At 42.4% G+C, this 127,450-nt stretch overlaps 6 protein-coding genes across 13 annotated transcripts; 2 read left to right on the top strand and 4 right to left on the bottom strand.

Moving 5' to 3' along the window:
- Positions 1–11,118: 11,118 nt before the first annotated feature.
- On the bottom strand, positions 11,119–17,545 carry PSMB1 (proteasome 20S subunit beta 1). The gene is made up of 6 exons (XM_031613549.2): positions 17,206–17,545; positions 16,182–16,289; positions 14,439–14,520; positions 13,871–14,000; positions 12,578–12,684; positions 11,119–11,392 (listed from the first exon to the last, which is right to left on the bottom strand). Exons 1-6 carry the CDS (start codon positions 17,304–17,306, stop codon positions 11,207–11,209), a joined length of 714 nt encoding a protein of 237 aa, XP_031469409.1. The 5' UTR covers positions 17,307–17,545; the 3' UTR covers positions 11,119–11,206.
- A 79-nt stretch (positions 17,546–17,624) lies between these two features.
- Positions 17,625–27,830, top strand: TBP (TATA-box binding protein). Of its 2 annotated transcripts, none has more exons than XM_031613515.2 (8): positions 17,625–17,733; positions 19,627–19,866; positions 20,846–21,186; positions 22,647–22,734; positions 24,246–24,337; positions 25,704–25,871; positions 26,165–26,259; positions 27,158–27,830. In XM_031613515.2, exons 2-8 carry the CDS (start codon positions 19,813–19,815, stop codon positions 27,235–27,237), a joined length of 918 nt encoding a protein of 305 aa, XP_031469375.2. In that variant the 5' UTR covers positions 17,625–17,733; positions 19,627–19,812; the 3' UTR covers positions 27,238–27,830. The 2 variants fall into 2 exon arrangements, with proteins under 2 accessions (XP_031469375.2, XP_031469383.2); XM_031613523.2 differs by having other exon boundaries at positions 17,707–17,874.
- Positions 27,831–29,675: 1,845 nt separating this feature from the next.
- Positions 29,676–33,551, bottom strand: PDCD2 (programmed cell death 2). 3 transcript variants are annotated; one of them, XM_031613501.2, is made up of 6 exons: positions 33,112–33,551; positions 32,783–33,031; positions 32,205–32,390; positions 31,157–31,263; positions 30,684–30,800; positions 29,676–30,090 (listed from the first exon to the last, which is right to left on the bottom strand). In XM_031613501.2, the coding sequence occupies exons 1-6, from the start codon at positions 33,407–33,409 to the stop codon at positions 29,911–29,913; spliced, it is 1,137 nt and encodes a 378-aa protein (XP_031469361.1). In that variant the 5' UTR covers positions 33,410–33,551; the 3' UTR covers positions 29,676–29,910. The 3 variants fall into 3 exon arrangements, with proteins under 3 accessions (XP_031469361.1, XP_089991584.1, XP_089991585.1); XM_090135458.1 differs by having other exon boundaries at positions 32,205–32,342; XM_090135459.1 differs by lacking the exon at positions 32,783–33,031.
- Positions 33,552–33,684: 133 nt separating this feature from the next.
- On the bottom strand, positions 33,685–53,514 carry GNPAT (glyceronephosphate O-acyltransferase). Of its 2 annotated transcripts, none has more exons than XM_031613482.2 (16): positions 53,357–53,514; positions 50,133–50,324; positions 48,151–48,327; positions 47,405–47,534; positions 43,921–44,048; positions 43,398–43,473; positions 42,642–42,793; positions 42,421–42,551; positions 41,525–41,748; positions 39,019–39,264; positions 38,024–38,103; positions 36,991–37,131; positions 36,026–36,125; positions 35,840–35,933; positions 34,560–34,621; positions 33,685–33,983 (listed from the first exon to the last, which is right to left on the bottom strand). In XM_031613482.2, the coding sequence occupies exons 1-16, from the start codon at positions 53,414–53,416 to the stop codon at positions 33,940–33,942; spliced, it is 2,037 nt and encodes a 678-aa protein (XP_031469342.2). In that variant the 5' UTR covers positions 53,417–53,514; the 3' UTR covers positions 33,685–33,939. The 2 variants fall into 2 exon arrangements, with proteins under 2 accessions (XP_031469342.2, XP_031469350.1); XM_031613490.2 differs by having other exon boundaries at positions 50,133–50,321; positions 53,357–53,511.
- A 20-nt stretch (positions 53,515–53,534) lies between these two features.
- On the top strand, positions 53,535–61,188 carry FSAF1 (40S small subunit processome assembly factor 1). The gene is made up of 7 exons (XM_031613535.2): positions 53,535–53,676; positions 53,786–54,084; positions 57,052–57,108; positions 58,216–58,311; positions 59,054–59,140; positions 60,123–60,172; positions 60,816–61,188. Exons 1-7 carry the CDS (start codon positions 53,616–53,618, stop codon positions 60,943–60,945), a joined length of 780 nt encoding a protein of 259 aa, XP_031469395.2. The 5' UTR covers positions 53,535–53,615; the 3' UTR covers positions 60,946–61,188.
- Positions 61,189–63,835: 2,647 nt separating this feature from the next.
- TRIM67 (tripartite motif containing 67) lies at positions 63,836–101,734 on the bottom strand. Of its 4 annotated transcripts, XR_016464249.1 has the most exons (11): positions 100,600–101,734; positions 94,400–94,495; positions 90,733–90,855; positions 89,436–89,546; positions 87,237–87,396; positions 80,400–80,557; positions 78,174–78,312; positions 76,714–77,017; positions 71,321–71,483; positions 69,768–69,898; positions 63,838–66,506 (listed from the first exon to the last, which is right to left on the bottom strand). XR_016464249.1 is itself a non-coding variant. In XM_031613563.2 (10 exons), the coding sequence occupies exons 1-10, from the start codon at positions 101,500–101,502 to the stop codon at positions 69,833–69,835; spliced, it is 2,223 nt and encodes a 740-aa protein (XP_031469423.1). In that variant the 5' UTR covers positions 101,503–101,734; the 3' UTR covers positions 63,836–69,832. The 4 variants fall into 4 exon arrangements, 3 of the variants coding, with proteins under 3 accessions (XP_031469423.1, XP_089991581.1, XP_089991582.1); XM_031613563.2 differs by having other exon boundaries at positions 63,836–69,898; XM_090135455.1 differs by having other exon boundaries at positions 63,836–69,898; positions 80,400–80,545.
- Between the last annotated feature and the right edge of the window lie 25,716 nt (positions 101,735–127,450).

The raw sequence follows: 127,450 nt of genomic DNA, 5'->3' as shown, positions 1-127,450 counted from the left end.
AAAACTATGAAGTTTATAATTTAAAGCAGAGAACTGTTTCATATGGGAAATATATGAAACTCTTTTATGGCAAGGGACCAGTATAGCATGTTATGCAATGAAAGAGGGAAGATGGTGTCCTTTACCTTGTGCCACAGTAATCTGCTCCCAATTCTTCCTGCACAGTGCTCTTCCAGAAGTTTGATAAGGACCAAAGGAACAGATGAGAAAGGGATGCAGTAAAAGTAATGGATACATGGCATGCTGTGGGCTGCTATTTACAGGTGCTCCTAGTGCCAAGCACAAGGGAGAGGCACAGGCACTGCCTCTGTGCCCTCCGCCCCTCAGAGCCAAGCAGCAGCATTCAGTGCTTTGTGGCATGGCCGATGTGCTCAGCAGTATTTTCAAGGCCCATCACCATCTTCTGTCACCTTCTCTTGAGCGCATGACCACCCTGTCCTTTTCCCCTCCCTCTCCTTGCTCCCTCACCGGTGCCCCTTCTGCTGCCCTCCTGCACAATATGACCCAACCACACATTCCGCATTTTCCATATCTACTTTTTTTTCTTCTCCTTTCCCCCCTCTTTTGTTTTCTGGTAACAGCGTTTGGCATTTCCCGGACAGCCCGTACCCCATAAGGCCTTAAAGTCTGAATGCAAGAACGGCTTGAGCGTTGCCTGCTGCGACTGAAGAAGAACTTGAGTGAAAATAATCCTCTCTTTTGTTCCGCTTGGGTTGCTTTTTGTTTGCCTGACAGATGTTCGGCCCCTGTGTGTGCACGCAGAGCAGATCCTGCGCAGCACAGCCTGGCCCTCTGATCCGCCAGCCCATTGAGTCCTGCACCTCGGCCCGGCTGGGCTCCAGCCCTTACAGATGCGAAGGCTGAGGGCTGCTGCCCTGTTCCACTGCACATGGCTGGGTGGCACTCTGTGGTGAGGGGGAATAAAGAGGGCAAGCCTCTCACTTGCAGCACCCATGATGACACATATGGGCAAGCGCAGTCAAACAACATCACAGTTTGCATTTTGAGGTGCCACAACATTGTGTCATGCAGGGGCCTGCTGTACCTTGCCCCCCTCAGCTTCTTGTGCTGTTGTGCATCTGAGGGGTGGCTTTGGGCAGCCCCAGGTGCCTGTCTCCTTGCCAGCCCCTGCATGACTGCACCTACAGCTGCCACACTGCCCTGTCTTATGGCCTCTCATAGAATCACAGAATTATTGAGGTTGGAAAAGACTCCAAGACCACCTAGCTCAAACACCAGCCCATCCCCATCATTCCCATTAATGATGTCCCTCAGTGCCACAGCCACATACTTCCTGAACACCTCTAAGGACGATCACCCCACCACCTCCTTGAGCAGCCCCTTGCAGTGCCTCACCGCTCTTCCAGAGAAGAAATGTTTCCTAATATCCAATTTGAACCTTCTCTGGTGCAACTTGAGGCCAATCTCTATCATCCTAACACTAGTTAACACCATTAGGCACTGAACTATCATTTAATACTGCAGTAGCTGAGCATGAGTTTATTAAAAACTTGCCTACTGTGCTACTGACCTGTTGCTTGACAGAGTATTTTCCTCTGAAGAAGCAAATACAGTTCACGATGTTACAGAGTTCACCTATGCTTCTCCTGACATCCAAGCAGCTCAAGCAGGAAGTGTGCATGGGTCTTTGATTTAGGAAAAATAACACTGACCTGCCACTATGGTGTCAGTAGCCAACAATTTACATTCCCTTCTTTATTAATTTTGGACCTTGACACATATGTGAAGATGAGCAAAAGGGCCTCATTCAGAAAGGAGAAGAGCTTTGTAATATGAATTTTTGGGTAGGAAATGCTTTACGGATGTGGGAGAACTAGTGAATGCAGCCCTGTGCATCTGTGAGTATCCGTGGGACGATGTAACACCTGTCCTGGCATGAGCTATTCTGTACATGCACATTTTTACAAAGGCTGTGTTGTAACTCTTTGTAGGCAGCATTAGATTAATACTGGGGGACTTACCTAAAGCAGTTATGTCCCATAGATAGTACCTGAAACCCATGCTGTGCCCACACAGAGTATCAGCCAGGGAAATCAGTGTTTCAACTAATTCCTATGACTTGTCTTGTTTCTGTCTTGATGATCACAGCCCTCTGGGTGATGCTGTTTGCAGGGCTGTGTGCAAGCTATTCTGTGACTTTTCTTTTAAAGTAGTTCTTTGAAATTCTCCTGCTCCTGCCAGGGGGTTTGAGCTCTGTTGCATCACTGTTGTGATGGTCTGTCAAGCCATCTAATTGGGCTGTCTCATTAAGACTTGCAGTCAGAGCTTACAAGGCAGCAATCCCATAGTCCAACACTGTGGCTAGAGCCATGGCCTGCATATGGGCTGGGAAGTGAATGCAGAGGCTGATAGGCTCCTGCTTCTGTGAGCTCACCCCCAACTTCTGGGGTGAAGCTCAATCAGCCAGGCCATCTTTATCATCACACTCTGCAGTGAGACTAACTGGAGCAGGCTTACACCAACACAGAGTTTAACTTGCCAGAAATATCAACAAAACATTTGTGGAGGAGTTTGATGGGTTAAATTAGGGATGATATTGCCTGCATGGTAGGTGCTGCTTTGGTCACTCTGACTTCTCAGCTGCCAAAAAAAGAGCATCTTGGTTTTCTGCCCCTGTGACAATGTCACACCTTAACTGAGCTGAAAGCTACCAGAGCCCTTAATATTAAAGTCTGCATAGCCCGGTGAAGCACATTTGAAAGTCTAGGTTTAGAACTCCATTCCCCCACTTTGCACAGGGCGGGGGCTGTGCAAGAAAAGTCTAAGTGTCACCATGGAAATCTTGTTTGGTCATGCTTTGTTATGGAGCAGTTTGGTGCAAAAGCCCCACCACTAAGTACCAGCTGAAAACACTTTGCATCATCCTTTAGGATGTTTTTACTTCAAATTTTGTGGGTTAGCTCAGGACGAGCGCTTCTCTTGGCTTTTGTGAGAGCACAAAAAAAACAGGCTTTGTGGCTTATTTTAAATCAGAGAATGAAAACACTCTGCACAACTCTTCCAAAGACAAACTTTCATTTTTAAAAATCCCATCTAATTGTCATTAATCAAGCCATCTCCTGTGCTAATAAGATGGAGGCGGGGAATGAAATGCCGTTCCGGCTCCAGCAGCTGTTGAGCATGTCAACCGGTTTCAAAATGCTTGGCAGAAGTTGTAAATGCAGTTCTAATGAGATCGACTTGTCTGCAACTAGCAAACAAATACCAGCCGCACCAAAATGTTTGTTTGCCACGGGACTTAATGGAGATTGTGTTAACCATTCTGCTGTCAGGGGTAGATGTCAAGAAAAGTTCAGATCAAGCATAAGGCAGCGACACTGGAATGTGGCTTTCTCCAGAACAGATTCTTATATAAAACCTAAGAACAAGCTTTCCCTGTTCTTTTTTTTTTTACTTCTTCTTTCTTCTTTTTTTTTCCCTACTCATCTGGCCTTCAAACTCCTGCAATCTTGGTACATGAAGTTCTCTGCAAAGGTCACATAAGCAAGCTGCAAACAGATGATATATGTTCTGACAGGCGGGCTCCTGGTAGGGGACACACTCCCGAGCTCTCAGCAGCATCACCAGCTCCTGTGTACAGCTCCACCAGAGGCCCCAGAGAAGAGGTGGCTAGCTGAGCTGCTCAGGTCTCAAACACAAGAGCACTGCAATGAGAACCCAGTAAGCAGCTTGATCACTCATCAGACCCAGCCGCCAAGCTGATTACAAACCTTTCGCACAAAGCCACAAAGCTATGGTTAAACATAGCATCAGTGCAGAGAAGCTGTAATCCTGCCAGGCTAAGCCACATTAGCAGGACTGTCACTGCAGATGTCAAGAGCACTCCAAGGGGCATCCAGGTAAATCAGCACATCAGTGACTTCTTGTACTAAAACTAAGGAGATCACCATTCCTCTGTGGCTGCAGAAAGCTAAGTAACAGAAATACCTAAATTTCAGTCATCAGGGCTCAGGTAAGCCAAATAAGCCAATAGTGAATTATCTACAACTCTGCACTACTACTTCCAGTCTTCTACATCTCATTTCTCTACCAAGAATAAGAATCCTGATTTTTAACGCTTCTCTCATGGTTCTTTGGCTGAAGTACAAAGCACTGGTTGCATTTTGGATCAATGGGCCAAGGTTAACTGTATGAGTTTCAATAGGGCCAAGTGTTGGGTCCTGCATTTTGGTCACAACAGTCCCAGGCAACCCTACAGACTTGGAGAGGAGTGGCTGGAAAGCTGCCTGATGGAAAGGGAGCTTAAATTCAGCTTAAAGTCAGCTGAATATGAGCCAGCAGTGTGCCCAGGTGTCCAAAAAGGCCAATGGCATCCTGGCTTGTACTAGGAATGGCATGGCAAGCAGGACTAGGGAAGTAATCCTGCACCTGTACCCAGCATTGGTGAGGCCTAACTGCATTCAGTTTTGGGCACCTCAGTACAGAAAGGACATGAACATGCTGGAAGCAGGTCCAAAGAAGGGCAACAAGGCTTCTGAAGGGCTTGGGGAATATGTATTATGAGGAGAAACTGAAGAATCTGGGGATGTTCAGTCTGGGGAAAAGGAGGCTGAAGGGAGACCATATTGCTCTCTTCCAGTATCTGCTTACAGCGAGAGTGGGGTTGGTCTCTTCTCACTGGTGACAGGTCTTTGGGAAACGGCCTCAAGTTGCAGCAGGGTAAGTTTAGGTTGGATATCGGAAAACACTTCTTTACAGAAAGGGTTGTTAAGCGCTGGAATAGGCTCCCCAGGCAGGTGGCTGAGTCACCATCCCTGGATGCGTTTAAAAACCGTTTGGATGTGGTGCTCAGGAACATGATTTAGCAGAGGGTTGTTAGAGTTAGGGAAGTATGGTTAGGTTGTGGTTGGACTTGATGATCTGTAAGGTCTTTTCCAACCTGAGTGATTCTATGATTCTTGCTAGTATCCCTTTAATTTGCCTTGTGCCAAAGAATATTAATTATTGCAGGCTACACTGAACTTGAGCTGCTTGACAGAGTCCATCTCTACCCTCACTTGAGCCTCTGAGATGAACACTGAAGTTGAACTTTGCCAGCAACTGTTAGGAAAAGGTCCAAGAACAGCCGAACAGGAAAGATACTGAGGATTTGTTGTTTGTTTTTCTGTTAAACCATGTTTTTGTAATTATGAACACTTTGCTGAGATTGCTTAGAAAAGGAAGTGCACATAAAATGGTCCACACAATTAAACTAACTACATATTAGAGTTGAAAGAATATAAAGCTGGTCTCAGTGTGCTGCACTCACGCAGACAAAACCCCTTCTCAAAAGGAATTTGGCTTGAGAAGGCAGTTCTAGAAAAAACTCCTAGTTAACTCTGGGCCCATGCGCCATATTGTCTGGTTTATGACTGCCCCAAATGGCCCAAAAGCAAAGGGCATTCATGCTAAACAAAAGCTGACTGAAAGAAAGAATGTGAAAGCTGTCATCTCCAAATCCCTTTCACTCAAAAGTTCCTGACTCCAGATCAGGAACCCTGGAGGAGGCAGAAATTACTGTATCCTCCTAAAAGTGTCTTCTACTTGTCTAGGGAAAAACAACACTGTTACTTTGCTCAGATCCACATGAGTGCTTTTTTAATCATCCCTGCTTGCTCTTGCCACTTCTCCCCAAGCTTGGGTTTATACAACTTAGCATCAAAACATGGTTGATGGTTGGACAAGATGACCTTAGTGGTCTTTTCCAACCTTAGAGATCATTAAACAGAGCCCATGCAAAGCCTGCGTTCTCTTGCTCTCCAGTAAGGATAATGCTGGGGTAAATATGCACTGTAAAGGAGCAAATAACAGTAGAATCGCTTCAAACTGCTATACTCCAGATTACATTTTTATAATTCCTACATCGTTGGTTTTCCCTAGGAAATGGCAGTAAAACAGACATAGCCTACTCCAGCCTCCTACCTCACTGAGGCACATAGTGTTGCAGGCATTGTAAACAGGAGAAATGCCTTCCTGGGGTGAGAAAGCCCAGTAATTGGTTTATAAAACAACATTTTATGAGTCAACCTTAAGATCATCTTAGTTTTAGCTAAAGGAAAATTAAACTTATCCTTGACACAGGAATGACACTGTGAACCAGAGTCCTAGAAGCATATATGCAGTATATATGCCCTGTCAAGCACTTCCACTTTCCATAATAACAAGCCCCCTCCCCTGTACACAAAATGGATTTGACACATAAACAATATTGCTGAAAACATATGTCTAAAATAAAGCAAGGCCTACTTTCTTACAAACCTACACTTCAGGGCCGATTCTGACCTTGTGCAGTCCCTTATATAAGCAACAATGTGCTGCCATTTGGCAGAGATCAAAATAAAGCCTCCCGTCTCCTCAGTAAACACTACGGCAAAGCACATTACAGTGGGAAACCAGTAAAGTATGTATGACTATTTTTACCCACACCCTGTGGAACTGTGTTGAAATCTGCAACAGTAACTAACCATTGCCATCTTAAGGTATTGCTTAGCACTGCTGGCAGACGAAGCTGAGCTCGCTACTGCAGCTCACTACACTCCCTCCACCATGTGCAAGTACTTGATCAAGGTGGTTAGAAGTGCTCACTCCAAGATTAACCAAATAATTCTGCAACAGCTCAGTTTTGAAATACAAGTGTTACTTCTTTAGCATTAAGAAAAGGTATTGCAAGATAAAGATCTTCCCTCTCCCTTATCTTCCATAGAAATGCAAGAGACTTCTAATCCTTAGCCAACTAGACCTGCCAGGTCCTCTGCTTCTAGGAACTGTAAGTGGTATTCTTACATTTGTTTTGCCCAGCTGTACCTGTACAGCATATCTGCCCAGAGAGTTCTGTAACTAAATAGCGCTCAAAGTGCTTAATAAAAAATTAATATACATTGTAGACAGTGCAAAATTACTACTGGTTCAATTTACATACAACAACTACAGACACAACACTAGGGAGGGCTGTAAAAAGTCAGGGTATTGCCCTAACAAGATGATGTGATGTTTGCAAGCAAAGCTAAATATCTCAATGGATTTTTAAAAAGCCTCTTGCTGCTTTTTATCTGCATGAGACATCTATAATGTTTTAATGTATCTTAATACTAATGACCAAACAATAACTAGCTGAGCAGCCTCTGAATATTTTCCCTCTTATGTGTCTTCTGTCACTCTGAGCATGAACAGTGAGGACATCAAGGCAGGGTACAACCAGGGAAGTCAAAAACATTGGGAAACAAACATTGTAGATCACTAGTTTCACACCACTGCATATAGGAAATGAATACAATAATTAATATCTTCTTCTGAGAAATAAGTTTGCTATTTGCAGTCCAAAAGGCCCATGTAAAAGCTTTCATTCCCTGCCAATTTTTCAGTCAGATGTATTCTGCAGGAAAACTGAAGATAACACAAAATGGTCATCTCACCTGCTCCAGTGCTCTGACCAGATAGCAGTGGCACATAGCAGCAAGGGTACTTGCAACTCCAGTGCCAGCTATTATACCTCCTCTGTGACTGTAAACAACCTGAACACTCAAATTAACAGCATTACATTCATTCAAGTCTAAGTTACATAGCTCCTCTTGTTTGTTGCCTTTCCTTGATAACTGCTTAAATCTTGTATATTGGGATGGAGCTGTCCAGAAGGCAGGCATGCCAACTTGTTACCATCTTCTCACTGCAACTTAAATACTACTCATTTTCATTAGAGTTCAGCAACTCTGTACTAAACTATTGTGAGATACTTGTGCAATTCCAGAGGTAGTTGAGCTTGACTGCACTTTGATTAAATTTTATAGGGTGTATTTAATCTGGTATTGCTGATTTGCAATTTCAAGTATATGTATTCTTTGCTTTCTTGGAACTACACACTGTGTTGTGTGCTCAGTAAGAAACAGCCTATAGATACAGCTATGTACATTCAATCTGACTTTTGCATGTCTAAACATCCCTGTAAGATACTTGAATGTGCCTAGAAGTTCTGACTTGAACAATCAAGTGACTTTAGCTTGTGTTCTTCAGACTTAGGACGCTGAGTTCCTTTCTTGCCCATCTGTCTTGAGATTGGATGTTCCCTTCTTACACAGCCCAACAGCGGCACCAAGAGGCTATGAGGACCTTGGGAAACAGCTGTTCAAGTTCCCCCACTGCATTTCCTAACTACTCCCAGAGTCATTTTAAACGCAGTACCTGTTTTACTGCTGAGGTTGAAGCAGTTACCTACTACTGGTACTGTCTAGAAAGCCTGAAATTATCATGTCTCATGAAGGTTTTCCAGAGCTAGGAAAAATGCATGACATGTAAAATGCTGTATTACTGCAGTTTGGTCATCTCCAAACAGGTCACAGACTTGCTACAGGCTCACGTACTTCTGCAAAATTACTTTTTATAAAGACCCAGCACATAACCTCAAGCAGAAAGATACTCTGTGTGTCACTCTCTGTGTGCCTACATATCTGAAAAGATTCCCGTAAGAAAGAAGATTGTTTTACTCTCGATTACACATCCCTGCTTTTCTGAAGGCCCAAGCACGAAAGCCAATTTCCAGGAATCCAACTAGCAGTCTGCGCTTGATGCAATTTCCCAAGAATCAAAAGCAGTAGTAGGAAACAGCCCACCCCTCCCCCTCCAAACTTTCAACATTAACAGGCTTCCAAGAATCTCCACACAAACTTATTTTCCATCGGCAGCCAGAAAAAGATGCTTCCTAGTTTGGACATCAACTAAACATAAACCTGTGGAGGTGAGCCAAGCTGCAGCACTCAGCTTAATGCCCTTCCTCCTTCTACAAAGAAGGTGGTTTCAGGCCGCAGTAGCACAGCTAATGCTTTTCTCACTAAACCAAGGCTGCACTGTGTTATCACAAAAGTTTGTTGATACAACATTAATACATTTACACTCCTCCACATTGTAGCATAAGGCACTCAGGAACAACATTAAATTAACATTGTAATTAGATGAATATATTAAGATGAGATCAACCAAAATGACTTCAACAAACCTTTAGCATCACTCTTAATGTTGTATCATAGAACAATAGAGTGGCTTAGGTTGGAGGGAGCCTTAAAGATCATCTAGTTCCAACCCCCTGCCATTCACAGGGTTGCCACCTACCAGTTTAGGCTGTCCAGTGCCCCATCCAGCCTGGTCTTGAATGCCTCCAGAGATGAGGCATCCACAGCTTCTCCATAGGGCAGCCTTTGCCAGCATCTCACCAACCCTCTGAATAAAAAATTTCCTCCTAATATCCAACCTAGATCTCCCCTCTTTTAGTTTAAAGCCATTCCCCATGGCGCTATCACTATCAAACTGTGTAATAAGTCTGTCCTCCTCCTGTTTAGAAGCTCCCTTAAAGCACTGAACAGCTGCAATGAGGTCTCCCTGCAGCCTCCTCTTCTCCAGCCTGAATAGCCTCAACCTTTCTTCATAGGAGAGGTGTTCCAGCCATCTGATCATCTTCATAGCCCTCCTCTGGACCTCCTCCAACAGTTCCACATCCCATCCTTCCTGTGCTGGGGTTCCTAGGCTTGGACACATACTCTAGATGGGGCTTCACAAGCGCAAAGAGGGACAATCACCTCTCTCTCCCTCCTGGCCACCCCTCTATTGATGCAGCCTAGGATACTATTGGCCTTCCAGGCTGCAAGAGCACACTGGTGGCTTGTGTCCAGCTTTTTGTCCATCTCAGCAGGGCTGCTCTCAATGAGTTCTTCTCTCTGGGGACTGCCTCAAACCAAATGCAACATCTTGCACTTGGCCTTGTTAAACCTCATTAGATTCTCATGTGCCCACTTTTTGAGTGTGTCCAGACCCCTCTGGCTGCTGTCCCTCCCTTCTATTGAGTCAACTGCACCACTCAGCCTAGTATCAGCAGCAAACTTACTGAGGGTACACTCAATTCCACTGTCTGTGACATTGACAAAAGGGTCCCAAGATGGACCCCTGGAGGACATCACTTGTGACTGGCCTCCCTCTAAACACAGAAGTTGACGCTAATCCTGACTACAATCCAACCAATTCTTTATCCACCTAATAGCCTAACCTTCAAATCCATTATCTCCAATTTAGACTTAACAATGTGGTGAGGGAACACGTCAGAAGCCTTGAAGAAATCCAAATAGATAATATCAGGTGTCCATCAGTTGTCCACCCATGCCATCACTCCATTATCAGAAGGCCATTAGACTGCTCAGCAACAATCTGTTCTCAGTGAAGCTGAGCTGACTGTCTTGGATTACTTCCACATCTCACCTGTGCCTTAACATCTCTTCCAGGAGGATCTGTTCCGCAATCTTCCCAGGCACAGAGGTGAAGCTCACTGCTTGCAGTTCCCCAGGTCTTCCTTTCTCCCTTCCTTGAACATGAATCATCTCACCACATTTCAATGATAGCAATAAATCACAGATTTCCAAACGCACCACAGTTTCCAATTCCCACACTGCATGCATAAGTATAGAGGCACTTCAGCTGGGCTTTCAGCTGCATTACCTTCTTGGAGAAGCCCTCCCAGAAGCCTCTGGGAAAAACATGAGGTTTTCCCCAACTGCTTCCTGAATTGACAGTGTTCCCTGACTCTTTTCAGGGAAGAGTACCTTGTCCCTCTTAGCTATACTATCCTGGACCTTGCCATGGGCAGGTTCACTATCACCTGCTTCCTCCTTCAAACCTAGCTAAAAGGAAGATCCTTTTCCCCCCTATGACTTAGGCAGATACCATCAGGCCAAGTGCATTCACCCCATGTTGAAAAAATAAAATTCCTGCAGTGGCACCAGCCTCTTAGCCGTGTCTTATCAGATGGACTTTCCTGGTCTTCTCACTATCACTACCTGATACTGAACGGTTGGAGGAAAACACCACCTGTACTCCCATTCCACCCATTAACTGCTCCAGTTTCCTGAAGTCCCTTTTAATACTAAACCCCTCAGGCTTCTCTAAGTGACTTAATCACTGCCAGCCTGAATTATTGCCCTAGACAACCTGCTAGGTAGATGTTCCACCACATCCTCACTTACCCGTCTCTTATCATGAATTACTCTGTTTTCTAAAAACAAAAAAACAACAACCACATACAGATAAAAAATACCACAATCACTTCTACCAAAGAAAAGAAAATATTCAGAATTACAACAGTCAAACTTCTTGAAAAAATTTAATAAGACAAACACCTTCACATTCGAGTTAAATTGTACATCGTAGATTACACATTTGTATGTGAACTGAATTAGTCTTTTCTTAACTGAATGGTTTCCTCTTTAATTCCATCTTTGGTGACAACACAAATCTTAAGCGCATCACCAGTGTACACATCTCTCTCAGCAGCAGAAATGAAGACATCCTTAACCAGCTGCAAAGCCTTCTCCAGGGTCAGAGGTACGTGCTCCACATTTTGCATGTTCTTGAAGCCAATCTAAGGAAAGACAAAGCATTTCAAAGGAAGTACCTTTCATCTAGCACAAAGGCATTTTCAGGCTGCAATAGAATTAGCAGATTTACACAAATGATTAGCCTGTTTTAAAACCCAGAGTTGGCAGAAGTAGTTCTCAATAGAGTTTATAGCTGCATCGTCAGAACTTTACCAACACTAACAACTAAAGTGAAGCATATCCTCTCCTACTATCAGCATACACGAGATACTCATCTATTTCTTCAGAAATTTCTCACTGGGTTAGCAGTATCAAAACAAGTTCTTTCCTGGTCACTTTGTAGTTAGGAACATTTCTCACAGGCAAGTATTCCTAAGCACACCTAGAATTTAAAAACAACAGCTCATACTGGAACATGATGGGCTTTATTAGTGTATCCTAGCTGATTACTTAAGTCTCCAAAATAAAAAAGGAGGGCAAAGGGTCACTTACTATGCTTCAAACTCAGAAATGATAAAAACTTGCAACAGATGTTTTATTCTCTACAGTTAATGAACCTTAAAAGCGAATCAAGGCTGAAAAATTAGTTCAAAGAACTGTAAAGATTTCACTCATGCAACAATTAAGAGCTTCAATAAAGTCAGTCAAGTTTTCACAGATTTAATTAAATAAGTTTTCAGTAGTTTTACATAAGAATGTCATGAAAATAGTCACAACTTGAAGAAAATTTTAGAATATTAGACAACCATATGGTTGTTTGATTCCTTGATTGGTTTGGTCCCTTCCAACTCCTACAGTTCTGTGATACGTTAATTGATAAAATTAATTGGAGTATATAATATATTTTGCCTTCTAAATTTATTACTATTTAATGCCAAGTATTAGGAATATTTACATTATCTTTCTACCTCTCTTGTCAGCTAATCAGCTTCTGTGGGAAACAATTTCTCAATTAAAACAAGTTTAACTACTGTAACCAGACTGTCCACTGTCCAACCTTAACAAAATCTGAAATCAACATTTTCAGACCTCCTGAGAAGGTAGAGCCACACAATTTTTAAACATATGGATTGATAACGTTACCTGTAATACACCCGAAGTTTCTCTCAAATAATACCTCTCAAAAGTAAGGTCACATCAATCTGAATATTGCAACTCTTCACTGAGATTATTAAAAAAAAAAAACACAAAACACAAAGAACAAAGAACAAACACAAGAACTATTTTACCTGGTTATCAAGCAAGGGCTGCAGCATGGCACTTGCTGATCCACCTGCTTTGAAAGAATCTCTCTGGTATGAGCCTACTGGATCAAAGCTATAAACTGCTCCCTTCCCTTAAAGAAAAAAAGTAGTATGTAATTGCAATCCAAAACGATTCTTAATACTGATAAGGATTTGCATAAAAAACAGTTTTGTCCATAAGCAGTTTCTAGAATACCAGAAATCTCCTAAGAAACCTTTACAAAATAGTACTGCACTGTGTTCAGACAATACTTTGTATAGCAGGCTGACTGTGATTATGGTGCCCTCCTATATGTCAGGTTATCCTATATGCACAATTTAAGCTATACCCATGCCCAAGCAGATATTTTCTACAGTACTTACCACAGAAAAAGTCCTAATGAAGAATAATCAAAACAGAAGAATGTGTTAGAGCACAGTGCTACACAGAGAGCTCTACTTTAACAACTAGTAGAAAGTTTAGTCAGCAAAAGTGCACAGTTCTTGGAACTGCTTCCAGAGTGTGTGCATGGATGTCTCTGCAGTGTCTTCCTGGAAACAGGGATAGTGCTTTGGGCTCTTATGTGCTTCCCTCTGGAGTCAGGCCAGGTTGCACAAAACAAGCTATCTTGTGCCAGCATAAGAAATGGAGATGCACTGTAGCATCTACAGGGTTTCACAAGGGAATACGAGTGAAAATGCAGTGCCTGGCTACACTCATTGCCTCTGTTCAGACAGGCTGCACCTGATGCGATAAGCTGGCCAGTGCACTTGGCCACACAGTACTGGTTGCTGAGCAGCCCTGGCACAGATCCAGACAGTAACATTAAATCAGAACAAATCAATCTTACTGAACCCAAATCAAACCCATGCGTGCAAACGTGTATTCTCATTCTTATCACATGCTGCACCCTCAGTCTAACATTTCCCATTATGCAGGACAGACTGATTCACCCTCCACATATTGCAGACATCTCAGCAAGACTGGGAAAGCACTACAACTTAGTTTTAACAGCAAACTGTGGGGAGTGGTTGAAATTATCTACACAAGACCACCTCTGAGCTCCTGCTCAAAGTCAGAGAATACAGTATTTTAGCAGCTCAACCACACCCCTGGACACAGAAAGTCCTGGAAGAGTAGAATTAAATTTACAGCACCTGTGTAGAAGTCATTGTTTTTGTTAGAGATTAGTTAACATTTAAAAGTCTCCATAGAAAACTTGTCTCCAGACTTAACCTTCACATTTCATAATCTCTACCACACTGAAAGGCACAAACAAAATTTGTTTCAAGTCTTACCTTCTTCATCAAGTCCCCCAATTATGTTGTAAACATAGTAAGGAAAGAAACGTCGAGAATACAGGATTGTAGACAGCATTGCTGCAATAGCTCCAGTAGTCATAGTCTTGTTATTGGAATGCTTGTACATCTGCAAATGGCACAGCACATCCAACAGGAAAGTCACACACTCAAATTCATACTCAATCAAAATTACATTTTCTGTAACATCATTACTGAGGAGAACAATGCTTAGCAAAATATTAACTAACATAATTACAAAAATAACATTGGTCTAACAGTAATGCCTTACTATAAACCAAAATTCATATTTTTCTGAGACTTAGCAAAGAATAGATGTTGCCTCATTATTCTCTTCAGCGCTTCAATTTTTAATCTCGCGATGTTACACTTGGCAAGAACATGGCCTCAATTTCATTCTGCTTGATCTTTCACTAGCAATACAGCTACAGTTACAATATGAACACTTGATGACAAACAGCAAAAATCATATTTAAAATTATAATAGGTCTCAAATGCGATACCAGAAAATATACATGTGTCTAAATATATTAAGATAGTTAGCTACCTTTAATCTTGCTTCAATAATTTTAGTAAGTGTAAGGCAGTCACCATGGAAGCCACTGCATCCAATGACTGTATGCTCTGTTCTGTAAAACAAAGTTTTGTTGTGATTTTAGATTTAGTAGATTTAGTATGAGCTACATCACTTTCTTACACAGTAAGTTATGAAAATACCAAACGTATTTCCAGCTTCTCAAACACTATCAGAAATAGTTGTCTAAAATGTAGCAGTAACAGGTCATCTGCAAATAAAAGCTAACTGCAGCTTACATCTTGGAAAGGACTTATTAAGTGTGGGATCACACAGATGTCACTCTTCAACCCACTGACTTCCACCGCAAAACTTTGGAAAAAAAAAACACCTTAGTTTCCTCAAGCACTCCTAAATGTAGTTATTAACAATCTGAATCATGTTACTCGATATGCTTTTACTCCATCTGGCCAGGGCTGGCTTTTAGCTGATGAGATAATGTTTATTCTGTAGGTGATTTTTTCTGTCAGCACAACAGCAGTTATTTGCTGATGTGTTATACAATATTAGTTCTTTGCTCAGTTTCAGAGCAAACATTTAATAAGCAATAACTACGGGAATCCACATTTCTATGAGAGCCTACAAACATTAACACATTATCCTGGTTTTGGCTGGGATAGAGCTAACTTTCTTCCTAGTAGCTGCTACAGCTCTGTGCTTTGGACGTAGGATGAGAACTGATGATAACATCAATGTTTTGGCTGCTGCTGAGCAGCAATGCACAGAGCCAAGGATGTTTCAGCTTTTCACACTGCCCTACAGTGATGGAGACTGAAGGTGCAAGGGAAGCTAGGAGATGACAGGGCCAGGACAGCTGATCCAAACTGGCCAAGGGATGTCTCATACCATGCAGGATCACGTGGAACAATAAAGTGTGATAGTTGACCAAAGTGGAGGGAGAGGGGGAAACTGCTGCTCAGGAACTAGCTGGGCACTGGTCAACAGGTGGAGAGCAACTGCCTCGTGCTTTACATTCTTTTATTATTATTATTATTTTCTTCATTTTCTGACCTATCAAGCTATCTTCGCATCAGCCCATTGGTTTACCTTGTTTCTTCCCCAGCTCTCTTCCACATTCCACTGCAGGGTTTGGGTGGAAGTGAGCAAACAGCTGCATAATGCTTAGCTGTCTACGAGGTTAAAACACAACACATGTTTATAGGCTTAACACTCAGCAGTCATTCTCAAAACAACTTAAATTGAGATCATCTCAGTTTCTGTCACCATGATTACCCAAAGCCATCATGAGATCTACGCTAATTGTACTAAAGTAATTTCCATTTGGATGGTAACAGAGTCAAAGATACTGCATAGAGTTAGCCAGGTAAAACACAAGTTTACATGATCACATGTCATAAGCAAAAAAACTGACAGCAGTGAGGTGGCCTGACAAAGCAGAACTAGCTATTACACAAGTTAATACAAAAGTTCTTCTGATTATTCTGCTAAAAAAATACCTAGCTTATGTTACAGGTCAAGTCTGGCACCATGCTAAAAACATTCAACAGCATGCAATAAGAAATTGGACTGCATTTAGGGCATCACACAGCAAAAGTCATCATAATTCCAAAACTCCAATTCTGTTACTACCTTTTTTTTTTTTTTTTTTTCCCCTGAAAGTTCTACATAAGGAACATGATAGATAATTTCAGGCAGCACACTTATCAATACACAGGGTCATTCCTCCATTTCATTTCTTATAAGGTACGGACTTACAGTTTGTAGCATTTTGGACTGTCCCGGCTGTGAATTGCATAACCTTCACTCAGTCGTGTGTCAGAGGCAACAATGCAAAAGTCTCCTCCAGCAATCGCCAACACAGTCCTTGAAGAAGAGTATTCATACAATCACAATTTTTGGCACAACTTGGTTCTTAGACAAGCGATGAAAAGATAAAAGTTCTCTATCCACACTCACATTGTGGATTCCTTCCTTATTACATTCCTTGATGTTTCTCACTATGCATAAACTCAAGAATGGAAGAAAAAAGATGCCAGACACCCTAAAGAGAATGTACATGATTCTCTGCTTTGACTACAAACCGTACGGAAGCTTAGCAATGACAAGACTCCCATTTTAGATGTCTGATAAGGAAAGCTGGCTAGCTCTCCAAGCAAATACACTCCAGCCAAGCACTTCGCACCGCTACCATAGAGTTAGCATCACTCTTTTAACTTAATGTTAACCTACGTTATTAATTTCCAAATAATTACTCTGTGGTTGCTACACTACCACTACCACTGAGTAGCTAAAAGATGTCTTCTATAAAGCAGTTACTCATCAGGAAAAAAAAAATTAAAGAACGTCAAGCTGCCCAGATGCTTGTCAATTCACAGCAAGCATCTGCAAAAGATCACCCACCTGTAAGAGTTACGACAAAGTAGTTCGTGGCTCAGTTGCAGCCTTAAAAACAAATCACCACTAGACACGTTTCCCTGGCCACTACAAAGAAACGAGCCCCTGGGTAAGGGAAAGCGCTTGCTTTGACCCCTAAGAGGTCAGCGGTCCGCAGTGTGAAAAAAAACCCAGTAGCACACACAAATAAAGCAGAAGAGGAGCACCGATCCGCGGGACACGCAGCCCTGCGCGAAGCCAAGCCCGGCTTTGCCCCGCTGCTCTACCGACAGGCGCTGCCCAGGACACAGCCTTCCTCGCACAGCGCCGGCGAGACCAAAACGAGCAGGACGCGGCCCAGCACCGCTCAGCCTCAGCCCACCCCACCCCTGCCCGCGGCTCTCACCCGCCGTTGAAGGTGTAGGGCGAAAAGCGGTACTGCACGGGCGCGCCCACCCCGCAGCCCGGCTCCGGCCTCAGCTCCGCGTATCCGGCGGCAGACAGCATCCCTGCGGCCCTGCCCGCTGCTGTCTCACGGCAAAATGGCGGCACCGGAAACGAGGCGGCACTCTAGGAGGCGCAGGCACTTCGTCTCGTCTGTCCTGGAGGTGCCACGCCCCACCGTCGGCGACCGCACAGCCCCACGAGCCGGACCAGATTCCGGGAGGAAAGGAGGGGAAGCACGCGAGGCTCTCGCTATGAGCGCGGTGCCAGACGCCGCGGCACGAGGTGCGAATAGAGCCAATACCCCGCGGGTAGCGGCACGACGCGCGCCCGCCCCGCCCTCACTCAAGATGGCGGTAGACAGGGCGGGGTGGACGCGCGGTGGAAGTGACGCAATCGACGCGCGCCGGCGGCGCGGGAGCGGGGCGCAGCTTGGCTCCTGCTGGGGCTGTGCGGCGGTGGTGGCGTCGCCGGGCGCGGCACGCGGCAGGTACCGACCGTTACGTGTCCCGCTCCGCCCCGGCCCGCCATGGCGTGGGCTACGCCGGTTCTGACGGGAGGGGCCGGTCGGGCCGAGCCCGCTCCGTACCTCCCCGTGGGCGCCGTTGTAGGGTCGAGGCCCTCCGGGCAGGTCTGAGCGGCGGGGAGGGAGGGGATGGGCGGTGTGGGAGAGCCCGGGGCCGAACGGCGCGCCGGGAGCCGTCCCGCTGCGGCCGTTGGTGCCGGGGGCGTGATGGCGGCGGGCGGCGGTCACCGCCTCCCCCACGTGACGGCGGGCGGGGAAGGCGGCGGCGGCGGCGGCCTTCGCTTTGGCACGGGCTATAATGGCCCCTTGCCGTGCACGTGGGCGCGGTACCGGGGCTCGGAGGGGCGGACGGCGTCCTTCGGCCGGGGGGATCGGGCCGGATGCGGGGGGTTGCGGATGGGTTCGATGGAGGTGTTGTCCGCGCGGCGCGTCCCGGCATGCCCGGCGTTCGGGCTGCGGATGGGCTGCCTCTGTGCTGGGTAACGGCTGGGTCGGGGGGCCGCCTCTTGCCAGGGCACGAAACGTGGAACCGCCTTTGGGGAAAACAGCGGGTGCCGTTTCGGCTACAGTGTTACGTTAATGCGATTCTGAGCTCTTGTGCCTTAAAGACAAGGAAAAGCTGGGCAGGCTTTCTTCAAATTTTCTGGTGGTTTGCGTAAAAATGACCTTGAAGCTCTCCGCGTAAGTGTCGAGTTAAGCAAGCTATAAACTAATGGCGAAGCATTTGATAAAAAAGATACAGCATTTCATAACAAGAAGCTATGCAGAGAAGGACCTAAGTGTTTTTGCTGGCTCACGGCCCACCTGCTGTCTGCAGTGTGCCCCATGGCCCAGAAGGCCAAGGGGATTCTGGGGTGCACAGCCAGCAGTTCGAGGGAGGTGATCCTCCCACTCTGCTCTGCCCTGCTGAGGCCACATCCAGAGCACTGTGTCCAGTTCTGGGCTCCCCAGTTCAAGACTGAACAAGGAGCAATGGACGCAAACTGCAACACAGGAAGTTCCGTACAAATAGAGGAAGACAGAGCTGCCCAGAGAGGCTTGGAGTATCCTTCACTGGAGGTACTCAGAATTTACCCAGACACTTTTCTACAGCAGGGAACCTGCTTTAGTGGGGGATTGGGCTTGATGATCTCTGGAAGTCACTTCCAACCCTTATGATTCCATGAAAGCATTTCAATTCTCTATTTGTATTGTTTCTTTCCATAGCATGCCAGTAGAGGTATGGTCTTTGTTTAAAAAACAAAAAACAAACAGTAAGTGAAACGACGACACCCAAAAGCATGCGTTCATTTCATGTGTATAAAACTGGCTTTCAGTTTCTCTTTTTCCCCTCATGAAGTACATCACTGCAATTCAGAAAACATTAGCGTTTTGCTTTATGTAAGTAGATGAAAGGAGGCTTCCTAAACCTGAGCTGACCAGCAGTGTTTTCCCATAGCAGAAAAAAAACGTTTTTGGAAGGCCAAGCCTTAACTCTGCCCAGGAGGAGATGTGTGAGCAATGTGTGGCTTTAGGCCTATCTGTCAGTAACTGGTGGAATTCAGTTCTGAAAATCAGTGCTTTCCCAGATGAAGCAAAGCATGTGGTTCCGTGAGGATGAAGGTCTAAAGCTGCGTGTGTAGGAGGGCTTAGTTCTGGAGGCGGCTGCTCATGTGCAGTGGGTGCTCATCAGGGGCATCCAGGGGGCTGTAAGGTATTGTAGAAAGAGGTTACTTTATATAAGGTGCATGGGTGTGTGCGTGCGTATGAGTGTTCTCACATATATTTGTATGTGGGTGTTTCTTATCTAACATACCAGCTGATAGGTATGCTTTTGTTTAAATGTTGTTCTCAAGATATTACTTCTTTTCTTTTCAGGTTCTGTTTAGTGTGTTAGATTTGCAACACGTTTTCTCTGGAGCTGATGTTTTCCTGACGTTTTCAGCTTGGCTAAAAAGCTGCTTTGCTGGAATGCTTTAGAGAGTCAAAAACCCTTTCGGTTTTAAATTAATTTAAATTAATTGAAGGAAGTATTTCTGGCCTCACCAAAGAATAACCGGAATCATGGATCAGAACAACAGCTTGCCACCCTACGCTCAAGGCTTAGCCTCCCCTCAGGTAAAAAGGAATGATGTAATATGCAACTGCAGTCTGAATTTCTTTGTGAAAGTGTTTTCTGTTTCTTTGTAATTTCTTGTGTAATTTCTTCGTGTCTTTTTTGTTTGTATGTTTGCAGATATGAAAAATAGAATAATTAGTAAAAAGCAGAGTTGAAAAACCATTGATTTATATGTCTAGAGGTTTAAGAAATATACTGAAATATTTATGGTTTTCTTGAAGCTGAAATATAACTGATATGTGGGAGATAAGAAGGGGAGACCTTATTGCAGCCTTCCAGCACTCGAAGGGAACTTGCGAGCAGGAGGGGGACTGACTTTTTAACATGGTCTAATAGCAACAGGACAAGGGGGAATGGCTTTAAACTAAAAGACGGAAATTTAAATCGGATGTTAGGAGAAAATTCGTTACTCAGAGGGTGGTCAGGCACAGGCTGGCCTGAGAAGCTGTGGATGCGCCATCCCTGGAGGCACACAGGGCCAGGTTGGAAGGGGCCCTGGGCTGCTGGAGCTGCTGGGTGGTAGCCCTGCCCATGGCAAGGGGTAGGATTGGGTGGGCATTCCCTTCCAACTCAAGCCATTCTATCGTTTTAACTTTGTTCATTGCTTTTGGAATCCTTTAAATTGGCTTATACATAATGGACTACAGTTGTGCTGCGAATGCATTTGCGTTCTAATGATTGCAAGTAGAAATTGTGGGTCAAAGTTGAGTTGAGTGCTTTTCAGATATTGTAGGAAACATACCAGCATCACTGACTGTCAATTCCAACACTGCTTGGCAACAGATTGATTGAGGTTGTGATTCCTGTTGTGAAAGAACTGAATCTTCCAAAGGTTTTCTGTTTTTAGCAGATTACTAATATGCCACAGGTTTGATGTGACCAACTAAGATGATTTATTCTTAGACAGCTAGCTTTTTCTCTTTAAAATGAAATTAAGTCAAAGGAACTGTGGTTCCTTTTTCATACTTTCTTCTGCAGGGTGCAATGACTCCTGGAATTCCAATTTTTAGCCCAATGATGCCGTATGGCACGGGACTGACACCACAGCCTGTCCAGAGCACCAACAGTCTGTCCATCCTTGAGGAACAGCAGCGGCAGCAGCAGCAGCAGCAGCAGCAACAGGCAGCACAGCAGTCTACATCACAGCAAGCGACACAGGGAACATCTGGTCAAACTCCCCAGCTCTTCCACTCACAGACTCTTACCACAGCCCCTTTACCGGGAACCACACCTCTGTACCCCTCCCCAATGACTCCGATGACTCCTATAACTCCTGCAACACCAGCATCTGAGAGCTCTGGGATAGTGCCACAGCTACAGTGAGTGTGTTGTGTGCTAGTATAGCATGACCTCTCTCAGGATGTGCTTTAATTTGAAATACCCAAGAGCAAAGCCACGTAAGGAATTGGGTACTACATTTTGATAGGAAGGGTGGTCTTGAATATTTATTTGTATGATTAGTGCAGAATGTTATCATTGTAAATGACTGTTTACAAGGGTGGATAGTGATAGGACAAGGGGAAACTAAGACAGAGCAGGTTTAGGTTAAATAGTAGGAGGAAGTTTTTCATACAGAGGGTGGTGATGCACTGGAACAGGTTGCCCAAGGAGGTTGTGGATGCCCCATCCCTGGAGGCATTCAAGGCCAGGCTGGATGTGGCTCTAGGCAGCCTGGTCTGGTGGCTGGTGATCCTGCACATAGCAGGGAGGTTGAAACTAGATGATCATTGCGGTCCTTTTCAACCCAGACCATTCTATGATTCTGTGATCATGTTGTCATTTAGCAGTACAGTGCTAAAGCTCTGTGCTGTAAGAGTTTGTCTTGCTTTACTTATGAAGCTGTCTGAGTTGATGATCTGGTATTTCAAAATACACGTGCCTTGAAACGCTCATTTGTAACTTGCACCAAAAAGTGAGTAGATCCACCTCACTGTGCAGAGAATTTTAGTAGTGAGAGCTTAAAGCAGACCACAGGAACTATAACATCTGTAATGGAATTGGAAGGGTTGAGAGGAAGATACTGGCTGATAGTCTAGAACCTAGTACTGAGTAGTCTTTAATATTTCATGCTCCATTTTCTAGTCAATTAATGCAACATAGAGCTTCTTGAGTTTCAGGTATGAAAGTATTTTCACTGAACTGTAGCTTTATAGAGACTTACAACAATGTATGGAAGGCCCAAAGAGAAATAGGTGTTAAACAAAGTGAATTTTGCACCAAAAGAATAGTCTCCAGTATTAATATTTTTTTAAAACCTATGGAAGACCTTTAGATTTCAGTGTTTTCTAAGTAAACAAGTGTTACTAAATGAAAAATTTCCTTGGATTGCTCTTAAACTTTCTGGAGATCGTTTTCTCCTAACACCTAGCAATGGTTTTATCTGTGAGGGCATTCTCACTTAGTCCCGCATCACGTTCTTCCTCCTTGAAGGACATCCCAAGGACAGTATCATTGCTACTGCATTTTTGCCCATTCACAGCAGCTTCCTGGATTGTGGTGAGTGCTCACAGCACAACCTCAAAAATTTTTTCCTGCCAAACTGAAATATTTTTCTCAAGGGATGCTTTTCATAATAGTTGGCAGAAAAGGAGGAATCAGCAGTCGTGCCTTAGGAGGTACTGCCCTAAGAGAGGAGTTTCCTGTCAGTATGAGAGATGTCATTGAAGCTTGCTTGGTTAAACAAATAAGAAAAATGAAACTAATAAGCATGCTATTATGGATAAGATGCATTAGTTCTTTAATTTACTTTTAAAAATGTATTTCTCTGAATTATTTTCAGGAATATTGTGTCCACAGTGAATCTTGGTTGCAAACTTGACCTAAAAACCATTGCACTTCGTGCCCGAAATGCTGAATATAATCCCAAGGTAAGAGAAGTATGTTAGAATGCATCCAATAACAGGTATGTACCAGCAGAACAGGTTTGGAGTGTACTTTGCTGTAGTAGCTAGATTGAAAAACCTTTATTCAGAAACAGTTTTATGGTAGAGTTAATAGAATTATTTAAGTTCATTAAAGATTTCTTTTCGGAATGAGTAAAAAGCATTCTTATACTGATATAGCTGTGTTTTATGTGAATATGGGATTTGGGAGCATTAGAAAGAACAGTGTGACTAATTAGTGTAATATGCTGGGGAAGTTTTTTTGTTGTTGTAGAGCTGTCCTGAGTTACTGTTTATATGGCACCCTCGTTGCTTTTGCTCAGAAAGTTCTGTTTTTGTGTTATTGCAAAATGTCTGATGCTCAAGTCTTGTTCTCTATCTTCTAACAAGAAGAAAGGAAGGGAGAATTCAATTTCTGGCCTCTGCAAGAGCCATGGTTGTTCTGTGTGTGCCAGAGTTTCTTCCTTCTGGCTACTGCCCTGGAATTCCTGTGGCAGCAGCGTAGTTATGGGGTTTTTGTGGCCTCGCTCCCCCTCTAAGCTCTGTTTTTTCACATTTTCCCCCAGTACTGACTGTTACTGTCAGTTATAACAGTGATGCTGTTAACAACTGCATGTGAGTAAGATGCTCGTGCAGCTCACATTTGAGCAGGCGATGGTAGCTCTTGGTAGGGTAGGTGGCTGTGTAAAACTTGTAGGCTAGAACGATCAATATGAAATGCTGTTTTTCCACAGCAAAGAAAAGAAGGGTTATGTAACACACTCCTGACTTTTAGTCAGTACATCCTTTTATGAAACAAAGACATTGCTTGGCTGTTATTTAAGCCATAGTTTGACAAATGTGTTGTTGGGTAACTCATGCTACTACCTTCGTTACGTCAGCAGAATAGTACATGAGACCGTATATGTGAGCTATATAGCACAAAAAAGGGATTTTGCATGTGATGCCCAGAACAGTTTGCAGTTGCTTCAGAGAGCTTAAGAATGTTTATAAATGCAGGTGTATTCTACTATGGTAGTTGAGGTGACTTCAGTTTATATGGAATATGGCTTCTGACTTTCCAGCAGTTCTGTTTGACAATTTTCTAATGCTACCCGAATGCTTAAGGTACAGAGCCAAAGTAGACCATAAAATATTTGCTTAACCTTCCATCCTTCTTATAACAGATTGAATTTCAAGATGTGGAGGAAAATTTGGTATTAAGATCGTCGCTATCATTGTGTTGCAAATGTTACTAGTATTTGTTATGCACATGGTAGTCAGAGATGAGCTTAGTAAAAGAGGAGTGCAGTACTAAAAATCCTTCCTGTTCGACTCTACCTCTAAGTGTGTTTGAAACTAATTAAAGCTTACTTGAAATGCCTGAATGAAGAGCGTTCTGTAAGTATATTTGAATCTAGTTATTTCTTTGCAATGGCTACTTAGATTATGCAAACTTGGTTTTATTGTAGTTGTTACATCTGTGTATCACTAATAATTTCAATGCTACGTTTCAGCGTTTTGCTGCTGTTATTATGAGAATAAGAGAACCACGTACTACTGCGCTTATATTCAGCTCTGGAAAAATGGTGTGCACAGGAGCAAAAAGGTATGTTCAGCTGTTATGAGCAAACTAAGCAAGATCATCTTTTCTTTTGAAACCACGATGCTTGAGAAATACTGTTTCTTTTATACAGTGTTTATATATATGTTGTATATGTGCACGCACATAGGAATGGCTATGCACTGAAACTGTTTAAACTGTAGGGGCAGCAGCAGGATAAGAGCAATTTGGTATTTGAGTTGTTTCATTCATCGCGGGCCAAGAGCTCCAAGTCTCCAGTCCCTGTAGTCTGATCTGTTCATAACGGGATCATCGAGGCATGAGAATTGAAAACTGAACATGAGCTTTACTACAGTGAGCAGGAGAGAAATTCTGCTCTGAAGAAGTCCTTTAGGAATCCAGAAAGAATAAGTTAATGAGCAGAGATCATAGAATAATTTGGGCTGGAAGTGGACCTTGAAGATCATCCTGTTCCAATGGCCTGCTATAAGCAGGGACACCTCCCTCTAGTCCAGGTTGCTCAAAGCCCCATCCAGCCTGGCCTTGAATGCCTCCAGGGAGGGAGCATCCACAGCCTCTCTGGGCAACCTGTTCCAGTGTTTCACCACCCTCACAGTAAAGAATTTCTTCCTAATATCTAATCTAAAACTCTTCCATTTCTCCTTATCCTGTCACTACATACCCATACAAAAAGTCCCTCCCCAGCTTTCCTGTAGGCCCCCTTCAGGTACTGAAAGGCTGCTGTAAGGTCTCCTTGGAGCCTTCTCCAGGCTGAAGAACCCCAGTTCTCCCAGCCTGTCCTTGTAGGGGAGGTGCTTCAGTCCTCTGATCATCACTGATGAATAAAGATGCACAGGATACACTCTGTCTGCCTGGTGATGTTCGCAATTCAAGTTGTCTTACTCTGCCTCAGGAGGAACCAGATCTTCAGCTGTTTACAAAACTGAAGCAAATTGCGTTCTGTAATAGCAAGTAAGGCTGTGTAGTTCTGTTAAACCCAGGTCTGAGTACCTGGGCCACATCAAGCGGAAGATTTTGGTAGTTTACAGGCTCCTATAGGAGTTTGTAGATTCTAGCAGTGGTGAGATTGAAAACCTAAGTAACAATTTTAATGTTTTACAGAGGGAGTCATGTACGTATTTGAAGGGTGTTGAAATACATGGAGTTACAGAGTAGAGTCTTCTGCTTCATAAACAGCAAATACAGTGTTAAAGTATTCAGGACTTTAGTACCCCAACTAAGTGTGCAAACCACTAATAGTTGTTAATTTTGGATGTAAGCATTTTGCAACTCTCCTCTCCTGCAACACATACAGCGTTTCTTTCCCAGTTAAATATTTGTGGCTTGGTGCAGTTTGCTTGAAGTAGTGCTTAACAGGGGAAATAAGCTGGCTATCCTTTTCTCCCTTCAGCGAAGAACAGTCCAGACTGGCAGCAAGGAAGTATGCAAGAGTTGTTCAGAAACTGGGTTTTCCTGCAAAATTTTTGGATTTTAAAATTCAGAACATGGTGGGCAGCTGTGATGTGAAATTTCCTATCAGATTAGAAGGATTGGTACTCACACACCAGCAGTTCAGCAGGTAAATGAATGTTTGCTTACCTTTCATTCTTGCTATGTAGTGACAAGCTTAGAGAGTGGTGTCTGTTCAGATTGTTTCCTTATACCAGAGAGGAGCCAGCATCTTCGTTCCTATCCTAGCTCTGCCTCTGGGGTAATTGATGTAATTTTCATGGGTTGATATTGGGCAACAATTCTTTGCTACTCTTCCCAGATTGTCTACATCTGCACTGTCTGTTTCTGCAGTTCTGCAGATGAAGGGCTAAGGACATCTGTCTGTTGGCACATTGAAACACTATGACTCTTCTCTTACAGCTATGAGCCGGAATTGTTTCCTGGCTTAATCTACAGAATGATCAAGCCAAGAATTGTTCTGCTTATTTTTGTTTCTGGAAAAGTGGTTTTAACTGGTAAGTCAAGTATTTTATTCCAGTAGGCTAGATTTAGACTGCATTAGAAACAATGGTCCAAGAAGTATGCAATTTATTAGTTGCTCTTCTTTAGAAATGACAGTACTGGGAAAGAACAGACAGTACAGTGTTTTGCGGACAAGAGCCCACAAAGCAAACCACATGTATTTGGTAAAATGTTATAAGCAGCAATCTTGAATCCTAATGAAGAATGGCAGGTGCCCAAAAAGAGCTCAGGTAATGTTCCCAGCAAAATCTGAAAGTCTGCTTTTGTGCACTAGGTGCGTGTGACTGAGCTCACTGCATTGTAACAGCTTGATGGGAGGCTGCTGCCATTTTCCTTTGATGCAGCAGCCAAAGAAGGGGGAAGATCGAAGCTCTGGGGCTTCCTTAACCTTGGGCACTCCACCTACACCCTTCCTTTTCCCCTCTGTTAAACCTTACTGCATTGGGAAAAAATAAATAAATAAATAATAATTCACAGATGAAAGAAGGAATGTCTACCTTCACTATGGCCTCTGCTGGCCTCTGTTTCAGTCGCTGTTTCCTTGCTTTCCCAGATGTTTGCACTCTTGAATAGAACTCTACTGTTCAGGCCCTTCTGCAGAAACATCCTATGGGGCTGTGCTTTGCAGTTGAGTGTACTGAAAAAGTATGTTTGGAAAATCTCATTTGCAAGTATGGCATAAGCATGAAGATGGTAATGAAACAAACTCTCAGGACTTTATTTGCCTTCTGTTAATCCTGATAATGTATGTTTTATAGGAAATGTCTATTTAAAGGAAGAAATAGAGGTGGATGTATGTAAAGCTGCATTCAAATAAACATTCTAAAAATTAAAATGAACTACTTGGCTCTGGAGAGAGAGGGAATTAAGTCAGTTTCTCTCTTACTGCAGGTGCTAAAGTTCGAGCAGAAATCTACGAAGCATTTGAAAACATCTATCCTATTTTAAAGGGTTTCCGGAAGACAACGTAACAGTTTCTACATATTTCAGAGGAATTGGGGGTACATTTTAAAAGGCATTGCATATGGCACAGCAGTAACGAGATGGACTTCAGTGAAACTGCAACACCAGACTTGGACTATTTCCCAGTTAGTGCCTATTTCCCTGATGCTCAAGGGGAATTGTTTTATCGATGATTATGTCTACTGAGTTACTGTGAGTTGCTTTGTTGGGCTGCTCTTGGAGCAGTCCCTCCGAGTTTTATTTATATTCTAGCTTTTAAATAGTTTTAATGCCAGTTCTGTTAATAGAAAATTCATAAATTGGTTTAAAAGATGAATGCGACCGTGTCACTCAGTGTATAAACCACTTAAGTTGCCATGTATATATGTTTTAATTTCCTTCCATTAAGACCGTGGTTTTTATAATTTTGAAAGTTAAGCTTTTAAATTTCTTCAGTTTTAAATTTCTTTGGTGCCAGACACATTCCCTCTTTCCAGTATTAAGCAAGGCAGAATAAATTTATTAATGAAAACAGCTCACTGTACATATATATATAATATATATATTCCTCCTCTTTTCTCCTTCAGCTCCACATGTACAATAAACCCTGTTTATACAATTATGGGAACTGTCTTAATGAGTTTTAAAATTACACAGCTGGTAAAGTGAAATATATTGAGAAGTTCTTTTTAATTTAATCTGGATTTTTGAATAGCACATGCACTACTGTAAATGACTTGTCATTTGGAGAAAATCTTAACAATGCTCTGGCTTGCTTACCAACAGTCATATCCTTGGCAACATCCAGCCTGATTACTTCCAGTACACTAACAGGAAAGAGAAGACTGGCTATAGGAGTTTGTGTTCAAGTATGTGTTGCCTCCCATTCAACAGATGGGATTTATGCAAGTCTTACATAGCTACACTTGAGTGAACTGGAACAAAAAGATTTTTTGCTTAGCTTCTAATATTTCTTATAAATCACTTTTGTATTTTACCAACTATGACAGTCTCACTATATTAGTGTTCCTATAAAATGTCAAAGCCCTTCCAGCTAGAGTCAGCATGTACATAATCTCCCCTTTGAAGTGTGATTGAAGCTTAATGGGCTGAGAACTAAAAATAAACTTTTTTCTCCAGTACATTTCCAGTAATAACCTTTCTATGACTTGCACATTCTTTCAAACAGCTTTTATCTAAAACTAACCCACATGTAACCATGGTCTCTTAATTAAAATGATGTTTCATTCCAGATAAGTAGTTATGGCTGGCTTTGCTACCATACCATTTGCAAATTGTGAGTGAAATTAATTCTTAATCTTTGCTATAGTGTGCACCACTATAAACAGGTCTTTCGATAATTGGTTTCACTGATCTTAGCAGGAAGTTGATATACTACTGGGCAGAGCTACATAATTAAATGAGATGCAGCACACAGCGGCTGTAGTATTTGGGTAAGCTGGTCCAATGTTCAGCTGTATTGCCATCTGTGCTTTTGTAGCATCTGCAGAACTGCTAAATATGGCAGGAAAACTTTGAGCCATATATCATATGGTTTTTCACTCAAATCAGCCAAGTTGTGCTGTAGTGACTTAAGATGGTGTGTGCTATTCCAGGAAATGATCCTTTTAGAAGTGTGGTGATGAGTAAATAGCTTTACACTTAAGGTGTTCTTTGCCTGCTCAGTTGAGGATTCCCAGCATCTAAGCTGCACAGAAGCAGTGGCTTCTAGTGTTTTCATAAAATTGCCTGTGGAATCACTGGTAAGCAGACGTGGAGGGCTCAAGCTGGAGAAGGGAATAAGTAAGTTAAGTAAATTCTGTATTGTAGGTAGAAACAATCCACCTCCTCTCTTTTACTGCAAATGCAGTTTTATCCACAGGAGTAGTTAAGCAACCATCCCAGTTACTTAAGCATTACAGTTATGTTTTCGCTCTTCCCTCAGTTATACAGCAGACAAATACCAGAACAATCTCCACAAGAAGGCACCTGTTTTTAAACTTCACTGAAGATGGATAGCAGAGTTAACAGTTCAGATTGAAAGTCTGCTCTTATGAACAGTAAACAACAGATGATAAACATCTTCTGCCAGGGCAGGCTTTGTTTAAACTGCTTCTACAATAGTCTAATGCAAAAATATTTTAACTCAGTTTATGGTTTTAAGTCAAACAGAACAATTACTTGTTCATTTTATCCTGAATTACCATTAATCACAACACTTAACAACTGCCTCTCACGATCCAGTGTACCTTTTGGAAGAGCGAAGTGTAATTAAGTTGCCTGTTTAAAGGCTATGCAGCTACATCGAAGTTATGACTGCTGTAACCTGCTGAGCATCAGCACGCAAGTGAGCTTAGAGCAGTCTGCTTTTTCTCTGTGAATTATTGTCAATTTTTTAAAGCAGAAGTTCTGATAGGCAATCATCTAGATTCTCAAATTCAGTTGCAAAAAAAGATACTTTCACCAGTCCAAAACCACTTAATCTTTATTTAAATAAACATTCAGAGTTGAGATTTGAAGTGAAATTCAATGAAGAATTGTATCTGGCTTTATTACCAATTTCAAGAGCATAAGAATGAAGTTGCCTAGGGCTCCTAGGCAACTGCTAGGCAATCTCCCTACCAACAAGACAACTGATGTTAGTTCAGTTTCCTGCAGATGCGTTGAAAAACGAGATAAGCGTGATATATAGATGATTCAACTTAGGAACTTAATGGAAGTTCAGTAGAGTCTATAGAGAAGTCTTGTTTCCATATGAACTCCTCAGCATACTTGTTTTCTGCACCGCAGTTCTCAGCACACGTGTACACCACCAGTGTTCCCCAGTCAATGCTCTCCCCAAGGCTGTCAACCTTAAGGTGGTTCAGGAGCTGTGGCATTATCTTCAGGGAAAAACACAGGTTACAACTACTAAGTAACAGTTTACACTTCCTGAAACTGTACTAGATGCAAAGGGAAGCAAAGGCATGCCCCTACTGAAGTCTAATACAAATTCTGTACATGAGCATTGTTAAATTTAGCAGCTACTCTCCATTTCAAATTATTATCCCCATGATTACATTGCTCATCTTTGCATCACATGACGTGTATTCAACATACGCATGCCTTAGCATGCAGAACTGTACAGCTGAATGCTTACAGCTCAGTTGACTTCTAATTCACATCTCAAATACTTCTATAAGGTGTATTTTTGAACAAACAATACCAGATGCCTATGACTTAAGAGTCGGTTCCATATTCACAACTGCCCCATTTTACACATGGTGCAAATTAACAGGATGGGGATCTATCTTATGTATGTGAAAGAAGTCCTATAGGGAAAAGCACCTGAAAGAATAAACATGGGTTCTGTACAAGTCAGCACTGTTATTCTGTAGCAATTTCAACTACTTTGCTTTAAGTGTACGCCCCTACAATTAGATTCCATTAAATCTGTACTGTATTAATGGTATTATCTTTAAATTAATTTACATACCTGGAATTCAAATACCCTTTTGGCACCACATAAGCAATTTGGGATATCTTTTTCTTCAGGTATATTTTCACCTGATACCCAGATTGGGCCCTCTCCTCCTCTGCAGTATCTAATTATCTAAAATAAAGCAGAAATGAAGCAGTTTAAGTTAACGCTGTCTTTCATTGTGTTATAAAACTGGTAGTTGGTAGTTACTGACGTAGACACAGCTTTAAGATGGCTGGAGAAAAAGGTCTGTTCCTTTAAGTCATATTCATGGAAAAGTTTATCCTCCCAGGACTGTTTAGATAGATAGCCAACATTTTATATGAGCTGAAATCTATGGGAAATTAAGCTTAATTGAGATGCATAGAGGATGATGAGGCATTCCCATCACCATTTCTAATTGTATGAATGAAATGAAAGGATTGAAAGTGAAACATTTTACAGGAGGACAACACTGTGCAAGTTCTAAGGCTGCTTCATCTTCTGACCTGCTCTGGCTCAACAGCTATTCGATCTTTAAATGTTTGGAAGATCTTGTCTTCTTTAGTCTCGTGTTTTGCCATTGCTTCCAATGTATCTTCATCTAATGCATCACCTAAGCAGGAAAACAAACAAACACACGAGGATTACAAGTTAACACAAGAAAGCAAAAATTAAAAATAATACTGCATCCCTAAGAGCATTTGGCTCTCAGTCCCAGTGTACATCACTCTTAAGACATTATTTTTCCTTTTTGTGGCACACTAAGATTCCGGCATGCACCCATTTATTAGACTTAGTAGCATTTTAGTCATAGATGCCAGTAGTGGAACAATAGAAAGGGAAGGAGGTAATTACCAAAATCTAGGGCTTCCAGAAGGTATTGTTAAATGCCTTGAACCTGCAGAGTGTGACAATGGGAAAAGGCCACCCACACTGCACAGGGACCAGACTTCAGTTTCAATCACTAAGAGTTACACCCCTGCCACAGCCCTCCCACGTTCACATCAATGTGTAGCATGGAGAATCCCTAGCAAGCTTTACACCATAAAGGACAGCTGGGAACCCACTTGCTTTCCCCTTTAACGCTATAAACTCTCCACTCGGGGTGTGTACAAAGCCTGTGAGGTGACTACAAATAATGACTTTGGGGAGAAGGGGCCTGTGCTTCAATTATTTTTTTAATTCAACCGGAATTACTCCAGAACAATTTTATTCTGGCACAGACAAAGAGATTTATTAAATATGATGGCAGATGCTCGGGGCTCTTCTTATCTCACTCAAGTCTCTTCTTTCTTAAGGGAAGCACAGCAGGTACAGCATACTCCCTAACATCCAATGCTTCACTGCAGCAACAGCTGCTCCAGCAGCTCCTGTGGCCGGAGCTCAGCCCCTCCCACAAAAGCAACTTCTATTATGGGATGTATACTAAAAGGCACCATGAACAACTGTAGCTGTAACTTTTGGTCACTGGTAGCTTAAAAAGAACACTTAAGAATTGCAGCATTCAACGTTTTAAAGACGTAACACAGGCTTCACTACTAATATATTTCTTACTTGTAGTGCTTGTGACTCTGCTTTCCTCTTGTTTTTCCAGTTTCTTTGATGCATCCACAGCACCTTTCTCATCGTCAGGATCCACAGTGCTGTCAGCAGGAAACTCTGGTTCCTCGGGTTCTATCAAAATTTCATATTCTGGAAAAAGGAATTCGTTATGGTCTGGCTCTGCATCCTCAGTGGCATCTATAAAACAAAAAACAGATACAACTTCACAATGTCATCTCATGTTTCACACTCTTCTTCCCAGAAGCAGCTGCTACAGTGTGCTATGAAGCAAAAATACAGCCCAAACGTTGCAAAGGCAGATTCAACCTACACCGCTGCTAGACCAAACATCAATACTAATGACACGCTGTACCATTTTTCATCCGTTGTGTACTACGAGTAGAAAAGCTGCCACGAACGCATCTGATACGCCTTCTACAACGATGGTATTAATTACGGGCTGTTACTTCTCACTGTTTCTGTTAGACGTTTCAAAAGCGTGACCCGCTGACTGGCACAGATCAGCTCGTTACCAACGGCCGCCCCTCAGTTAAGGCTGCTGCCAACTTTACGCGCACCCCCGGCCCCACCTGCGTCCCCGTCCTTCCCGCAGGAGCGGCGATGCCCGCGCCGCCAGTCCAACGCCTGGTGCTCGGGGCCGCAGTAGGCAGCGCGGCGGCAGCGCCCGCAGGCGCGGGGTCCCAGGCAGCCGCACACGCGGCACAGAGCGGCGCCGCTGCGGAGCCGCCGCGGGACCGGCTCGGGGAGCGGCGGGGGCTCTTCCGAGGGCGGCTCCTCGGAGTAGGTGGCGTTGCGGCGCGGCAGCTGGCTCCGGAACGCTGCGGGGAAGAAGCGGCGGGTGAGCGCGGCGGCGGCGAGCGGAGCGGGCGCTCCTCCCCGCCTGCGGCCCCCGGCTCACCGCAGAGCGGCCCCCCGGGGCCCGGCAGGCGGTAGCAGGCGGCACCGCGGCAGGCGAAGACGAAGAGAGTGCGGTGGAAGGCGTCGGGGCGGCCGGGCAGCGGAGCGTACAGCTGCAGCAGGAAGGCGCGGGGCCGCAGGCATCGGCCGCAACGCAGCGCGTCGGAACCCGGCAGTCCGGCCTCGCCCAGCCACGCCGGCCGCCCCCCGACCTTGCTGGGGAAGTGGGCGCTGCGCAGCCGCCAGGCGCCTCCCGGGCCCACCGCCTCCGCGAAGCCCAGCTCCACGCCGCCCGCCATGCCGCCGCCGCCGGAAGCGAGGCGCGCCGCCCTACGGCCGCGAACGGCGATGCGGTGCCGGGCGCTTAAAAACGCAGCGTCTGTTCCGCGCAGCCACACGGCGACAGTACTTGTGTGAACGTTAGTTTTAATGTTAACGCCTTCAGTCCCCCGTTACAGTCCGCAATCAATCACGTTCCTTGTTACAAGTCTAGAAAACGGATTCGAGTCTCCGTTACCGTGCACTTCTCTTTAAATACGTATCCCTCCCAAAAAAATAAACCAACCAAACAAAAAAAACCAACCCAAAAAACATTTAATCAATTTAAAAAACAACAAAACACGGTGAGTATAGAAATCAACTGCAACCCTCAGCGGCACCGTCTCTCAGTGGCAGCAGGAAGCAGCTCCGCTGAAGCACGCACACACACACGCACACACACACACGCACTCCCTACAGCCCGCCCCACGCTCCTGTCGGGATTCTGGGTGCGCTGAGAGGACGCGGTCTCGGTCGGTGCGGCATTAGCGGGCGGGTGGAGCTTCTGTATTCAGAGCCGTGCAGCCATGGGCTTCTGTACAGGTGTCCTGGCATCTGGCAAGGAAAGCAGAAAGGCAACGCTTAGCACAAAAAGCTATAATAAACTATTTGTTGGTGTATTTTCTTTGGACATTGGCTTGTGTGATGTTTCAGATAGAGAAGATTGGATGTTAGGAGTTCAGTCCTTCAGTCCAGGAAGAGCAAAGGGCTGCCCAAGGAGCTGCTGGAGTCACCATCCCTGGAGGTGCTCAAAAACCACGTGGATGTGGCACTGAGTGACACCGTTAGTTGGCGTGGTGGGGTTGGGCCAATGGTTACACTTGATGATATCAAGGGTCTTTTCCAACCTTAATGGTTTTTAGTACCTTAATGAGTCTGTAAGTCTAACAGATGTTCAAAGCTGCATAGTTAGTAGTATTGCAAAAAAAACAAAACAAAACAAAACAAAACAAAACAAAACAAAAAACACCAAACCCCCAAAATACCGTATTCCTCTATGGATTAACTTGACAAATTATTAGGAAAAATAGTTAAGAAACAGCTGGAAATATTCCTAGGTCTAGTATATGCTCATTGTCCAAATTCATGTACAAGTCAAGCAGCTTTCCAAACAAATCAGACATCACTTACCAAACACATTCAGGATTTTATGGATAGCCTCTTGATTTACACTGTAAGAGAATCCATTGGACCTGTGGTTCAAAAACAAAACCATGCAATGCTTTTTCAATGATTATTTCTCATTTGTTAGAAATTACTAAAATAATCATAAATTAATCATATTTTTCATCCTGCCAGCAAACATTAATTTTTAGGGCATGGTAGACTTTTAAACAAATTGTGCTCAAGGATTGTTATGTTGTTTTTTTTTAATTCTTCTTCATGCTTACACTCCCTATGTCTCTCTTCCCATTTTCATTAAGGATAACTGCAGTAGAAGAACATTTGCTTGTTTGTTTTTATTAATACTATTTTCAAGACTCTATCTCTGAAATCATATATCTGAAATCTTCAGCTGGTCTCAAAATCTGTTGCACTCAATTTGTTTCATTTATTTAAAAGGGGAAGAAAGGGAATCCAGCTGTAAATATCCATTTAGCACAGTGACATTGCAGGGGACTTACAGCAGCACTTTGTGTGCTTACGATGAACACTACAAGCCTTAAACAATTAATTTCCTCAACAGACACACAAGAAAATGCCTCAGGGTCTTCAGTGGCCAACAGTGTTCTGTGCAAACAGCCAAGGCCAAGCAAGGACTCATAGCAGGGACTCCTATGGTTATACTTTTTAATAGAAGTAGTACCACCACAATGCTAATTGATTTGGTAACATGAAATGCATGTCACTATGTTCCTGTGTAACTAGAGCTGCTTTTTAACTTTAGAACTGTACACTGTGAACTGCATTAAATAACCTTAATAACTAAGTTTTCAGTTAAATTGATTTGAGATGTCAGTGCCAAAATATTTGAAAAGTATTAGTGTTTCCAATTATTGCTTGCATTGCCTGATGAGTCTTATTATAAAACACAGAATAACAATTCCTTCATTAAAAATAAGCAGGATTGTTCTATTTGCACATCAAAACCTGACAGAAACTTTGAAAACCAAAAAGCACAGAAAGGAGAGTCAGAAGAAGCCCACTAGTGGGTTACTGAATTCTGTTGCTGGAGCCCATGGAGCATTTTCACCCTGAGGGATGGCATCCCGCTTCCACAACCTGCACAGAAAGGAAGAAGTACCTAGGCCTTCACTGCAACTCAGGTACACCCAAATCATGCTTCAGTTGGCTGCTGTTCAAGAAATTGTATTGCTCTTATTCTACTTAATACTAATAGCTCAGTCATTAAGAATTTCCAGAAAGGCCACACTTTGTCTTTTATATACCAGAGAGCCAATTTGACTCACATTTTCTTCTTCTTCACTGCACCCAGTTGCACAAGAGCTGCTAAGGCATTTTTCTGCATGTCAGAAGACAGCGCCTCATAACACTGTGTAGCCCCTACAAAAAAAGCAGAAACACAATTAAAAGTTTTATCACTGCCATTAACAGGTCACACTTGTAAAATAAAATTGCATTACAGCTGTACGTACCCTTCTCAAGGAGTTGAAAAACAAAGTTGCGAACTCCAGGTACAAACTGCTTCTCAGTAAAGGCTTCTTTTGTTTCCTTTGATAGATATCTGAAAATTAACTAACATTTAAAGAAAAAAAAAATTAGCACTTCCTTGTGATTGTCGATTTGTTTTTAAGTACAAACAAACGTCCTTACAAAGTAGTAATATTATTACACTTTGAAAAGTTAGCAGAGGAACTTACAAGGTATTATTAAATAGCATATCTGAAAATTTTATTACTGTTTAACAAGCATGAGGTATTAAAATAAGATTCAATATTACTGTAATTGTTACCTTGGACATTAATTTAACGTTTCTGTTCTTGCAATCTAAGCCTGTATAATTTTATTAGAGCATTATCTGTTTTACAGATGGGAAAAACCACACAAGTCAGTACCAATCAACCTAAGTCAGAGACAGCAGATCAGTAACAGTTCCCTCATCTACTAAGTTCATACGTCTGCATTCCTCTCAGCATTATGCTGATATAAATATATCAGAGATTTTAGTCTCCTCTTCCTTATGTATACATTACTTGTCACAGGAATGTAAGTATTTAGCTATATTAAAATCTTAGGGAAAAGAATTTAAAGAGATAAGAACCTGTCACATACAAACTCATTTCTGAACCAAGCAGGACAGTCCAAAAAAGGAATGAAGTGAAAACTCCCAGTAAGAAAGAGCAATGGAGCCTGCCAGCAGCACACTCCCTGTGAGGTTTGTAGCTTATTAGATTACAAGATAGTTTATTGTTTTATTCATTTTGAAAATCCTCAGCCAAACTTGTAATCAGGCTTCTGAAGAATGGTCAGGTTACTACTATTTTTCCATTCTTCCACTCCCCAGCCATTTAATGCGCAAGTATCACTGTACTTGTAGTTTTCCTACAAAACACAGGATAAAAAAAAAAAAAAAAAACACAATTTCTGAAAAACATCATACCTGATAGCCTTCCACAAATGGTCTGAACATAGCTGACAAGAAAGATACTACAACACTTCCTTTGTCAGTAGGGTAGATTTCCTGTTGAGTTGTTTGAATCGCATCGCATTTTGTGAGAAGAAAACACCCTTCCTCAAAATCCTGGAAGAGGGAAGCACAACTGAATTGCTAGCATCTAAACAAGTGCAGAGAGCTTTATCCAAAAACAAACCAACCAACCAACCCACCATAACAAAAACAACAGCAAGACACATTTATAGTGAGTTGCATCACTAAATGGAATTTTATCAGTTACTGGTAGGGTTCTGCAAGGCTCTGTTTTAGGGACAGTCCTCTTCAGTGCTTTCATCAATGCAGGACTTGAAGGTTCATTAAGGAAGCTTAAAAACAATACTAAATTGGGAGGAGCTGTCGACTCCTTCAAGGGTAGAGAGGCCTTACAGAGAGATCTACAAATTGGAGGGCTGGCAATCACCAACCATATGAAGTTTAACAAGGGCAAGCACTGGGTTCTACAATTGAGATGGGCAACCCTGCAAATACGTATGGAGCTGGGAGAATGAACACTTAGACAGCAGCCCTGCTGAAAGGGATCTGGGGGCTCTAGCTGACAGCAAATAAAACACAAACCAGCAGTGTTCCCTGGAAGCCCAAAAGGCCAACTGTAGCCTGGGGTGCACCAGGCCCAGCTGTCATGGTTTTGTGATTTTTGTTGGTGGTATTCCACATCATAACATCATGTAAAGCAGTGGAACTTAAAGAGTTAATGTTCTGGTTCTGTGGACTGTGTTTTTTGGGGGATTTTGGTTCTTGGAGGGGAGGAGTGGCAACCTGGTGGATTCAGACAATAATTTGCAACTAACCAAATGAATACCTCCACTCTGACCTTCTTTTAAGTTCTTCCTCTCACAGATCAAGCAATTATCTCTGCAGGTATTTCTCATAAAGCACACATTAAGGTGAGATCCAAAATCAGATGCTATTTTAGTTGGCTGTACTACTATCATTATTTTTGTATAAGGGATGTTTTTACCTTCAATGAAATACCAGGAAAGAAGATGAACTCATCAGAGAAGATATCCCTCAAGAAGCTGAAGCTGCTGTAGACTTCCTCTGAAAAAAAAAAATACACTGTTATTTAAAAAGGTAATTAAAAACATGCCATTGAAAAGTCATTTAAACCTTATTTTAGAGGGAATATCCACTTTAGATAGAATTTGGACTGGTCATTCAGAGCACTACGTATATATACAACTGAAAGCATCACAGTGGAACAGCAAGTACTCAATTCAGTTGTTACTAAAAGGAAATAACAGGGAACTGTAGATTCCCAGAACATGCATTAAATACCATATAATCAGATGCTGCACAAAGTCAAGGCATATGTTTTGAAATATAACTTAATGAGACAAGTTCTAGAAAACAGCGAAACACTTCAGATACAGTTCTGAGAAGAAAGATTGAGAACTGGCTGCATGATACATGAACTTGTAACCTAAAAAGCAGGCCTGCTGAACATCAACAAAACAAGCAAATAAACCACTGTATTACCACCATGAAAAGAAGCCTTGCTGTAAAAGCAGGAGAGACTTCCAAACAAAGCTCTACTTCAATAGGTGAAGTATGAAGGTTGATAGTATTTTTGGGGCCATTTTACCCTATGGGAGTTTCAGAATGCATACTGCAAGGGAAGGAACCCAAGCACTCCCAGACATTTAACTTCTAAACTCAATTGCTTCTGGATTGCAGAATAGTGTAAACAAGAATGACGATCATCTCATCATAACTCTGCTCTCTCAGCTGAATATGCCTACTTTCAAAAGTATCAGGAGGTAAACAAACAAGAAAGTCAAGCAAAATACCACTGTTCCCCCAACACATTCACCTTATGCCATGAGACCTTATTCAGAATCCTGGCATAACTTTCTCAAGAACCTCCCCCTATCAGCTACGGGAACCTCCTGCCCCTCTTGCTGATGGCAGAGCAGGGAGCGAAGGCACTGGGCTCTCCATGCTACCCAAACGTACCTTTCCTGAAGCTGCGTGTCATTTGCAAGGCAAGTGCCACCAGAGATGGACGTACAAACACATTCAGTAGCTGGTTTCTGTAGGTACTACACATGAGGATGACCAAAGCCCGCTTAAAGACTATTTCCCCTACGGCTCCATCTTCTATTCCTTTGTCATTGAGGACCACATGGCCATCGACGAGGCGCGCAATGTTGGAGTGCAGGGTGAGGCCCGACATAACTGCTTTTTTGGCACACAGATTATCTATCAGGAAAACACAATAGGGAACATACCTCTGTTCAAACTGCCTAAAATGCACCAGTATTTCATTAAGCTTTATCACAGAGGAGAACCATGACATCATTCAGTTAGAAAAACACTCGGCCTAGGCACTGTATGCAATGGAGAGAATAAATTTCAGATAGTTCTGCAATTAGAACTCTTTAAATTCTTCCACTTTCTAGCAATAAAATGAAATTCCTTTGTCTCTGGAACAAAGATTCTGAGCCCCCAACTAGAAGGCTAGAACTGTCTGATGGATACATTTATCCTTAGAGAAATACTTTTGATTAGGCATTTCTAGCACCGTAAGTTTTCAATCAGATGAACAAGTCTTCATCAAGTTTTTCCACAGCTTTCTTATGCAAAGCATTCCTCATACCAAATTAAGTTCAAAAAATCCTAAAAGAAATGTCATTACATAATAAACTTGCTCAAAGAGAAAAGTTTGCACTTAAACCCAAGTTCTGTTAAAATTCTTTTAAAATGCCTTAAGCAAAGAACTCTATGGATTTTGTGGTTTTCTCGTTTCTTTTTAAGAAATTTCTTCAAAGGCAGATATGAGCCTTGCAATACTTTGGTAAGACTTCCTTTTGTCAGAGTAACACATCACAAACAGACAGAGAACAGCATCTCAAGTCTTGAAATACACTTCTGTTTTTAAACTATCTTTAGCTTTAAGCATGACTTCCATGGAATGCGAAGCATTTGGAAAGCAGAGAAACAATAAAAACTGCTAAATGAACACAAAAATACAGTTTACATGATCACAGCAATACAGGCATATCAAATCAATGAAGTCTTTCACAAAAATATGTATTTCAAATTCTTTCCCACTGGCTTTCATGTAGAACCCTCCTTGCACCTTATTTGTTCCTTTGGCTAGTGTGTTCCAGTTTTCCCATCATTTTCTCAAGCCTCTCAGCATAATAAGAACCAGAGGCGTGATCGAGTTATTTTGCAGCTCCCATTTTTAATATATTGTAACATATAAAGAAATATTCTGCCTGTAACAACCAGCCAGCATGATACGAGGAGAAACAGCTGGTTGTCTGGAGATAGAAGAATAGATGAGGTGCATGTACTTGCTTGTCTTAGTGATGCCTTCAAATTAACCTTTTAAAACATTTATTCTTTCAAATTATTGCCAAAGAAAAGCCAACCCACACACACACAGCAAATCTTGTTTTGACACAAATGAATACCTACTGCATGGCCAGCACACTCAAACAAAATCTTCACAATTGTTGTCTGTATTTCAAATGCCCTGCCCATTTTCCATTCCCTGACTACACCACAACTCTACTAAAGCAAAAGCTTATTCATTGTTGCTAATAAAATAAGCACACATGAAAGCAGCATGTTTTTGCTTTACCGTGCAATCAGATTCTAAACAATGTTTTAACATCACCATGAAATTCTTCCTTTTACAGTCTGGAAGGAGCAGACTTTGTTTGCATTCACTACAATGAAGATCCCTGAAAAGAGAAGTGCTATTTTTCCAGAAATGTCAGAGTTCTGTTATTACTGTGGTCTGCTCTTATTTCTCTATCATAACACTGAGAGGAATCCTTGATTATGACTACAAAGCAAAGATCCATAGTTTAAATATACTGACAGTGGAAAAGGTGAATGTATTTGCATCACATACTACTTTTCTTTGCTGACTTTGTCACTTATGTCCTGAGGCTCCACATCATCTGCATCACATCTCAGCTCACTGAGAGATGTTTAAAACAATTGTTCAGAAAAGGAAGGAGAAAGTTTGGATTTTATTTATCTCCCACATTTGTTCGGGCTAGTTCCTTATCACAGTAACAACTCAGTGTCATACCACAAACGTAGCATTTTACTCAGTTACCCTTGCAGAATGGGTAACTGTGTGAAATTGTGTAGGGTTCAGAATTGTAACCCTGTGAAATATATAGGGTTCAGAAAGATACTAGGCAAATCTTGGTGCTTAATATAAACAGCTTACAATTTCCCCCTCATTCCACAGTTACAGAAATCACAGTAAAATACCTCCCCTGCATCAGTCTAACTGTCTTTCAAGGTAGCATATTCTACAGCCTAAGACAAACCCCCTTCTACATTAGTGTCATTTTTGGCTTATGCTAAAATCCATTCGTGACTCAGCACCTATGAAAACAATCTGTAAAGTTGTCACCATACACTGCTTTCAGGAAAATATTATGTATCCTTCACAAACAACAAAAGGAATAGAAATAACACTTTCAATGCATACCTGGCCATTCAATGAATCCTCCAAAAGTCTGAGTTAAGCCTTTGAGCCACACAGTCTTTTCTATTAGAAGTTCAAAATCAATGGCAGGCAAATTCTGGAGCAGAACAGCAGCAACTAGCACCCATGGGCTCAAAACCATGTTTTCTATTTGCAGGAGTTCCATTTTATAAGCTACATCACTGACAAATTCTTGAATATCTTCAGTTGGCTTTTGTGGAAGATGCCTTAAAACAAACAAACAAACAAACAAAAAAAAAACAGTGCAGTTCAAGGTTAAAAAGCTTCAACATCTGGAATATAAATCACACTCTTCCTTATTTCTTTTATGTATCGCTCCCAGATCCTAACATCTGCAGGGGAGTTCTTTGCACTATATAGTACAGATCAAAACATCAGTAAATTCACAACAACATTTGAATCTGAACTTTGTATTGATGTTGTACACTTGCTACTTGCTATCCTCAAAATAGACAAATAAACTAGATTTTATATATCAAATTACACAATCACCACATCCAGCCATAGCTCCATCTTCCTTACTTCACGATCACATAACTGCTTGCAGTAATAAGCAAGAAAGGGAAGAAAGGGGAGTTTCTATGTGACAGAGCTACTGAATTCTCAGAAAATAGAGCTTTGCCTAGGGCATACATCACAATAAACTTTTAAATAAGATATCCTCCCCCTTAGAACAAAGCAATGGAATTAACAACTTGTAACAGAAACAACCAGTCAGAAGCATGATAACCCTGCGCTCAGACAGAACATCTTCACTGAAGATGATGGGGAGGCGAGAGAAAGTGAAACAGAAGTAAAACAGAGAGTTATTAATTATTTCAATATTTTTGAGAATTAAACAAGTGCTTTCCTGTATAAACCATAACAATATTTGGTACCTGGGAACTAAATTATATGGGCATAGATTGATTCTCCCGGAAGCCAATGTTCTAAGTGACACCGGCTGGCCAACATAGATGTGTATGGTACCAAAATTGTCACTGAGGATTCTTCTGGCCTTTAACAACCCCTAAGGAAATGGAAAGAGTAAAAAACAAATTTTAGAGCTACATGATGCATATACAACCACTTATGTTCTGTTCTTAAGGAATTTACATACAGATGTAGATTCTTTGGGCTTTGGGACTCCTAGGAGTTCATATGCATAAAGAGATTCTTCTAATATCCTCTCATAGCTGATGCTGATGGGAACAAGGTACGTGTCAAAGACTTCACGTTTAAAAAATGGTTCCATCACAATGCTGAGAAGACCTGCAAATTAGATTAAAAAGAAAAGAAAAAAGAAAAAAAAAGAAAAAAAGTGAGTCCCTTGCCTTTTTCAAGGAAGGAAGAGCAACCGCAATTTAACTTCGAAAAAGATAGATTTACATTTTAGAAACTACTAATAGGTGTGCATCATTTTTGTCCTCTTGGAGCAAGCAGATGCAGAAGACACTGTTCAAGCTTTAAAACAGAAGGTGAATGTAAGCAATACATTTGCACAGCTATTTGTGCTCTTTTCAGAAGTACTGCTCTGTTCTTGTACATGTCTTTCTAAAGATTCCCTATGACTTTTACAAAGAGTTAATCTATGATTTTTCTGAGGTGGTAAGGGAATGCCTGTTTTCCAGAAAGAAAAGAGGAAAGAATTATGCAATTAAGTACACAATTGAAGAGAAAACAGAATGCAAGAGACATGTATTGATCTTCTTAATATAGCTTTGGAACTTTAACTGTAGTATTCTCCACTGCTCACAGACCTCACCAGTTTCCCACCACTTCAACACCTCTTCCTGTCCGAAGAATTTAGGAAGAACATAGCCACTAATGAAAACACTGATCACCATAAAAGGTTGCAAATTTTTAAGAAACTTACCAAACTTTGGAGTCAGAGTCTTAGCAGTGCGGCTTCTAGTTCCTTCAAGAAAAAACTCAATTGGGGCATAGCCATTCTTCAAAAGTAAAACAAACAAAAAGCTGGTCAGAAAAACAAAAATATTTCTTCCTTACTGCCTACAAATAATTCAAAGTACTTAAAACATAAGCAGATTTTTTTTCATGGAAGCCATGCCACTCCAACCTCAGTCATTTCAAATCTGTATTCATCTATTGTATTTGTCAAACTATGTAGTTTAATTAACAGAAACATTTTCTCTGTCATGTGATATGGGTACACAATCCAAAGCAACTGATAAGCAGCAATTTGTTAACTGCCCACTGCTGAAATGCAGTAACAGCACATGCATGCTCCTCACCAGCATTAACTCTGAGGTAAAATGCATTTGCTCCATCAGTGAAGACTTTAATTTTATGCCCACGATGTCACACTTATTTTAAGTGAATCATTGCAATAGAGTATTTCTTAAGCATACATTTTGAGAGCTCAATAATGTATTTACCCTTAACATAGTTTTTACATATTCAGCAAAAACTGCCCAATAGAGTCTGTTGCCACCGAAGGAACGTCGCATAAAAAAGGCACCTGCCCTTCGTAGCAGTTCACCAACTATCTTCATTCCTAGGAAATCTGAAATACAATCAAACAGAAATTAAATCCACACACAGAGAATTTAATAATATCTGCCAGCAGAACCAACTACGTTCTGTAATAAACTGATTTAATTACCAGAATAAAAGAGATCTCTCTCAAGGATTGTGTTGTTGCTTGCAATGCTTGCAAGACATGACTGGTATGTTATATATATATATATATATATATATATATAGTTGAAAGCATTATCATATGTGTGTGTATATAAGGAAATAGCACTCATATCAATTTCTTTTCTTTTTATAATTCAGACATCCAGATTTCAGCCATAATGAGGATTATTTTTTTTTCAAGTACTTTGTCTCACTCATCTCCAGAAAGATCAGTTACCACTGAAAGCATCTCGGAAGACACAAATTAACCCCAGCAAGAAACTAACCAATTACATTATGTTATATTATATAAGAGTCCAACTCATCAATTTGGGAATGGTAGCATAAGCCAGACAAAATTTTTGATAATTTTCTGGTTTCAAGCAATCCCTCAATGCTTAGATTGTTAAAAGCAGGAAGTGCTCAGTAGTAACAAATATTCTGGGGAGGTATTTAAGATGAGTCCACATAGCAACTGGCCATTTGCTGCTTCAGCTTTCCTGTTATCTCAATCAGTAAAACATTTGAGAACAGATATTCAGTCACTAGATATGAAGAAAAAAGATAAAAGGAAATTAGCTACAGGACTCTGGGCAACAACAGCTGCTGTAAGAGCTTTGACTCTTGTAAGGGTCCTACTACCCTCCCTCTCTCACCACAGAACAGACTCTATCCTCTCCTTTACCTCCATCCTCCTACTTCCCAAACAATCCCTCAGCCAGGATGCAGCTGCCATGACCACACTTCTCCCCAGTGCACACTGCCACACCAGGAACTGGGATTCAAAAGCACCTTTCATGTGCCTCATGCCCACACTATTTCTCTAGCTCTGCACTCTGCTAAAGAGTCTGTCTCCTCTTTTATAGCCCCTTTTTAGATATTGAAAGGCCACTCTCAGGTCTCCTGGAGCCTTCTCTTCTCCAGGATGAACATCCCCAGGTCTCTCAGTCTGTCCTTGTAGGAGAGGTGTTTTATCCCTTGGATCATTTTTGTAGCCCTCCTCTGAAGGTGCTCTAACAGGTCTATGTCTCTCCTGTACCAAAGAGTCCACATCTGGACACAGTACTCCAGTGGAAGCCTCACCAGCACAGAGTAGAGGGAGCTGGATCATCTCATTTGATCTGCTGACTATGCTTCTTCTGATGCAGCCTAGGATACAGTTGGCTTTCTGGGCTGCCAGGGCACATTGCTGGCTCATATTCAGTTTGCCATCCACCACTGCCAAGTTGTTTTTGGCAGGGCTGTACTCTACTCTAACATCCCCCAGCTTGTATTGATAGCAAAGGTTACCATGACCCGGGTGACAGACATTGCACTTGGATTTGTTGAACCTCAGGAGGTTCACCTGGGCCCATTGGTATTGCCTGTCTGTCTAGGTCTCTCTGGACGGCTTCCCATCCTTCAGACGTGTTGACCGCACCACACAGGTTGATGTCATCTGCAAATGTGCTGAGGGTGCACTCAGTCCCACTGCTGATATCACTGATGAAGATGTTAAAAAGCACTAGTTCCAGTACTGACCCCTGATGGACACCACTTGTCACTGATCTCCATCTGGACATTCAGAAACTGACCACTACTCTCTGGATATGATCTGATAACGAGTTCTCCAACCACCAAACAGCCCACCCATCAAATCCATATATTTCTAATTTGGAGAGAAGGATGTTATGGGGGGATCATGTCTAAGGCCTTGCTGAAGTCCTGACAGATGACATCATCAGCTCTTCCCTCGTGCACTGATGCAGCTACACTATCATAAAACACAACATGGTTGGTCAGGCAGGACCTTCCCTTGGTGAAGCCATGCTGGTTATCCCTCTCTTCCCTGTGCCTCAGCATAGCTTCTAGAAGGATCTGTTCCGTGATCTTCCCCAGCACAGAGATGAGGCTGACAGATTGGTAGTTCCCTCTGTCATTATTTCTACCCATCTTAAAAATGAATGTGACATGGCCTTTCCTCCAGTCACCAGTGACTTCACCTGATCGCCATGACTTTTCAAACATCATTGAGAGTGGCTTGGCAACTATGTCAGCTAATTCCCTCAGGACTCTGGGATGCATCTCATCAGGACCCATAGACTTATGGATGTCCAGGTTCTTCACGTGGTCATAAACCTGACCTTCTCTTATGGTTGGAGAGGCATGACACTCCCAGTTCCCACCTTCTGAACCATCCACTCAACAGCTGTGTGCAGAACAGTATCAAGCAAAGACTGAAGCAAAAAAAGTTTTGAGTACCTCAATCTTATCCTTGCCTGTTGTTACAAGCCTGTCTGTATTGCTCACAAGAAGGTGTACACCCTCCTGAACTTTCCTTTTCTGGTTGACGTACCCATAGAAGTCTTTCTTATTCTTCTTTGTGCCCCTTGCCAAATCCAATTTCAGTTGGGCCTTGGCTGTCCTGACCCCATTCCTACACAGCCTAGCAGCACCACTAAACTCCTCTCAGGTTACCTATCCTTGATTCCATTGTGCATTTTCTTCTTGCACTCCAGTTTGACCAGCAGGTCCTGGTTCAGCCATGCCAGTCTTTTGCTTTCCTTTCCAGACTTCCTCCACCTTGAGGAGAGCTCTTGTGCCCTAAGAAAAGCTTCCTGAAAGATCTGCCAGCTCTGTTCTGTTCCCTTGTCCCTGAGGACAGATTTCCAGGGGCTTTTGTTGACTAACTCATGAAGAGCTGAAAGCTGGCTTTCCTAAAATTAAGCTTCCTGATTTTATTCTCTGCCTGTCCAATATCCCTCAAGAGTGAACTCCATCATTGCAAGGTCACTACAGCTCAGGCAGCCTCCAATCCCGATGTCACCAATCAGTTTCAAGGAATCAGTCACACCACCAACCAGCAAGAGGTAATTGGCACTTCATATCAGGCTACTGTGACGGTACTTAAAGCTGTATCAAGTGTCACAAAAGGCTCTGTGTACACAGTAACTCTTGGCCAAGCTTTTGTCTGTTTCCAGGCAAAGAAAGCAATAGAGAAGTCTGCTTCACAACACCTGTCTTTTCCCAGCCTTGGGTCTACAGGTGAGGTACTTCTGGTTGAACTTGCTATGAAAAATAATCACTTTTGATTGGACTCAGCACAGAGGAGGGGCATGACCATGCAAACATCTAATTCAAAGACATTTTAACAAAGAGTATTTGCAACAGAAATTAAATAACTGTTTATAGCAGCAGCTACCTGATCCCTTGCTACTGGTTCTCTGAATCCTGAAAACACCATTAAAAGAACATACTTGCCTATTCCTGCAGCAATGACAGGCAAAGCCAAGTCATAAGTATATAGCAAATAAGACAGCATCAAGAAGTCTACATAGCTTCGGTGACTGGGCAGCAGTACAACTGGGTGCTCTTGAATGGCACGTTGCAACTGAAAAAAGAAACAAGAATAAACAATATTGTTCCAGTAATTGCAGAATTGCTGTTGAAACTTGCAGATACAGATCTTCACACAGCTTAAGAAGAATAGAAGCTCATTCGTTGAGTACAGTTTCTTTGTTCACTTCATATCTTTTTCAGCATGGAACCACAGGAAATTTGGAGCAATGTTTCCAGAATAGAACCCTATTGCTTAAAGGTACCACAGGACTGAAAAGACAGGGCCACCTCAGTACATGAGGGATGTTCTTTCTCAGCATCAAAACACATAGCATGAATAATATGTATTTTAAAACCTTAGAAATATTAATCCTTACTGCCAAATACATCTCAAGTGAAGGCCTACATAATCTGCAAAAGATGCAAGAAGCTTTATCTAAAATGTCTCCTTACCATCAGAAGAATTTGAAAAATTTTTCTGTTTGCCTCAAATACACATCATCTGACTTTTCTCCTCTTTACTAAGAAAAGCAGCAGTAAACACAAATGCAGTCTTTTTTAAAGAAGCGTATCTTTTGTATTTTTTCCTAGTAGTGAAGATTGGAGCCTCTGCCTAAGTATCAGTAGGAAAATATTACAGTTTTTTGTTTTTCTTGAACAGTACTCACTCTCTGCATTCCTTCTTCATTCACACAAACTCTCTGGAATAGCTGTTTAAATATTTTGCTCAGAGTAAAGGCAAAAAATCTGACAGTTCCTAATTGCATACTGTGACCCATCTCATCCAGGATTTCCATGGCTTCTTCTTGAATAATATCAGGCGATTCTCCCATTTCTTTTGCTAACTAAAGAGAAATAAAGCAAACAAAAGAACAGTCAGATGTTGCACCCTTCTCCTTGCCCACACACACTATTCAGTGTGCCACAACAGTTACAGCAGCAGTAATTCTAGAGTTTTATCTGGTAGGCATACATTTAATCTTACAGAATCTGTTCAGTGTCAAACAGAATGAGAAAGCCATGTTAAAGCTGAGCTGTCAACAGGGGCTGAGTAGTAACTTTTCTTCCTCGAAAACATACTATCTGGATATTTTAGCCTGTAGCACCTTCAGAGGAGGTTTAAACTCTAAGAATATTTCCTAGATTATTGGTCTGAAGAAGTTGTGTGCAGTTTTCTTTAATTAGTAAAATGAAACTTAAGCTTGCAGAAATATTCTAGTAGATCTCAAAAGTGCATTTGGGTTGGATTTTAAGACTTAACCAAAGAACTTCATTTATTACTCTGGCAATGGCTAGCTGAAATGCAAACAAAGCTCTGTCTCTACCAGCTTTGCATATCAATGTGTTGGGTTTTTTTTCTGTTCTTATGCACATTCCATTTTGAAGTGGTTTTTTTTTTAAACAGACTTAATAATCATCTATTTATATAAGAGAAGTTTACATTCTCTTTTAAATAGAGAAATATTTAACTGAAAAGTTCATCTTTTGCTGTTATGAAATGAGGAACATGCTTTTTACTGAACATCCAACAGGAAGAAAGAGGAAGAACGACAGAATAAAAAGCTTCCTAAATAGCATGGCTCAGTTCAGAGGCCAGCAATACTTGCAGTAATCTCTAGCTTGCAGCTGAGAAGCAGACTGCAATGGCAAGACTACGAACCTCCTTCAACCACTTCACACTCATCTGAAAAATTTCTATCAAAATCATTTTCCATCAGAAAAACAGCACTTAAGAAGAAAACATGACACAAGCATCTACCTGACAAATGCTATGTAAAATATTTTCTTTCAGATAATGCTTTAATGTTTCCAAATTGAAAATTAAATATTACTTAGCAATTCCTGATGGCAGTAAGACTGAAACATGTCGATCATGCTTCAGTGTGTAACCTCATAGCAAGCTTTGATGTATCATACCTGACACCAACCATTTCAAAATAAAAATATCATGGCAGCCACTCACTCCAAACTAACCGAAATATCTTATGCATACATCTGCTACCCTGGAATTTATTTATTTTTTTAATGCTGAAAATAGGTACTTCTGCTAAGTAATTCCCTTATTCCAGCCATTTCAAAATATGAGTCAGTTGAATATAAAATATTTTATTCAATACAACGTAGCAGCTGCCCTTCATCTTAAAACAATAATGTGGACACATCTTAGTATTTCTACTTCAAAGAATTGTGTGAAATAGAACTTTCATTTTTGGGACTGTAGTGCTTATGATTCCATCATAAACACATTGCTAGCCTATAAAATTGCTGCAAGACATCCTCAAGGTACAAAAGTGTCTACTAAGCAGAGTGTGTCTTTCATAATGCTGCTCTGTGTCAAGGACAGTGGAGAAGGGCACAAAAAAAGTCAAGCACGCTGGTTAAATTGGATATTGAAGTGTCATATAAGCAAAATCAAAACACTGCAATATAAATCAGATACCTAACAGCTTTACTGGCAACCCTGTGGTAAAACAGTACTTGTCTTTCCTGCCAGAAGAGAATGGCTCTCAAGTTACTGATGTAATGGAACGCCTACCAAACTATACCTATGGTGTTTGACAAGGCCAGCAATATTTCCTTTTTCCTATTGCCACACAAAGTTTGGCTGTGTTCAATTTAGTTTGTTTAACAGCTCAGCGTTCAGACTCACCTGCTTGATAACATATTGAACCTGCTCTGATTGGAGAACAACACTTTTAATAGCATTTGGCTTGCAAGGTGAAAGTCCTTTATAGATCACAGGTGTATAACATTTCATTGCATATCTTAAGTCACTGGACAATCGTCTTTCCTCCAAGATATCTTCAAACTCATCTCTTTTCTTTGATGTGAGCTCTTTCTGCTAGGAACATACAAATAAAGAATGAGGCACCATTTCGGGTGCTGGGATTTACTTTTCTGTTTCCAATGCATAATACTTAATCAGAGATCTTTTGAAATCAGAAGAATCCATTGGCCATAGAATTCTAAGTGTTGGAAAAGGCCACTAAGACAGCCTAGTTCAACCACCAACCCACGCCCACCATGCCCACTAACCATGTAAGTGTAGTCTGACAGGTAATGATTGTGCCAGAGGAGGTTCAGGTCAGATATTAGGAAAATTTTCCACTCAGGGAGAGCAGTGAGGCATTGGAAGGGGCTACCCAGGGAGGTGGTAGAGTCACCATCCTTAGAGGTACTGAAGAAACGTGTGGCTGTGGCACTGAGGGACATGCTTGGATGCAGTAGTAATGTATTAGATGCAAAACTTTTGCAGTGTTTGGTTGCTTTACTTTTTTTTTTTTCTTCTTTTCATATTTCTGTAGTGTCTGCATTCCACACTCTGAGTGCATGCACAATGCACTGCTTGGAACAATGCTGCAATTAGAAACTTAAAAAAAATAAATAATTGAACCAAAACAAAAGCAACAAACGTTTCCAACTGCAAAAGTTTCCAGATCACCCTATGTCACATTGCTTAATTCTGCCCAACAGGAAGAGATTTAGGGAACACCTCTGCTTTAAAGCTAAAATGCCTTGCCTCTAGTCTCTTCATGATTAATAGGTATTAGCAGCTTTGATCTCTACTCTTACAGCTGCATGAAAACAATAACAGGAACAACATTATATGAACACAGTCATCAACAAAAGAAAGTAGTATCCCTGCTGCTTTAAGCTGCACCTCCGACCTTGGTGATCTGTTCTGGCTTTTACCAAGCTTGGATACAAAGGTACAGAAAGCACAGCCAGGTAGGAACAAAACAAAAAGCAAACTACCAGCCATGTGAAGATCAGAATGCAACACAGTGCACAGTACAGTTATAAAGAGAGCACAGCCTCTGAGTAACCAGTGTCACAGTTAAGAAAGAAAGCTAACAGTGCATCTAGAACTAGTTGCGGATCCATCCCACTGCAGAAATCTCTTTCACAAAACTCTTCTCCCCAAGACAGCAGGCATAGTCTGTGTTAGAGAGGGATGTCTCCTTTTATCTTCTGTAACAGCACAGCCTATGTGAATGACCCTTCAGTCTTTCTAGAACTCAAATTGTATCCTTCCAAACTTCTAAATAGCAGCAATACTCACCAGACAAGCAAGACTCAGTGAAACATAAATATAAAGGTAACAGTTATGATTAAGAGTATTTATTAGAAAAAGATGCTAAAGAAAAAAAAAAAAAAAGAAAAAAAAAACTGGGGGAAAAAAGTGAAGGATGAAAGGCATTGTTTCCCAGGCTGTTACAGCAACCTTCCCTGACCCCAAGACAAAGGCCTGGCCAGCAAACATCCACCAGAAACAGATAAGCAAAACACTCAGCAGCAGCAGCTAGGTTTTCAGCCCTGGGAGAGGGAGTCAGCTTTCGCTGTGTGCTCAGTGTAGCTGTATCAGCAACACTGTCAAAAGCAGCTGACATTTGGAGTGAGCACTGTGCACCATTTAGCTCCCGACTATTTGTCACTACAAGACAGTTCGGAAAAACAAAACAAAATACCATGAATCAGGAACATCTCCACTTAAGAACCACAAAAAAAAAAAAAAAAAAGCCCTTCAAAACCCCAAGTGAATCAAGAGCCAATTTCATTTTATCAGAGAACACAAACCTCTACTATAACGCCTGACATTGTTATATTTTCCCCCATACGCTACAGCCAGGTTTTGGTACCATCCTTTACTGCACCAGTGCTTGGTAGTTCACCTCACTTTTCTCTCCAGTATCGTAGTTCAGAGAGCTGTCCCACAGTAATTGCACAACCACTCTCTACACAGGCTTTTTTAAAAATTAATAGGTTTAAGCTCATACATGCTATATTAAATGTAGGCCCACATCCATTTATAAGCTTTATTATCTTTTTTTCCTACGTAGTTTAGTATTAAAGTTTTCAATCTTTCTTCTTCCACAGCATTCACCTAGCTGATGTCACACAAGTGCCAGGGAAGCCATAAGCTGACAAGGAGTCCAGAGATAGTTTGTGTCCATCATCTGTGGCCTTGATACCTTCTAGCAACCTTTCTGTATACAAATAACACAGAAAAAAATAAACCACTTTTGGAAGAAAAGAGAAGAGAAAGGGAGAGGAAAAGGACCCAGAACTCAGCTCTGGTAGCATCAGCCACACCAGCAGCAGCTGTGCTTCTGCAGCCATTAACATGAGAGCACGTCGTGGATGACAGAGGCTGTACAAAGCCACAGCCGATGGAGAAGTCACCTGTCTACTACTTCCATTGACTTCACATTTCCAGATTTCATGTCCCAGCCTAACGTGGCACGGAGAGAGCCGAAAGAACCGCACAGACAAACTGCTGCTTGGATTCACCTGCAGCCTGGCAGAGACACACTTAGAGGATACGCAGCTGAGAACCCTGGCACCAGAGAGCTCACTTCTGTACGTGGTTACTGCCACACGGCTGAAGCGCGGAGCGGGGATGCCGCAGCTCTCCACGATCCTCAGAACACAACAACGGGAGCGCGCTCGTGTGCGCCTGGGACAGCGGCACAGCGCCAGGGAGATACAGCAGTGCCGCTCAGGAACCCGAGCTGGAACTACGAGCCATATCCCTCTTTTCCAACCCTTCGCCCCAATCCTAGCGAGAGGACGGGTTTAACAGCCCACATCTCAATCTCTTCAGGGAAAAACGGGGACACAACACGGGGCGGCCCGCTCTGTCAAACCCGTCTATGTGACAGCTCTCTAACAGCCGCTTCAGCCGAGAACACGCCAACAGCAGCACACTGCTGCCCAAACAGCCGAACTCCGACAGCCGAACCCGGGGACAGCCGCAGGCCTTCCCTCCCATCCTGCCCGGCACCTGCCGCCCGCCCGCAGGCCCCGCCCGAGCCCCGCTTCAGAGCGAACGCGGCCCGTGCAGGCGGCGGCCCCTCTCCCCGCGCCGCCTACCGAGAACATGGGCGTCCCTCGCCGCGCCCGCCCGGCCGCCGTCGCCACCGCCGCCGCCATGGCTCTGCGAGCGCCGCCGCGCCCCGCTCGGCCGCCCTACCCCTTCGCTGCGGCGCCCATGGCCCCGCGCCGCCCCGGCCCGGCTGCCCGGCGCGCTGAGGCGGGCGCGGGGGAGGGCGGGGGCACCGCGCCGTGGGCGGCGCCATCTTAGGGGCGACGGGAGCCGCCCGGGCTCAAGCGGCCTTCCGCTCTGCGCGCCATGGGGTCGCGGGAGCCCTGCCGGCGGCTGGAGGCGGTGCTCGGCGCTCTCTACGACCTGGGTGGGTGAGCGGGGCCGAAAGGAGGCTTGCGGGAGAGAGGGCGGGCTGCGGGAGGGAGGGCCGCTCGCTGCGAAGCGTGGTTGACCCGCGCACGTGTTCTGCCGCGCAGGTGACGAGCCCGGCGTCCGTGGCGCGGCGGGGGACGGCGATGCTGGCGAGGCGGAGGAAGAGGAGGAGAGCCGGGAAGCGCAGCCGGCAGCCCCGAGCGATGCCGGCGGGGCGGAGGGAGGGCGGCGCGGCGCCCGCGGCTTCTTCGGAGAGCTGCGGGAGGAGATGTGCCGCACCGCCCCCCCGCCGCCGCCTCACGCCGCGCCGCACCCCGCCCAGGTGGAGGTGGTGGTGTTCCGCGCGAGGAAGAGGAAGGCGCGGCCCGACCCCGCTCCGGCGGCGCCCGGCGGCGGCACCCAGGTAGGGCCGGGACGGGGGCACCTCTGGGCTGGGAGCTCCGTCCCAGAACTGCCCTCCTCTGTTGGTGCTGCTGTAAAACGAGAAAGCCTCAGCTATCGACAAAAATGTGCCGCTCTCCGTTAAACGAGAGTGGGTGGTGGAAGTTCTTTAAAGCATGGATTTTTATTTTTTTATTTTTTTTTCCCCCTCCCCCTAAAGCCACGCCAGAGGCTTAACACTGAGGGACTGGGATGTGCCTTTCTGGGTGCAGCAAAGGGCAAGCAAGATCCGTAGGTGCTTGCCTGGTTTTGTTGTCTCTTCCCTCTACCAACCATAATGCAGTAACTCCTGCTCCAAGCATCTCCCCTCCACCACTACAGGTGCCTACAAGTCCCAGATCCCTCCCTGGATGCCCAGCTAATGACAGTCAGCCCTGCTGGCAGGTTGAAACAGGGGTAGGTGTAGTCTGACAGGTAATGATTGTACCAGAGGAGGTTCAGGTCAGATATTAGGAAAATTTTCCACTTAGGGAGAGCAGTGAGGCACTAGAAGGGGCTACCCAGGGAGGTGGTAGAGTCACCATCCTTAGAGGTACTGAAGAAATGTGTGGCTGTGGCACTGAGGGACATGGTTAGTGGGCATGGTGGACATGGGTTGGTGGTTGGACTAGACTGCCTTAGTGGCCTTTTCCAACATTTACAATTCTATGACCAGTGGCTTTTTCTTCTGATTTCAAAAGATCTCTGATGAAGTATTATGCATTGGAAACAGAAGAGTAAATCCCAGCAACATAAATAAACCCATCCATGTGGCTGCCAATACAGTATGAAACATAAACACCCAGCTTGCCAGTTCACCAGCTTGCCAGTGGCCATGATTTTACATAAATATGTTTATTACTTCAAGCTAAAGGCAAGGCTTAGCCTCTAGCAGTGTCCTACAAATAAAACAGGCAGAAAAGCCTCTTAATTGTTCCTCTGCCTCAGTGTTTCATGTATTGCCCTCACCTCGAGGACAGATGAGTGTGAGGGGCCTGCAGGCCACTGACAAGCAAGAAGCACCTTGGGGGGGCTCACACTGGGTATCTTATAGAGGGAGTGTCTTGTAGGCATTAGGTCTCAGGCTCCTGGTTGGTTTGTGGGCACCCAGTGTCCTCATGCAACCAAAAGCCAGGGCATGAAGAGAAAGGTGATCTTGAAGGTTTTTTCCAATCTGAACAATTCTGTGATTCTATGGGCCTGGCTGGAAGCTGCCATGCCTTCCACATGGGCAGAGGTCTACTGTGGGTCAGCATTGTAGTGTTTCTCTGGCTGTTTGCCTTAATTTGCACTTATAACCATAACATCAGAAGCCCAGTTCTAAAATAAGTTCTAACAGGCATTCAGTGAGGCTCACTACTATGGAAGCTGGGCATGGAACTGGGGATCTCTAGAGAGTGAACTGAGCAGTTGGTTCAAGGTTTTTTTTTTTTTTTTGGTCTGTGTGTGTTTGTGTGCTTTTTCCAGTATGGTTTTCTCCAAAAACTATTCCAGATTTTTATTTTCTTATGCTTCTTTGTTTGTTTGCTTTTCTGCCTGTAAAAGCAGACCTGTTAGGCCTGTTAATGAAATGCTCTGTAGGCAACCAGTTTTCATTGATATAGATTGCAGAGCCACGTGTAGTCTGGCAGAGCTAGAAGACATCTGGCTTTGGTGTATGCAGAGGGAAGCTGTGCTTTGATGCAGCCTGAGCCCGTGGCTGGATGTGTCTAAACACTTTAGAGAGCAAAAGGAATTTTGTACTGAGTGTTGCTACCAGCTGTCAGTACACAAGGTTACCTCTCATCTCTCCAAGTCCAAAGCAAAATAACTTCACATTCACATTGTATCCTGCTTTTGCAGTTTTGGTACAGATTTTGAAATGGAAGTATGCATGATACATAGCTCACATGTGGCATTTTTTAAAACGTCGTTTAAACTTGAAATTATAAAAATTAATTGAATTTATTATTTTGTCTGGTTTTGTCTGAATTATGGAACTCTTGGAAAGCATTAGCTAATAGTGTGGACAATGAAGTGCAGGACAAAGCTATATATGTTCTGTGATATAATGGCACCCTGTAAATTTTGCAAGGCCATTCCAATACCACCTTATAATATCTTCATATTTAAAATGCTACTGAGACCTTCTTACCTCGATTTATTAAAAGAGAAAGCTGGAAAAATATGCATTTGGGAGGTTTCATACTCTTCCTTGCCACCCATTTTAGCATTTCACTGCTTTCAAATTGGTTTTACTTATTATATTCACAGAATCACAGAATCGTAGGGGTTGGAAGGGACCTCCAGAGATCATCGAGTCCAACCCCCTGCCAAAGCAGGATCCCTACACCAGGTTGCACAAGTAGGTGTCCAGGCGGGTCTTGAATATCTCCAGAGAAGGAGACTGCACAACCTCCCTGGGCAGCCTGTTCCAGTGCTCTGTCACCTCACCGTAAAGAAGTTCTTGCGCACATTGGTGCGGAACTTCCTATGCTGCAGTTTCTGGCCGTTCCCCCTTGTCCTGTCTCCACACACTGCTGAAAAGAGTCTGGCCTCGCCACTGTCCCCCACACCTTAGGTATTTATACACCTGGATCAGGTCCCCTCTCAGTCTTCTCTTCTCAAGGCTAAACAGACCCAGTTCACTTAGCCTTTCTTCATAGGGGAGATGCTCCAGGCCCTTCACCATCTTTGTGGCCCCCTGCTGGACTCTTTCCAAGAGATCCCTGTCTTTTTTGTACTGGGGAGCCCAGAATTCAACACAGTACTCCAGATAAGGCCTTACCAGGGCAGAGTAGAGGGGGGGGATCACCTCCCTTGACCTGCTGGCCATGCTCTTTTTTAATGCACCCCAGAATGCCACTGGCCTTTTTGGCCACAAGAGCACACTGCTGGCTCATGGCCAACCTGTCGTCCACCAGAAGAACACCCAGGTAAAATTCAATTAAATGTTTTGTTTTCTTCACAGACCAAAACAGTGGCTGAAAAGAAAAATGTGAACAAGCAAGAATTTAACTTCGAAAAAGTAAGTCACTATCATCTACCTAATCTCAATGCTTCATTGTGCAGGTGTGTATGTATTTATATGCTTGGGAAAGCGGCAGTGGAATCACTGAGAAGCATTGCTGGAAAAGGTTGTCTTTTGCAGGTGAGGATTTCCTAATATGTAATTATGGCCATGTGCTGTGCTGGGGGAGGAGCATGTTAGAGAGCACATTATGGCTCCTTGGCCTTTCTTTCTGATCTTTCACTGATAAATTGAGGATGTTCACTGCATGTTAGCTGTGTAAAGCTATGTGAGTACCCATCATGTGTTGCATATGGTGTTTTAGGCCTATGGTGTTAGTTATGAATTTTTGATCTCATATGGGGAAAGAAAAAAAAGAAACATCTGACATCCAGTTTTGACGCATCAAATTACTTTTTACCATTTGTCCTTTTGTTCTAACATTTGGTTCTCTAAGTGTAATTAGCACTGGCCTTCTTAGCTGCGGATTTGTTTGCAGATTTGAATGAGTTGTATTGTGTGCCTGATTTCTGCTTGAGGTCATGCAGTGATCCAGTGAGATCTTCCAGTAGAGATGCACTGTGGAGTGCTGTACTGCTGGAAACAGTGGGGATTTAACTACTGCCTCTAAAAGGGTTCTGAGTTCACCACTGGTATTGTCAAGGTGTTCTAGTATCAACTATGAATATGTATGTATGTAGATGAACCACTTCACCATCTGCCTGTCTGTGTTTCTCACTAGTTAATGGCTTTACAGCCAAGGAATTGGAGTGGTCTGTAAATGCTAGGTCTTGTGAGTAGCATGTTTTATTGCTTTGGTGTGTACAGCACAACACGACTCACTTTTCTGCAAAGTATATCCTTCCCACGTATCCAGTTTTATGTGAAATGAACAGAAACAATTACTGACCCTCTGTTAGTCCTTACTGTCCAGAGATTAGATAAACAGTGGTCAACCGTTCTGCAGTATAGTACAAAACTCCATTTCTATTATTTTATAGCATACTGAATTCAAATATTAGCTAAGGTGTCTTTGGGAGTATGACTTCATTGTGGTCTGTCAAGTGTTATTTTGTAATTGTCCAGTCTGTTGTAAAATGCTTGCAATTTTCTGTGATGTTTTAGGCTCGTTTGGAAGTGCACAGGTTTGGAATCACTGGCTATGAGAAGCAGGAGCAGCGTATATGGGAACGGGAACGTGCAATCATGCTGGGAGCCAAGGTAATTCTTGCTCATTTTGTGCTGGGAGGTGACTCAGCTGTTGCAATGCAGGGAAAGTGTAAGAAACACCATGGGGTTTTGGCACCGCTTCTTTAAAACACAAGATCCCATTCTCCACCCCTTCTCCCACCTCATGTTTACTTTTATGTATTTTGTTCAGTCTTGTCAGTTTTCTGTAGATATCTGGAGGATTAATATTTTTGTGGTATCGGAGATATTTAGGTGAAATAGAACTGATTGGGGTGGAAAACAACATATACTGATTTTTAAACAGACCTTTCAAAACTAAACAGCTAAGAGGACAGACTTGCTTTTATAAAGATCCATTTTCCCAGTGATTTAACAATAAAGTTTTTCAGCTTTATTTATCACCAGCATTGTAAAAGGGGGAAAATGTAGCTTTTCTAGGTTTTCTTTGAGGGTCGGGAGGAGGGTATGGACTTCACAGGTTCACTGTTATTTTGGAAACCTTATAGATTTGTTACACAGTATAAACATCCCTTTCCACCAAGAAATACATTTTTACTATGTGTCTGCTTTACAGTCCTTAAGTCCCTTTCTCTCATCCAAAGTGAAATAAACTATTTCTTCTGCTTACCCACCACCTGAAAAATAATTTCCATGCTATATATGTTCTGTGATGTAATGGCACCCTGTAAATTCACACATTTCCAAGTTTGTGAATATTTTTGAATCTATTTGAAAATTTCAGCAGAGGTATCACTCCCAATCTTTGTTACAGCCTCCCAAAAAGGAACACATCAACTACAAGAAATACCAGGAGAAAATGAAGGTGAAGAAAACAACAAAGGATGATGATAAGGGACAGGTTTGTGTGACATTTTGTCTATAAAAGGTCAACATGTAAGATCTAGCCCAAGAGCCTGATAATGCCTCAGGCACAGTGCCTGAGTTTGACACCTGCTGCTCTCATGAGATGAGCTCGACTCCAGCACAACTCATCTCACCAGTTGGAGCTTGTCATGTGCAGTATGAAGTGTGCAGAATTCGAAGTGTGCAGAATTCAAACTGTGCTGTGGTGGGTTTCAGTGCCCTATTCTTGGAGGATGGAAGATTGATTATGCAAAATAAGCAGTTTTTCTGCTTTTCTCCCCATACCTCTCAAGGGAAAAAAAATTGGTCTCCAGTTAATGTTTGTTGCATGTTATCTAACCACAGGCAGCCAGATGTTCAGCTGGTTTTATATCAGCACAATTCCATCTAGGATCTTGCTCATTATTTAAAGCGAGGGTGAGGTTTGTGTTGCATCCATCCTCTAGCATGGTCCATCTGACCGAAAGCCTGTTCCCTGCCTTGCTGTAGGTGGGAGCAGGCTGCCAGGCAGGTTTCTGCTCCACCAACTTGTCTTTTGCCACCTTCTTTTTCAGGGGACCTATTTCTCCTCTGTCATGTGGCTAAAAGCACACCCAGTGTATGACCAAACACTGGCAAACCCTGTCATTTGATAGTGTGCTCAGTCAGGCAGCTAAGTGTACTTGCCTGCTACTAAGTAGATCTTTTGACTCAAGGATCTATCACGTACCCCTTGTGTGGCTGGATTGGTGTGTCCTTACGTGGCAGGGGTAGCATTTTGGTCGTGGGTGGACTGTGCTTTCCACAAGGTGACAGGAAGAGCTCTGGGCATGATGCTCTGTGAGGCATTGCATCATTTGTCCTATCAAAAGGTATCCCAACCTGTTTTCATGCATCTGGTTCAATGAAGCAAAAACAACTGGATGTTGTGTGTGCGAGGGGGGTGGTTAGCCAAAAAACTGTTCCTTTGCCATTAAAATAGGCATCTTTAAACACAGGTACATAAAGGTGATTCTCTGAAGAAGAAGAAGAAAGACTTGAAGGAGAGGTGAGAAAATTTTAATGCTGTTATGTTTGTTTGGTATAGCCTTGCTGATGTATTATCCCTATGTAACTATGCATGATCTAATACCACAAGTTACGTGTGAATTTCTCAAACTGCAGAACTCTCATTACAAAATGGTGACCTTGTTCCATGTTTAGCAGTTTCAGAGGCTTTAGTTACACAGCTTAAGTGAAAATGTGTCAGTTCTGCCCTGGCATTTTTAAAATGACAGCTGGGATGGATGGAAAACCCTGTGTGGGGACCAGGATGTGACATTCACTCAGAGCATTTGCTCTGAGAAACAACTTTTGCAAAACAATAAGGTACAGCAGATAGAGGCTTGAAAAGTACAGTGAAATTCTTAATTACAGTGTAGCAGGCTTGCTGAAATGTGAGACTCTTTATCTTCTTTATCTGAAAATCTTTGTTTTCAAACGTTTCTTTTAATGTAGTACATTCTGTAATGTGCTGCAAATTTTGACCGGTAACGCAGGTAATAAATATTCTGGGATCAATATATGCTGTAATTTGGTATTCCATAATATGAATGCTGACTGCGTAAAAAAGTGATAGTTTTCAATGTATTGAATGTTTTAATGAGCTTCTGGTGTTTCTCTTGATTCATTTTCCCTCACTGCTATTTCAGAAAGGCCAAAAGGAAGAGATCGGTGCCTAGCATTTGGCCTGCAGGACAAGTTGGAAAATTCAGAGATGGGACCTTGATTCTACAAAGCGGTGACATAAAGAAAATTAAATCAACTAAAGTTATCAAATGAACTTATGATACCGAATGAAATGGACAAAAAGCATTAAGACAGAACTCTTGTTGCCACCAGAAGAGACTTACATAATCCCTTGCCCTGCCACCATGTCCTAATTCATTTACCTTATTTTTTCTTGTAGGGTCTTCTATCTCCTATTCTTGGGAGAATATGACAATTTACCATTTTATAAATAAAAGAAAGACTTTTTAATTATTAAGAAGGTTACATGGGCTGTTTTTATATGCGCTAAAGAAAGCGTTTTACTTTCTAGAATTAACTTATTGGTGTTAAGTGAAAAAATAATCCACCTAGTGAATTATATATTAAAATGTATAGCTCTTTGCTTTCACCTGGAAGAAATATGACAAAAGCTGTACCTTATTTGCTCTGAACCTGAAGTAGGTGTTCTTAAAGACATACGGGGCATACGTCTGTTTCTGTGTTTATCTGAGTTGTTAGTGGAGAGTGGAACTATAAAACAGTTTTCATGCCCAGCAAAGCCTTTTAAGATTTCAGAATTATCTTCTCAAGAATGAAAAATGAAACTTTTCTGAAGATAAGAGTTAGAGGCTGAACCTGTATATCTACAGAGAACACCAAATAAGCAGATTCAGATGATTGTTTTGGTGGTGATTGAGATGTAAGACAGTATATAAAAACAGGCAACATTCAAGACCTGAGCTGAATGCCAGATGAGGTGCAGACATCCAGTAGCTACACATTGTTCATGGTTAATTTGTTTGTCGTTTAACAGTTAACCTAACTGATAAAAACAGAGGAAAGAAGTTCATGCTTTGTTTTTTGTTTTTTTTTTTAATGTTTAAGGTTATTGAGCAGCTGTGGCAGTGAAGCAGATATACATGAGAAGGAAAATAGCCATTATTGGAGATGCTTCTTTTAGGTGTACAGGTGAAATTCAGCTTAGCCATGAGGATTTAGAAAACATGCTTCCTAGCCGCCTTGTGGGAATGTGAATAGGCTGGTCTCTAACCTCACTGAACAGTGAGATCTGAGCCAGCTTGCAGCTAACAATGAGAACAGCAACACCACAAGCTGCTCCCTTCCTAGGATAAGAAATTATCCTGATGTGGGGGAACTACAGCAAAGGATGGAATAACTTCTCACATGGTCTTTCCCCTGTACCTTTCACCTTACTTTCAAGTCTTGGAGAAGCACTGTGCCAATACAGTTTGAGGACTAAAAGGGAGGGATCCCAGAAGGAAAACAGAGTCAGGTAAAAAGAAGAAGGGAGTGTTTCTGCCTGCTCTTCCCACATGGCTCTAGAGCTGGATTGCTAAATGCTGTTACCACACTTTGTAATTGCTTAATCAGCATTGATTGCAAATTCACACTGGAATTAACAATCCTATCTAGTTACTGAATATACAGACTTAAGAAATGTCAAATCATGATTGCATATGAGGGTGTAATTACCAAGCCTGATTGTGTAGAGAGCATCAAAACTTGGTGAGGCAATAGATGGGCTTTGGATGTTATGGAATAACCTGTATCTTTTAATTTCTGCTTGATCCTTGAGTTTGGTGTTTGTTTATTTTTAATGTCCACTTCTACATGAAATTCTGTTCATCTGGCTTTGGGTATTATGTGCTGTGGGAGTTTGCATCCTCACTCAGCCTAGATAATTTAAAGGGTTAAGTTCTCTTCCCATCTCCACAACTGCCAAAATGTTTTTGGGAGTGAAACTTGGTCCAAAGGAAGGGTCTGAATTTTGCAGTCCTGGTGTCAAGTTTTACAAGACCAGAAGAAAAGTTAAAGAGTTGAATGAAATTCAGTTCTTAAAATAAAAAGAAGAAAATTGGAATGCTAAGTTGACAGTGAAACAAAAAACTTGGAAAAATTAAAAGCTTATTCAAGAAGCTACAGTTTCTCACACCCGGAATGTTGGTATGTATGCTCTTCTGTTATGTGGTACTGTTTCTTTTTAACATCAAATCACTGAGGTGATTTCAGTTAGCCATACTACATACTTACATGTTCTCAGTAAAATATGATAGCTTTAGCCCAGTTTTGTGACTGGATACATTAACAAAAATTATAATGACTGCAATTTGGCTAACAACTGTTGAGAAACATTTATGCACTTACTGTTTCTCTGGACTAGAATGTGTTATTAATTAACAGAGTATGAAAGTGTGTGTTCAACCAGTAAACTGTGTGTTCTGGAGACAAATGCTGATGCGTGAAACCAGTACTGACAGAATAACTGGTTCATTATAGGTAAGGGAGAGCAGGGACCATTTATTTTTGCCTTCTGTCTGCAATCAAGTAGCAGAATGAGGGAGAAAAGGATATATCTTTTAGTGTTTCCTATCTGCACTTTCTCATGCCTCTTACTGCGCTAAGCTTTATTACTGTTTCCCCAAATGCTGAAGCCATTGATTTTTATTTTTTTTTCCTCCCAGTAAAAGTCTGTGCAGTGAAGGAGTTGATGTCAAGCTGTCTCTTGCATAAAAACACCTTATCACCATGATGGATGATGTTTTTGTGTTCTTATCTTTGTTTACTGCCAATTGTTTGGTTTGGATAGGCCTCTGTTCCTTCCCTAGCACTGTTTCCAGTGTCACTGTGCTTTCTTCTTTATTAACAGGCATTCATTGGGTTGCTTAGCTTAAATGTGCTTTTTTTTGGAGCAGTGCTCAGTCCTTTTCAAGGCATCTGCTTAATGATGGTTTGCAGCATCAGCAGTATGTGTAATTTTAAACTATTACAAATTTTTACCTTTTCTGACTTGTATACTTACCTGATGGCCCTGAAGAACATGCGAGTCAGAGCTAATGGAGCAGTGTTGAGAGAGAGGTGTTTGAATCTGGCATATGTGTTAAGGTGAGACATGGATGGTTTATCTGAGTAAGAGACTGGCTTTTTCTGGGTTACTCTTGACTGTGGTAATGAAGCAGGTATCCTGCACGAGTGTCCCATCCACACAAGACTGCTTACTCAGTAATAACAAATAGGGTACTGATGTTGGATTTGTTGGCAATGTTTTAAGAATTTATTTAGAAATTGTAAAATGGCATAAACTCATACGTCAGGTTTTTCCAAAAGAGTAATAATAATAATACACAAAGTTTTAGTCAGACCAAAAGACAAAAAGCAGTTTGTTTCCAATTCAAAAAATACAAACTTTGCTACAGATACAAAATTATAAAAAGTTTATATTTTTCTCTTGATCTGGTGACAGACACATACAGAAGAGATGTATATTTCACCAGTTCCAAATTCATATAAGCTGTGGGAGATGATGCTGAAGAAAAGAACGTCATGGTTAAGAAGAAAACAGAAACAACTTCTCATCTTTCACTTAACCAGAAGTGAACACCATTATCTTATTCCTTTGCACGTTTTTTGGTTGCCAACATTTAAATTAGTGTTATTCATGCTTCATATAACAATCAGAAATAACAGCAGTTTTACCTCATGCATTTATTTTAATATTCATCACATAATATCTTCTCACCATGCTACCTAGAAAGGTCAGTGTTTTTATTGACAACATTTAAGGGAGGTGGTATCAGCAATCGTGATGAAAGGATGCAATCTGGATCCATAAATATTTATATATACTGATTTAAGGAAAAATAATAGAAATCTTCCAATTAGGGGGGGAAAAAAATGATAGTCTGCTTGTATTTGCTTCCAATAACAAATAGAACGGAAGGAAGGTTGCTTGACAGAAGGGGAATGTGGTGCTGAGTACCTATTGCAGTCAGTGCACATCTGTCTCCTGTACTGTGCAAAGCTGCAGAAGCCCCACACATTTAGTTTGTGTGGCTTGCATATGGGCTTCTGCACATAAGAAGACTGAGTGCATCTTATCCATGATGGGTTTGTGCTTCAAGCTGCCACTCCAGTCACCTGCATGTGCGCAGCATTCAGTAGTACGAGATAATCACCAGAAATGTTGTCAGTAAAAACTACAAGCAGCTCGCTTCGAAGAAAAAAGGAAAAAGAAAAAAAAGAGAAAAAATAAAAAGAAAAAAACCCCAAAAATGAAAAGTTACTGAGATGATTTTCCATCTTAGTTTGGTAATTGTTGGTGACAAGTGCCATTTGCATTTGTGATGCATTTGTTGCAATAACCTGTTGGTGGACTTGTAACTGTAATCTCCCTTGCAAAGCTGAGCTAGCCAAGATACTTAAGATACGTGGGTTTTCATATTATTTTGCCTGGTTCAAAGGTTAATTGTTTCCTATGCTATTTAAGCAGAATGCTACAAAGCTGGTAAAGCCTGAGATTAGGTTTAACAACTCTATTTCCTCGTCGTTCCCTCTGTGAATAAAAGATGTACTTGACGGCTGCAGAAAGCTGCTGTTAGCAGGTTGCTGTGCTCTTCATCCCTTCTAACAGGGATGGGTTGACTTATTTATGGTCCAGAATGCACCACCTCATTGGCAATCACAGACAGTGTTTTCCATGTGGTGGTAGTGGCAGCTTAGCCTTGACCTTCTCATTTTTACCTCTTTTATAAATATTATCATTTAAGGAAGGAGAAAAAAACTGCGTATCACATTTCTTTTTGCTCTAGAACAACTAGGAAAGTAGAGGACTGGGAGCTCTCTGCCATCTTTACTAATTACACTTTGAAGAAAAGAAAAATTAGAAAACAGACTTTTACAGCACTATGACAGAACTCTACCACCAGCCAAGAACAAACTACAGCAATACACTTGAATGGCTTTATTTACAACACAATGGAACATTATGCATATAATGAATCACATTTGATACTTTTCCTCTTAAATTCTCATATATGTAACCTTGTGCTTTTTTTTTTTTTTTTCAATTTAGTCCAATGTATTTTACTCTGTGTCTCAACTGTATGGCAAGTATGGGACATGACTGAGCTGTCTGCCTGTCTTCTTTGTTTGAGAAGCCAAATTGCTTTCCAAATTAAAGATACATCACAGTTTCCTACCATCCTCACTGATATTTGTTTTACAGTGCACACCTTTCAACCTCAGAAGAAGTAAGGGAGTGTCGCCTAGGCCTGTGCCCATATTGACATTACCTCTCTGTAAAAAATATCTTTGTGGGAGTTGTTTTGTGTGTTGATGAGGGAAACACAAGTGTAGGAAATGGTGTAGCACTGCACACCTTGGGAGTCTAACAATATCCCTGATGACACAGTTCTTTTATTTGGTCCCACTGAACTTAATAGGGAAATTTGCAGAGGAAAGAGCTGGGACAAAGGTTCACAAAGGATGATGTTTGGTTTCACATGGATAGATGAAAACTAAGCATCCCTCGTTGCTCTGCAGGACAGAAAGTTTGCCTACTGTACTTAGACAGTTGCAGATGCTTCAAATTGATGTATGCAGAAGTCAAGCTTCATTGTGCTTATTAGAACAGGACCTTTTTCAAACATTTAGTTTATAGGTGCCTCGTGTGGACTCTGCACCATGTGAGGCAAGATTCATCCCAGCTCAGAAGATTCTACTCTCCTGTTTACAAGGATCGGCCTGTGCTCCAGGAGCAGATGCGTCCCATGAAAGGCATCTCTGTGCTTACCCAGGTGCCTAGGAAGCAGTCTGGATAGTTAGTAACACAATTTCTGAAAAAAAAAAATCAGCTATTAAAGGCTGGCTCCCTTCCAAAAAAGAGATTTGGAGGAAAACAAAAGCTGGCAAAAGTGATGCTGTAGACGAAGAACATGCAGACAGCTGGGCTTATAACCAAATGGGAAAGTTAACTTGCAGAGAAACAAGCTACCTCCAGCCTGAGCAGAGAGATGAAAGTAAGTGCCAAGCTTCTCCCCACCCAATGCTATTCTGCAAAAGGAAAGCTCTGCTCTGGTCTATGTTTAGATGGCTGCTTTTGCCACCTAGATGCTCTGCATTAGTACAAATAGAGTAATGAGTTTCCTAACAGAATTCTAACTACTTAAGCATTTACTCTGTTACACTACCAAAATTGATCCAGCTGAAGTCATGAGACTGTGCTTTATGGGGGTTACTTGGTTTATTGCTATGGATCATGCCAAATCCAAGTCCTTGTATGTGTACACAACCAACATATAGTCCATTTTGTTTAGATTCAAACCTGGTGTTGCTAATGCAAGATACCTACTTTTAACTGTATTCGTTTTATTTTATTTGCATCTCCACTTGGTTATAAAGAGACCATAATGGCAGTTAGTTAGTCTGTACCTCACAGGTACCTGTACAAGTGTTAGAATAATAGATGAGCTTCTCTGTGCTTCTCTACAGATCTGAAGTATGTCCCCACCTACTGTCCATATTTGCATTAAAACACAGTAACCAGTATCACTTGCTGCATTCTCCCCAAGGTACAACACTAGGAACCCATACCAAAGCATCTATGATAACCAAAACCAAGTACTGCAAACACTTCTAAAACCCATTCTGATTTAATTTTAAATGCCTGGCAGTGGTTGAAGAGTGGAAAGACCTAAATTCATTTGAATTTCCTTCACAGAATTTGGGAGTAAAGACAGAGGTTCAGTCCCAAAGCAAACAACACCTGGTTGCTTTTAATAAGAAAAGTGAAAGCGGAGTGTCTTCTGTATTAAAATTATCACAGGATGTTTCCCAATATAAAAATCTATGTGCAGCCTATGTACAGTATGCCCACACACTGCTCTGACTGGCAAGACTTGAAGCCAATGCTGTGATGACAGCTTTTGTGTTCACTAAAGACAGGTTTGCAATGAGCACACTCAGGAAGAAGTCTGGGGTCCAGGAGCATTTGAGCTGAGGTAGGTTAAAGCAGACCCACTAAATTAGAAAATCCTGCATGAGTTCACGTGGCACTAAGTGAAACTGAAAATTAAAACACAGTTGGTTTCTGCTATTCTTTAAGAAATGAAGATGAATGTAGCACAGTTATGTCTAAAAGTTTACTAATACAATCTGTTTCAGAGTGAAGAAAGTATAGTTGTATAGTTGCTTTCCCACTTAACAGCTAAGGTTATATTTTCCTGTTGTTGGTTTTGTTTCCTATTTCAGTCTTGACATCACTAGAGGCTCACTGCTGTTCTACATGAGAGGCGGCCATGAGATATCAGCCAGGTACAGGCACAGGTGGCAGGCTCTGATTTACTTGTGAAATCGCCTGTAACTACTGCAGGTTGGGTTGCCTTTCCCTCTCTGCAGTGGCTGCAAAGAGGATGCTGCCAGTGAGGTGTTGGCTGCTGTGTCTCAGTGCAGCCCTCCAGCACTCCGTGCCACCTGAGCCATGTGCCTGGGACTGAATGTGCACCTGCAGCTGGCTGCTCTGAGAGAGGCCTGAACTGGTGATCCTGTGGCCATAGCATACTGTGAGTCAGTAAGCTGCGTTGGTATTAGAATACACTTTTTCAGGCTTCATACCTACGTGGCTGAGAACAATATGCATGTGCGTATATGTATGCTTGGAGAGGAAAATCTGTACAGGAAGCATTAAACAGAGGATTTAGTACATCACTAGGATGTAAGAGTTGGTGCTTTTCATGTTTGATATCACCACACTTATGTAGGATTGAAATAACAAAGCCCAGAATGTCATGGACTCGCACAGTCTGCTGCACCTTGTTCTTATGCATCACCTCTATATACGCAGTCGCATACGTTAACTTGTTTCAGAGGAAAAGAAACACACACAAATCAATGTATTTTTGGACACCAGCATGCAGGTGGGAGCTCTGTTCTGTGCTGGGAACTTCCGTGGTGGTCAGATTCATGTTGTCATGGACAGCACCTGGCACGGCCTCTTGTTTTCATGGGAGATGCAAGATACATCCAAGTCTTGAAAGGATTTATGTCCCATTCCAGAAAAATTCTTAAAAATTGATTTAGCATTAATCTCATAAATCTCTCCTGTTCAAATGCTTCATGAAGATCAAGATTAGTTACATGATACTAATCTAATAGAAAATTAAGGCTTTTGATCTCAAAGCTACATTGGAACTACAGCTGCGTAGGACTTACTGGGATCAAGGCTGGAAAGCAGCATTTATCTATGTGGGATACTTTGCACGTACCATATTTAAATAAAACTCTTATTGGTTAAATTCAGAAAGATCCCTCTTGCTTCATTTTTCAAGGGATGTGCTGATAATCACTAATGGATCTTTTCTATGAATAGTCCACACAGTCACAGTTAAGTAAGATACATGAAAATGTATCAGAAATATTTTTCTCTCCACTTTTCATACCTGAATTCTGCACATACCATGCTGTAAGCTCAAATAAGCACAACTATTACACAACAGCATCTGGAAACCGTTCTTGTTCTTGTTGAAGATAAGTATAAGTTCTGCCACTGAATTTGAGAGGAATGTAGTGCAGAGCTTATGGCGATCTGGAGCCAGAAGGAATAGTTAAGTGTTATTTGAGCTCCTGGATGTAATAGATAACAGAATCTGGCCTGTGAATTCTTTAACTGAGCACGCAGCTTTCACTTCAGCTGCCAGAACACATGCTGTCTTCAATTAAGGACTGCAGGTGGCAAAGGAATCTCGTTCACCAACTGGTAAATTGTTCCAACAGCCATTGTTCCCCAGTCCTAGTCTTGCCTGTGTTTTCCAGCACCCATAATATCTTTTGAGCACAAATCCCAGCCACGAGAGAGAAAATAAACTCATTTAACTTCTCACCTTATAAATATATACATGTGTATGCGTGTGTGAGCACATGAGTGCAGTGCAGATACGTTCAGGTACTCATCTGTAATCCAGTGCCAGTTCTGTGGGTATGCTTGCTATGGCTTGTTAAACTAAAGATGGAGTGGGCTAGCTGTAACCAGCAGAGTGCTCAGTGAGCAATGGTGTAGAACATTCCACATTAGGGAAGAGAGTGCTTTTTTACTGACTTACTGAAATGTGTCATATCACACTGAGACAGCTCACAGAATCCAGCACAGGGTCAGGCAGGAGCATCATTAGTTGCTGGGCAACTTTGGCTGCTTTACAGATTGGGGAACCTCCAGTCCTGTGTGCAGTGTCACCTGCACAAAGAAAAAATAACACCAACTATCAAAACTGGGACATCTCCAGCAGAAAGCATTTGTGAAGGCTCAGAGTAAGTAAATGACAAGGGTGGGGCTGTGGAGCTTCTGATCCAAGCTTAAGTAATCAACTATATTTATGGGATGATATTGAGCCCCTAAAATTACCAGGAACCACTCTGTGCTGAGCACCTTGGGGCCTAGAAGCCAAGTGCCAACAGTTCTTCCCAAATTAAGCCACTATTTCTAGAACTCCAACAGTGCTCCCAAGCCCAAGGTGGACAGAGTTTTTGTGTGAGGGACTCTAGAGTAGTTCAGGAAAACAATGACACTGTTGAGACAATGTACTAAATATATAAAAAATCCTTTTTTTCCTTGTCCTGGCAAGGCAGAGCACAACTCCTTCTACAACATGACAATATTTCTACAAGTTCAGAGTTCCCACACAGACACTTCAGAGCACCATTCAACAGCAAGTCAAATTCATAGCTTCCCCCTCACAACTTGTTGGCCATGCCTTGCTTTATTTTGGTCATGGAAAGAACTGTTTGCCAGCTGCTTACAAGATGTAGGTATTGAAGGTAAGCTGCAATTGAAAACCATTATTGAAAATAGCAGGGAAGTGCCTGTGTCTTCTACTTTTGTGCATCAAATACAATAAAGCTATGAAATTTTCCTGAAAGATTTAGATGCCACCATCCTCTGGCTTCTGGCTCTTTCCACGGGTAAAGGCTCCATAGAACAATAAATGTTGGAAAAGACCACTAAGATCATCCAACTCCAACTGTCAACCCGCCCCCTCCATACCCACTACAGTGCTACACCTCTTGTTGCATTACCTCCTGTTTCAGCCATATGCAGTGGTTTTGAAGCTAAAAAAGCATAATATTTAAAGTGTTTCTCCAAGAGGAGTTCCTCTTGAGAACAGAGAACAGCCTCTGAACTTTGCCAGTGATGTGCTGACTGAGTCTTCTCTGCTGGACTAATCCCCTGACCTATGTTGACTTTGCTCAACAAACTGCTATGCTGCTGGCATTTCTATCTGTTGCCAATGCTAATTATCTCTCAACATAAAATCTAAGAGGAATTCACATCCTTGTGTTGTTTTTGTCAAACTGGCAGAGGAAGCCTTAGCACTGCTGCTTTCTAAGTGGAGCATTGCAGCAGAATGATGAAGGTTATCGGATGCAGGCATGTTGACTTGTTTTTATAACACTACCCTTTGCATCTGTGAGGCAAGACAGAAGGCTGAATTCAGTTTTCAAGAAAGCATTAGTAGCCTGGGTGTCAGTCTGAGAAGGAAAGCCAATATCCACACCGGCTACCTGCCTACGACGCTATCAGTCACAGCAGAAATGGCCAGAGGCACATGGCCCCCTTTACCTGAAGAAAGTAGGTTGCACTGAACTATAGAACACTTACCTGAACGTTTCGGTTGAGGCTTAGTGCAGGCATGAAGACACCCTCTACGTTTTCAAAAGCTGGAGGCCCTTGTTGCTGCCCATTTATGTAGAAAGTCAGGTTGTGCTTATTTAGATCCAGGAGAACACCAACGGTGGCACCTTTGGAAACTCCTCCTTCAGTCCTGAGGTACAAGTGCACACAAAGGGGCTTAGTGTAGACAGAGTGCTGGTGTTCTCTCTAGGACGTGCAGTCTCAAAAAGAAGGGGAGAATGGAGCAGCACAGCACAATACTTATTCCCACTGCACTTTGACCGTGACCGTGCCACACCTTTACCCAAAAGAGATGTGCCATTTTCAACAGAGCTTAAAAGGTATGCCATAAAGAGAAATGAGGTCCATCTCTCCTCCAGCTGTAAGCTAAGAGGTGATAATGGTGTCCAGATCCCCTAGGCTGACAAGAAATGGACAGGTGAGCAGATCAGTCCATTGCTGAGTATGCAAGGCAGGACTTCTGGAGGCAAAGCTCCTGAGAGTTCCCCTACCATAGAACACTGATGCACAGCAGAAAATGTAAAAGCAGAACGCTTGTGTCCTTGGCACTCATTTGAATCACTCTACCTGCTGGCAGCTAGATGCTTATTTTGGCAGTCTCTAAGGGGACCTGATTTTCCAGTGTCTGGGGAGCCCACATAGGCACTGGTTTTGGGGAGGAGGGGAAGGTAGGGCAGGTTAGGGACAAGCACAGGTCCGTGACCAAGCTGCTTCAAGAGTTAGGGCACAGCTATTAACATTGGTGCTAATTGGCTGTGTCAGGAGCAGCTGCTGAGAGCTACCATGGTGTCAGAGCTTGCCAGGGCAGACCCAGCCATTACATGCATGAACGATTTGACATTAACGCACTTTGATTCGGGGGTTAGTCAAATCCAATAGTGCTTTAAAGAGCGTTGAGCAAGAAATCTGCTACATATGCAGATTGGCCACAGGCACCACTGCTTTGCTAATGTCACAGGAGCTCTGTGATGGATTTACAGCCTGACACAATTTGTTCAGGCTAAATCAGATTTCAAATCATTTGCATCAGGAAAGGAAGTGACTGTCTTTGTACCACAAGCTGCCCTTGGGCACACGAAATTCACAAGATAAATGCAGTTTTAATGTAAGATTTATCATAAGAGTTGGCATATATCAAGAAAAAAATAATTTAAATACAGCCAGAAACGGTGCAGGGTAAGAAATTTTCATCGTGTCCACTAGGTGTCACAAACAGGTCTCCTTTAAACTAAATGTGGCACATGCTATTTCCTTTAAAGGTAACAGGAGCTTTATTCTTGATAGTGATGGCAATAGTGTGCTGACATCTCTATTCAAAGCTCTTGACAATAACAAAATTCAATAACAGTTGAGACTCACCAGTTGGATTCTCAGATAAGTAAGATGTATAAATAACTATGCAGTTCTGAGCTCCCTTCAATTTATTTCTGGTACTATAAGCATTAATACGCTTGTCTTTCTGCTCCTCTCCACAACTGTAAACGTATATTTTCCAACAAAAGTTAGGACATTTACCCATCGTCAGGATCTTAGTATCTAGGATGTTTGTATTAAAAACACTCAAACATAAAATTCATAATGGTTCTGTGGGAGGTGGCAGCACCACAATTCAGAACTATCTACAAGTGGGTTACGTTATTTTTTTCTCCAGTGGGGAACAGCTCTGACTGTAGTGCACCACGTTTTATATCATGCAGTGTTTTAAGACAGATTTTATGACATCTTTCTAAATGGCATCGATTCTCTTGGGGAAACAGCTTTGCCTTTTTGAGATGACGATGCTCTTTCCAATATAATAAACTAATTTGCTTCTAGTGGGCTAATTAGCCGTGTGCTACACATTGACATTGAGTGACTTCTCTGCAGTCCGCAGGGAATGCCGTGCTGGAGAGGAGTTGCTGCTGGTGGGGCACACGGCCCAGCCTGTGTCAGCACCTCCAAGAGCTGAGTCCTTACTGCAATGCCTTTTAAACTGCTTAATGGTCATTGTGCTGTAGGTTCCTGACAGCCTGCGGGCTGCGTAAAGGGAAAGCACAGCCACCTGCTACAGTGCTTCTTCAATGACGATCCATTTTTGAAGACATGTGCCACTCTTTCATTATTCCAAGTAAATCCCAGTTCTTACACATCTTTTCACACAGTCTGACAAACATTCATCCCTGTGCACAAGGCTCAGTGCTGACTGTGCCATTGTGTGGAAGGCTGGAAGGTCTGAGTACAGATACACCAATTTGGCTGCCCTGAAAAGTGCAACTGACTGTTGCAGTGGAGTCTCACCTTCCCAGGATGGTTTCAGCAGCATTTTGGGCAGTTTGCAAAGCTGGACTGAAATGGCTTGAGGAATTAAGAAGAGCAGTAAGCTTCACTGTCACTGAAAAATCAATCTTAATATACGAACCCTGTTTAATATGCTGAAGAATGAGTTTAACTCTGCACTAACAGCATTTATATCGTGAACTTTGCAGGAGCTTACCGACTTTGCCGCATCTACTGTCAAGAACAGTTGTTTTCAGTCAATTGTAACATTTTTGTTTGATGAGAACTTGGCCTTGAGACCTCCGCAGTTAGTAAGGAGACTCTCTTCATGCAGGGAGCTTAAAGATTAGCTCTAGATTTTGACTTTCCATATCTTCCAGCATAAAACATAAAACATTTCAGTGTAATTTCAATCACTTTGTTCATGTAGCAATGCAGAATATTGCCTACAGCACAGGATACTCCCGCCTTTGGGAACAAGTACTGCTATGAGTGCCTCTGAGCAATGGGCACACATCTCTGGTATGAGCTGATTACTTCCAGGAACAACAAGGCTTAAAGGTGCCTCACAGAGCTACATCCCTGAGCTGTCTTCTAAACTGGTGTTTGCTCAACCTATTTTCAAAGGTCTCTCTGGGTTTGATAGCATTAGATTCATCTGTTCATGCCTTTCTTTCTAGCATTGCTGAAGACAAGCCCAGCCTGTCAGTTTTTAGGGATGTAGACAGGCCCCATTGTGCGTATTGTGAGTGAAAAGAACAGGAAAGTGCTCTAAACCTGGCAGGCCCCATGCCTAGGTCTTTCAAGCTCCACCTCAGCTTATCCCTGAAGCCATTCATTAATTCATCACTCTAATTTAATGTTGAGCAGATTTGAATGGATGATATGATTACTAAGATATAGCCTCCAAATACAGGAGCATCTGAGAGGCTAGAAGCTGGCAAGAAATTTTCTTTGGAACGTGACAGTGTGTTCTCATGCCCTTGTCTCCAGTGGGAAAATGACGAGGCAGCAACAACTGTTTTCACAAGACTACCACAGCTAACGAGTTAAAAAACTGACCTACTTGACTGTCACAGTTAAAAATATAATGCTTAGACCCAATTTCATTGAAGCGCATGTGATTCCATGAGACTACATGCCCTTTGTCAGTGTATTTCACTTGAAAGAGTATTTCATTGGTCTGCCCATTCCTTGGATATGCCTGCAAAATCTTTGGGTTTTTCCCAGTAAAAACAGGGAAGCTGTTGTCAACAGAAAGTACTCTGTTCTCCCGTTTAAGCAGGATGATTGGAAATTCAAAGTATTTCCACTGTTTGTGCTTCTCAGAAGGAAAGCTTTTGCTTGGCTCTTGTGTTGCTTGTGGGAAGGAACACATCTGTGACCAAATCCATAAAATAGGTTTCTGGGACAGCAGCACACACAGTGTTTGCCAGCTTTTTTCCAGAAAGCATAAGCTGTTTCACAGAGCATTAAAATTAACACAGCTTAACATTACTTCCACCCTAAATCAAATCAAATCAAGATATTAAAGGAACAGAGAACCTTTGGACACATTCATTATTCTGATGTTATTTTACTCTACATTTACTCAGGACATGGTTTCTATATCTTAGGACTTCACCTAAGGCCTTTGGGGCCAATGAAAATATTCACCTTTTCTTCAGATAGCTTTGGATCCAGCTACAAGGTTCTTCCAGCTTCTACAAACAGAAACCAAACTACTTCAAACAGAAATTACTCTCACTTAAAATACAAGTATGTTTTGGAGTATGAGTGACTATTCAACAGGAGACATTACAAGCAGCTTTAGGATGCCATGAATGCTGGCATGGATTTCTCTCTCTAAGAAGATAACACAAGCATTTGAGCATTTTAAAAAACACTGCAAACTTCCCTTTTAATTATGTGATATAACAGAAACAACATCTGAGTTCATGAGTATGGAAAACTAAACCAAAACTGATTCCCAGTCTGCCGAAGACCTGCTGTATATCCTTGGTCAGTCACCTTGTACATCCGTCTCCCATCATGGTAAAGTGGGTACACAAATACACTGTTACCCAAAATACACACGGATTTAGGATCCTGAATCTCAGTCTTTAGCTAAGATCTCCTCAAGGGCCTCAGTCCCTCTAACACACAGCTGATCTTCAACTATGGCCTGACCCTCCCTCTGGGCACAGAGTGAGCAGTGCATTCTTGCATAGGTGGTACCCCAGGAGGCCTCATGCGAAGCTGATCATATCTCCTCTACATGGGGCAGCATTCCATCAAGGAAAACACAGTCAGCACTTCACAGAGTTAGTTACTGCAAGTGCTAAGAGCCATGCCTCCATGTTAGCACAACACCAAATCCATGCTAATGTGCAATGTCCCTGAGGGATTCAGCCCTGGAGCCAGCTTCAGCTAGATCTATCCCCACCACTCTGCTGCATGGAGCATGCAGATCCTCTCTTTCCGTCAGGAGAGAAAATGGGGTTTGGTAACGATGGTTTGGGGTTATCTCCAAATCCTCCTTTGTCAGTATTGGTTGTCATGGTTGAGACATCTTCCAAAAGTTTTGAATAGACTTAGTTGAGAGAGGCAGTCACTTCGTCCTCACAACCATAGTGTCCACATTACACTCAGTGTGGCCAACAGCACAGCACTTAGTCAGCTTTCAGGACTCAGAAACACCTACATTTTGGACAAGCAATCACCATTGAGTTTGCCTAATGATCCTGTAGCCAAAAGTCTTCCTAAGGAAGAGAACGGATCACATGTCTCCCTGCATTCTTCCAGCTGTGACTGCATGGCACTTCTATCTACTGACATTGCGGGTGAGACATGTGACCATGGGTTTAAGCAAAGCAGGGGAGATTCAGGCTAGATCTCAGGAAAAACCTGCTAAGAGAGGGTAATGTATACAGATACAGATTGCTAGGGGAGAAGATGCCACTGCCGTCACTGGTGATTTTTAAGAACAAGTGATGCAGACTTCTGTTAGGAATAAAATAACTCTATTTGGCAAGGAGATGGACTGCAGCTTACTGAGATCCCTTCTTCTGATGACAAGCAACAAAAGCAATCAGTAAGGAGAGAAACATGCAGACGGTGCTTACCGGTTGGTGTGAGAATTGCAGTGCATGAACCAGCTGCGGTTGTTGTCAACGTACATAGCCCACGCCTTGTCATCCTTGCCTAGCATCATGTCCTTGACAACATTAATCCTGGCAATGCCAAAGGCTGGATCAGGATGGTTGTCATACCGGTCCACGTGCAGTTCCCAGTAATGCACGCCCTTGGAGAAGGCGGCCGTGCCAAGGACAACGCGGTCATCATAACTGCTGCAGGTGGCGGTCTGGTTGTCGTTCGACAGCACGATGTCCCTGTGAGCCGAGGAGGGGTCGAAAGTGAACCACGCCACTGTGTGAGGGAAAAGGAGAGGCAAGATTACGGCAGAATGGGCTGCAACTACCCATCAGCCACTTTATTTCCACTAGGGAGATGAGACTGGGAACTTCCTAAAGACCCCATGGCACTCTTGAATAACAAGGAGTTCTTCCTTGTTAAAAAAGGCAGTTACACAAGATTGCTTTGCACTGTGACCCAGCTCAGACTGCTCTTTGGTGAGTGAGAGAGAAAGGAAAGAACGCTTCGTGCAATCTGCATAGCCCAGTAATACCTGAAAGGCACTTTTCAGTCCATTTGTCTTGAAGGTGCTATGAAGTGCAAATTACTCATGTGTCTTATGTCATCTGTGCCTGCATATCAGAGTGTAGGTTTCTAAGGGCAGTGACTTTCTGTTCTCACGCAGTAAGAAGAAAGTCATTAAGAAAACAAAGGTTTCTGTATATAATATAGAAGCCATTCACAGATGTGAATTGGTTCAGGATTGCCTCTAATGGAAATGGAGGACCAATGTGTCCACAGCGGTTAGGACATATTTTATCAGTTTATCAAAGGGGGGAAAAAGAAATCCAACCAGAAAAAGCACTTAAAGTATAAAAATTTTATACTGGCCTATTTTGGCAACAGCATGAAAGTGCATGTGAGGACAGCACGTACTTCCCAATTCATTACGGTATCATTACTGAAGATGAACTTCTGTAATGCCCGCATGGATGTCAACTATAATTACAGAGGAACAAGCATGAATTCCCATCTCTGTCTTATCAAACCTTGCTGTGAAATTGAAGCATTAAGTGAGGAAAAAAATAAATTCCAAAAATTTATGGAGAAGTGGAGACAGAGTGGCATATAAATATCCAGTGCCTAATGGCCTCTGTATGCTAAAACAAACAAAAAACTTAATGAGAACCCAAAAGTAAAATTGCACTTATTTTTGAAACCTGAAGTGTTACCAAAAATGGAAAATCTCCTAAGGTTTAAAGAAATGGGCTACCTGATTATTATCATTAGTGGATTTAGGTCTAGGTTGTTCCCCCAGAAATAGCAGGCACAGTACAGCCCAAGTGCACCACAGAAGCCACTAGAATATCCACAGCTGTGTGTGGTATTGGCACTGACACTTGACAACATCAGTCATTTGTGTGCGGATTGGATTCAACATCAAACTCACCATCTGATGTCTGTAAAATAACTGTCTTGCTGTATGGACCAACTCCAGATGAGTTAAAAGCTTTGACTCTTGCATTATAGGTGCTGTTGAAATGAAGGCCATCGATAGTGCAGAGAGTCTCCTTGCCAACATATACTTCCTAAACACACACACACAAAAAAACAAACAACAAAAAACACAACTATTCCTCTCTGCCTCGTAATCACATTAAGATTTGTAAACATAAATCACAAGTAAATAGCTTATGATGGCTTCAGAGAATGCAGAGTGCATGCTGTTATAACATGAACAGCTACAGAAGTGAAGACAAGAGGTAAGGTGAGCAGTGGAGACCTAAGGTGAAGGTAAAGCTGAGAAGGTACAGCAGTAAAGGGAACACAAAGAGAAAGATTTTATTTTTTTTAATCCTATTTTCCTAAACATTTACTCTAAAACTGCTTTGGAGGGTAGTCCCAGAACCTTAACCATCATAGCCTTTCTTAATATTTATATAGGACTATAAAAATGGGGAAAGGAGGAATTAAGAAAAAAGTAAGCACAGTTCCATTCTGTTGGAAAGGCTTCCTCATGCCTGCATAAATATATGATTCTGAAACCTACTAAGACAGGGCCAGAAGAAGCCAGCCTCCTAAAGGTTAGGACCACATGCATCACCTGATTAAACAGCAACTAGACAGCAGAGACGCAGTAAGAGTCTGCAAGGATTTGTTAAAGCACTGGTGTAATGTGAAATATTTCAGGAAGAGGAAATGCTAGACAAAATATTGAACAGGATCAGCCAGATGATAGTTTGTGATGAACTGTAAGTAGCCTAGAAACCTCACATTTGTTGGAAAATTGAACAAAGTAATAGAATATGAGAGAAAAGGAAACAATTGTGTGTAGGCAGTAGGCTGAAAGTATTCACAAGTATTTATTTAGATGTGAATAATACTAGAAATGTCTTATCCAAGAAGCTGGAATGTGCCACACATCACCCCTAACACCTCATTTATTATGCCGCTTTTACCTACTGACTATGTCAGCAGCTCTTGAACAAAGGAACCTTTTCACATCTCTATTGGAAACGACCAGCCTCTTCAAACACATGCCAAATGGTTCTTGGACCAAGGAATCAAGAAATTCCAGAAACACTGCATACTTCTCAAAACACAGTACCAACACTACTGTTTTTTCTAATGAGGAACATCCAAATGAGGTGTCTCTGCTGGCTGTGGATGTAGCAGTCTGGCACAGGAAGGCAACTGAGGGAGGTCAGGCAGGCCAGTTCCAGGCCACTTTCACCTTTAGTAACCTTCAGGGTTCCAGTGGGAAGTCAGTTTACAGCTCCTGGACAAATCTCATCCCATGTTTTGGCATGATTTCCCATTTGTGAAGAGAGCAGATGTGCTCTGCAGTAATGATTTCAAGGCACTAGCCTCTAGGGATGGCATTGGCTTAGCATGGTCTTGAAGTAACAGAAGCATGAACAGCAGCAGCAAGCCACAGCACTGCAGACCACTGCATCCAGCAGGACGTGGCTGGCAGAAAGCTGCTTGAATTATTTCTGTGGTTTATTTTTTGGGATGTAGAGGGAGAGGATGAGAGACTGGAAGTATTCAGCACCCTCAGGCATAAGCAAGCAGTTGTGGAATCACACTGGAGTTCTGGGAGAATGGCACTTGGGGCGTCCTCCTGTACCTACCAATGCCTCCACAGCATACCTGAGGAACACCTCCCCCAGCCTTGTCTCCCTTCCAGAAAAAATATTTATCAAACCTGTATTTTTTACACAGGTAGCCAATTTAACTCAGAAAAATAGGAAAAATTGAGTTGCATTTACAGACCAAGAATCTCATCCCTCAGAAGCGGCCTCTATGGAGAGGCAAGACTTCAAAAAAATCTTTGATATGTGGCATGAGCCACTTTCAGCTCTTATAGGGGTGTTCTCCAGCAGGGACATGCAGTAGATATGGCAGTGACTTGAAATTCTATCTTTCACATCCACAAGGCCTTTTTGCCAGTACCCCAGGAAAAGTTTCAACCAAGTTTCCTATCCAAGCTGGGACTTCTTCTAATGAGCAGAAACCAAAACCAAGCCTTTCTACATCTATTTGATGGAAACAGGGATGCTTTGATAAATTGTACCTTCCCTGGCCTCTCTCACCCTCCCCTCAGACACAAATCTATTTCCTGAGGAAACTTACATACAAAGAAATACAAATAAATGCTGAACGAAATTCTCACTCGAAATTGGCCACCATCTCCATCATCGAGTTCCAGGATATAACCCTCCACTGGGTTGTGGGTCAAAGGTGGCATCCTCCAGGCCAATGTCACACTGTTGTTTCTGGTGCAACACTTCTCCAGTTGCAGTAGTGGGACGGGTGGCACTGTAACAGGAACTGAGTACAGATTAGTGTAGCTCTGTCCTAGCTCCTCGGTCTGTGCCGGGAGGAGGACCACAACCACTCACTTCATTCCCTTCGTGGATAGTCAGTATTATCATAGAATGATCTGAGTTGGAAGGGACCTTTGGTCTAGTCCGACCCCCAAAGAGAGTCCTTGAAACAAAACCCAGCAAAAAATAAATAACAAAATGTCATTATTTAGCTAGACAAACCATTTGGTTGAAATATGTAAATTAAAACATATTTGGAAATAGTTCCAGTTGCAATGTTTATCTAACTCCTTAAGTTCAGCTGGCAAAAGGAACATCTGTATCACAGGAGACTGCTTGTAGCTCTGTCCTTCCAGAAATTACAGCTGCAATGTTACCTACAGACATGTTTTTTTACTGACTGGCATAGGAAAAGCACCAAGGGACTGCTGAAAAGCATTTGAAAATAAAAGTAAACAGAACATAACATTCAGCTGTGCCCCTGTGAGGAATGAGGCCTCCACCACACCTTCCCTACAGTGCACACCTAAACCCTCACTGTTCTCGCCTTGCTAGAAATTGTAATGAGAAATTTCCATCTCTTAGAGAGATTTGGCACATGTCTTGTTCACGATTGAAATCACCAGGATAAGTGGGATAAACGTGACGTACAAGCCCTGTCTGTTCTTCTGCCCAAGGCTGAATTTCAGTGCTAGGATCATTTCTTCAAAGCTGCATGACGTCTTGCAGGAAGCTGAGTGCTCTGAGCATACATTGACTGAGCTCTTATCTATGTCAATTTGCTCTTCTTTTATATACTCCACTTGGAGCCTCTAGTTTATTTTCCTCTTCTGCCTGCATGAGAGCTAAGCCCTTGAGCAATTCCTTTCGTCCCATTTAACCCCTGAGTATAAAAAAAAGGTTTGCTCACTCTTCATGCAACAAACATTGTGAAAAAATAGGGAAAATGTCCCTTATTGTGTCAGGGGTCTAACGCTTCACCCCCACATTGGAATTGGGGCAAAAAATCAACATCCCACTAGTGATAAATAATACAGAAGTTACCCTCTGGCATTACCCATCACTGCAGAGAACCCAGGAGGTTGGTAGCCCAACAGGATGAGCATGGTCTGTTACAAAGGAGATCTATAAACCAGCTCTTGAAGAATTTTCTGCAAAAAGAGAAGGAAAAAAAGCCACAAAAAAGACCCCCATCTTGTTGCTTTTTCTTGGTATTCAAGAATGATTCAAAGGGTATAATAAACAAACATCTGCTTGTTTTTTACACATGAAAAGTCCAGATTTTTCTCTGGAAGGCACTATGAAGTAACAGAAATGTGACATTATGGGAGCCAAAAAATGGAGGGCAATGAATTCAGAGAGAAAGGCAATTTTAAATGGTTGTCTAGATGGCTAACTAACCCTCTCAGAAGGCACTGACTTGGTCCCTCCAACTTCCAAATCTCCTTCTGGCAGAACTAGATAAAAAACTCATTCTTGAAGCTTATGAAGTACAAAACCACCAAAATTCCTGAGCTGTACAGCCACTCAGGGGTCCAAGGGTAAGAAAATTCCACAGAGCAGTGTCCAGCTTTGCCGGATTAGGCTTGCCATGCTTGCCCTCCTGTCTCCTTCCCGGTGCAGCTGGACACAGATGGGCAGAGATTTACCCTGATCTCAGACTTCCGCAGGGAGGAAAGAGGGTGAACACTTGTGAAAGTCATAGAAAGTATGGAAGGATTGAATAACTGGGACGCTGGAATACACTTCAGAGTGAAAAGCCATGGGATGGCACTAAGACAAGACAAATATAGGTTAACTACCAGACAAGAAGAAGTTTCAGATGTTAAATAACAGCACTGTCCCATTTACTGCTCAACTTAAAAGTCCCCTAGAGAGTTTTTGAGGGAAAAGATTAAAAATATAAAGGGAGAAATGATACTGCTTTGGCACAGCAAGACCTATTAATGAGCTTGAATAACATCCTGCTATTTTGAAAGTGCTTCATGGAGGTCATGCTTAGCTAAAAAATGTGCCTTGTGTCAACCCAGCAGTTTCAAAAACACATTGCTTTGTGAAGTTGATCTCACTTCAGAATAGAATAGGGCTGTTCTAAGACTTTATTATTTGTCATCTTGACAAAACAAGTTGTGCAATGATACCCTCTGCCTTCCTAGATTGATTTTTTAAGACATGAATGCAGTGGGAGAGTGGGACCCTTAGAAGCATGAAACATCTTTATCAGGGAACACCCTGAGTCACTGTTGTAGCAAGAGCACTACGAACAGTGTCATCAAGGGAGAAGGAAAGACCAGAGGCAAAGACCTGTTTGTGATGTAGAACAGGCAGAGCCAGAGACAAAGCCTAGTATGAAGCATTACTGTTTTATTAGCAGAGCTGTGCAACTAGTGGCTGGAGAAGCAGAGAGAAGCTGAAGATGCCTCTGAGGAATTATCTGTTATGTGAATTATATGAATTAGGGACTGTTATGTGGAAGAGGGAAGGAGCCATTCCTGACAGTGAATATACAAGTGACTGCTCGGAGGTGGTGCAGAAAAGCAAAGGGTAGTAATGTTCTTTCCCATGTTATACCTAGTCTCCCTTTTACAGCAAATCAAGATTGCATGGCCATTCCAGCTGTTTGAACAAAGCAAATGAGGAACACGTATTATTTGCCTTTGTTTATAGCTTGAACTGAGAAAATGCATTGTACACAATGAGCCACTCATTGAAGAAAGAGGAATTACATGCCAAGGACTCAGAAAAAGCAAGAAAGAGAAAAACACTCAGACAGGAAGAAGATCTCAGAAAGATCAGCACACCAGCAAATGGAGCCATTCATGTGTCTCAGCAGGTCAGCCAGCCTGGGGACTGTGGGACTCTTACCAAAGCAGTCAGTGAGACACTTTGGTCAATCTGATTGCTTGAGCATCTATCACATTTCTGGCCCCTGCACATCTAACCTGGTACTGAATTGCTTTTTTTTTTTTTTTTTTTTTTGTAAAAAGAAAGGAAAAAAAAACATTTCCTGATCTTTATTTGCTGAGATTGGCTTTAGATGTGAGCCTACAGTGTCCACCAGTAAGGTACATCAACAAGTCATCAGAGCAAATCTAATGTGATTTGTTCTCATTTTCATTCTTCTTTGTTCAACACAGTGAATCAATGTTTACTTACAAGCAAGCTTTCATTCTAAATGATCCATGCAAGTGCACTGAGGTTGAATGAGGCCAGAGTTTGAAAAAAAATCTAGAAATTCAGTCATGCACTAAGCGTCAATAACAGTATTACCGACCTTGGGTCACAAAGCATTTGTCATGAAACATTCTGCAGCTGGGAAAGCTGCACTGACCTTGTTCTATTTGGCTCTCCCCAAAATCCCTTTACAGATGTTCTCTGATGTCTGTAGTGCACCTACTCTTGACAGATCAATCTGTACAGTGAGTTTATAACACTCCCCACTCTCCACACTCACCACCGAGCGTTTGGCAAAGAGTGATGACACGTGGGTGTGCTAAGATTGGAGTAGGTAAAATTGGAGAAGGAGGAGCAGAGGTGAAGAGACACATATTTTTTGTGTGTGAAGCTGGAGGCTCAGAAGTCCCAGTGATTTTGCTGCAACACCCTGCTCTTCTCACAGCAAAGTGATTCTCCTAGTGGGTAAGAGTGCTCTCTACTCCAATGCTTCCTTTGTATTACCTGTATTTTGAGATGCAAGACCACTAATGCATAAGAAGATAACACAACACTGGTTGATGTCCATGGAGGTAAATATGTCCAAAAGGATGCCAATGGATGTAAATTTCAGAAACAAAAATGCCAACACATCAGACTGAGTAATTCAAATAGATTTCTAGTCATAAGCTGGAAAATATAAATACATCTGTACATACTAAATTATCCTTGATACCCATAGATGTTGGCTCTGGACTAGTCAGTGGCTGCTCAGGCACATGGAGGTGCAAAAGGAAATAACACAGTCCCTTATGCCTCTGTAGTAATGGTGCCCAGGAAAAATGACACCAAGATGTGAGAGATGACACCAAGCTGTGTCAGATGACACCAAGCTTTGTGTTGTGTCATCCAGAGGGACCTAGACAGGCTCACGCAGTGGGTCTAGGCGTTCAACAAATCCAAGCGTAAGGCCTATCACCTGGATCATGGCAACCACCACTACCAGTACAAGCTGGGGAACAGAAGGATAGAACACAGCCCTGCCAAAAAGCATGTGAAAGTACTGGTGGATGGCAAACTGGACATGATCCAGCAATGTGCCCCTGCAGCCCAGAAAGCCAATCATACCCTGAGCTGCATCAAAAGAAATGTGGCCAGTAGGGTAAGGGAGATCTTGCCACTCTACTCTGCACTGGTGAGACCTCATCTGGAGTACTGCATCCAGATGTGGAGTCCTCAGTAAAAGAGAGATGTGGACCTGATGGGGTGCCTTCAGAGCAGGGCCACAGAAACGATCCAAGAAATGGAACGCCTCTTCTACCAGAACAGGGTGAGAAAGCTGGGGCTGTTCAGCCTGGAGAAGAGAAAGTTCTGGGGAGACATCATAGCAGATTTTCAGTATCTAAAGAGGAGTTTATAAAGAAGAAGGGGACAGAGTCTTTAGCAGTGTGATAGGACAAGAGAAAATGTTTTTAAACTAAAAGAGGAGAGATTTAGACTGTACATAAGGAAGAAGTTTTTTTGCGATAAGGATGATGAGGCACTGGAACAGGTTGCCCAGAGAGGTAGAGGGAACCCTGTCCTTGAAGACATTCAAGGTCAAACTGGAGGGGACTCTAAGCAACCTGACCTAGCTTCATATGTACCTGTTAATTGCAAGGGAGTTGGACTAGATGACTTTTAAAAGTCTTTTCCAATTCAAATGATTCTGTTTCTATGATTCTATAAATGGCATTTCCACTGCTTTGGCGGTATCTGCAGCCAGGCCTGGCCTTCATGTGCACCAGCTGGTGACAAAGCTGGTAGGACATGAAGTGTACTCCCTAGTCAATGCCAAGATAGCCCCAGGAAAAGCCCTTCCTGAGGACTACATCTTTAAGTATCACTGGGGAGCAATACGCAACCTGGTCTGTAGCCTCTCTGCAGGTTTGAGCAGAAGCAGTCCAGTCCTGTCCTCTGCATCTCAGGCTATGTCTAGCTCTGTGCCAGAGCTTAACTGTGATTCTACATCAAATGGGGATGTCAACAGACTGCAGTATCTCTCATAGAGCTCCAGTGAATCTGGCTCAATTAAAGTCTCTAAGTCCTCCAGCTTACTGACAGATGAACATCCAAAAGCCAAATGCCTAAGCTGTTCTCACCTCAAGTGACCTGTGGTTAATTAGCAACTTAAGTGGATAGTTTAGCTAAATTCTTTATATGTTTGGGAGGGAGAGTGGTGCAAGATTAGTATTAAATATATGTAATAATAAATATGGCCAGCATTAGATATAAACTGATTTAAACAGATAAATGCAGAGAGTATTTGAAGAAGTTTTATCAATAATATTCATTCTCTCTTGTCTGTTTTGCCGGTGCTGGCATTTCAGAGGAGCAGCTCTCAGACAGTTTTTGACAAACTTTTTTAGCATAGGCTGTTTTTGTGGAGGTGCAAGCCACTCCTAGTGAGCAGACTGTGGCCTTTAACTGTTTACCCATTGTTTCTCCACACATTCACCTGCCAAGTGATCCACCCTAATTACCCCATCTTGAGTATCACGTGTATAGAATTAGGCCCAGAGAGAACAGATAAACTGAACAGAAATCCTTACACTTATTTAGAGGAAAAAACAACAAGAACAGCAAAAGCTGATACACAAAACACCACATCTAACATCACAACATGAGTGCCCTTAACTCATTCATTAACTTCGGAAAGCCTCTACTCTATCATCTACTCATATAACTACTAAGGCTTGAATCACGACCGAGTGAAGATCATGGCATGATTCCCAGGGATCACAATGGGTTTAACATCTAGATACTCTATGTATCTCTCTAATCTGCTCTGTATAAACCAAGTACATTACAAGCATATGATCGTTAATATATATTTTTTTGTCCTCGGCATCTGCTCTTTATCAGCTTCTGCTTTTAAATGATTTCCTTAACCTCCTTTTCCTTTTTCTGTGTCCGTCAGGATGATTCAGACACCTGGAATCAAGGAACAGTATAGCAATTGGACTACCTTCCTTCTGAAACTCTCTGTCTCCCAGTTTTATTTAATCATGACACAGTTTTCATACATGGGTTTATAGGGCTTATTTCCCTATAGTTCTTATTTCCCAATTCCAGCATATATGTGCTGAGGGGAATATTTATTTATTACTTTAACTGTTCCTGATAAGATGGGGATGACCAGCATTTCAATTAGCTGTGTTCGACCTATGAATGCTGTAGAATGGCATAAAGTTTCATGCATTTAGCTTCTTCTTAATCAAAGATAACAGAAAGTCCTACTGTGAAGAATTAATCTCTTCAAATATTTAACTACCCCCGGCATCACTGTTTGACTTTGTCAAGGTCACTGCACACAAGGTGAGTACACCATTCTAGGAAACACCCAATAACCTGAATTTGCTTGAAAACTTCTTAAAAATACCCAGAAATCTCAAGTCATTTCTCTTTCCTCCCTCTGCACCTCACTTCTTCCCAGCACAATTTCAACACTGGCATGAAAAACAGAAAAAAAAAAAATCAGAAAATCTCACCCCTACATTTCATCTGGATAAAATCCAGCTGATGAATGGCTTGCAGTAAGGGTTCACTATCCAGCGTCAGGTCAAACTCAGCAGACACTTTTGGCTCCAAGGCTCCTTTGACCCACTGTTCCTGAGATACCTGGACACGTTTGATTAATGCATCTGAAATCTGAAAGAGACCATCAGGCTTTTGATGAAACTATGGATGCAGCAGCATGTCAGAAGCCATGAGAAGTGACAGAACAGCTGTGAGATGCAGCACAAAAGAAACAGGAATACGACAGCATGAGAGTTGAGATGGGATCCTGTAATTCTGAAGGGAGTTCCATTTATGTTATATCCTTTGGTCTCCTCCTTTCAAAAAACATTCTCATCTTAGAGTACAAAAATAAAAACTGCATTTGTAAAGGCCATTAGTATTGTTATAGATCACATCTCTGAATGCCTCATGCACTTCAGAATTCTGTTCTCTGATCTGCCCTGTAAGGTTTTGGTCTCCTGTTCAAACAGTCAGCTTCTTAAAGAGAGGCTGACATGTCAGAGGGTCTCTCCGTTTAGCAGACATGATTCAGTCGAAAGGAATACAAAAATCAAATGGGAAAGAAGGTGTTTATTTCTCACATCAAGGGAGATAGGTTGTCGCACAGATTTCCTAGGAACACGATGGACTCACTATCATTACATCAAAACACAGTTTTCTGTTTAAATCTTTGTTCTTGCTCAGCCTATAGACACTTAGGCCACAAGTCAGAATAAGATGATCACAATGTACTCTGTAAGTGAGATCTTGTCTCCACAGAAATCAATGAACACAACAGTTCTTGAGTTCAGTTATGCCATTGGGTACCTGCAATCCTTCTGAGTGACATTCCTGTCAATCAAAGACAGCAAAATTTTTCTGGATAGGTCAGAGTGGGTTTTCCTTTATTGTAGGAGTTCAGCCATCCTTCCTCACTACTGTCACTGGAAGACCCTTCTGTCTGGGCTTCTGTACCAGAAAGTCCCAGCCACTCTGTGCATAAGCAGAGGAGCCTTTCTGCAACCCTGGAGTCACTTACAGGGCTGCTGGGTCTCTTGGCTGTGTTTCTATACCCTGTCTGCAGGAGCAGTTGCTCTGAGTAATGCAGTGCTTCAGTGTTTGCTGGTTACCTTGAAATCATTGCCAGATAATCCAGAAAAATGAACAGAAAAAAAAAAAAAGTACATTTTTATATGAAAGGTAAGTGCCAAGAATGAAGACCCAAAGGTTATAGGAAAAGTAAGATGAGTGGTAAACAAAGCATCTGAAGTACCTAAGCATAACTGTTAGACCTAAAGGTTACATTTTTCCAGTGATATCTAATTGACAGCCTGCTAAAATGCTGTACAGTCTCTGGGATTAATAGACACCACACATTCCTAACTCTTGTTTGAGACCAGATGTGATAGTAACCATCAATCTGGAGTGCTAATGGGTTTACGTTGGCTAATTCTCATTTTGTTTTTCAGGGATACTATGAGAGGCCTTGCATTCATGCATTCACATGTGTGGCATGCCCTGTTTGGCTGACAGTCACATATAGACCATTTTGTTTGGAGCCATTTCTTCTTAGGCAATTAATAAGGCAATAAAACTAGTATGGCAAAATAATAATTAAGGAAAATAGTTAATAAAATGCGATTAGCTAGGCCAAGTAATTGATTGGATAACAAAACACATTTTTTCTCATCAGTTGACCCTTTCATGACTTGCCCCATCTTCTCCCTTGTCTTGGTGATGATAACTATGAAAGACTCATCCTGCTTCCTCCCTGAGACCTGGGCTGCACAGCTCCTGCAAATGAGCCAGAGGGAGTCAGACAGCAAAGAGATACCTGTCAATCTTCCTTGATGTAGGTTTACACGAGATCCAACCATAAAATCTCTCTCAATGTATTTACAGAGGCAGATTCCTAGGGGGCCTCTACACATTTAAAAACTCTTCAGACCTTAGCACAATCTTCCAATAAGTTGTCTGTTGCAGAAAGGATGGAGTGAAACCATAAGGTTTTTAGCAATATTCAAATTGTAACTGGCATGATTTTTGGCTAGGCCTTATAGACGTTACCAGCAGGAATCTGTCTTGGAAGGGGAAGACACTAATTAGCAAAGCTGTATACTTTTATATTTACATGTCAAATCTTTTTATCTTTAATCTTTTTTGCCCCAGTCCACCGGAAAGGAAAATACCTGTAAAAACCCAGAGGGATCATTTTCTTTGATAACTTCTAGGCAGTACTCCATAAGTCCTGTTGACTGACGTAGCTTCAGCGTACAGTGGTTTATCTGGTCCCAAACAACCTGGAAAACAGTCATCAGCACAGTTCTGATAATTGCCTCAGCTTACAGTGAAATGTATAAAATTATTTCAGAAGAGGCAACAAATGGAAGAGTGTGTAAAAGCACTGCTTAATTTAGCTGCCATATGGCCATTGCCACAACTCCATCAGCTACGCTCGCTTGCTCTGGATTGTAAATACCGATAATTAGTTTGGCAAAATGTTGTGCACGGGGAATCTCAATTTTCAGAGCAGATTAATTGCTCAAAGCTCAGGTTTGCTGGGGGCAGGAGGAGCACAGAACATATTTTTGCATTTGCAATATTCACATTTACAATCGCGCTTTCACTAAAAATTTGAGCTTTCGAAAAATCTTTGTCTTAAAAGGCAAATATTACAGAGGATAACTGCAGATTATACTCTACCATTCTCTTCACAGTTCATCATCAACCCTGTCCAGCTTAAGGATGCACTGCTAGAATTAAGAATTTTAAAAGGCATCTCTTTTTTTTCAGATTTTGGACTTTATTCTGCTGTAAATTAGGCCTACAAGCATTGTGTTCAGTAGCACGACTCCTCGGCTACCCCAGGCTAACAGGAACAAACAGTGGGATAAGAAATACTGTTAGAATCATCTCCTTAGTGTTGGCTCTTGTTAAGCATGGAGATTTCCAAACGCTGATCTCAGGTTGATTTTATTCATTGCTTTTCATGTCCAATTTTTCACTTTGATATCTCCTCCTGTCTTAGATACTATTAATGTTACCCACACTCTAATACTTCAAAATCACTTACACAGTTCCACATTTCAAGAAACTTATCCATTTTTTTTACTTCCACTTTGTTCATCCAGTTATAGCTTTCTTTTCCTTCCTTTACAGTGTTTCTTTAATATCTTCTGAGTAGCACATCGGCATCTAGAGGCTTGCTTGAATTTTAAAGATGTGTAGAGACACCAAAATCCCAAAGGTTATACCTGAGCAGAAGTGATTTCTTGCCATTGGAAGGATGCATACATGCCTAATGTTAAGTGTACAAGTACATTTCTACTAAACTGCTGAACTGGAACCTGCTGAAGAACTTCAGGATTGGGTCATTAGGAATTTGCACTGCATAAAGAGCTGGGGACTTGACAAAATGCACAGTAACACCGGGTATCAACAGCCACACTGAGCTGAATACTTACAGCTGATGAGAGCTGCACTTACCTTTAGTTTGTGCTCACGTTCCTTGGTCACTTTTGTGAGCAGTTTGGCCTTTTGTCGCGTTAACGCATCAACCAAGGCATCACACTGAGCAACAAGACAGGCTTCGTAATCCAATCCATTCTCCTAGAAGAAGAGTCATATTCATCAAAGAAAACATGCTTTATAGCTATACTATTGTTTATTCTTACCTGTTTTTGCCATTCAGAGATATCCTTTCAAGGCTTTATCATTCCCATTGCCTTTCTGATTTCATTACTACTGTGCCATTAATAGCTGCATGCTATAAGATGAAACAGGAAGATGCCATGCTGCAAAGTGGGCTTCTATGAAAACCTTGTTTTACTGGCACTTTCCAGACAGCAGATGTAGTACACCATAATTTAAAATCAAAACCTACTGCACACTCATACATAAGAGGAATCTGTCCCACTCTGCATAATTAACCATTGTAACTCCTTTGAAATCACTAGCTAGTACTCACAGTCTTTTGTTGACATTGTGGTAAAACCCTGCTGGGCAGGGGTCAGCAAGTGTGGTGCACAACTTGTACCCCCTACAAAGCCTGGCTATCACTCAGCCCTCCATCAACTCCTATAGGGTAAATGAGGAACAAACTGTGCTACCACCAACTCCCAGTACAGCTGAAGAAATCTGGGTGAATGGTAAAAAAAACAACTTCTGCTTCCAGGTGATAACTTTCCCTGCTTGTGGAATTGGTGCTGCAGCACCCTTGTGAAGGGAAGCTCTCCCTCACTTCATCTGCTGGTGAGACAATCAGGAAAAAGTTTTCAAGCTCCTATTACCACAAAATACTCTGCTGTCCTGTCAGCTTTCCTCCCATTCTCCCAGTTCCCAAATCATGGAGAGAAAAAAAAAAAAAAAAAAGACTTTAAACATCTGCTTAAGGAGAAGCATGTCAATGGAAAGCCATCACACATCTTTAACTCATTACTGTTTCTCAGCTCTTTTGTTTATGCCATTCTTTTCTACTCATTTGCCAGCAAGAAGGGATTGAGGAGAGACACCAGATAGCTCAGTTACTGTTTACAGGTTTATCCTAGACGCCTCCTGTTTGTGTCTTTCCCTCGTCGGCTTATATCACACCTGACTCTCTTTTAAGCTTCTTTCTATCAAGCTTCTCTTGATATGCTGTTTTGTGTATGTAGCCTGAATCTGTATATGGCGGTAGTGCATCATTTTTCTCTTAATTTTCTGCTCGCACATTAAACAGGGTGTTTGGCAGTATGCCTCTTTCAAGTGAGAAAGGATGAAATTGTTACAGCAGATGGGAAAATGTGAAAATCAGATAATGAGAGCATTAGGGAGGAGCAAGGAAACAAGAGGGGTGATGAGGAACAGGAAGTTTGTAAAAAGAGTCTATCAGATATAGAGGTGACCTCAGAAAGGTGAAGGAAAGGAAGAAGAGGAGAAAGAAACAGCTCTGCAAAACAGGAAAAAGGAAAGAGAGATTATGAATTTGCAATCTGCCCTGGGCAAGACAAAAGCTCTGCTCCTCATAGCTCTGACATTCACAGTGAGGAGATGAAGAGTGTGGATGGCTAAGTGGTCTGGAATGCATTGAAACAAGATAATAAAATGTATGTGTGGCTCATTCCTTTGTGTAAAAATTCATTTTTAAGGCATTTTTGCTGAGGAGTAAATGTCTGTATGTGTGCATGAGGCAGCCACCAGAAAACGCCTATTAGAAATAACCTGCACTGAGATATATGATTCTGGGTATGAATCCACATGTATAAATCTTTATCTGTCTCCCTGCCAAACAAACAAACAAACCCAAACAGTCCAAGAACTGCTCTTTGGTCCAACAGCCGAAAGGTACAGATCAGCTCCTGACATTCCTAAACCCCTTCTCCTAATCAACATGACTGCACTAAACCTGCCTAATGGGAGCAATCCCTGTACCAATTCCTCCACCTGGAAAGAGTGCAATTTCTCACGAGACAAAACGATGCCAAGGAGCTCCACAGGAGCCAGACAGTGTGAGTGACTGTCACCTAGCACCCAGAGTAACACCCTAGTCTTTTTTCACTTGGGCATACATATGCAGATTTGTGTGCTGCTTTGTTGGAATTTAATGTTCTTGTTCACCCTCATGCTGGCATGTCTAAATTTTAGGGGGTGGATGGTATTGATACAATTCCTTCTTTCAAGTCCACCTTTAGTATTTAAGCAAGGAGCAGCACCAAAGAAATTTCTTGCTCTTTTGATTTAATTGTAGCAGGTCCCTGATGCAGAGCAATTTGCCAGTGATTTTATCGAAACACATTAACAGATTTTACATCATAGTCATAAATAGTCATAATAGACCACGTTTGGGTTTTAAGAGGGGAAAAAAAAATATTAATGGAGCTACGTGAATCAAGAAAAGAGTGGCAACAAGCTATTGCTTTGGATGAATTATCACGGCCCCAAAATAGCTGCCAGTACACACAGGAAGAACTGCTTAGAGTTGCCCATCCTTCTTGGGTAATGAAAGAAGCCCAGATGACTAGGTTAGATGGGCTGTTTAACTTTTAGATAGCAAAGGTCAGCTGAGAGAAACCTCAGTGCATTCAAAACACAGCACGTTACAGGCACCACCTGATGTCTTCACACTGGTTTCTTTCAGCTAGATGTGCTCTTTTTTACCAGTTTCCTCATCTTTCTTTGTTCTTTTCCCCACCATGCTACAGAAGGCAGTGAGGGTGTGTGATTGTACTGCGCTGTAGCAATCCGAGAGCTTTGGCAGCACTTGTGGTACAAATCCATAATTTGCAGTGTTAAGCGACATTTTTTGAAATGATTTAATCCTAAACCAAACACAGATTGTTGAAATTCTGCTTTTGCTTTCTGTTAGCAACAGAAATAAGACTTGCTTGTTGATGAAAGAAGAGCACGCATATCGTAGAGCAGATGATGAGGCTGCAGATAGGAAGTATCTCCTTCCAGACATCACAAAGCTCAAAGCACAGCAGCACATCTGCAGCCCCACTCTGCATGGCGAGAAGGGAGTTGAGGACCATATGACCTCCAGCACTGATCAGAGTGTAAATCTGGTTGGAAACAGAACTTGCTTCCTTTGGGGTTTGTGCCTTCAATTACTGCACTCCCCATGAGCCCTGTTCTGACTGTTTAAGCTGGGCAATTGCGTGCACAGAAATACCTTCTCCTTTAATAAACAATCAAATTGACTTAGCAGCATGTGTTTCTTTCCTCTTTTTTGACTTCCTACAAATCGTCTAATAAACAGGTTGACTGGATTTTATCCAGCAACAAGTACATTTTTAGAAAATGCTAGATGAAAAACAAGTAGTAAATTCTGAGTGGGTAAAAAGGAGAATTTATCCTAAATGTCCAATTCAAGGAAAAGCCAGCAGGAAGGATGCTGGAAGCATGACCGAGGGGTTCAATCAAATGCAAATCGACTCAGCTCTGGTGTCCAGTACTGAGTATCAGCTTTTTGCAATAAACAGCAAGCAATCCGGAAGCTAAAACAGGCTCATAGACATTATTTGATGAGTAATTTTGCCTAGCGTACTTATATCCAAGAAAGGTTAGATGATTCCAGGAAATAGAAGTACAGTGAAGGAGACAAAGCCATCAGATAAATTATTCACTCAGTTCTATTGATTACATATCATCAAAACAGCTAACATTCTACAGTTACCTGTATCTGCTGCAATAAATTTTTCAGCTGAACCAAAAATTCTTTAGCTTCCTTTGCTTTATCTGAAACACCATTTAAAGCCTGAGACAGTTGTGCCTGCAAGAGAAAAAACAAAACCAAAAAACAATAAAAGGAAAAATTGGAGATAAAATGTAAATATATTTCTTACTAATCCTTGCTTTTAACAAGTAACAATGAGCTAAAAAGCTTACTTGCTGTCACACATATTCTTATACATGCAGGCTGTTCATGCTAGAAGAGAAGAGTTAAGATTTTAATTGTAGTAAGATTTAATAAAAGAGAAATATGCATGTGGGGGCAGTTAACTATTGTGTCTGCACATTCCACATTATTGCAGTGACTCTGTAAGTCAAAATACTTTTTACAAGACAACTACCCACATATATAAGGAAATAATAGTCTTACACAGATACATCTGTCATGCTGTGAAATTCTCAAGTGCTTTCCAAAATAGTACTTCTCTTCATCAAGGCCTGAGATCTTTGTAAGCATAGTACATTCTACTAAACCTATGACTGTAGAGACAAATCTGTGTTTTTAGACTTCACTGTTAGGTCCTTTTAGGGCTTCAATTTTCCATGCTCCAACCCAACAAATGGGTGAGTATTTCTGGAATAGCTAAACCAACCTCTTCCCCTTGTTCTTGGCAGGTGAGGGATGAGGAGTTCATATGTTGTAAGCCCATACTGAAGACCCAGCTTCCTGTTGCTTAGCTTGCAGCTGAGATCTCTATAGTGAACAAGCAGCTTCTTGAAGGACTTTCAGGGTCTGGAGGAAGGAGGAGGAACCATGGCCTGAAGGTGCAGTCTGCACACAGTTTCTTTGACTGGGACTACAGAAACCATGCTTTTCCATCCATCAGCCCATGGCCAGTCCAAATCCAGCATTAGATATCTGCCAGCATAACATGGAGGGATGGGATAGGCTCCATTCTGAGTGACACTGGTGATGTTTTTTGCTGTCATGCTCAGCCTTTCTCACAGGACATGCACCTAATGGGGGGCTCTGGGCTCCTATGCCAACTCCTACTGGTTAGACACCCTTCGTAGGCCTGCTCCTTTGTCACAATGGCTATCTATCAGACTGCCAATGCCCAAGTATTATCCTCATCAAACAGATATTCAACTGACACAAAGAAACAGAAAATGAAGCCTCCTTGCTAAAGTCAAGTTTCCAAAATGTTGCAGTCTCTTGACTCCATAGGACTAGAGGATACCTGGAGACAGAGCTTTGTGCATAGGAAGGCACAAAAGCTATGAGAACTTCTTACAGAAGACCCAACTGTAATCCGCAAGTCACCACTCATTCCCTGCTTCCATCTTTTTTCCTGAAGGAAAGTAAATTGTTCCACTTCTGAAAAGGGCACAGCTCAGTTACTCATGCACGCAAAGTTTGGGGCTTAGCTCCCACCTGAATGCCCTTAGACAGTCTCTCCTTGGACTCACTCGGTTGCTCAGGGCAAAAAGGAGCAAGACCAGCAGCTCCTTGTGTGCACTGCGTGCCCCAGCCCTGAGACCACAGCTCTACAGTAACACGTGGGCAGGGGACACCAGCACACCCTTGCTGGAAGCAGAACTGATTTATAAAGAACGAAGCCATACTTGTATTTTTTCCCTCATATTCACACAAACCTTCCTCTTTTTGCCCAGTTGTAGGCATTCCATTAGTGCTATACTTGAAAATGAAATACACTTTACTACAACTAATTATTAACAAACATATATGGGGATCACAACAACTACAGTGCTAGATGCTTAAACATATAATAGTCTCTTGCACAAACTTCTGCTACATCATAAAACTGTAAAGCAGTTCTGTTTGCTATGAAAGCTATCTGAGGCCACAAAAACAAACAATAATTCTTTAAAGGGGTACTGTTCTCCTCCAGTGCAGCTGATCAGGACTTGGATCTGCTTTCTCTGGGTTGATGTGTTTGCCATAATTTAAAGCCCAGCCTTGCTGGTTGCACTTCCCACTCCATCCACAAGGACTTTGGTTTGTCCAGCTGACATATGACAAGGTGGAACTGGCATGTGACAAAGTAGTGGAGATGCAGGGAAAAAGAAAGAAGGGACATAAGCGCCATGTTCTCTCCTAGTGACTGGCCCAACAAAAACGTCCCAGTGTTTCAAGGATTGGTCCCAACAAAAGTAACGCTTACACTTCTCCCACATCAGCCCTTACTCTCAAATCAAGGTGCATTTCACCAGAAAGGAAGAGCCAAAAGTTACAGGTGGTCATCAGGCAGAAATCCAAAATCACACCAATGAATTTTAACCAACACGCTCTACTATCAACTGGTGCAGTCATGCCTGGCTCCTGGCATTCTACCATTCCAAGGGTCTGGAATAGAAACTTGACAATGTCATCGATCAGATGGCTCTTAAGTGAATTTCTGTGCTCATTAAAACCTGTGGTTGCATTAATACGACGGCAATGTGGAACCAGGGAGAAGATCAGATCTCCATTTATGAAACCCACTTAGAGGTAATAGCCCTGTTTTTCAAAGCATTTGTAAAAGATACCTTACAAAGCAGTGAAATCTAGTCATGCACTTCCCATTAAAACCAAACAGAACTACATGACTAAGCCCTCAGTAAACCAACCAAACCATAAAAAATGCTCTGCACACTCAGAGCAATCTCACATGCTGCTGAATATTTACTTGAAGCCAAACTGAAATGTTACAAGCTCCACTGACTACGACAATTAATGACTCCTGACAAGCAGTATTCTACCTATAGTTATCTCTACTTCAGTACTAGTCTTGCAAGAAAAAAAGCAAAGATTCTGGAGGTGGACACAAGGTTTCTGCTTCTATGAAAGACAGGAACATAGAGATAATGAGGGTGAGTAATTAAATCCAGATAGGCACAGAAGACTGATGCTTCCTTTGATTTTAGAAAATGAACCAGATAATGCCAATGCCCTCTTTCAACCGAGCAGTTCATGCTCATTTAACTTGTTTTCCCTCCATCTCTCTTCAGCAGCAGATTAGCTATTGATTAGACAAGCTTATCCTGGTGCTGCAAGCTGAAAGAGCCCTTGCATTTTTGGGAACACAACTCCTTCCCACCAGCAAATCAGAGCAGGCATGCAGACTCCAACACTTGCCTTCAGCTGCCTGCCTGCCTTTCATACACCTGTCCATGTGAAGCTTGTTTTGGCATTTCTGTACATATAAAACCGGTGTGCAGGCTGTGAGAAGTATGCACTGTTTTCACACCAATAGGTCAAAAAGGTCTACAAAATTATATCCCTTCTTTCTGTGAAGGCCTAAACCAACTTCTCTGGCAGTAGATTTGCAGAGTTTTACTTAATAACCAAAAGTTGTTGGTCCAGATAGGTAAGTACTGTAAATGATTGTAATAAGGACCAGCTGTGTCAGTGGATTTACAGCTGATTTATGCAGTTGAGGCCTGTTTTTATTTTCTACCATTTCTTATTTTACTGAAGAATTTACATATGGCAGGGCAATGGGCAAACCTGTATTATTAACAAAGGCCAAACAGCCTTGTACAGCCATCAAGCCATTGGCACAGCTGGGAGTAAATGCTCTTCTCACTGCATGGTCTGAGACATCACACCAAGAAGTCTGTAGTTTTCTACTGAACCCCTGTGTAAGACTCAGGCAAAGGGGAAGTCAAACATTTTGAAAAGAAGTACAATGCACAAATGGAATGAAAATGGGTTCTGAAGGTGAAGACGGGCGGTGATACTTGAAAAACAATTCTAGGGCCAGAAGAACGAAAATTGTTAGTTTTTAATTTTACTGCTGTGGGATGGAACTGTGAGCTGTGAGAGGAGGGAACATGGCAGTGGAACTCTTTACAGGTGAAGAATGCTGCCCCTTGCCTTAGGGTAAGATAAGCAGGTGTTTATCACCTGGTGGGGAGCAGGTGCTGACCTGCCACCTGAGCACGCTCAGCTCATGGAGAATCCCTTCCACCTGCTGCTCTACCACCTCTGCCAGGTTATCTGGGCAGAAAACACAGCTTGAATTCCATTTGGCATACCGCATGTAATAATACTTCAGTATGAGTAACTTATGGCTTGGCCAAAGTCACTTCAGGTAATAAACCAGTAGAAATTGCTGTATGTGAGAACTATTACTAAGCATAAGTATCTAATTCTAGAGCAATTTATCCAAATGAATGTGAGCTGATGATTTAGGCTATTTGTCTATGGTTCCACTACATTTATTTTCTGCCGAGTACATCGTTCTAGGAAAAGTAATAGCTCAATGTCAGAGTCCCCAAATCAGTTAATTTTGAAACTTATTTAAACTTCCACTAGAACTTCCACCACGAGTCCATAAATCAAGAGGAATCACATTTTGTGATAACGTACTTCCAGAAAAAAAAAATGTGGACAAACCAACAAGCTCCTGTTCATTCTTTTAACAACAGGAAAATAGGAAAATGACTGTCAGCACACACTGACTACACCGAAGTTTATCACACTGTTCAGAAAGGCTCCAACCAGTCTTAACTCAAAGTAAACTGTAACACAACACAAGCTGGTCTCTCACAGCCCACAGAACACTAGCCACATTTCAACAGTGAGCTCAGTCACTTCTCATTTGAGTAATTATGTTCAGACCTACATCCTGCTGTTAGCAGAAGTAGTGATGATCTGTTCCTTCTGCACCAAGAGAACAAATCCCCTACCTTCACATTAGGGAGGAGCTGGCAGAGCCTTTGGCACAGAGCATGCAGACTCTGGCATGCATACTGAAGGACTCTCTCTCAGATGCACAAACTATCATGCTCACTCCAAGCCTCTTTTGGGAATTCTTAAAATCAAAAGTCAAAATTTTCTCTTACTAAAAGTCTTGTGTGCACTCTATGACTGAAGAACAAGGAGACCATTCTTGGCTTTGTCCCCTCCCGTGGATCTCCTTTGATAAGAGAATTTCTCTGGGCTTCCTATGATGCTAACTGCAGGAGAGGAGGGAATCCTGTGGCCAGCAAAGCTAGCCAAGTATTCTTTATGTGGCCTATGGGAAAAGCCTTTTCCTTCTAACTGGAAGCTCCAAAGTACCACTCTCAGCACTGGAGCAGTATATTCCCCTCTGTATGTGCATCTGTCATAACAAATCATTTTAGAGGGTCCATCATTCTTAATAAGAATGAGCTAACATCATATACTTCTTAAACTTTTATGGTCACGTTTTGCTCTTTATTCAAATGGTTGCAAAGACTTTTGCGTGGTGGGCATTGCCACATGATCCAGCAGATCTACGAGAACTGCTGCGCAGTGGCTGCCTCTGACACATCCCCAGGGGCCTCCAGAACTACAGAGCACCAGGGAAGGGAAGGGTAAACCAGATTGCAAAGCAGTATGAATTTGGTAAAGTTGCACTTGTCACCAGAGCCCACTCTACTGTTGTCTACTCGTGTCATGAAGGTCCCTCCAACCATTCCTTCTGGTCTCTCTGGTGAAGGTTCTTCACCAAAGAGCAGTGGGCATGGAATGGGCTGCCCAGGGCAGCAGTCACAGACCCAAGTGCTGGAGTTCAAGGAGTGTTTGGACAACACTCTCAGACACAGGGTTTGGATTTTGGGTGGTGCTGTGTGGAGCCAGGAGCTGGGCTCAGTGACCCTAGTAGGCCCCATCCAGCTCAGGATGCTCTGTGATTCTATGATGTTTTAAGAACTGAGGAGAGGTGAAGATCTTTCTGAAGCACAGAAGACAACATGATGTCCCTTGACAGCTCCTGTCATGCCTTCCTCCTAAAACCTTTGGGTGGCTGAGGGTTACTCTCCCTCACTGACACATGTATAAGAAGTCATGGTGGAAAACGTCTGTGGCAGCTTCTGTTGAGGTGAAAGGGATGTGAGAAATGAAAGAAAGGCAGCCCCATCTCCTGCTGCCTTCAGGCCTGTGTGGGATGGTGCAGACCAGAGCAAGGCTGGCTAAAGCCAGGTTCCTGTCCAGGCCTGGTTCAGCCTGGCTGAGGTAAGGGAAGGCAGCGGCAGGAGGAGTTTGTGGGACACCACAAGACCCTGAGCAGAGACTGTGGATTGGAGAGAGTACTGAAGAGCAAGGAGTGCCGTGCAAGGGAGAAAACACCTGGGGTGCTGATGGACACGGAAGTTCCGAACTGACAGCAGGGAGACAAAGTCCCCCCCGGCACCCCGGCTCCTCCTTGCCATTGGCACGTGCTTCGTGCTTACCTTGTGCTGCTTCCACACGGCGCCCAGGGCCTTGACGTCGTGCTTGCCGTGCCTGCCGTCCTCCAGGCACTGGTAACAGACGGGGCTGCGGCAGCTCACGCAGTACATGCTGTAGTTCTCCAGGTCGTGCTCGGCGCACGTCGGCAGCTTGCGCCCGCCGCCCGCCCCCTTCCCGCCGCCGTCGCTCCCTCCGGGTGGGCCCGGGGCCCCGGGCGGCGGGACCAGGCGATGCTTGGCGAAGGGTCCGCGGGCAGGGTGGCAGCGGAGCTGGCAGGCGGCGCAGTACAGCACGTCGCACTGCTCGCACAGCACGGCCGCCGGCTCGGGAGGGCTGCGGTCGCACAGCTGGCACTTGGCGGCAGCGGCGGCGACGCGGCCCTGCTGGTAGCGCTGCACGATGGCCTCCAGCAGCCGGTTGCGCTGGAAGCCGCGGAGGCCACGCTGGTCCAGGGAGGCGCTCCGGTGGCACTGCGGGCAGGTGAGGGACGAACCGGCGGGACCGGCGCCCCTTTGAGACGCCGCCGCCCCGGGAGGTGCGGGCACCAGCGGCAGCACCCGCACGCCGTTGGGGGACTTCAGGCTGGGGGTGTAGGAGCCGTAGCCGCTGTCGGTTTCGCTGTGCAAGCTCAGCTTGTCCGCGTGGTCTACGCCGCCGCCCGCCGCGCACTCCGAGTCCAGCGAGGCGGCCGGCCCCGGTCCCGGCCCCAAGCCCGGCCCCGGCGCGGCCGCTGCGGACGGCGCGGAGCTCCGCGGCTGGAGCAGGGCCGGCAGGTGCTGCTCGTTCTCCGGGGTCTGCACGGCGATGGTGCGGGCACAGGGCAGGCAGACATTGTGCGAGCAAGGCAGGATGATGGGCTCGCGGAAGAGCGAGCCGCACACCGGGCACTTCAGCTCCTCTTCCATGGCCGCGGTTTCGCGTGCTCGGGTTCGGGCTCAGGCGGGCGGCGCGGGGTCGTGGCCGCCGGGCGCCTCCATCCCCCGCGGCGCCTGCGGGAGGTTCAGCACCCGGCGGGCGCGGACAGCTCCGGGCCGCAGCGGAGCCGGCGGGGTGCGGGCGCTGTCCGGGAGCCGGCGGCGCCCGGGGCGAGGGGAAGCTCCGGCCCCGCTTCCCGGCTCGGGCGGGCGGGTGGCGTGCTGGGCTGGTGCGTGGTCGTGCCGGGAGTAGTGATATATGGGCACGGGAGGCGGGGGCAGCAGGAGGAAGGGGCGGGAGGAGCCCTCTCCAGCAAATGAGGGATCGCTCGCCCTACGGCTGAGGACAGCAAAAACATTTTTTAAAGGATCTCTCTACGGCGATGTCTTTATACGTTAAAGTGAACCCATTGTTTAGGTAACAGGATGAACGCAGGCGGGGTTCCGCTATCCGTAGGAGCCTTTTCTCCCCGCCCCAAGGAAAGCAGAAAGGAGGAAGCTCCCACTAATGAACCAAGCGTGTTTATCTTTCACCCGTCCCTTACCCTACTTGAGCGTGACAAGGACGCACAAAACGTCAGGCACCGAAAGAGGGAAGAATGGAAGAGAGTTAAAGGGAATCCCGGTGTGGAATTCTGTGGCTACACGGAGCAAAGGGGTAAGCAGCAGGGAGACGTGCAGCATCACCCCTGTTGTCACTGTATAAACCCAACAGAAACTGCTGGGAGAATAAACAGGGGATGGCAGCTGAGGGTTTGTGAACTGAGGATAGTTATTTTCAGGAACAACAACCAGCAGTGGGAAATCCCCCATCTGTTTTGTTTACCCTACATAAGAAGAGCGTGGATGTAACAGTGGTTTATTTTCATAGTGAAGAGATTATGCAAGTGATTCCACTGCTTTCATTATTTTTTTTCTGTTCATGTATGTCATTTAAATGCCACATCTGTATTAACTTCAGCTTCATAAGCAGATTTTTTTTCTTTTACTTCTAAATACAAGCTTGTTGTGTCAGAGCAGCTTTTGAAGATGCAGTCCTAACTCATGTCAAATGGAAAAAGGAACATATTTGAAAAAATCACCCCTCTTCATAACATTTCTTAGCCCATGATGAACATTTTGTGACACTGGGTAGGAAAGGGTCTTGTAGTTTCAGGTTTGTTTTTGCCAGGTTATTAAACTGTTGATGCATAAAAAAGAAGGAAGAGAGCATGAATATATTAAAGCTTCCATTTTGTTTTCATTGTTTCCTCTCTGCACTTCTCCTACTTACAACTTGCCTAGACATCCTCATGACAAGGTAAGGGAAAAGGAAGTCCCAGGTGGGTTAAAGCTTTGTGTTCCTCAGCGTAGGGTTGAGAGGGGCAGGTTTGTCCTCTGGCACATAAAAGACAAAAGCACTGACCCACATAAAACCACCTGTCTGCTGCCCAGGAAACTTTTTCTTTCATGTGACCTCTGCGCCAAGATTCAGAGCTGAGAGAAGGGCTGTGTTTGGGCTGCCTCCACCCAGAAGCCTCGGCAGTACAAGAAAGGTTCTGAAATACTACTGATTTCACAGATACCTTATGCTACTGCATCACAAGAAAAAGCTGTGGGTGGAATGCTGTTACCTTTGTAGCCTCTATTCTCTGCTTTATCATCTGTCAGCAGTGGGAGTGATGTGTAATAAAGATTTCTTGCATATGTACAGGTGAATGCAAATCACAGTGTTAAGTATATGTCGGAAGCCATAATCCTAAGGTAATTAGGAAGGCACTATAAGCTTTTTTCCCCTTGGACTTTTGCTTCATTTTTACCAATCTTGTGCCAGTGCTCATAATGCACACATTGGTAATAGCAGATCTGAGACATATAAACAGAACTGGACATATCAGACAGGAAGGGATGAAAATGAATATGTATGAACACCAGACCCTAAGAGTACACATTTACAGAGGCTTTTTAGATATGGCTGACAAGTTCTGGAGTTGAAACCCAGTGAATATTGGATTTCCATCTCAACCATTACCGTTTGTATTAAAATGTAGTACTGTTTTCTCTTGTCTCCAGAGGGAGATGGCAAGAAGTACAGCATCTTTGAAGTGCCGCTATGATCAGCCAAACTGAACTTTCCTCCTCCTCTCTAAAAGCTTGTTATGGTCTAAGAGCATATGTCCATAACTGATGATCTTTGCAACAGCAACCAAAAATTTTGCCTGGTTTTCTCTGTCCTGTGTTGTGACTTCTATGCCATTCAAGATCTTTTTTCACCTACTTCATAAACTTGCTATAAACACTTACACCCAGGAGAGATTTGGCTTTGGGAGAAAGAAGAGCTGTGCGGTCCAGTGCACTACTGTCAAATCCACTTCTCCAGAGGCCAGAACAGAAACTGAGGTAAGCATTGAAGTCTGGCACCAAGCTTGAGTGTTCCCTACAGACCCCACTGGCTCATTTGGTCACCCTGAATTTTGCTGAGAAACAGATCCTACTGAGGAGGCCCCACTGTTGTCAATGGATTTACTCCTAAAGCTCTGTTCAACCTGATAGAATCGGGCCTTTATCGTGTTTTGTAACCAAGCCATTCTTATAGTGGCTATGAACCCGATGATTTTTCCTCTTTTCATGTTCAAATGAGTCTTTAATCTCTTAGAGCTGTAACTGTATAGGATAGCCTAGAAACCCTATTCTGGCACTCATGGCTTTGATCTTTATTTTAATACTTCAGTATCACTAATATCATCCCCTTAAACTATTTACCCTGCATAAGAACTCATTAGCATCTTTTATATCCTCCTGCCAGAAAAAAAAAGCTAATGAAGTTTATAAATACACTTAAAAAAAAAAAAAAAAAAAAAAAGCAGACTCTCAGTAAGGAGAGAGATGTGATTCATCTTTTTGCTTCTCTTGTTTTATTGTTTATACTTTTTAATTCTGTGTCTCTTGAGTTTTTTTTTTTTTTCCACGTTTTTCATTTCTTGTACTTTTTTAATGTTTTATCCTGCCCTCACATATTAACCTCTTCCCAATTAGTTTTCCCTTATTTTTTCCCTCAGCCTTTTTCCTCAAAAGCTGTCCACTGAGGTCACTTTGCTTTCTTCAGCTCTCTTCTTTTACCACAGCTGTCTGCCCACCCCTGGGGAGCTCTCTGATCCAAGCACTCCAGCACTGCTCCCACTAACAGGCATCACTCAAAGCGTGCATCTTGTAGCTTGAGAGGTAGTAGAGGGGGAAAAAGGGATCTTTCCTCTATAGGTGCTTGTGTCATTGCAATAGGAACTGCAGAGAGAGAGTTCACAAAAACCAGAGAAGACAAAATAGGTGAGAGCTCTAACCAGTGAATACAAAAACACGTTACATCTTTGCATCGCTCTTATAACAAACAACACACCATGCAGTCTTTACCCAGACTCCTCTTTCCAGCATCGCTGGTGCTGTGTGCTCTGTTTGGAGGGTGATGTGGCAGAGGCACAGGAGATTGCTGCACTGGGGATTAGAGGAAAAGCTGATGCACGGAGTCTGAGAGGCAGGGCAGCTCTGGAAATGGTAGCTGTGTGCTACCATCCTCCCTTATTTCCTTGTTTTTGGAGATTTGCATTAGCTACATCATATCAGTGCAACAGTTCTGAAAGTTTTTTTTTCCTTCCAGCTTCCATTCAAGCATCTATTATGTTATTTAGGGTTTTTAAATGTTTGCACATTGATCTGTTCATGAAAGGAGAGAAGGCAGAACTTGGCAGCAGCCCAGAAGAGTGTCACAGAAGCACGGCTGCTGATAGCAAGCTTATCTGTTGGCTAGCAGGAGACTGTATCTGTAACATAAATGCATCTACATATTGAATTTTCTCTGTCAGAGGATTAAATCCACCAGGAAAAAAATATAATTCACAACAGAGGACAATTCTATATAGTGGAGATTTATTCAGACTGTCTGCTTAGTATATGTTCATTATTATGGTTAAATGGTAAAACTTAATGCTTGATCCTAAACATTTATTGACAAATGCACTCCTAGGACTGCTGTGGCAATCTGTGAATTAAATTTTATATAGAGAAAAGCATTGCTTTAAACATATAGGCCAACAAAAAAAAAAGGTAGGTTGACACAAATATCAGTAAGTGCTCTATTTGAGCAACTTCTAGTAAGTTTCTGTGTTTTCTTTGTGATTTTCTTTCTTCAAAGGCACTAATCTTATTTTTTCCAAGAGTCCTGATTATGAATCTCATGTTTCTGTGGCACTATAAAAATCCTTCAGACTGAAAGTCTCTGGAATTACTCTAGGCATATTTTGGCTTTTCTGCCACGTGAGGAACCCTCTCTTCACTGCTGTTTCAGGAGCAAGAGCCTTTCCTACTATTAAAATTCAGAACTCAGAACTCTGAAGAGGTAAGAAGGGATCAGTGGACCATGCATCCGCATATATATTGGAGAGCAAGAAATTGTGCCCTGCTTTAAACCTACCATAGATCACTATTGACTATGGAATTATCATCAGTGCCTTCACAATATGATTATCATAGAGAGCTATTATAGCATTTGCTGTTTTTTTTTTTTTTTTGTTTTGTGTTGGTTTTTTTTTTGAGCTAGTGTGCCAACTTCTTAGAGAGATTATTGTGTTTCAGTAGGTATTATGTCAGATCAGATTATGGCTCTCCAATTTGTACCTTCCAGCAGCATCTCTGTATTCAAAAAGCCTCTGTGTTTCATGACCACCAGGACCAACGAAACAGTCTGATCAGGGAGCACTGGGGATCCCTGTGCCATAGCACACGAACCTACTGCACTCAGCTCACAAACTTGCACTCACCATGCTCACTTGAGGAGAAAACTGCAGAAAACTGTCTTGCACACAGACCTGCAGTCAGTCATAACTCAGCCCTGGTCCTGCCTTGCCTCCCTGCTCTGCTGCCCCTCTGATCACCCCACTCATGTTTAGAAAGAAAGGAAGTTTGTCTGTCAGGCTTCCTAAAAAGATAGCTAAGGAGTATGTAAAATCCAAACCTGTTCTTACGTTTGCTTTTGGCAGGGACTGGGAGGAAGTAGGATAAAATAATGATATTCAAAGCATAAGAGGAGGCAAGAGTGAGAGAAGACGGACAAATGCCTTTAAAAAAAAAAGAAAAAAAAAAGAAAAAGTGAATTATCTTAACACTGAAGTAGTAACATTTCCTAAGAGCACAAGATAGGCTTGAAAAACACCTTGGAAAAAGCCTTGAAAATGAAACCAGGCTAGACATTTATGCATACTACCATAAAGTGGATGTAAATTGCCACCATGTGGCAACCTCTTCACATATAAAGAAAATACACAAATGAGGTAGTGAATTTTTGTCCCTGAAAGAGCAGGCAATATTCTATGCACTGAACTACAGAGCTGATTGCTTTGTGATTAACTGAGAAAGGTCTTTTATCAAGAAGAGAAGCCTAAGTAGCTTTTCTCCAGCTCTGCTAAACATAAGAGAAGATAGAAAATGTTATCATTGTTTAGCAGAAGATAACATACTGAGGAAATTTCCCTGAGCCATTAAAGGATCTATAAATACCCTAGCAGATTGGTTTTATTTTCTATTCTATTCTATTTCTATTTGTTTTAGAGATCAGAGCCTCCCACAAGGCCTCCTGAAACTGGAGAAAGGCCTGGAGACCTGTGCAACTTGTTGGCTATAGCTACTAGGACAAGACTTCTGTGAAATTCTAGTGGGTTTGACCAAACCTCCTGTACACTCCGCAGCATCTTTCAGAAGCACTGATGATCACAGAGGTTAGAAGGGACCTCTGGACTTAGAAGATGCACAGAGAAAGAAAGAGCAAGAGTCAAGAAAGCAGGATTACTAGGAAGACTTGTAGGAGGCCTAGGTTGAGTACCTTCAGAGCAGGCTGCAGAAGCAAGAGTTACCTTAGGCTTCCTCTTCTCTTCTAGCTTGTTTTCTGATAAACAAATAAGAATTCATACATAATTACATACCATAGACTCAAAACAGAGAAGACCTTGCATAAGCACAGAACCAGGTTAAACTAGGACTCACATCTTACCCACAGTTGCCATGTGGGCAATGTAATTTAGAGTAAATCCATACCACAGCTGTGAAGGGAGGTTCCTTTGCACCAAAGCCCACCACCTGTTCTCATAAGAACTAACCCACCCCAAAAAGGCTGCTTTCTAGCATTCCTGAACGAAAGTGCTGGTGCTTCTCCAGGGACAGGATTGGGGGGGAGCAGTTCAGTCCTACAGCAGCACTGACTATGGTACAAGGAACAGAGTGGCTTGTCTGTCTGAGATTTCAGTATCAATCAGGTGGGGAGGCAGGGTCTGTAAGGTATAACCTATACCCTGTATACCTTTTCTTCATCAGTCCAGTGCCTCATCTGCTTGAGATTTGCACATCCCTTTCCCTCAGCAGCTGGCTGAGGTGCTCAGCAAAAGGGAGGAGGTGGAGGCCAATCAGATCAATTGCACATGTGTCAGGTTTTATTGCTTCATTTGGCATTATATTTTCTGATTTGAAAAGCAGCTTATTCCTACCTTTGTTCTTTCTTTCCCTTTGCTACGTTTTCCTTTCATCTATGATAGTGTCTTTTAGCATTATTAAATAAGCAGAGATGCCACTTCCCTTTTCAGTATGAGTGATCCCTTTGCACCTCCTGCAATCAGGCCACAGATGGATGTTGGAAGCTGTTGTCATTCATGTTATTGGGAAGCACTAGGCTAGAAGAAAGGCAGGGCCTTCTTCAGTCCTAAGTCAGAAGATGAAAGATAGCTCTGGAGCACACCAGAAGGTCTAGTCCCTCATATTTAAATTCCTATTTACATTGATTTTATGCTACTGTAACAGCTGATTTCAGTAGTATGATCTGCTTTTTCACCATAGTGAGTACATCACATGGAGCATGTCAAAATCAAGCAGAAGTTCTAACCAGTTCCTCTTTCTGCTTCTTCTTTAGCCCTGTAAGAATGGCTAAGCTGTTTTCAGGACCCTATTCATTCCTCTACTTTATTGATTTCTCAGCCCACAGGATGTGGTAATGAAGAATTCCATAAATCCTTCTTCCTAAAAATAAATAAATAAAATGAAAAAAAAAAAAAATTGTTTCCAACCTGATTTCAGTTTTCTTCACATACTTGCTGTGTTACTCACAAAGATAAATGAAATGTTGATATTTGTGAAGTACTGAATCTATGGCATGCATACTTAAAAACAGATGCCAGCACATTACTCCAGTTGCAGAGAGATTAGTCAGGATCTCCCCCCTTAACTTGTTCCTCCCAGGTGTCCTGCTGGGCTCTTGCCTCTGAGTTGATTCCACTTTTAATTTTGTGTTTCTGTGAATAGCAGAGAAATGTAACAGCTGAAGGGGACAGATAAGGGACTTAGCCCACAACAGACACTATCCAGCTCCAAATTGGATTGACTGGCTGAGTGCCCCAAATCCTCTATGGATATGCAATTTAACAGAAAGAAAAAGCTCCGCACACAAAGAGAAATGTGCAGGAAATAAAGAGGCCACTTTACGAAACATAACAGCTTTGGCAGTGGGTATATGATTATAGCCTTAATTTAAACAAAATAAAACGTATGTGTTTTCATGTTACCCTAAGAAAATAAGAACCCCAGTCCATTCTTTCACTTATCCTTTTACCAAATGATTTAATTTTTAGCAATTCATTTCTAAAGGAAGGAAATAAAAAAGGCTGCAGCCAGCAGCCCTAAGATGAACCTGGTCTGCTTTGTTTTAACAGCAACAGTAATGGATACTGAGGGAAAAATACAAAATAAGAGCATAACAAAACAGAAAAAAAAATCCTAAAGAGAATATGAGAAGGAAGAAAAATGGTTAAGACAGGTGGTAGAGCTAAAAGAACTCCCAGTTTAGTAGGCAGCTATATCTGCATATCCTATAAGAGCAAGGCTCCCTTCATGCAGGTGAGCACATATCTGTGCAGCATCAGCTCCTGCAGAAATCAGCTCCACTGTGTGCAGGCACTCTGTCATCTGGCTGTGGAAGGGAGACTGACTGGCAGCTCTGCCAGTCACAGGTGTTTGTTTTTTTTCTATTTTTCTCTTGAGCTATTTCCCCAACCAGCCTTAAATGCAAGTGGAAGTCATGTCTTTTCAATGTGTTGGCATCTCTCTATAATCACCCAGTTGGTCATAAGATTGGGATTAACTCACAACCCTTTGTCACCAGCCCAACACATCTCTGCCCTGGCAGTACAATGTGCTGTTTGAACCTGTCCCTTTCAAGCTCCTTCTTTTAAATTATTCTGCTTTGCTTCACCACTTGATTTCCTCATAGGATGGTGACCCCGACCCCTTTCCAGGTGTTCTGCCTGCAGCTTAACCTTTTCAGAACACTGAACTCCCATTTGCTCCTTATTTCCTTCCTGCTCTGCTACCAATTTCATCGTTTCCTTCCTCCTTCTCCTTTCCATTTTCTTTCATTATTTTTATGCTAGGAAAATGCAGTTTGCCCTGCTCACTGCTGAACCACTACAGTAGTTGCTGAGTAACATAATTCAGTGGAATATGAAAATGTTTGCAGCAGCTCATTTAGCAGCACAGGAAATGTTTTGTATGAGGGCAGTACAGTGATTTACATTTGCTTGTAATAACTGGAATGCTTCCTATTTGAACGCTGTTATGATGTGCACACAGCACAGATTAGCAAGTTGGAGGTCTTTGTGGACGGTGGGATGCATTTCACCACTGTTGCAGTAAGGATGTCAGTGCTCACATAGGTATCTTGGTTGCCCTGCAGATATTTGTACGTTTCTATAGGTACATATATACCCAAATAGACGTGCGTTAATGTCCCCGGCCCGTGCCTCTCACCGACAGCAGAGGGAGCCCAGAGGACAAGGTCAGCCCAACACCAGCCATCAGTCTCAGGGTCACAGCAACTGGCCCCAGTGCTGCCCCTCGGACTGCTTGCTGAGGCGACAGCGACAGCCCAATTTGGGAGCTGGAGAAATGCTATGAGTACTAGAGGAGTAGGGTGTGTTATTCTTTTGCCAAAACACCAGTTGGTACTGTCCCTGGCCTTGCTGATAGCCATTTCTGTGTATGAATGGGGTAGCAGTATGTATATATGTACATATATACATATACATATGTGTAGGTATATTCTGGGTAGCAGAGCCAAGGTTTGAGCTTAAATGGCTCTCATCCCTCAAGGACAAAGGGCTGAGCAAAGAAGGGCCATGCTCTAAACACTGAAATAGGCCACATACTGTGTCTGCAGCACCCCTCAGGTCTCATGTCCCTGTGTCCAGGGGTATGTGAGGTGCAGGCCTGCGTGGCCCTGCTGTGTGCCTGGGCACAAGCCCAGGAGCAGCAATAGATACAAACAGCACAATAACACTGTTGGATAGAGAAAATTCTAAGCTACAAAACACTATTTTTCAGTGTAGTCACCACAATAAGCTGTGCATTTTCACCAGCAATGAACAAGAGCCTCAATTCTTTGCTCATAAACATCTGTACCAGTGGAGGTGACCCACTGCCACCACTGCTGCAACGCACCATCCAGCGCCTCACTGTGCTCACATCAGCTGTTTGGTCTCCATAAACATTCAGTAAGCATTGATAAATGTTACTGGGTGCCATTTTTTCCACATGGAGGAATTCAGTGACACACCTGTGCTTCATCTGCACTGCCATGTCAGACACCCTTGTGTCAGAATGCCCCTCTGCTGCCAACAGTCACACAGCAACAACACGTAACAGAATATTGCTGGAAAGGTTCAACTTCTAGTGAGATGTCACCAACATCCACCTCTGATGTCATGGGCTGACATCATGAAAGAGAAGGTATTACTTTTTGAGGAGCCCTTGTGGTAGCATCAGTGAAGCCATTTTCTGAGACCAAGTAGATCTTGATATAGTAGTAATTTTTTTTGTTTGTTTTTTTATCATGTGTACATTTTTTATGTCAGTATATTTACATAAGAAATACTCATTTGTCAGTTCTGAGCATTTTTCAACTTGATTTTGTAGCCTCACTGCAATCCAGAGAAGGTGGGCAGGAACTGGGTCATGGGAATCCTGGAAGAGACTGTTAAGGTGACCCAACAGAGACCAGGATGGCATTTTTCTTCTACTTGCTATTTTCATTTACCTTGACTGTGCTATTTGTCAGTTCACTACTAATAATTACAATAATATTCACAACATCTCTGGAAGTATTAAGGTATGCTTTCAAGATGTTGCAATACCATTCAGTTGAACAGAATAAGAAATTCAAACTTTAAAATCAAACTTTTTCCTACATATGAAAATTTTGTATTTTACATCTGCATTTAAAAAATAAAGATATTATGCCTTGAATCTGGAATGTAGAAAAGAAGCTGCCTTCGTATTCCAGCAATAAAAATAAAATGTCATGAACTACATACATACAGGCCATCTGTATAAGCTATACACACACACAAAGCTCAGCCTGCACAGCTGTTAATAAATATGTATTTTACATTTAGCCAGTAACTGCTGTTCAAGATTTCTTTCCAGATGCTCAGCGATGAGTTAACATCACTTTGATTACAGAGGAATGCATTCTCCATATCAAAAGCTAGTAAAAGGAACTCCTTTGATAGCAAAAGAGGCAGCCGATGGTGATTAAAACAAGAAAATGTCCTGGGGAGATGAATGAAGCAAGCATCAGACCCTGATCAAAGCAAGGTGCTGCAGGCAACATAAGGTTAGCAGGGAGAAGCAGTGTCTTTTGTTAGAACAACTTGTGGTATTGGAGAAAATGGACAGCTCTTGACGCAAAGGCCTTCAAGTCTGTCGTTTGGTCTAATATAAAGCATTATATCTCCCTCTATCTGTTGCTTCTCTTGCATTTGCAAACCCCTCCTGAGACAATAGTCTTCCTTTTACAGTAGAAATAATCTTTCTGACAGACATGATTGATAACGCACTGTCTAACAGTTTATAGGAATAATTTAAGTTCCAATTATCTCAGTACAGAAATGCAGCTCCCAAAGAGAATTTATTTGACTTGTTGAGAGAGAGATCTGTTAAAGAAAGAAGAAATGGAAAGTTGAAAGATGCATTTGTCAAAGCCCAACACTTAGAATACAACAATGGCAAAAGCCTATTTTCCAGCATTAACCATAGCACAAAGCTGTCTGATGTCTCTCTCACAGTCAGTCTCTGGCTTCGTGCAGTTTTGATTGTGGTGACATCAGAATTTTATCTGCACTACCTGAACTATCTGGTTGCCTGACTAAATAAGATGAAAAAAGCATTTTCTCACTGACTCCTGAGAGCTGCAAGACTGACAAGAAACACAGCTGAAAGCATACAGAGAGCCACGAAGACCCCTGTCCATCTCACATGAATAGGGCTTGATTCTTCTCAGCACTTCTTCATCTCTCAGCATCAGCTTTCTCCTGCTTGAGGACTCGTGCCCTTTTTGGGAAAGGAAGCTGAGTTGAGGATGAGATCCTGAGCTACTTGTGATACTGGGTGAAGAATAGAGTAGGACAGGAATAGGGAAGGAAAGGAGTATCTGAGTATTTTTGCAAAGGTAGCATTTGGTGGAGATAGGCAACAACTTGGAGAAGAGCAAGTCCTGAGTTCTTGTTCGGGCTATGTAGGAATATGAAATTAATTGTAGGGTGGGAATTGGTTTGTCCTTAAAATCACTGGGGTGCGACTGAGCCAGTGGAGGTAAGAAAAAACTCCAGGATGTCCACATGTGTGTGGTTGGTGAGATATGTGATTGAATCTGCGTCCCCATTAGCAGGGGTGCCGGAAGCTTCTTGGGGGCGGAAGCAAGACAGGGAAGAGTGGGGCTAAATGATAAGCCAACTTGTTATTTTTTATGATACTAACATGAAAAGTTCCATGAAGCATTCTGATCGAAGGTAAGGCTGACATATGCTCCAGCTGCAGATCTGCCAATTTGCTTCCAAACTGTGAGAAGAAGAACATTTTCACCACTTTACTGTGCTGCCAAGCAGGCGGGCAAGCAGGAGTGACAGGGAGCAGCTGACTAATTTCCAAATGTCAGAGTTTGCTTTTGACTCTCTCTCCCCCCTCCCTCCCCAGCTGCACAGAGGCAGGCTGCCCGCTTGTGACTGCAGTGCCTTGGGCAACAGAACTGCTCATGCTTTCTGAATGTTGACTACAGACACTTCACATTGCTCCCTGACATGTACTGAAGTCTTGTCACAAAGTAATCCCTGAGGAATCTATTTCTCCAGGGACTGCTTTCTCCAATCTGTGTGAGGAGCTTCTGCAAAGACCTGTGCAAATATCAGCTGTGTTTTGCTTGTCAATGGAGAGCTGAGCTCTTGACACAGGTGCTGGTTTGCGCAGTACCAACATGTACCTACTTACTCATTTTATGGACAGATGAGGTGCGTTGTCTACAAGAATCTTCAGACCTACTACATATACATACTGTAATAATAACATCTCCAAATGTATTCCTTTTCACAGACAGAAGACACAGCATTTCCCAGAATAAACAATCTAATAAGGCCTGTCTATCCAATCGTCCCATATTCCTCCTGATAAACACCCAGTGAACAAAACAGAACTGTGACTTGTCTCCCAAGGCCTGCCCATTGCACTGACCTGACCAAAGCATGGCACAGAGGATGTCTTCACCGGGGCCACTGTACAGCCACAGCCTATTACCTCCAGGCATGTGGTTTGCAGGCCCCCACCAGCTGTCAGTGACAGAGGTGACTCTGTTGCTCTCAGAAGCCAGAGGTCCAGCCAGAAGTAAAGGTGCAGCTCCCACAGCTGATGAGAAAAAGGGTGTCAGAGATGTCTGTCAGTCACTGCCCAGCACAGACTGCTCGCAGTGTGAACCATCACAGGGCTCTGGCAGCTGCATTCTGCCACAGCCTCTGAGGGAACTCTCCAGGGTTGTGCCAGGGAAGTTATGTAGACTTGGGTAACTATGGAAAATGTACGTGCAAAGATACAAAGAGATGTGAGTGAAAAAATAAAAGCTCTTCACTACGTATATTTACTGAAATTTGGGAAGAAATAGGGGAATCGGAGTGCATCCTCTCCCGAGTGTGTTTCAGCATAACTGTTCTTATTTTTCTTTTTTTTTTTTTTCCTTTTTTTGGCTTCCTTCTGTCTTGCTGACCTTATTTAATAATTGTTTTGAGCATCCAATTTTCTCAGCACCAGCAAAGTTTTCATTTTCCTTTGGCACATCTTTCTTTCTTACCTCTCTCTCATTATCACTTGCTACACACCTCACCCTGCTACTGGGGCAATATTCCCTCAACAAGCACTTGACATTTCCTTGTTCTTCCCCATTTTGTTGCTCCAGCCAAAGCTGCAGTGTTCTTTGAGCTCAGCTCCTTCTTCTTTGCAGAATCCTTACCCTCAGAAGAGGCTCTTCTTATCTCTTCTTTTCCTCACTACTTCTTTTTCAATGCCATTATCTCTCTTCCACCACCACCAAAATCACCACAAAGCTGTCCTTATGTTTTTCATTTTCCAACCCCTCCTGAGACTCTCCTCATTGCATTTCCCATAAGGAACCCTGCAAAGATCACAAGACCTGCAGAAACCCCTGCCAAAGTGATGAAATATGCATAGGGTCTACCTGCACTGATAGCGATAGCCCCTTCAAGCCTCCCGTGTCTGTTATGAACTCTGATGTTCACATGGCATCCTGCAAAGATGATAAACTGAGCATGGACTCCCACAGAGAAAATAAAAGCCAGAATGGCTCCCCTGGTGCTTCACATTACACTGAGGCTTCAGAAAGACAGGGATAAATATATTCAACCTTTGCGAGACAAGCAAATACAGCAAAATGATCCAGAATGATTCATTTAAAGGAGTTTCAGGAGTGCGATGGAAATACACAGCACTGGGTTAAAATGCAAAGTTAAGGCAGAACAGGGTGGTATAAAACTTCGGAAATCTCACAGCAAAAACAGCAGACGGGGAGGAATTAGAGTGCAGAAATTCAAAGTTAACCCAGCTATTGCATATGTAGGCAATCAGAACCAAAGAAAGCTTAGAAAGACTGAAGCCTGTCCCAGTACCTTGACATCCTGGGCTCCCAGTGCTTGTCCTTAGACTATAAATTATCTGACATCCTCAACCCTCTGCAGTTTTCTTAGTTTTTTGGCCCATATTGCAGTCATCCCAAAGTAGGTCTAGCATGGTTTAAGTTGCAGAGGATATTCATAAGGGAATATCATTGCAGACAAGGCTGTAGTCTTTTTGTAAATCCTAAAATCTTAAAGTAGTTAGCAGTTTCCCAGTCACTGACATAAATAAATTATATGAGAAAAGTGGGATGGAAATGAGTTCAATCTTTGGGTGAAGTTTGAGAAGAAAAAGAGGTCAGGTACAGCTTCTGTCTTACTAAAGCTGGACAGGAGAATGGTCTGTCACCTTACAGTCCTCAGACAGATTCTTAGGTATCATCCATGGCTCAATCTGAGGCAACAATGAGAAACAGCCTCAAGATCTCCTGTCTTGTAGCATGAGGCTGTGTGAATGCACAGCACCTACACCATTCTTTTCTGACTAGCTCACCCAGGCTACAAAGTGATGTGCATGATACCACTGCTGGCATTCACATATGCAATTTATTTGGCAGGTGAAACTCCTGTTCAGTTAATGGACTCAGTTTCAACGGTCTTCAAATGCAGCTTTTTTTCTCCACAGGCCCATTACCACATTCACTTTTACTTCGATTTTTCTACTGTTTTTATATAACCATTTGCTTCTCCTCCAAAAACAGATGATGACAGCTGAACAGAAATTTATTCCAGTATGACTTCAATAGAGTTTTGTTCAGTGATGTGCTTAGCCTGGATTGGTAGTGCTTCCTTCCTCTGATATTTATGTTTCTGGTTCTGATCAATTAATCAGTTGTGCTGCTAGCTTCTTGATAAACCAACAACACAGGAAAAAACAAGTTCTAATCTTCTCTTACAGTTTTGGGCTCCCTACCTCATGAGAATGAAGTATGAAAAGATGTACTAATAGCACTATTTTTAGTCATCTTTGAACCAATATTGTTCTTGTTTACATTTCACTTGTGTGTTTAATTGAGTGGCTTATTATTTATTTATCCTTTATTTTATTTTTCACCTAAATATCAGTCAAAATGAAGCAATGCACGGTGACTGGCAAAAATTAGCGTACAAGTAATGTTTAAAAGAATGTAGTTGTGCAGTGCTGTAGACTGGGAAGAGTGGAAAAGCCAGAGGGGGATAAAGCTTTCTTCAGGCTTGGCTGGCTCTGTCACCTGAGAGGACAAAATTAAGACAGCAGGACACTGCCGGTCTGCACTTCCACTGCCATCTGAGAAGTGCCCAAGGGGAGTTGCACTTTGCTGGCTCAAGCTATTTGCCTTCCCATCTGCTCAAGTTGACTTAGAGAAGTGCACTATGCAACCTGCTATATATTCCCACAGTGCTGATGGTGAGATGGATATGGCAGCACATTTAATGCTTCTGGGAGAAGTTTTGAGGAAAAGGAGGGATTGTTTCAAACCAGGCTTTTCAGTCTGCAGCGGTAAAGATATTGTAATATGTCAATTAAAAAAAAAAATAAAGAAGAAAAAAGAAAAGCTGAAGATGATCAAAACTGAGAAAGGTTGAAGTGCACTCAGTTGTATCAGTAAGGAGTAATAGCTTGAAAATCAGTCAGGACTGTGCTCAAGACAGATAATCTGCACAGTTGGGAGTCTGGCAGGGCAGCAGTCTATCTATAATGACAGTCTGTCTATAACAACAGCCTAGGGCATGGTCACCTGCAGCCCTTCAGCTCATCTCATATCACCGGCACTATGAGCAGGAACATCTGCAGTTTGTAAGTGTCTGCCCTCAGTTCAACAACAACAACAACAAACATTTTAGTGGATATATGTGGAATGTGATAAAACATCCCCATCAATATTTAGTTCAATGAAATCCCTTCTCGTTCTCTATTCACGTGACCTGTTATTCTGCTCTCAGTTCTGTTAGGTCAAGGTAAGAGGGTAACATAGCAAGCTGATTGAATTACGTCTGAAACATAACATTCACACACTACAGACATTCAGTTACTTTTTAAGATCAGGGATTAATGGTTGAGGGAATGGTCACACAATGCTCAGTGTGACCAACTCTGTTCAGCTCCATCTGCCTTTGTGAGATGAAGAAGAAACCCAAGCACTGACGCAGCAAGGCTGTATGCATATATCTCACACTGCTATGTTGCAGGTTTGTGCTATTCCTCAGAAGCTCATTTTTCCCAAGGATGATCTGAGATATGGCTCAGGAATATGTAGAACTTAGGATGAGATGCTAAAGAGGCCCTGCCTCCCTTGGCAATACAATGGCATTCACTGCTGGGTTCAAAAATCCTCCATGTGTACCAGTTTGGCTCTATGCTGTGTTTATGCACTGTAAACATCTGTAATTCAGATGCTATTGCTGGTGCTGTAATCTATTTGACACTTTCTACTTGGTCTTTTCCAGAAGACCACATGCTGCTTGAGATACAGCCTGTTCACAGCTCGAGTTACTCTGAGACTAAGAAAAATAATAACAGTCTATCTGCAACAGCTACAGTTAGCCTTTGTAGTGTACTTATAAGTCTAGTTTTGAAAAACTGAGAACATTTGTCCAAGCAGACTGAAAGAGAGCAGGAATGGCAGGCTGATATTTCCCCTGCTTTCAGTTACAATATTTCAACACTTTGGGATGCCTCAGTTGCATAATCCCTCTGAGAGGTTTGTTCAGAGGATTAGAGAATGAGCTATGCCTTGTGCAATCAACATTTCCTCTGGGCATCCTCAGCCCTGTCCCAAATCACCTGTCTACTCCCTTTCTGCACGACACTAAACAACCCTTCTGTCTGCCCCATAGTGAAATGCACCCACCTGCAGAGGGCAGAATCAGGACACCGTCTTCATTAAAAGCCTGCATAAGCTTAACTTTGAGGTTGGGGGAAAAATGCATAATGAGCAGAACATGTGTAGGGCCTCTATAGGGAGATTATTCCAGCTCTGCCACCATCTCTTTGCTCCCTTTATAACTGAAGTCAGCGGAGAAGTGGTCACTGGTTTTAACAAGGTTTGGATCAGACTCTGTGTGGCTTGCCTTAGGTCTCCAAAAATAGTGGCGAAGTCTTGGAAATTATTTTAAATTGCACACTTCTGTTTTAACTATGGTTATGCATTTCATCAAATGAATGAAATTCACAAGTGGTTCATTTTCAGAAACAAGACAAGAACAGACAGAAATGTATTTAATCATCAAATCATAGAATGGCTTAGGTTGGAGGGAATTTCAAAGATCACCTAATTCCAACCTTCCTGCCATGGGCAGGGCTCCCACTCACCAGATCAGGCTGCCCAGGGTCCCCTCCAGCCTGGCTTTGAATGCCTCCACAGATAGGTTGCCTTGCTGGGCAACCTGTTCCAACATCTCACTGTTTGAATAAAAATTTTCCTCCTAATATCCAATCTAAATCTCCCCTCATGTCCAACCTTTCATCCATCAAGATACCCAAGTTCTTCTCTGCAGGGCTGCTCTCAGTGAGTTCTTCTCCCTGTCTGTACTTGTATCTGGGATTGCTTCAAACCAAGTGCAACACCTTGCATTCTGCTTTGTTAAATCTCATTAGATTCTCATGTGCCCACTTTTTGAGTGTGTCCAGATCCCTCTTGCTGCTGTCCCTCCCTTCTATTGTGTCCATACTCACCACTCAGCTTGGTGTCAGCAGCAAACTTGCTGAGGATATACTCAATCCTACTGCCAGTGATAAAGATGTTGAAAGAGCACAGGTCCCATGATGGATCCATAGGGAACACCAATCATGACTGGCCTCTACTAGGACATAGTGCCATTGACACTAACCCTCCAGCTGCAACAAGCCAACCAATTATTTATCCAACTAATAGCACACCCTTTAAATCTGTGTCTCTCCAATTTAAAGAAAATGATATGATGTGAGATGAGACTATGCCAAAGGCCTCATACAAATGCAGGTAAATGACATCAGTTGCCCATCAGTTGTCCACTAATATCATCACTCTATCATAGGTGGCCACCAGATTGGCAAGGGACAACGTTCTCTTGGTAAAGCTGTGCTGGCTGTCTCAAATCACCCACTAATCCCTCTCTTCCAGGAGGAGCTGCTCCGTGATCTTTCCAGGCATGGAAGTGAGGCTTACTGGCCTGTAGTTCCCTGGGTCTTCCTTTCTTCCTTTCTTGAATATGAGAGTAATGTTTCAATTTTCTAGTCACCAAAGACTTTGCCTGGCAGCCACAACTTTTCAAATGTGATGGAGGGTGGTTCTGCAACTACTTCAGCTAATTCCTTTAGAAATTTAAGTTCTGGAATTATTAAAAAATCATGATATTTATAGGTTATTATGTGTTTGTCTTCTGATCTGTGACAGTTCACGAAAGTTATATAAAACTATCATCTGATCTCCCTTGCTGTCTCAAAGCAGTATGAGAGCAAAGAATGACTCAGCAAGAACAGAGATAGTAAATATAAACAACTTCATCAAAGGAGCAAGTGCCTCAGGATGCACGTAGCCTGCTCTCACAGCACTGACAGAATAATGCTGATTCTATTCTGAACACTTTCATAACTTTTGAAACATAAAAGAGCTAGATCTTGCTATTTTTTGCTTACAGTTGGAAACTGACAAAAATTATGAGGTATATTAAAGTTATTTCAGGTCACTGGTATTCCAAAAAGTTCTGAAAACTCACAATTAAAAATCAATTGTACTCCAAAAAGTGATGCCATAAAAATGAAATGTTGAATTCAAAGCATGTATGCCCTGCACTCCACATCGTGCTTCTCACATTGTAGTGGTTTTGTGGCCTTGTAAAATTATGTTGTTTCTATCCTGTCACAGTTTTTAATTCTAGTTTTTAAGAAAGTTTTTAAGAAAGAAACTGAGAAAGAAAAGTGAGTGAGAAGGCACATTCTCCTTTTGCCTCTCATACCTGTAAACTCAAGAGCTGTAAAAGATTTTCAACACATCTTCCTCATTAGCACTCTTTTGGGATATAGAAACCAAGCTTCACTGTTGAGCCCTAAAATGAAATTTTAGAATGAATTTCACTCTAAAACAATAGTGAGTCACATATATTTTACTACTAATTACATTTATACATCAGTACAAAGTTACTAGCTACTGATGCACAAATAAATAAACATGAAATCTATGAAGCCATGAACTTGTTCAATCTCCTCCTCAGAAACTTGTTTTCATGGCAGGAGTTGGCATTGGTAGCAATCATGTTTCTGATGATTCCTACTCAGGCAATCTCTATAGGCTTCAGTCTTCCTTGGCCAATTTAGCAAAGAAAAACAGACTCTTTAAGTACATATCTGCCCTGACAGAATGATTCTTATTTTGCCAGCCTTGCCAAAATACTTCAAAAATCCATGCTCCTGCCTTCTAACTTGTTTGTACACCTGTTTGCTCCTGCCAGTGACCGATCAGTGCTGCAGTGATTGGCTTGATCTGATCACATTTCCAGCACAGATGTCTGGTTTCCACAGCTTCCCTCCTTTGTGTCTGTTTGTTATCACATTTCCTTCTGGAAAGGTTTTTGTCTTTTCTTTTGTTATGTTCTAGTTTTTTGTTTCCTTTTGCAACCTTAACAGTGGATGCTTTTTTTATCTTTTTAAGGCTCTGTGATATGTTCCAGATAGCACCTTGTTGTAACATAAGAAGGAAATTATCATATGGTTTGATCCTGCTGCACACTGGGTTGCCTCCAACAATACCACAGCTGCCCGAGGTATCGGCAAGAATGACTGCACTCCAAAACATCTCACTTAGCAACTCTGCCTGTTGCCATTACTGTTCTTCCCCAGTGTTTCTGACAAGGAAAGACAACTCTGAGAAGCAAAGGAAGCCAGAGAGGATTCACAAGGGTGAAATTATCTAAGCCCCTGGAAACCTCAGCACCGTGGATGTTTCTCTGCAGACAGGCACACGTCTGGGACAGTAACACCTGCCTGCATTCAATAAACCAAGAAGGGTGGTTGTGCTGTGGAGCATATGAGAACTCCTTCCTGGCACATTCAGCTAAAGTTGTTGGGTAGAGTCAGAGAAGCAGCCACTCAGTTGGCAGGGTCTGAGAGGCACACTTCTAATAGCAAAAGGGGGGAAAAAAGAGAGGTGAATTGATTTTGAAATGTGAACTGCTTTGATGGCATTTCTCTGACAGGTTTGCCTCAGGTAAAAATCTGGTATCACAGGTACATAAGCCAGGAAGTTATTTTCAAGCTTTATGTTTGCTGTACGGAATACACTTCAGTTTAAAATCCTGGTCGTATTTTAGAGTCATTCCTTTGCCTATAACATTATAAAAGCCAATTTCCTATACTAAATAAGGCTCAGCCTTGTTGCCACATAGCGAAGCACTGCAAAAAGCAATGATCACAGCTCAGCCAGGGGAACATCTGCCTCTGAGTCAGTAATTGCTCAGTGCCCTGCATTGAATTCAGGGGTCACCAGGCTGCTGAATGTGCTGTTCCTGTATGAAGTATGAAACAAAAATTCTAATCGCTTGTTGGCCATTAAATAACCAGATGACATTTTTCATCAGAGACTCACAATAGCCTTGCTCCTCTAACTGTGCCAGATAATTACATTCTATCTACCTAAATGAACTTTCAATTACAAAGAGTACTTTTCTCCTTTAAACTACTTACAAAGAATGCTGTGCACTGCTAAGTTATTGCCCTCATCCTGCCTCAGAGGTGGCTCATTTTCAGTAATAGTTACAGTACCCCAGGTGCACAGAAGGACACTTGAGGATACATGCAGACTTCAGCCCGTCCACCACTCAGCATCAGGGTTTTGTTCTCAGCTGTGTGCTTCAGCCTTGTGAGCTCCATGCAGCCTGAGCTGCTGGGAGGATGAGCTGCCATCAGCTCCTCACTCTCCCTTCTGAGGCCTGCATGCAGCCGGCAGCTGTAGCCTAGCACAGGCCTGATGCGCCATGCGACAGCAGGATTAGGCCTACTTCAACTGGAGGAGACGATTATATTGTTTTATTGTGGCTTTAGTTATGCATTTCGTTATGCAGCACAAATCTGTCTACCTGCACCTGTGGAAGAGGAAGGTCATTTTTCAGGAGCACAGTTACATCTCAATATAAAATTGCACCTCTTTATGAGCAAGTGTTATACCCATTCACAGCTGAAGAGAAATATTTATCTCCGCTGAGCAATCTGCATCTCTCTTATGGAAATGTGCTGTCTAACAGATTTTTATGTTCAGCCTGGGAAAAATCTCTTACATAGGTTTATTAAGGAAGAATGCAGAAGACATAAGCAAGCCATAAGATCTCTTTATTAACAGTAGTTGAACATGATAATTCAACTCCATGTTTGCTTATACCTGAACATTTTGAATTCTTTTGAAAAAAAAAGATCGATTACCACTCCCCACTCAAAAATGCAGATAACAAATGATGGTAATCTGCAGTATTCTGCAATCTGTAAGCCCAAATCAATCTTACTACTTCTGGACATCAGCAGCACTTCATTTCTGCCCTGCAATTTTGCCCTAGGATTTAGGCCTTCTGCTGCTCTTACCTCAAATGACCTTGGCACAGCTTAGACAGCATCCACCAGGTTTGACCCTGATGCAGATCTCACTGAAGGAAAGAGTCTGCTCAGTGTCACTGGGATAATGGGACAAATACCCTTAAAGCCTGTAGCTCTGATCCCTTGGCTATCTACTTTCGGTAATCAGATTCTGGAAAGCTCTTACTGTAAGTTGTGTCTGTACTGCTTGGAGTAAGCAATCCTTTGTAGTGGGGCTAACAGACTGAATGCACAGCAGAGCAGTAATAAGGGCCCCCTCAAGTCATCATTTTGAAGAGGCAAATGATTTAGCCCAAAGCTCATCAGAACTACATTGAGCTCAAAGGAAGTAGGTGGGGAGAATCAAAATGCACTTTGAAATCCTTAGTTTCTTTTATATTTTTGACACAGAAGAAGGAGAGTAAGGGAAGATGTTCAGCACTATTGAGAGCCATGGACACGAGGCTAGATTATGACATAATTATCTCATAAAACTCTGTTGTGGTCTTTCACTCCTATGAATTTTCAAATAACACTGCAGTAATTAATTCCTATTTAACACATCATTGTTTCTCATTTCATTTTGGATTTACTTTAAATATCTATATGAAATACACTCTTGTTAACTGCATCAGAAATTCTGAGGACGAGGATGTGGCAACAGTATGAAGCTGGTGTAGCCTAAATGACAAATCTTCTTTTCTGCTAGAATTAATGCAGGTAGGAAGAAAAGACTGATGCTGTTACATCTAATTTAATAGAGTGAGGGGACAGAGCGAGGAGATTTTAACACCAATGTGGCAGTGTACAGAGTGATGTACTGTGGAGAAGACTGATTGTATGAGCTAAGATTAAACAGAAACATAAACGAGACAGACTTCAACACTATCATGAAAATAAAATGGTAGTTATCTTAATTCCCATCAATATTACTATCAGATCAAGTCTTTCTTTATCCTGAGCATGATCCTTACATAATCCTAAACCAGAATTTCTGATATAAAAGAATGAAATTTCAATATTTTTCTTTCCTAACACAATCTCATAGCATTTGGTAATGGATTACAATGTAAAAAAAAATCCTTGAGACAAAGGAATTACTCGTAGTGATTGCAGAAATGAAACTGGTTGTTTGTCACCATGCCCTTCAGATTTTAGTACTGCTTATCATTGCTTTCTACAGTGCATAAATTATTTAAGAAATCTGTATCTTCATTGTGAAAAGGAGAGAGGGAACAGAGCTTAGGATGAATTAGCTGCCATTTAGTGAGGCACTGGAACACTCTGCCCAGAGAGGTGTTGGATGCCCTATACCTGGAAACATTCAAGGTCAGGCTGGACAGGGGCTCTGAGCAACCTGACTTAGCTGTAGATGTCCCTGTTGACTGCAGGGCACTTGGACTAGGTGACTTTTAAAGGTCTCTTCCAACTCAAGTAATTACATGATTCTATGATACACGAACAAAAAGGAAAAACTTATCTGCATGAACATTACTGCTGACTGGAATATGCCTTCAGTGGAGAAGTTGTTATTCATACACACATTTCTATGTACCAGTCACTTTATCTAGCTTCTCTGATTCTTCTTTCCTTCTGAATTTTGGTTGAATATTGGTTTGGAATAGGGTCCATTCAAGGACAGGAACCAGTGATAACAGCAATATGGACAAGAGGAACAGGCTGGGGGGAAAAACAGCACTTACAAGAGTGCATAACCACAAGAATGCATTCTTAAACTGAAACATAGATTTCCACATCTTGCTAATCCTGTGCTTCTAGCAGTTAGTTTTGAATCCCCTAGATGGACAGAGAAAGACCAAATTTGCTCCTTGGGTATCTATGTGGAGCAGATCCATAAAAAGCTAACAGCTTACTATTGGTTTTGTTTACTTAGGTAACTTAAATAGGAGAGATCCATACTTGGATCTACAGACCGCAGCTTTGCCAAAAACCTACGTGGAAGCCAGTGGGACACTTTGGATGTTAGAATATACTTGAGGTTTGAAAATTTCAGCATAGATAGGGAAATATACATGGGAAACAAGTATTGAAATTTTGACACTTTTTGATCTGGTCTTATGGTGCCTAAGAGTTGAATGATCTTTGGCTGAAAAATGGTTGGATTTGGAGTCATGCATTGTGCGCCAATTATGCCAGCAGCTCCTAAATTCCCCTTACCCAGAGGGCCACATTTTACAGCATTCACGGAGCATCACAGAACAGCATGATCTCTCTTCCTCCACATTAGTGATGAAAACCAGATGCCTCATGAAAAATAGAGTACATTCAGACATTCTGACTACAAGAGGAAATGGAAGAGTGTACCATGTGCCTCTAATTATTAATTTGTCTTCCATACACCTAATTGTGATATTAGGATCCTGACCTGTTATTTACAAGCAGCCATGTCTGTGAGTTGACCCAATGAGAAACATCTTGCAAACACAAATAGTTGTTGAAAATGCCGATGGCAGTGACAGATGAGCTCTGGTGCACCTTGTCTGGCAAGTTTTAGATATCCCTGCAGCAGAGTGGACAAAATGTGATGTTAGCCACACCACTGCAAAGTCTGGTGTCTTACTTCAAATCACTAATGAAGTTGGCTTTGAGAAAAGGTGCTGCTCTGCACAGGGCAGCTTGAAGTTGAGGTTCATGCCCTTCTGCCAGCTCTGTTGGGTGGCTGAACATTCAACTACAGGGACTAATGGGAGGTTTCTACACATTAAACTGCTGCAGAAAGCTTTCTGTTTTAAGGAAAATCATCCCTAAGAATGATCAAGTAGACACTTAGAATGAGTAGACATTTTTACCACGACCTACATTTTGCTCTCTGAGTCCTGGTTCCCTGCCTACAGTGTGGATAATACCATCTTCTATCACAGGAGAGTCATAAAGTATTTGTATTTATACAGGGAATACATTTGTATTTATTACAGGGAAGAGCAACATAGAAAAGGCTGTAGGAAACCCTTCTCATTTAGCAGTTCAATATACTCAATAATGAATACGGATCACCACATTTGGAAAGAGGAGTATCAGTAAATGAGGCATGAATGATAGTTAGTTGTTGTGTACTGTAATGAATGAGGAAAGGGGAAAAAAAAATCACATAAGTGTAATCACATATGTAATTTAAAACATACAGTAATGAATTTGCATAAGGAAATGGCACCCCTATTGTGGCACTTCCTAATTCTTTATGAGGTAAAACTACATGTATTCGTAAGATGTTTTCATTTTTTAAGGAAGTGTCTGTAACAAATGACAGCTGAGTAACACATTTCTGTAGCTCAGCCCTGGGAAACAACAAAGTCTGAGAAATATATACAGCAGGAAGAAAGCTTGTTACACAAAACAGCAAAAAAACATAACTGCAAAAGACTCCAGCTGCCATTATCACCAAACATTCAAACCTTATATCCAATGTTTAAGGACCAATATATTAGTTTAGCGAAAGGAATCAAGGAGTGCTAGTTCTAAAACTTTCCAGTTTAGCTCTGCTTGGTGTGTGAACGGCCTTGTTTTTCTGCTTTGCAGGAGCACTGGAGTCACAGTAGACTACTTTTATCTTTGCACTCACCAGGTGCAAGGGCTTACTTCTTCCTCACATTTCATATGTACTGTTTTGGTTTATAGTGCACTAAGGTAGAAAGTTGCTCAATATGGCTAACAAACAAGAAATTTACCAAAATGGGGAAAAACAGCTAGAGGTCAACCAAAAGTCACCATGATGAAGCTGATGGTGGAAAAATGAGGAGAAAATAAGTGGTCTAAGACCACCATAGGCCACTACTCATGCCCAGAAGGATATTAGCATATATTAATGAGTTCTTGAAAAAGAGTGAATATATATGCCAATGTATTTGCATACGTATACCTGAACTGCTTAAATGTAGAACCTGGTTCTACATCAAGAGCAAGAAAGGAATGCAGCTTTCTAACACCGCATTAGGGTTAGGGAGTTTTCTTCCTGGATTTTGGATGGCAGGTGAGAAAAGATGCACTAATAATCCAATGGGATAAGGCAAGCTGAAAAAATAACGATGATACGCTAGTCTGGGTGAAATAAGCATGTCCATAAGCTTTTCCAAGCAGTTGTCATTTTGGGGGAAAAAAAAATAAATGGGGGGAGAGCTAGGAAGAAAAGCAAATAAATGAACACTGTTTGCTTATAGTAAGCAAAAAGATAGCAGAGGGCAAACTGAATCAGTATTTTTTGCTGTCAGACACTCTTGGCCCTGAAAGACAAGGGTTTTTCTGATATTTTAAATCTACAGTAGGTATGGTTTGAAATGCATTTAGTGTTATAAAAGCTAATAACACTGTTTAATTTTTCACATTTAATCTCAGCAGAAGTCAGGTCTCTAGAAATTGAAAAAAAAAAATCTTCTTGACTCTAACTCAC

The sequence above is a fragment of the Phasianus colchicus genome, chromosome 2 (genome assembly GCF_987193195.1).
Source record: "Phasianus colchicus chromosome 2, bPhaCol1.hap1.1, whole genome shotgun sequence".
Lineage (NCBI taxonomy): Eukaryota > Metazoa > Chordata > Aves > Galliformes > Phasianidae > Phasianus > Phasianus colchicus.
This window is presented reverse-complemented; position numbering and strand designations above follow the sequence as displayed.

What these genes read in the sequence shown, in the direction of transcription:
- PSMB1 (XM_031613549.2), bottom strand. Translation starts at nt 17,306, where the DNA reads ATGCTGTCTGCCGCCGGATACGCGGAGCTGAGGCCGGAGCCGGGCTGC. An exon ending in CCCTACACCTTCAACGGCGG is followed by an intron (nt 16,290 to 17,205) that starts GTGAGAGCCGCG and finishes CTCTTCTTCAAG; the next exon opens with GACTGTGTTGGCGATTGCTG. An exon ending in TTATTGAAGCAAGATTAAAG is followed by an intron (nt 14,001 to 14,438) that starts GTAGCTAACTAT and finishes TGCCATTTGCAG; the next exon opens with ATGTACAAGCATTCCAATAA.
- TBP (XM_031613515.2), top strand. Translation starts at nt 19,813, where the DNA reads ATGGATCAGAACAACAGCTTGCCACCCTACGCTCAAGGCTTAGCCTCC. An exon ending in ACACACCAGCAGTTCAGCAG is followed by an intron (nt 25,872 to 26,164) that starts GTAAATGAATGT and finishes CTTCTCTTACAG; the next exon opens with CTATGAGCCGGAATTGTTTC. An exon ending in TGGAAAAGTGGTTTTAACTG is followed by an intron (nt 26,260 to 27,157) that starts GTAAGTCAAGTA and finishes CTCTTACTGCAG; the next exon opens with GTGCTAAAGTTCGAGCAGAA.
- PDCD2 (XM_031613501.2), bottom strand. Translation starts at nt 33,409, where the DNA reads ATGGCGGGCGGCGTGGAGCTGGGCTTCGCGGAGGCGGTGGGCCCGGGA. An exon ending in CGGGAAGGACGGGGACGCAG is followed by an intron (nt 32,391 to 32,782) that starts GTGGGGCCGGGG and finishes TTTGTTTTATAG; the next exon opens with ATGCCACTGAGGATGCAGAG. An exon ending in TAGCTGTTGAGCCAGAGCAG is followed by an intron (nt 30,801 to 31,156) that starts GTCAGAAGATGA and finishes GCTTTATTTTAG; the next exon opens with ATAATTAGATACTGCAGAGG.
- GNPAT (XM_031613482.2), bottom strand. Translation starts at nt 53,416, where the DNA reads ATGGCGGCGGCGGTGGCGACGGCGGCCGGGCGGGCGCGGCGAGGGACG. An exon ending in AGGATTCATTGAATGGCCAG is followed by an intron (nt 39,265 to 41,524) that starts GTATGCATTGAA and finishes TTTTCCTGATAG; the next exon opens with ATAATCTGTGTGCCAAAAAA. An exon ending in TTCCTGGTATTTCATTGAAG is followed by an intron (nt 37,132 to 38,023) that starts GTAAAAACATCC and finishes TCCCTCTTCCAG; the next exon opens with GATTTTGAGGAAGGGTGTTT.
- FSAF1 (XM_031613535.2), top strand. Translation starts at nt 53,616, where the DNA reads ATGGGGTCGCGGGAGCCCTGCCGGCGGCTGGAGGCGGTGCTCGGCGCT. An exon ending in CGGCGCTCTCTACGACCTGG is followed by an intron (nt 53,677 to 53,785) that starts GTGGGTGAGCGG and finishes TCTGCCGCGCAG; the next exon opens with GTGACGAGCCCGGCGTCCGT. An exon ending in AAGAAAGACTTGAAGGAGAG is followed by an intron (nt 60,173 to 60,815) that starts GTGAGAAAATTT and finishes CTGCTATTTCAG; the next exon opens with AAAGGCCAAAAGGAAGAGAT.
- TRIM67 (XM_031613563.2), bottom strand. Translation starts at nt 101,502, where the DNA reads ATGGAAGAGGAGCTGAAGTGCCCGGTGTGCGGCTCGCTCTTCCGCGAG. An exon ending in ATTTATTGCAGCAGATACAG is followed by an intron (nt 90,856 to 94,399) that starts GTAACTGTAGAA and finishes CTCTTCTTCTAG; the next exon opens with GAGAATGGATTGGATTACGA. An exon ending in ATCCCTCTGGGTTTTTACAG is followed by an intron (nt 87,397 to 89,435) that starts GTATTTTCCTTT and finishes GGTCTCTTTCAG; the next exon opens with ATTTCAGATGCATTAATCAA.